The sequence below is a fragment of the Peromyscus maniculatus genome, chromosome 9 (assembly GCF_049852395.1).
Source record: "Peromyscus maniculatus bairdii isolate BWxNUB_F1_BW_parent chromosome 9, HU_Pman_BW_mat_3.1, whole genome shotgun sequence".
Classification (NCBI taxonomy): Eukaryota; Metazoa; Chordata; class Mammalia; order Rodentia; family Cricetidae; genus Peromyscus; species Peromyscus maniculatus.
In genome coordinates, this window is record NC_134860.1 from 102,687,005 (window position 1) to 102,831,183 (window position 144,179).

The window sequence follows — 144,179 nt, forward strand, 5'->3', positions numbered from 1 at the left end:
TACCTGTTAGCTGGTATAAAGAACACTGGGGCTGGACTCCATTCTCATAACCAACAGCATGTTTCTATAAGAAAACAGGGGATCATCCACAATATTGGGGTAGGCAAGAACTTTCCTAATAGAACATCAGTACTACAGGAACTAACTCCAAGTACCAAAAGATGGAACTACATGAAAATAAAAATTCCCATACACCAAAGGAAACAACCAGCAGAGTGAATTGTCCATGATTGGTTGTCATGGGTAGGAAGAGCAGGCCAGAATACTGAGTCATTACTAACACATGGTACCTCTACTCATCACCTTAGCCAGTGCATACTGCTTAGCGGTCATCCTTGGGGATAGCAGAGGGGTGGGGGAACAACTCACTCATCTTCCATGAAAGAGGGAACCAGCTATTATGGGAGCGTAGGATGTCTGCTACAAATGACCGTAGTAACCATTCTTCGGGTCACTGGTCTTGGCAGTTATGACTTCTCAAGAAGAAGCTGTCATTGTCTTAAGCAGATTCCAGAGGAGATGATCAATAACCTAAGAGAAGGCACTGCAGAACATCAATGATGGCTCCTCCCCAATACCCAGATTCAAGGAATGGAATTCCATCCATAGAAGAAAACACAATTTTTGCCCAATTCTCAAATCTAACTCAATATATGAGGCTGACTGATAAAACTTGCTTTAGTCAAGGGAACAACAAACAAGAAACCATCTTTCCCGTAGAAAAAAGGTGTCCTTACTTCACTGGATTCTTCAAACTCTCCTCTTTCCTTGACAAAACAATGCTTTCTAGTTAGCTCTCCCACCTCCTTGTGTTACCTCAGTAGCCTATTTTACCTTCCACTGTCAAAGGGCTAAAACAAAGGTCTATCCCCTGACTCTTATTCCTCAATTTCTAACTCCCCTTCTATGTACGACTCACATTCAATCTACAAATCCACACCTCCCATCACTCACCTCAGCAAGGCATACTATATTCCTTGACTGTCGAAACTCACATACAGAAAAGCATGCTCATAATTCTCTCCCAAACTAGTTGTCTCTTACCTTAGTCAGCATTTTGCTCCAGTTTGAAATAAATGAATATTCAAGTTTTCAGTTATCTTAGTTCTGGTTTGTGTCTGTCCTGTGGGTCTATTAATTCTTTTGATGAAATCTTTCTTTTATGTGTCTTTGCAATTTTTCAATACCAAAGAATCAATAAAAAGAACTACATTAATAAAAAAAAGTAGGTCTTCCTATTTCAAATGATTTAATTAAGATAAATATCCTTCACAGGTGTACCCAGTTGTCTGGGTTTTAGTTAACTCTAGATATAGTCAAGTTGGTTGACAAACAAGAATATCCATAATAATTGTTAAAATTGTAGTGGTGTTTTTGCTGTTGTTTCAGTTAAATTTTTAATGTTTTACTGTGTTTTAAGATTGGTTCTCACTTTGTAGCCCTACCTAGTCTAAAATCACTATGCAGACCAGGCTGGCCTTAAATTCACAGATATCAGCCTTTGCTCCCTAATACTGAAATCCAAAGCACACATCACCAGGCCCATCTTAATGCTTTCATGAACAATCTATATTTCCCTTACCACTTTAGTTTGAACATCCTAGTCTAGGACACATTTTTATAGAGGCATTATCCACAATAATTGCTTATTATGTTTTACAAATGCTTTTCTTAACCTACCTGTAAGTTCAGAAGATCAGAGAAAATTTTCTACAATGAAAACTTTAGACAAGGCAAGGAGAATAGAAAGTATTTAAGTAGCCAAAGAGCTGTAGAAACTATTTCTCTTGCCATATCTCCTGTCTATACAAAGACCGTGAATATATGTTAGAGCCACTCAAGTGCAGAAATTGTGTTTTTCTCTGGGGAAGAGAAATGATCCCATAAACAATTTCTTTTCTCTTTTCCCATCTCTTCTCCAAAGTAAGAAGTCATATTCCATATTAATTGATGAATTACTTCAGTATTTTACCACATGTTTAAGCTAGATACTTTAAAAAATTCTATGTATGTAAAAACAGTAATCTGGAATATCATAAACTCACAAAGAAAGATGGTGTTGCTGAGCACGTAGGATCAATATGCAAAAATTATTCCCAAGAATAAAACATTAAATTGAGTGGAGGATGGACAGGGGAATCTCAGTCACTCACAATGGTTTACAGATGATAGAGGAAGAGTATTTGCAAATAATATATTCCAGTTTGCAAGAATCAGAATGTCATAAAGACTGAAGGAGTAAGTAAGCTATTACTCACAGAATGCTTGATATTAGAGAACACTGTATGTGTCTTCTGTCACAGCAGTCATGTGACTGTGGCTCAGTTGTTTTTATCCAAAAGATGAGGAACTGAGGTTGATCTATTTGAGGGCACACAACTTTGTAAGTATCAGTGTCAGGACTTGACCTTGACCTTTCTGAGTGGAAAACCTCCTTTCCTGGGACCAGGCCATACCTTGTCCTAGAAGAGTAACAGAAAAACAGTACAACTTGGTAGATGACAATTGCTGTAATTCTTTAAATTATAAAAATTTGTAACTTTATTTATATAAAAAAATAAGTAAGCCATAGAAGAATAATTCTAATGGTGCCATAAGGTAAAGTCAGGAGAAGAACCACCCAACTGTGAAATATGCAAGAAAGGAGTTGTTGGGCATGGAACTGCAAGACCACAGCAGTAGTTCAGAGAATTCACACTGGACGCTCATGAAAGGTGATGAAGACACAGGCAGGAAGCACCGGAAAGACAACGCTGAGTGGGCTGAGGTCATCACAGTGAATCCTGGCTCTGTCTTTGGGGACAATCATTTTGCAACATCACTGATATAGGAACGGAGTAAGCACGCGTGGCATGATAGCATAATGGCGGCGGGACTATCTGGGCTAAGAAACAGAACCCTTAGCGTAGAGCAAGAGTGCTCGGGGTGGGCGTGTGTGTGTGTGTGTGTGTGTGTGTGTGTGTGTGTGTGTGTGTGTGCTGAATTAGGACAAAGTATAAAGGCACTGATGGACACAGTGCTATCAGAAAACCCTTTACTTTGTGCTAATTTTATAAACTAATTTTTAAAAGGTAACAGATGGACTGGCAGGATAGTTAAGTGGGTAAAGCAACTTGCTGCCAAGTCTGACAACAGGAATTTAACCCCCAGGATCCACATGGTGGAAGAAAGCGGATTCTCAGAAGTTCTCCTCTGACTTCCACACATGCACTGTAGCAGGTGTGTGCCCCCACAAAGACAGACAAACAAACAATAAATAAATGTAATCAAAATTTTAAAGGAAATGTGCATAAAAATAAAGTCTTTATCATTTGCGTCCTGAATATCACCTCTGAGAAGTTTGAGAGCTACAAAAGGTGGGGCTGAGAGGGGAGGAGCCTAAAAGAACAAAGATACAGAAGGGTTCACGGACTCAGAGAAGGAGTGGGGGATCTAGCGCAGTGGTAGAAAACTCGCAACGTTTGAGGCTCTGGGTTTGGTCTCCAGCATCACACTCCTCTCTCTCTCTCTCTCTCTCTCTCTCTCTCTCTCTCTCTCTCTCTCTCTCTCTCTCTCTCTCTCACACACACACACACACACACACACACACACACACACAACTTGAAAACTAATAATAATATGAATACTTGGGGAACTATTAGGTAAACTATGGAACATCATCTAATATGATAAAATGCTAAATGTGGCTGCTTTAGATTGCTTGAAGCAAAAGTAATGCATTTTGAGGTAACTGTTTGAAGAAACAGGTATGCCTTATGTGATGTGAACACTGAGCCAGTCACTTTCATTGCTGGGACAAAATGCTTAAGCAAAACAACTTAAGGAACAAGGATTTAGTTTAGCTCACAGTTTGAGATTTCAATCCAACATAGCAGGCAGGACATGGCAGAGCATGGCATTTCAGCTCTTGGTAATCAGTAAGCGGAGACAGGGGTATGCCTGTGCTAACAACCTTCTTCCTACTTCTCCTTTCACTCAGTCTAGTGCCATATCCAAACAGATGATGTCATCCTCATTCAAAGAGGGTCTCTCCCCTTTTTAATCTGCTTTGGAAATGTTTTCACAGATATACCTACAGATAAATTTTACTAACCTAATCTTCTCAAAGAAATGATGTTTGATGATCCAATCAAGATTCACCATCATAGTATGAATGTACTGAAACATCACACCGTATACAAATATATACAATTTCATGTATCAATTAAAAATAAAAATTCAGAAAAGTAAAATTTCAAAGTACTAAACTAGCCCCATATTCACTATAACTACTATTTTTTAAGCAAAGTCTAGTCTAAATACCACTTTAGAGAGATGGCTTATTGATTATGAACCAGTGTTGCTCTTCCAGAGGATCTGAGTTTGATTCAGAGCACTGTTTCCAGAGACTCACTGCAGTTGGTCTATTTATTTATTTATTTATTTACTTATTTGCTTATTTATTTATTTGCTTATTTACTTATTTTGCTTATTATTTATTTATTTATTTATTTATTTATTTATTTATTTATTTATTTATTTATTTATTTATATTCTTTGGGGGCCTGCCACCCAGTTCTCAAATAAATACACAGAGACTTAGTCTTACTTATGAATGCCCAGCCTTAGCTTGGCTTGTTTCTAGCCAGCTTTTCTAACTTAAATTATCCTGTTTCTCTTCTTCCACGCTTTGCCTCTGGGCTTTTTACCTTTCTTTATTCTATATGTCTTCCTTTCCTCCTCACTTCATGGCTGGCTGTGTGGCTGTGTGGCTGTGTGGCTGGCTCCTGGCGTTCTCCTCTTATCCTTTTCTCTCTCCTCACTCTTCCCTCTCTAGCCTAGATTTCCACTCCTATTTATTTTATTTCGCTGGCAGCCCCACCTATTTCTCTCTCCTGCCTAGCTATTGGCCATTCAGCTCTTGATTAGAACAATCAGGTGTTTTAGTCAGACAAAGTAACACAACTTTACAGAGCTAACAAATGCAACATAAAAGAAGGCAACACATTTTTGCATCATTAAACAAATATTCCACAGCATAAACAAATATTCCACAACAGCTCACAACTGCCTGTAAATTCAACTCCAGGGGATCCAATGCCTCTGGCACTGTGGACACCACCTTCCTCTCTTCTCTTCTCTTCTCTTCTCTTCTCTTCTCTTCTCTTCTCTTCTCTTCTCTTCTCTTCTCTTCTCTTCTCTTCTCTTCTCTTCTCTTCTCTCTCTCTCTCTCTCTCTCTCTCTCTCTCTCTCTCTCTCTCTCGGGGATCCAATGTCTCTGGCACTGTGGACACCAGCTCTCCCTCTCTCTCCCTCCCTCCCTCCCTCCCCCCCCCACACACTCACACACACACACTCTGAAATGAAATAAATCTTTACAAAAATAAAAGTTCTGGTATTCTATGCAGATGGCGCCATGCCCTCCATTAAGGAAGATCACAGGAATGACGAAGGCCACATAACTATTGTAAATATGACACAAGATTCAAACTATTACCCATAGTGTAGATGCTGCCTCCAAAGTTTTACATAATTCATAATTAAAACAAGGCAAAATCAAATCATGAATGAGGAACACAAAGTCTTATAGCAGAGAAATAGCACAACTTAAGCTAAAATAAAAAATAGAAAAGTCTTAAGTTTAATCCCTTGTCTAAGGCTGTGTAGTTTTTTCATAAGTGACTTCTCTGATAAAGGGTTTTATTCAATCTTCTTCTTCTTTTTTTTTTTTTTTTTTTTTTTTTGGTTTTTCGAGACAGGGTTTCTCTGTGTAGCTTTGCACCTTTCCTGGGACTCACTTGGTAGCCCAGGCTGGCCTCGAACTCACAGAGAGCCTGGCTCTGCCTCCCGAGTGCTGGGATTAAAGGCGTGCACCACCACCACCGCCCGGCTTATTCGATCTTCTTTTGCACAGCAAATTATTTTTGAGAGTTTTTCCCAGATATTTGGGTTAGAGAAACCAAAAGACAATCCAACGAAGTAACATTCACCACTGCTGATCCTTTATAGCCACTTGAATTTGTATGTAGAGACTCAATGAAATTTTCATTCATAATCAGAAGCTATAATGACAAAAAGTGATGGAGCAAAATCATTCCTTTAGCTCTGTCAAAAAAGAATAAAAAATCAAGTCCTAAGTTTGCCGTTCATGTTTTAAGGTAGTAAGAGCCCATACCACACTCAAGCTCCTTTGATATAAGTTGAGATGAAACATTTTCAGATGATTGTGGATATGCAAATGTTCAGCATTCACAGAGTTCTGGCAAAAAGTTCAGCATGTTGCTTTCTTTGGGTTATTGAAGCATTTTTGTACTAGATAACGTGTGTGTGTGTGTGTGTGTGTGTGTATACACACACACACATTATCTAGTATATATATATATATATATATATATATATATATATATATATATAATTATACATACACACACACAATTAATCCACTTCTTATGGCCTACTAAAAAATAAATTCCCAAAGGAATGGTGCAATAACTGATGCCACATTCAAGTTTTGCATGCCAACTGTCACTATAATGTCATATTTCATTTTAACCCAGTCTCAAGCTTATCATCCTCTAATCCTCGAAGGCAACTTAAGGCATATTCAACCCTCAAACATTTCAATGGTAGTTGATGCTGTCTTGGTGTTGAACTTACACATCTAGGACAATAGGAAAGAGCACAGAAACCAAGGAGAGGTGGTGTTTTCAACAGTAGGGGCATTTTCCAGTGTGACTCTGGAAAATAAGTACTGACGATAGACACACCACATGTATTATTTTAATGGGCATCAAGAAATTACCAATCTAACGCTTGTAAAAAGAAAATAGCTTGGGCATCTTTATAACAAATACTGGAACAGACTGTGCATATTACAAGTACAAATTTTCAAAGCACTCACATTACATACCATTTAAACACAGCTCCTGTGATTGAGTGTTGGCAGCAAAGGAATTTTATCCATTGTTTCTAATACTATTTCAAATGGAATCATTTTAAACCTTGATTAAAAATGTATACCATTATGTCAGGTCAGGTATTAAGGAATAGGAATATGCTTTTTAGGACCCATTATACACTTTTTGTTATTTAAGGAGCACAAAATAAGAAACAAAATAGCACATAAGTTTTAAAATCACATAAAGCTTGCGACAACACCCATCTAATTTCTCCTACCAGAAGGTTATATAAAGAAATAACGTTTTGGAATGGAGGCTCATAGAGGCATTCACTAACATTATGGAGATCAATTTAAGAAGTGTGAGTGCAGTTGTCTTTCCTCCTTTTTTAATTATGTGTTTGTTTGCCATGGTGGCCTAATTTAGTCCAGAAGATGAGCCAACATTAAAAGCTAGTAGGAGAGGTAAGTAACCCCAAGGGGGGGTTGCTTGCACTCAAGAGTTTCAAAGCTACACAGGCAGAGGCTGGAGCCAAGGTGCATTTGAGAAGGGGGTCCACATGACAAACAGTGAAAGGCGAGCAAATCAAATTTTTCACAATTAGTTGAACAACAACTGTGACAGGTTTAGCGCTTAGCATTTTCATTTGTGTGCTCAAATTTGGTTATCTGTCCTCTTTTATGCAAATGCGATGTGACAGGAGAAGCTGGGAGCACTGGAGCAGGCCAATCACTCACAACAGGGGCTAGGGCTGCTGGGCTGAGAGTCCGGGATTAAATGGACTGGATGCTGATGGATAAATGGCAGAGGCCCTGCTGAAAGCCTCATGAACTGATTTAAAACTTCTAAGGGAGGATGCTAAGAATATAATTATGCTTTATGCCCCAGCCTAAACTGTCAAAAAGATAAAAGAAATATATAAATTGTACCAAATTTATATTATCAGAATTCATAATTTAGCTAAACCCATTATGTTTATCCTGCACTGGAAGGTACCTAAGATTGTAAGGCTGAGCCCTGAGGACCACCACCAGCCTTAGGAATGGAGGAAAGCTGGGAATTTGGAAGTGAAGTACAATAGAAAGGAATTCAAGGCATCTTAAATCTCTAGCAAGACAAGGGTCCCTCTGTGAAGCTGGAACAGCCAGTTATCTTTAAGTGCATCCTCCTCCATTGTACAGAGACCACAAAGAGTGAAGAGAAGAAATTTCCTTTCTTCATAGGGCCTTGGCACATGGCGACCAGTACCCGGGGAACTTGAAGGACTATTTCCCTGAGTTTTCAGGTGTTCATCTCCAGTATTACCGAGCTCTAATGTTCAATGACTGCCAATGACTGCCACACAGCAGAACCCGGTCTTGTTTGCTTCCCCTATATCATGTGATTGTGCTGTTCCTGAGTTCTTAGTAGAATAGTTTGCAACGCTCAGTTTCTTGCTGAGTCAGCTCTAGTCCAAACCAGTTACCTGAACCACTGTTCTCAGTTCTTTTTAACTCAACTTTACAATCTCCCCGACTCCCTCCCTTTCTCCCTCCCTCTCTATGTCTCTGTCTCTCTCTTCCATGTCTGGTGTATGTGTGTTATGCATACGCCTGTGTGTGTGTGTGTGTGTGCTCACACGCGCGCGTGAATACTCAGGCACACTCGGTTTTTTGTGTGGGGGAGGGGGTGCAAATGCCAGCCCCTTCTGCAAACGTCTGTAATCTATGAGCTTGTGACAATAATTATTAAACTCTCTGGGCAGTGGTGGTGCACCACTAGAGGCAGAGACAAGTGGATCTCTATGAGTTCAAGGCCAGCCTGGTCTACAGACCGAGTCCCCTCTCAAAAAAATAAGAATTATTAAACTCGTTTTTACAGGGCTAGAATAATATATTTGCTACTAAACCCTTGTAAAAAACATTTAAATTTTTTTTTAAAAAATAGGGCAGGGAATGTGGTTGAGTAGTACTTACCCAGCATGTATGAGGCCTCAGATTAAAGAGATAGGAAAAAAGTATGAACATTTACAAACTGCACAGAAGCATAGAAAACAAAGACAGCTGTGTGCCCACCACCCATATCAAGAAGGAAGTGTGACCATGGCCCTGAGCAGGCCTGTCCACCTCAGCCCTCCAACAGAAACATTCTTCAGCGTTCTATGTGCACCCTTTGACGGAGCCTGTTTTCAACTTTATATAAATTCAGTCATATAAAATCTGCACATTGTGGTCTGGGGTCCTTTTTGGGGGTGAGAAATGACATTTTTGCTGAATACCTTATTTGCTTTATTTATTATTCATATTGTTGTGTAAATGGTAGCTTACTCTTTTTCATTATATGACAGTTTATTATATATCTAGAATATTCTACCATTAATGAGCATAAATTTTTCTGGTTTGAGCTACTATTCTACTTACACATTTGCTCTGGTATGTACTCTGCTTGTACACTACTTGGGTAAGTATATATTTTACTTTTGTGGAGTTTTATATACCTAGGACTTAGATTGCTGAGTCTTTGGACTTACACATATTTTATAATGTGAATTTATAGCTTCAGTAGTTTTTAACCTTTGGAGTGAAATAAAGCATTCTTTATATAGTAAAGAAAACTCACTCTATGCTCTGTAGATTTTTCTTTTAGATTATGAAACAAAAAAAGGCAAGAAAAAATAGCCAAAATTAAACACACATCACACATACAAACTCTAAGTGAAAAGGATGTGTCTGAATTAAAAGCTTAATTTAACTGCATCCAACCTTGCCTGATTGTACATGATTCACATGGTTTGGCTATCAGCTCAGACACAATCTACAGACAAGTTCATGAATTGTATCAGAAAATGGTAACTCACTGGGCAGCTTCCAGTGTGCTCAGCTTAAAAGCAGATGATATACCCACAAGCCTCATGTGGCCGACACAGCGCCCACACTATGCCATCTGGAATCCCAGGCATGTGTCACTCCTTTAACACAGCTGGTTTTATCTTTTCAGAAAGAAACAAAAACCAAAAAAACGCTGTATTTTCAGTGCTTTTACAACTGGGCTAAATAAACTGGCTGCTCAGACAAGAGAGGAATCAGACAGCTACAAAAAGCCATCACACGGCCTCATGCAGGCTCATCTGTTGCCAAAATGGGCACAGGTCATGTACAAAGCAAATCCAGCTGCTAAGTGTCGTCCACAGGCATGCTAATACACATTCACAACTCAGAGTCTCGTGAGGGGCAATGTGTGTATGTATGTCTTTCTTTTATTTTTTGTTTTGGTTTTTTGAGACAGGGTTTCTCTGCATAGTTTAGGTGCCTGTCCTGGAACTCACTCTGTGGACCAGGCTGGCCTCGAACTCACAGAGATCCGCCTGGCTCTGCCTCCCGAGTGCTGGGATTAAAGGTATGTGTCATGCATGTATTTCTTAATGAACTACAACTTAATAAAAATTAAGACTCATGCCATGAAAACATCTCCATATTGGTGATTGTCTACCTGATATAGTTAGCCATTCATAACTGGATATTTTTTAGTCATATAAGTCTAATCATATGACAGTCTAGAGCAGACAAATTTGGCACATGGTGATGATCAGAACAGTGGTTTCTTCTGGTTTCTGTAGCTTCCTCTAGCTCACAGGGAGAAGGCAAATATGGAGGGACCTCTAAGAAGGTCCCTGGTCTGAGAATTTTCCCACTTCTCTAGAGATCACAACACAATCTTTATTCCTTTCTCTTTATGTCGTCTTTTCCATGTGTGTTAACTTTTGATGCTTCTAGCTGCTGGTACACAATAGACTGGTCACTCCATGGTGACCACATGACCACTCCTCTGAAGACAGACTCCTGCTGGTGCCACTCATATTTAGCTTTAATGTCATAATATGATGTGTTTCCATCTTCATATCCCTGGAGGAGCTCAGGTTTCTGAGAAGCCTTTTGTTTTGGCTACCATTTCCCTTCTCAGCCAGCCCATGTTCCTCCCTTCCCCCTGAGCCTCCAGTTTTGGTTTAGACCTCTGTCACCTCTCTTGTGAATGCTCTTCCAAAGTCTTCATCCAGGGACATGTAAGTGTTCATCTGAAATCCCTCATCCCTTTATCTCCCAGGTAGTCAAATCACATTTCCAGGCCCACATCATCTGGCCACAGTTTCTTCAACAATTAGCAAAATAATTACTAATGAATAAGGATTCAATTTTCTAGACTCCATCTTTACGAAAATAACCCTCCAAAATACAAATATTTGTTTGGAGAAATTTTATTTTCATTAATGTCAAAACACAGAAGACATGCTCTGAAGGGACACATTTTTACTCGCTTTGAGCTCAGATGACAGTGCCTCTGAGGAATCTGCAGCACATTCCTTGAGACAAGTTAGTCACTTCATTGTCTGAGTTTCACAAGACTATTACAGCATTTAATAGCTGAATGATAATTATCTCCCAGGATGTCTGCCTTCCCCACGGGGCCATGAACTCCACAAGAGCAAGAACTGCATCTTATTCACCTTTCAATCCCCATTTCAATTCAATTCGGCAAATATTCAATACCCAGCACTGTGTCAATTTCAAAGTTAGCACTTAATAAATATTTCATGAAAGAATGAAAGGGTGAAGGAAGATACATTTACATTATCTTAAAATACTTCCCCAAAAGTTTTGACAGAAACTTTTTATTCTTACTTCTAAGAAAAAGTGTTTTTCCAAAATTCATACTCAGATCAAGGAACCCCAAAATTTGTTCTTCCAGTTTGTTTTATGTTTATAAATTTAAATTTAGAAGACAAATAAATTGAATTATATAGCAGACTACAAGCAGCATTGAAGGCAATGCAGTCTAGGGAGACAGCTAATATATGGAACATATGGCCTGTTCTTCACCTCCTGAACCCAAGGCAGATAGCATTAATCGGTCATGGTGCTCTTTCTCACTAAGTCTTAACTCTGCCTTAGAATTTACTGGTTAGCACTCAGCACTTTTAGGAGTTGGTTCTCAAAATGACTCCTATGCGACATTGATCTAGTTCCTTTTCTCTTGCTGCAGAAAGCCAAGTCTGTCTCTGGGAAACTAAATCACTGTTTCAGTCACAGAGCTGGTTAGTATTCAGAGCCTGAACCAGAACTCAACTAGCCTATGTCCCTTTTTTTTTTTTTTTTTTTTTTTTTTTTTTTTTTTTTTTTTTTTTTTTTTTGGTTTTTCGAGACAGGGTTTCTCTGTGTAGCTTTGCGCCTTTCCTGGAGCTCACTTGGTAGCCCAGGCTGGCCTCGAACTCACAGAGATCCACCTGGCTCTGCCTCCCGAGTGCTGGGATTAAAGGCGTGCGCCACCACCGCCCGGCTGCCTATGTCCCTTTTTACACTACACTTATTAGAATATACTTTAATTCAATAGCTGCTCAATAATGTGCATCTATATCTATATATACATATAAAAGTACATATACTACAAAAGTAACATTTTCAACTACTATTTGCCCTTTTTAACCAGATAACAGATTTAAATATGTGTGTATGCTATTATATAGTATATCAGTGTACTGTTTTATATATTCTATTTTTTAATCAAAAGTAAAGTACTTTCTGAAAGCATGGCATTAAAGATAGTAAACTATGGACTGAGGAGGTGGCTCAGTGGTTAAGGGTCCTTGCTGTTCTTACAAAGGACCCATATTCAGTTCCTAGTGCCGACACAGAGGTTCTCAGCAGCCTGTAATTCTGAAGGATCCAAAGCCCCTTTGACCTCCATAGGCACCAGGCATAGATTGATATACATGCATACATTCAGATGAAACATTCATATGCATAAAACAAAAAGAAATCTTTAAAAAAAAGAAGACAAATCAAATAAAATCTGATTAGTATAACCATTTACATCTTTCTCATAGCTTCTTAGCATGTCTAAGATACAGCTGAGAAAAACAGGTATAAAATTGAAATAATAAGTAACTCTCATAAAGTGTTTTTTCCATCGCTATGGAGGCAGCATTTTATTAATTTTTACTTTTCACTGAGCAAACACTGATCCCTAGTACAAAGAGGAACTGGGGGCTCAGAACAGCTTTAGTGGTATTTCAATCTGTTCAATTCCTATAGATTCCTATCTTACCATGCACAAATGTGCACATGTCAAAGAATGCATGCCAAAGAAAACAAGATTACTGAAAAGTAATCATAAGCTACTCTTTTCTGCTTCAGCACAAGCTGCAAATTCTCCAGAGGAACAGACTTGTTTCTTCCGAGTCAGTCAACAGCGGGGTGAGAAAAAACACAGGGGGTTGAAATAAAATATATTATATTCTTTAACCTCCTTTGTTTGGAGAAGAGAAACAGAAAAATATTCTCCAAGAATAACACCCAGAATACTCATTCCTAGAAAAAAGGCAAATGAAACTAAAAATAAAGAAAAGCAATCCCATTGCCTGCAAAAAGACAAAAAAGGACAAGAAAAAGATCTTGGACACAGAAGTACACAGAGGTTTGTCATCTGAGGAAAAGAGATGAAATCAACTATTAGGAAATAGCAATGATAGCTTTGGAAAGAAAGCTGATTTTTGTGAAAGAAATAGCTGTTCCTGATGTCTGGTCAATACTTGGGCTCCATGTGTCCATCTGCATCACTGTGTCTTACATGTGCAGTTGTCTTACGACAGTGGCCTTGAAGATGTGCCTTTCAGGCATGGGGTTAAGGATGGGCTTCCAAATTAAGATATTAGTGGTCCTAGTTGCTGACAAACACAGGGAGAAATGCAGGTAGCAACTGTGGCAGATATTTACCTACTGTCTTTCAGTAGGTAAATCTTCCTAGCTTTTCTTCTGCAGTCAACAGGACTTGGTGTTTGACGAGTCTCAGACTGCTTTGACAACTGATTTCCAGTTGAAAGGACTATGGTAGACTCTAAAGTGGAGGCCAAGCAGGAAAGGAAACAGATTCTCCCACTTCCAGCTCTTAGGCGCCCTCCTTCAGCATGTTTCATCACTTTCACAACCAGCCCTGTGCGATCCCCTTGAAGTCCAAGTATCAAGTGTTTCAGTTGTTCTCTTCCCGGATCAGCATCTACATCAGTCCCCGACAGCAGAAACTGTCATCCTTCATTTCTAAGCTGGCAAATCACTTCATTTTAATTATCTCCTTTGATAAAATATTTCAGGAGTTGATCTTTGGAAGACAGGAAATCAACATAACTACGTTTTGCGCTCTCTCTCTCTCTCTCTCTCTCTCTCTCTCTCTCTCTCTCTCTCTCTGTGTGTGTGAGTGTGTGTGTGTGTGTGTGTGTGTGTGTGTGTGTGTGTGTGTGTGTAAACTGAATAAAATGGGGCTAGTGATCAATAACTGACAAACTTTAAAGCAAGAAATAATGTGATGAGGCCGGGCGGTGGTGGCGCACGCCTTTAATCCCAGCACTGGGGAGGCAGAGCCAGGTGGATCTCTGTGAGTTCAAGGCCAGCCTGGTCTCCAAAGCGAGTTCCAGGAAAGGCGCAAAGCTACACCGAGAAACCCTGTCTCAAAAAACAAACCAACAAAAACGAAAAAGAAATAATGTGATGGAGGAGGGGCTTGTACTATTTAAAGGAACTGTGGTAACTCATGGTTACATGCTCTGAATAGCCTAATTCAAGGACTGCGCACTTGTTCATGTGAAATTCAACTATTTGGGGGCATTATCATAAATGAATTCTTGACCTGGAAATTTTCTTTACACTAGCAATAAGAAATCATTCAATCATGTCTGAACATATCTTAAAAGATGCGACTTTGGCCATCATTTATTTATAGCTGTTTTTATAGCCCTTGTCAGATATCCCTTTATACAGTGCAACATGAATGGTTCACCAATTATATACAAAAGCATTCAGTCATCATCCCTCCTTCCATCCCTTCCCCTTCACTCTGTAAAATATGCTCACAAACGTCTAACTGTATCCATTATCCTAAAAGCTACTCTTCTTTTACCCACAATCATTGAGCCACCACCTTAAATGTTACCTTTGACTTATTGTGCACATCATTGTTTTAGTCTCACCTCCCAGTTACTCTTCATTTTACACCACTGTCTTCTGTGAAGTTTACACATTTCCAGATCTGTAGGCTCTGGCCATCTTGATCAGATTTGACATCTTACTTAAACAAGTTACTGTTGGGGACCATGTAAGAGGAACAGGAAACAGCTTTGGAACTCATGAAAAATGGCTCAGTGGTTAGCATACACAAAATGGGTATGCCTTGGAGTAGAACCTAGATGACTAAGTTTCCTGAGGACCTCATGTTGTCTTTGACCTGCTTATTGCCCTCAAGATCATGTCTCTCATAATCTATGAGATGTATGAAAACTCTAAGGGGGTTTTTCTAGCCCCTCACTAGGCAGTGTCACTGGTACTTAAAATAAAGTGATTGACTCTTTCCAAGTATTGCTGCTGGAGCAGATTAATGATTCAACCATCAGCCATAGAATTTAGAGATGTAGATTGTTAGTAAAAAGTTAGGTTAAGTTTTTTTTTTTTTTTAATTAGTGGTTTTTGTGTAGAAAGTCTTGGGGAACAATTTAAAGTTTAGAAAGGTACAGTTTTGTTAATTGAGTGGGGGAATCATTGAGGTCAAAGAACAAGAACAAAGACAGCTTGGTTATTACTAGCTGAAAGATAAGTTGGCAACCAAAGGTGATGATTAATTCCATGTACCCATTTTTGCCCCCAGCTTCCTGGTATGATTTCATAAAAAATTGTTGATGAGTAGATGTGTACTCTAAGGACTTAAAGTAGAAATGACTGGTTTTTATATATAAAAGCTTTGATTTGTAATTCTTTTAAGATTTTTAATAAGATTATTTTTTGAGATAAATAATAAAATGATTGATCCTTTGTAACTGCAAACAGCTGTCTGCCAGTACAAAAAGAACAGGCTGAAATATACTTGACTTGCTTAAAACCTTGTTAAATTACAAAAGAATATTCCTCTTGCACATAGCTCCCTGAGCCCTGAGGAGAGGGGTTTGGTAAAGTCATCCTATTTAGGACAATGTTCCCAAGTCTCTCACTTTCTGTACATTGTTTAGTTTTGGTTCTGTGTTCTCACCTACTTCAAGATGGTTCTCTGATGATAACCATAATGCATGCCACACATACATGAAATTTTCAAAGAACATAATTTTCTGTTAAAAAATTTCCCCTCCCCAATCCTTCCAGATCCTCCCCAGCCATTCAACTCCAAGTCCTTTCTTTCTTTCACTTCAAAAATCAAACAATAAACCAAGCCCAACAAACAGAAACACACACATAAACAAAATCCCATAGAAGCACAAAATCAGAAACCATAATAGAAGCTGAAGACTAATAAGTAAAAATCTGCCCAAAGTGGTGAGACAAAAAGTCTACAAAAGCAACATTTAATTCATTTTGTGTTGGCCATCTACTACTGGACATGAGTCCTACCCTCAAGAGTGGTTAATAGGAGACTCCAATGGAGAAAACTAAATTTTCCTCTGCAAGCAGGTGTCTTAGTTAGGAATACTACTGCAATGACAAAATACAATGACCAAAGAGCAAGTTTGAGGAGCAAACTGTTTATTTGGTTTACACTTCTATATGGCTGTTCATCATGGAAAGAAGTCAGGACAGGAACTCAAACAGGGCAGGAACCTGGAGACAAGAGCTGATGTAGAGACTATGGAGTGTGAGAGCTGAGGTGGGGGGTGGGGGTGGGGTTGCTGCTTACTGGCTTGCTCAGCCTGTTTCTTAAAGAACCCAGGACCATCAGCTCAGGGATAGCACCAGCCTCAACAGGCTGAGCCCTCATCATCAGTAATTAAGAAAATGCCATACAGGCTTGCATACACCCATCTTATGGAGGCATTTTCTTAATTGAGGCTCCCTCCTCAAATGACTCCAGCTTATTTGTCAAGTTGGCAGATCTAGCATGGCAAGTGTCAACTGCATATAGTTTCTTGGTCAAGGGTAGAATCTCCTATGTTCCCCTCTCATCGCTGGCACCATCTGGTTTGTATCTGTGCTGGCACTGTGTATGCTGCCTGGGATGGTCTGGAAGAAAATAGACCCCAAAGAGAGGGGCACTATTAGGTGTGACTTAGTTGGAGTGAGTGGGTATAGCTTTGTTGGAGGAAGTGTGTCACTGTGGAGATGGACTTTGAGGTCTCATATATGCTCAAGCCACACCTGGTGACTCAGACCACTTCCTGTTGCTTGCAAGATGTAGGACTCTCAGCTATCTCTCCAGCACCATGTCTGCCTGCATGCCATGTTGCACCATGATGACAAAGGACTGAACCTCTGAACTGCAAGTGAGTGACCCCAATTAAATGTCTCCTTTATAAGGGTTGACATGGTCATGGTGTCTCGTCACAGCAATAGAAACCCTAAGACATCACCAGTCTGAGTTCATATGTGCATCAATCCTTGGAGTCTGAAGGACACTATTTCCTTGGAGTAATCCATCCCCTCTGACTCTTTTAACTTCCTCTTGCACATAGTTCCCTGAGCCCTGAGGAGAGGGGTTTGATAAAGTCATCCCATTTAGGACAATATTCCAAAGTCTCTCACTTTCTGTACATTGTTTAGTTTTGGTTCTGTGTTCTCACCTACTACAAGATGGTTCTCTTGATGATGACTGAGCATAGCACTGCTCTATGAGTATAGCATAACACCATTAGGAGTAATTTTATTGCTGTTTCTTTAGCAGAATAATATTTAATTTTCCCCTATGCTGATGACCTATCTAGTCTTAGCTTCTTGGCCACCTGAGTAGTGTCAGACCCATATGGATTTCATCTTACAGAGTGGGCCTTAATTTCAATCACAGAGTAGTTGGTTACTTCCCTCAGTTTTTGTGCTCCTTTGATTAAGTTTCTGGCTTCCCTTTGTTTCTCATGCTTTGCAAATTGCTTTCCTATCTTTCTGCTACACTTAAAAACCCCAAAGAAAGCCATTTTCAACAGCAGACACCTGTAGTTTTAGCTATGTTGAAGGCCCAAGTACAAGAACTATTTGAGTCTCAAGAGTTTAAAGACAGCCGAGGCAACACAGCAAGACATTAAAGAAAAAAACTTTAAATATTTATTTTCTGTCTGCATATTCTTAACATTCTTTGGCTTCCATATCTATAATGGGAGGAGGGGCTGGAGGGATGGCTCAGCAGTTAAAAGCACTTCCTGCTCTGGCAGAAGACACAGGTTCAGTTCCTTGCACCTACATGATGGCTCACAACCACCAATTCCAATGTATCTGATGCCTTCTTTTGGCTCCCATGGGCTTCTTCATGCCTGTAGTTCATATAAACTTACACAAAACCATTTTACAAATAAACCTTTAAAGATGTATCTCATTCCCAAAACATTTTCTTTCACTTTGAACACAATACCTTTCTCCCTCTTTGAATTCATGGCATATCCTATCCTACCTAGATTAAATGGAGCGTTCCTTCTACCCTTAACCTCCAGACTCTCCTTCTTATTGGTTAAATTAACACTCTCATCCAAAATTTGGTTTACATCTTTACACTACAGTCATAGTGGCTTTTTTTCAGTGTTTCAAGTGCACTGTATTTGCTCCCCCTAGCCATTTTTTTTTTTTTACACAAACCAATAATGTATTTTCTTTGAGTAGCTAAAGCTTCTCCCAGAAACCAATGATTAAATCAAAGTCCCCCAATGCCAGGGGTACGCTCTCTACATACGAGTTTTTGGTCAGAGAAGCCCAAGTCCCCCTAAACTGCTGTTGGTTGCCCACCAGAACAAGACTGTTAAAATCTTACTGCTGAAGACACATTTTTGTTGTTATAGGACTTACATAAATTTGAAACTGAACTAGAGGCTTGCTCTCTACTAGCTAGCTTTATTGGTACTGAAAGGTGTTATGAAGACTGCTAGTGGGAGTTACCAGCAAGTTTTACTCGGCTGTGGATGTTGCATGCTTCACTACTGACCGCTAGGCACACAACAGTGCAACAGTGGCATGAGTTAGAGGTAACCAACCAAACCTTCTGGATTTGAGGACTGCTCTACAGGAGGGAATTCAATGTCTGGCATTGTAAATGCGGTCAAAAGCCCACAAGCGGAGTGGTCATGGTATATAGTGCACAAGTGACTGTTATTTGTTAAATGGCATACTGTGTACATAGAATTGCTAATAGGTTACTGCTGCTGTCAGCTTCAGTTAGAGAGGCTTCTTTTATAAGTGGAACTCCATTACTACAGCAATTCCAAACTAGTCAAAACTGCTGAGATTGTTGACTGTTCAGTGTTCAGGCCTAAAAGCGACCTGTATTTCACCCCACATACGCATACACACAAGGCTCAGGGAATACAGCAGAAGAGGTGAGAAAGGAGTAGAATGGCCACCAAAGCTTTGAACTTTCTGCAGTAGTGACTACCTGCAAAGGACTGAGTCAGGCAACATTCCATCCATCATGAATGGGGAAGGGCTCATGAGGCTTCACCTCTTTGAGTAACTACAGGCTGTTTAATGGTTGCTAGAGAGATATTCTTCAGTGGCATAGCTAGCCATAATCCTGTAAGCAACCCTAATTAAACTCTTTGGAGAATGATTACTTACACACACACACACACACACACAGAGAGAGAGAGAGAGAGAGAGACAGAGAGAGAGAGAGAGAGAGAGAGAGAGAGAGAGAGAGAGAGAGAGAGAGAGAGAGAGAGAGATATGAAAATAGAAAGGGAGAGCTGGTGAAGAGGAATAGGATCAGTGGGAGGGAACAAAAGAAAGTAATGGGCATGAATATAATCAAACTATACCACATACATGTATAAATACAAGTGAGACTATGTATTACCCTAGACTAATAAAAAGCTTGTTATAAGACTGCTTTCCTCTACTGAACTATTGTTATTCTCAGATATTAACTGAACTTCCTTCGGAAGCCTATTGACACTGCCCGAGTTTACTCCCTGAGGCTTTACACCTCCCCAGGACCATGTTTCATTCCTTCCAGCTGATAAGTTGCAAAGATACATTTGTTTCTCTCTCTCTCCTACCACCTTTGGGTGGCTTCAACTTTCCATAGCTAAAGTAAGGACTGGTAAGGTAAAGCAAACATTCATTTGTTTAATTATCACCCACTTCCTCAGGTACCACCCATTTCTCAGTCTAACAGCTATAAGCAACAAAAGGAATGGAAAAATAAACAGCATACAATTGGAGTCACTCCATTTAGAACAAACTCCATATGTCACTTTTCTCTACCTCTAATTTCTCTTTTAAAAAATAACTTTTTTGTTTGATTTTTCGAGAAAGGGCTAAAAGTTTGGCTGTCCTGGAACTTTCTCTGTAACCAAACTCAAGTTTGGCCTCAAACTCAAGAGATTCCCCTGCCTCTGCCTCCAGTGTAAAGAACTTTGTGAAGACTAATTTTATTGAGAATTTCAGACAATTTTGAATATATTCACATACCACCCAAGTCCTCTCATAACCATCCTTTCCACCCTTCCATCAGACTTTCCCCCTTTCCTACTGAGTACAGTTTGTGTTGCCCAGTTAATCTTAGTAGAACCTGCCCTGGCTTATGGTGGACCTACGAGGGGCCACACAATTAAAAGAAAAACTGATTCTTCCTCACCTAGCAGCTAACAATTGTCAACAGCTTCTCAGCTAATAGTGGAATTTTGTGCCAATCTTCCCCCACCCTACCCCCTTATACTCTGGGACTTTATATGGCTGCAACTTGTGCACATCTTGTGCAAACTGTCACAATCTCTTGAGTTCATATGTGAAAATGTCCTGTTGGGTCTGGAGAACAGCTTTCCTTGATGCTATCTACTATTTCTGACTCAAGATCTTTCCGCTCCCTCTTCCAGAAGGGTATAGCTCAAGTTCTTGCAAGTATTCATCCTTTACAGGGGGAACATTTCATTCCAAGGTATTTCTCCAGATTCTACAATTTCAAAATGTAGTGAAAATGTTGCTCTTTGAGTACTTTTCTAAATCAAACCTCAATTTAAAATTTATACACAGACATAAAGTAATAGGAATCTGGGGGAAGAGAGGTAGCTCAGGGGTTAAGAGCACTTGATGTTCTTCTAGAGGACCTAGATTCATTTACAAGAAGCCACATAACCTCACAGCCTGTTAACTCCAGCTCCAGGGGACGCAATGTCCTCTTCTGGCCTGCATGGGTACTGTAAGCACCCAGGCACACACACATAGTCATAAATCTAAATAACAACAACACACATATACACACAGGGCAAGCAAGGTGGTGTATACATTTAATCCCAACACTCAGGAGGCAGAGGCAGATGGATTTCTTGGTTTAAATCCAGCTTGGTTTACATAGTACGAGGCACACGAGACATAGCTAGAAAGACCCTATCTTGAAACAAAAAAATACAGATTTCACAATTCTTTTAAACTAAAATTTTCCCAATCTATTAGATCTTAAAACTGTACAAAGCCACAAGCAGGATGCTGACAATGACAGAGTTCCATAATTAAGAGGGGGTTCCTGTAGCCCTTTTAGTCACATCTACTACCCTCCCATTATAACACCTCAAACACTTACAGCCAAGACCAATCCACTCACCACTATCACATTTCAAGAATTACATATAAATGGAATTTCACAATAATTTTTTGAAATTGCCTTTCTTCACTTAGCACTATCTCTAGAAATTCATCTAGGTTGAGTATGTATCAATGGTTGGCATTACGCTTTAATGTAACAATATAAATTATACTCAAGTCCTTGTATCAGAGAAGGTAAAAAGTGCCAAGTGCCCAAGTATATACCTGTAATCCCAGCTACTCAGGAGGCTGAGGCAAGATGATGACTTCAGACCATGAGTTTAAGTCCAGCCTGAGGAACAGTAAAGCTAGGCTCAAAATAAACAAAAGCAACAAAAACCAAATGGTGACTTTGGAACCACTCAGATTGCAAGTGTACACTCTACCTTGATTGTGTCCAGAAGGAAAGTGGTCCTCTACATAAGTGCTTCTCCAATGCATTCCTTCTCAGGAGTCTTAATATTCATTAACCATCAGTAAAGCTTACCAGGTGGGAAAATCAAACAGTACTGTCTATTTCCAGGCAGCTTGCAATCTAAAACAGCTTTCACAATGCACATTACAGAACTCTTATCTCTTCTCCCCCTAGACATCTTCCAAGGCTCTACTCTTCCATAAGTACTGTCAAATTGGGGGCTGCACCTCGACAAAAAAAATTATTCCTGTTACTAAAAAAACAATAAAGCATGTTATGGAATAGTTCATTAACTAGGCAAAGATGTGTTGCATTTCTTTATGCAGCATTTGTTTAATGGTATAAAGATGTGCTACATTTGTTTATGCTGCATTTAATTATTAAAGATGTGTTGCGGTTTCACCTTGCCTGCCTAAGGCACCTGGTTAGTCTAATAAAAAGTGGAATGGCCATTAGCCAGGCAAGAGAGGGATAGGCAGCACTGGCGGGAAGAGAGAATAAGTAGGAGGAAGACAGGGAGAATGAGAAAGAAAGGAGGTAGAGAGGGACATGCCCAAGGCCAGCCAGCCAGCCAGCCAGAGGACATACAGAAGGAAAAAAAAGGTAAAAAGCCCCAAGGCAAACTGTAGATGGAGAGAACAGGTTAAAATGAGTTATAAGAGCTGGTGGGGCAAGCCTAAGATAAGGCCCCACCATTTATAACTAATAATAAGTCTGTGTCATGATTTGGGAGGTGGTTGGTGGCCAAAACAAAGAATGTTCAAAAGTAGATTTCTATAAAATGCTTAATAGCTGTAGTTTTTGCCCCATTTAGTATTACAAGTGACGTGTGAAGTTTGTCACAATTAGTAAGCTCAGCCACCAAATCACTTTTCAACACCCTTCTTTTTATTGAAATACTATAGTCCTTCCCCTCTACCACAGCAATTTTATGTATAATTTCTAAATTTTCCTATTTAATGCTTCTTTAAATGAGATCTTTGGGATAAAAATATTTGAACATTAGATGACTTCAAAAATATCAAGGGCTTTTATAAGCTTACTTTGAAAAAAAAAATGTGACTTGTACTTTCTGCTCACTAAGCAACTTCATTAACCTCATATTCTAACTCCCCCAAGCCAGAATGACTAGGACGCAGCTCAGTTGGTAGTTCCCCTTCCCACGGGTACAGGCACTGAGCTTGATGTCAGCATCTTGTCTTCCATAGATAACGCAGCAAGTTCAAGATCAGCCTGGAGCACATGTGATTATGCTTCCAAAGTACCCAAAATTGCTAAGAATCATGATTTTCAGAGCACTGAATAAAATATGTATTACATTAACTCCAATAATGCACATTTTAAGCCTATAGTGACCAGTAACTGAGAATGTAAAACTCTACAATGCAAACCTTCAATTACTTAAACCACAGTCATACTTTTTTATACCAAGTTTTCCTAGTTAAATAAAAACATTGCCATCAGGTAGATAACCCGGAAAATATTCATGATTTGCAAGGAATTGTCTTCCAAACAAAATAGATTACTTATCTATTTTTAACTGCTTTTTCTAGGGTTGAAGATGGAGCTCAGGAGTAGAACACTTGATGAGCATGCCCTGGATTTCATCTCTAGAAACACCAAAACAAAACAGCCTTTTCTTTTGATGACATTTAAAAAAAAAAGAGAATCAGACAGAAGTACAACTATTTATTAGCTTATTTTCTTCTTTCATTGTCTATTTAATGCTTTGTGTGTATCAGCATGGACTTCAATAAAAATATACTTTTTATTCTAGAGAAAAGCAAGTTAGAAGACTTAAAATATTTAAAATGTATTAACAAATTTCTATTTGGCAGGTCTTTGTGTATTCTTGAATATGGTTTAGAGATGGAAATTCCATCCTGGATTTTATCGGTTGTTTGAATAAAAATGAGCATTTACCATGTCTTATACTAAACTATTTAATAACATCATAAAATTTATTAAAAACGCCACTTCCAAGAACAAGGAACTCTGGCAACAATGTTGTAAAAACATATCACTAACAGCGAGACTGCCCTTCTGACTCCTAGATGTGCCTATACTTTGTTAAAGATCGAAGGTAAACTTCAGTAGTTGAGAATGTCATAAAGAAATAACCAGAAGGGTAAAGATATTCTGTACCAGGGCCTCTGAATACATAACTGTGGTTGTTCAACTTGGGGTTTCTGTGGAACTAACAGTGGGAGTCAGGGTGTCTCCGACCCCTTTGCCTGCTCTCAGAACCCTTTTTCTACTACTGGGTTCCCTCATCCAGTCTTGATATGAGGGTCTGTGCCTAGTCTTATTATATCTTGTTATGCTATGGTTGGTTGGTATCACTGAGAGTCCTGCTCTTTTTTGAAGGGAAATAAAGGAGCAATGGATTGGGGCAGGGCGGGGGGTGGGGGGGTGGAGGGAGGGGGGAAAGGGAGGAGTGGAGGGAGGGGTGGAAAGGGAGGGGTGGAGGGAAGGGAAACTGCAGTTGAGATGTATTGTATGGGAGTAGAATAAATAACAAGAAAAAAGCTGGGTTGCGGAGGCACATGCCTTTAATCCCAGCACTCGGGAGGCAGAGCCAGCCTGGTCTACAGAGTAGTTCCAGGACAGGCACCAAAACTACACATAGAAACCCTATCTCGAAAGAAAAAAAAAAAAGAAAGAAAGAAAGAAAAAAAATTCTAGCTTCCCTACATTATTACATGTAATTTTTTAAAAAAAGACTAAAGCAGAAAAAAAAATCATTCTTTTGAAGAAATACTTTTGGGTAAAGTAGAAACTGACAGCATAATCTGAAAAATACCCACAGGACTGACTATATATTTGTGTACATGTGTATGTGTGTGTGTTTACATGTATGTAGCTACAAATTTTAACAATTTCATCAAGCACCATTTCTATTAAGAAATATTACTGTTTAAAAACTAAACTTTTAAATAGATTATCAAGATTTATACCCTTTAAGATAAAGATGTACTTTTAATCCCCAAACTCTGTCACAATTAGACAGGTTATTATCAAGCTTTTTATACGTGATACATGAACAGCTACAAAGAAACACAAAAGATTATGTAATACTTGTAATGTAATAGAATTAACTACGAAAGGAACACGCTGAATGTGAGAAAAGGGCCCACAGACCAGATGGGGAAAGGGGGTCTCTATCACTATCAGATTACAAGAACTTCTGAAAACATTTTTATGAATTTGTGAATCACAATGTAAGCATTTTATATATAATTTTACCTTCAGACTCCTTAGCAGCCATTCCTAGTCATCACTGCAATATTTTGTACTTATTCAACATAGAAAGAGCTTTTTGGCCACCAAATGGACTCAAGAGAAAACCCAGCAGTAGAGAGGACAAATGGTAATTAAGGTTTGTGCATGAACGAGAAGAGGCACTGGGGCTACCACACTGGAACCATGGCTGAGCTTAAACAACTTCATGTGAGAACAGAGAGTCAAGAGTGAAAGCAGAAACATGTGGCTATTTCTTCACTAACAGTTTCAGAAATCTCAACTGTGTATGCATGGTGGATACAAATCTTATTTATATAAATGTAACTGTTGTAAGATGTAGGATAATTTTAAAACATTAACAACTGTTTTTATTAAGACTATTTTATTTTTAAAATTTCCAAAATATAAAAATAATAAACATGGATATTTAATAAACAAAACAACATAATTCAACTATAAATAATAGAAGTGTTGACAACCCACATAAACACAGTTACTATAAACATTCTGTGCATACAAGAGTAGTTTTCTAGTTCAAGTTTTACCTTTTCAGTTCAAGTTTTATCGTCACTTTTAAAAATAAACAAGAAAGCTGCTACAGCTTAACCAGTTACTTTCGCTCCCCTCAAAGAGCAGGGAATTTCCCCCATGCCAACACGCATTCATGAAATGGGATAATTATGGGCACAGGTACTAACCACTGGAACAACCCAGTCTTCAAACAAGAAAAGACTCCTTTGGTGTTTTCAGATTCAACAACAGTCCATAGAAACTGAGTTAAAATAAACCACTTATTAAAGAAAATCTTGTACCAGACAGTATGTTCTGAAGTATTATCACAGGTTTAGGATTCTGAGAATCAAAAGTAAACATGTATGAATGCTTTGCTGATACTTAACTGTATCTTAAGAACATTCACTAAGGTGCTAGAATAAAATCTTGGGGTCAAAATGAAAATTAAACATCAAGGGAATAACTCATTTCTTTATAACTCATCAAATATTCTGTAAATATCTGTAAGAAATACTCTGCCTTCAGTTGAGTAAAGGACAGATGAGAATTTAAAGCAGAGTAAAATTACATAATTATTTTAGGACTAGAAAAGTTTCCATTTCAAATATGAGGAAAAAACCATGCTTGAATATATTACTTTAAAATTCTAATCAAATTAATAGCCTTCCTCTTATCAAAATAAACTATTTCTTTTGGGAGAAGCTGGGCACAAATAAGGATTCAGTCATTCTGCATCATTTCCTTAAATTATTAGGTATTCTCTAATGGGGCTGGGCTCTTACCCCGATTCAACACATACCACTTTATAATTCTGCGGCTAGCTGGATTACTGTAAGCGAGAATAGATTAAAGCCTAGCAAAGACTAGACAACAGATCCAATGACACTGAAGGGTTTTATAGCACCAATGACTGTTTCCTAAGACACTTGAGGGGACTGTATCACTTTAAAGTATTATCTTGTAAACAAGACCAAAAATATTTAATTGATCTGTATTTTGAGCATAAATATTTATAAATTCTATTTAAAAAAAACAACAAATATAGCATGACTAGAGCGACCAAGTGTAAAATCTAAGTATATTGAAAAATATAAAGATATATAAAAGGCTTCCTTAATGCAGTCATGCAGAGGTAAACTGCTCCATTCAATTACACAAAAATGATTCTGTACAGTTATGTACACATCACTCCACGACGAGTTTATTCAGGAACAAATTTTAAAAGAGAATCTTTAGTAACCAACATATAAGGACTTAAATGTACCTGACCAACTGATTTCCCCAACAATTTTCAAAAAATGCAGTGATCTTAAGGAGACGTCAACTTGACTTCTGATTCCCAAGGGCATATTCCATTTTGTTTTGCTTTGTTTTTGATTCAACAGCAAAAGGAAAAAGTAATAGCAAAATAACTTTAAGGTGACAGCATGTAGCATTCGCCAATTAACCCATCAAAAGAGTTACTTGCAGGTATGGTCTCTTCAGACAATGTTCTTTGGCTCTAACTTAAGCAGCTACAACATTACCACTGTAAAGACTTCTTTGAAAATAAAAAATATAAACTATTCTGGTATGAATTCCTCATGGCTATCTGAAAATTTGTTAAAAAAACAACAAAAAAGTATGTCTGGGGAGGGGGGGTAAACAAACAAAATGCCTTGTAGGCTATTAGGTGGTAATAATTACTTAAAATACATGCTTTTCCTTTAACCATGCATGTATAATCAATGTGGATCAAGACAGATAATTTATAACATGACTAATGAGTTTGTTACATTTTATTATTCATGAAGACAACCACAATGCATATTCAAGAGGGAAAAAGTGTTTGTAGGATAACAGCTTTGTATAAGAAAGTATGACTGAGTAGAAATTAAAAAAAGAAAGGAAAAAAAAGGCAGAATCAATATAATTTGGATTTTTCTAAGAATGGCTATGTTAGATTTCTCAAATACCTATAAGAATCTATGGGTGAATACTCAACTTAGTGAAAAAATAATTCTGGTGTGCTATAAAAAAGATTTTGTTAATATTTAGAATGATAATTTTAATTGTCCACTTTCTAAGTTTAAGCTATATTGCTTATTATTAGCACATACACTTTCAAAGCAGCTGAAAACTAGTGTTTAAAAAAATGTAACACTATTTCCCCTTGCTTGAAAGATTGTCTTTGATGCCTTGATTACAAGTGATGAAAACTGTATAAATTAGACAAATTTAGTAGATGTTCAATTTTAGAACCCATAGGTCATCATTTATTACTTGAAAAGAAATAAAATTATTTTCCTTGTTTTTGAAGAGTTAAGAGCAACAACAAAAAGTTCACTGGAGTAAGTCGCCCTGGCAATCACATGAATGAATGAATACACTCACAAGAACAGACAAATTCATTACAATATGTGAAAAGTACTTTATAGTTTCTCAAAATTATTTTTAGTGGCTATCCTAATTCAATAAATACATCCTAAAAATAAGAAAAATTAAAGCCAAACATATGTTTAACTTTTTAATTCATTTTCTTCATTCTAAACTGTTCAATTAATGCTCTCGTGGCTTTATAGATTTCCCAGACACAATTCTCAGTTTGGCTGCCATGTAATATATCTCATACGGAAACTAAAAGTCCTTGTTCCTTCTTAGGGTGTTTTACAAATTAAATTGCTATAAAATAAGGAAAGAAAACATTTATGAGTAAGGTCAGAAACTTCACACATTTGATAACACCTCTGGGCCGAGATGTACTCGTACAGACTGGAAAGATAAAATGGTCATCACAGTACATGTAAACATCTGCTCAGATTGGAAAAGGGCAAACCAAATGACAGGATGGTGATATTAACAGTCATCTCCGACAACAGGACAGGACAGGGCTTGCTCATGTAGTCACAAAGCTAAATTCAGGCAGTGATGTTCTCTCTCTGCTGGAAAAAGAGAACAATTATTAACAAATACATAAATAACAGAAGAACCCAAAAACTGAATTGCAATATGAACTAACTCTAACTTATTAAAACATTTTAAAAAGTCTACTTGAGAAGAATCGAAATTAAAGTTACAAGTTCTATCAAAGATTACCTTTGGACTAAAGTGACTTTTAACAAAACCTCTGTGCACCATACTTTCTAAAAACATTATGTGCCAAGATCACAGCACTACAAAGTAGATGTCATTGGGGGCGGAGGGGAGTTAGAAAATCTAACTGTTCAGGTGGCATTTTTACATAGAGCTGTGAGTAGGCAAAAAAAAAGTAAATAAATAAAAATCATGTACAAGCCTCAAGTCACTGTAAATAAACCAAAAGCAAAAGCAAATTCCTTAAAGTTTCCCAAAGATTTTCAAAATAATTAGGATATCTTATTTCTTTAAACTCCATATAATGATCATTTCTTCCTTTAATCATCCTACATGACACAAAATCCTAAACCAAGCACTAAGTGCAACAACAAAACTGTTCAAAAGGAACACATAATGAGACAGTGCCTGGCATACGAAGAAAGACTAACTTTAGGTGGGTAAGATGAGTGGATGAAATAAAGAAATAGAGGGGAGATTTAGAAAAGATCAAATATAAAAAGTTGATACAAATAAGTAAAATTTAAAAATGTTTTCACTTAAGTAATGAACACAAAATACTAACAAACTATATCAAGTTTTTCTACTAAGCATATCTGCATTCATTAGAAATTACTGATAATGGTAATCATGGCCAGCAATTTTTTTCCTTTCCTAGGAAAATTGGGTAGCTATTTAGAAGATTATGATTCTGTGGGCTAAGAGACAAAAAAATACCATGCTTTTCTACAGGATCACATGCACACTGTAGAGCAAGCTCTTTTAGTTCAGGGAATTGAAAAAAGTAAGTTCCTTATTTCTAAGAGAAGGGTGTTTTCTTTTTGGCTTATAAATATTTTATACTGGTGGTTTAAAATCTATGTTATTAAGCGTCCATTTTTAGTTCATAGAATTTTAGAAGAACAAGTATCCTGGGAGAAAAACCCAGAGTGAGTAATCCAAAACTTCCATTAAGACAACTGTGTTTTGAAGGGCCCACTAACTTTTTAAGGGGGGTAGGGATATAGGTATTTATATAAACGCCAGAACTAAAACTACTTTTCTGTAATTAACCTATATTCACTGGGGGAGGGATATATTTTGGTAAGATCTGCATATTACTTTGAGACAGCCACTGATGTTTCAACAAACCAAATAAGTAAACCTTTTATTTTGAGCCATTATACCCAATGGTTAGTGTTGCAAGTAAAATTGGAATACAGCCCCTCTTCCCACTCCCCAGAAAGACAGTTCTGATGACAAGATACCTTCTTCAATGAGACTTAGCCATACTTGCTACAAGTAATCAGCTAAAACACTGAAGTCTTATCTTCATAGTAAACTATTGGTTTGTTACATTTGACAATATTACAATAAAACAGAACCTATCAATAGTCTTCCACTTCTTGCAACATGTTTTCAATAAGTGTCTGGGCATCAGTTACTTATTTGTTAAAAAAAAAAGTTACAATTATCCAATAACATTTAAAACATTGTTTATAGATTAAAAATATGCAAAGTGACAACCATCCCTTGAAGTAATCCTAATCAATCTTTTAACCAGAAATATATAATTTTCCCTGTAGGTGCCTGCCTTTCCTTTAATCTTTTCCCCACTCCCAATTCTACTGCACACCCAGATAACCAGATGTGTACAACAAAGCAGCAAACTGATCAGGAGAGCTGTAGAATTAACAAGGTTTCTACTGCTAGGTGCCATACTGTAGAAGAAAAAAATGGAGATGGAAAAGAGGGTATAAATCTGAATTTGTTGAAAATGGTATAATAAACAAATACTTTTATTTTAAACCAAGTTTAGAAGCAAAAAGGAAAGTTACAAATGGGAATGGGAAGAACTTGTAAATACAGAAGTTTACTTGCACTTTATAGGCTAAATTCAACTTGTGCTGGCAAATGTAAGCGTCTGGAAACATACCTACAAAACTTTAGCAAGAAGTATTATATAAATTGTTATAATCAAAGCAAAGTGGTTTCCATTGATGAGAAAAAGAACATCAGGTAGGAATAAATGGCTTACAGACAAAAAATTGTTTTGGAAATCAAACAAGAATGTATTATCAGGGACAGTAGAGAGATAAAAGAGACATTAGAGATCATTCGGTCCAACCCTTTTCATTTTATATATAAGGAACAAACTCTGGGTAAGGCAAGAGACCACAGAGTTAGGTACGACAGAGCTGAGAACAAAAGATGAATCTCTTAATCCTTGTCCAGTTCTCTAAACTAGGTCACCTATGGACCAAATAAAATTTAATAAGATGGTCTAGTTTGGTGGTTCTCAGCATTTCTAACCATGCATGCTAATAAAAAAAAACCCCAAAGATAAATTAGCCCCTAGAAATGACTACAGTATTTAATATTACACAATCTAGATGCCTTAACTGGGGAAATATAAGGATTGATTAGAGGTATCTACCTCCATCATTTGTAACCCTTATGATGAGACATATAATCCTATCATTTAATAAAATGGCCCCAGTGACTGAGGAGACTATCCAGAGATTTTTAAAAAATTGATAAGAATTAACAAGGGAGGTAATTGTCAACCTCACTGCTATAAATTTAAATATGCATCCATTCATTATTTCATCCAACAAACATCTAAGTGCTCACACGAGCCAGGTTTTTCTATAAGCACTAGAGATAAAAAGATGAATAAGACATGGTCCCCTTCCTAGAGGAGCTTGCAATCAGTCTAATGGGGAAGACAAACATATAAACCAGATAAATTATATTACAACATTTAATATTTCAACAGAGATATGAACAAAGTGCTTTTTAAAAGGGTAAACATATGAACTGTCTAATGACCAAGTCTACTAATTCGTGTAGTATTTTGAGGTAAAGACTATCATGGTTACTATAAACACAATCTCATGGTTGATCAGAAAAAAAGGAGACAGCAGCAGAGTTCTGTAATTTTCTTTTGTTGTAAAGTTGGTACTGAAATCACAATGCCTATATGTAGTACTTCCACTCACTCACTCAGGACTTTAGGTAAACCACTCCATTTCTAGCAACTTGTTTTCTTATTAGTAAAATAAGAATTACCATCTACTTAAAAGAGGTGTCTTGGGTTTTAAATGAAAAATATAAACGGAGTAAACTACTAGTATTTATAAACATACTCATGAATTAAAAACCCAATAGCAACACATCACTAAATAACATTAATAATTAAAGCCAGATTAATTCTTAAAAAGTACAACTGTGAATCTAATGAATACTGGGAATATGTAATCCTCATGCGAGGGGACCATATCGAGTCATAGTTGGTCTTCTGATTCATTCAAAGCACCAAGCCTCAGAATATTTTAAATTCTTAAGTTATTAGGCAATTTCAGGCTGGGGAAGTTGATGAGCTATTTATAAGCTTAACTGAATAGAACTGGTATTTTTAGTTACCTTTCTAGGGAAATTTACAATAAAAATTGAAGCTATAATCTAATCATAAAGCCAAAAATAGAATGGAGATTTAACTGGCCTTGGAAAGATTTACTTTCTTTATAATACCTGTTTGGTGTAAAGAGAAGAAACGTGAGCCTCTGCCAATTTGGCATCTTTCACGACTACTAAAAAGAAAAGAAAACAAACTTACCTAATGAATCAGAATAGCACATAGTAAACACACAAGAGACTACATAAAAATATACAACAGTCTAAGTAAACTTTAGAGTCATTATTTTAGCAAATGGAATCTGAGTTTGAAATTTTATATATAAATGTATACTAACTGCAAGTAAAAACATTCCTATAAAATTGTACTGCCATAAAAACATAACAACTATAACCCCAGTATAAGGGGAAAAAACACAAAAATACCATCCAAGTTCTAGTACGGCAGAAGATTGGTACTGCTGGGATTAGGTTTTGATTGTGTTGGCCCCAAAACAGAAGTAGTTTTGTTAAAATGTGTTTAAAAAAAAATTCACTATAATCTTGAGAGGCAGAAATATTTGAAATGAATATATTTTAAAAAGATATAGTAATCTCCTACACTCATTCTATAAAGAATATATTTATTTCCTGAAAAAGGTTTGGTTAACTTTCAATTAATTATATTCATGTGCCAGAGAATTCTACTTTAAAAAAAATCACAATATTGTTGCAAATGTGAAAGATTTTTATATAAGTATAGTAAACGCACACTTAAAATATCAGACTGGAACACTTACCAAACAGTGTTTTCCTAAAGTAGTATCTATAGTACATTTCTTTATTCATACATCTTCAAATGGTCAAGTTTTCTTTCATACATCCAAAATGTAATATGAAGTTGTCTTATTCACCAAATGTTAGCGCTACTTGAAGTCTGGTTCCAAACTAATCAGCCTGCTTTTAAATTTTAAGACATCTGTTGAAAATTTATATGATCAAACCAAACTGAAGTGGTATAAATTTTAAACATTGGATTGTACATCATTATAAAGGTACCAGTAACCATTATTATTTAGTGATTATAGCTCCTTTTGATAGTTAGGGGGAAGGCAGATCACCATCTGGAATGGTCTGTTTCATTTTCTCTCTTTTTTTCTTTTTTTTTTCTTTTTTCTTTTTTCTTTTTCTTTTTCTTTTTTTTTTTAAATCAAGGAACATTGTCATGAATTTTTTTCATTGCGTTTTTTTTCTTTTTTTTCTTTTAAGAGACCATTCCACTTTATTTTTAGCATCCAGATGCATAAGAACTCACGTAAAGCAGTCATACACCATTATCATTAACACCCATGTGATAAAATACATACACAAATCCAACAAATGGCTAATACATAGTAAAGCCTAAGCATACTACTATGTAATATTATGAATACATAACTTGGAGACTTTAGGGTACTATGTCATCTATTCATTTTTGAAAACATTCATTAAGATTTTAAATGCAAATTCATTCCTTATTTGGAGTAAAACAAAATCTTCTATGTTTTAACAAGTATTGGATCATAAGTATTCAAATCTATTCATTAATTTACAAACAACCCAAAGAATTCTGTAATGTTCAATAGAAGTATGTAATAAAAACATTGCATATGTTCTATTGTGATGTCTTTAGCAATTGTTTACTGAAATAAAATGCAAACATCAATCTTTCAAAATACAAGATCAGAAGGTAGTTTTCTTCTCTTTTATCTATTTTTGAAATCCATCTTCATCATATTTTACCAAAAATTGTTTTTACAAATATGTAAAAGTACATTAGATAATACTAATGAAACACAGGTAGAGTTCTAGCATATGCAGATCAATGATCAGTCAAATCATCTTCTCCAAGAACGAGATTCATTGTCCTCTTCTTCTTCATCATCATCTTGAAGTAATGAGTCATCCACCAAAGACTCTTCCTGAAACTTTAGGTTAAGATGTATTTAGGAATTTACCCAAAAAAAAAAGAAAAAAGAAAAGAAAAAGAAAAAAGAAAAAAAAAGAAAAGAAAGAAGAAAAAAATAAAAAGAAAAAAGAAAGAAAAAAAAGTAACACTTTTAAACACTTTCTCTCTCAAGAGTTGAATACAAATGGTTATCTCTGGCTAATACATTTCAGAAAACAAAGTAAAGCAGTCCTTATCCATTCAAGCTCTACAATATGTCTTACTGCTTACATGAAGTAAGCCACAAATATCAAATTAAGATTTTGGACATGCCACTTCTCCTACTCTAACAAATCATGCCATCCACTGTACTTCAAAATACTGCTCAATGCTTCTTTCAAAAAGGAATACATCCATTTTCACTGACTTACCCTAACTCTCAACACTCAAATGACCAATAACTTAGAAAAATTCTATCACAATTTCAATTTTTTTGCTATATATAATTTTTTTGAAGGAAAACACCACCTCTTTCTTTCCCCATTCCCTTCATAAAAGCTTTTCAGACTGCTTCCCAAACTTCAAAATACCTAATACCAGGAGCTCTCCTGCTTTTCTCCCCATTCAATTCAAACTCAGGGAAGGACAAAGGTATAATCTAAAATATAAAATGACAAATCATGTACATGAGTTTCAAATACACATTTATTCTTGCATTTGACTATGGATATGCATAACAGACTTGAAATGCTCTTCAAACAAAATGAAGCACCATTATGGAAATCTAACAAATGTAAAACAGAATCTTTTAGTTTCCTTACCTTGCCTTTATTTTTAACTTCTTCAATTTTTTCCTATAACTTTTTTTTCATGATTAAGCAAAACAGAATTGCTTACTTTAAATCTTTTTGTCTCAAGGACTTTATAAAATCACTGTCCTACCTGCCATACCTTTTAGCCCACTGAATAGCTGGTGGTACCTGGGAAAAATACAATCTCCCATACTTACCCTGAAGCTAGAGTTTTGCTGAAAATGCCTCTCTCAGCTACATTCCCAGCCCCAGCACATAGTTACGGAACACTATTTTATCATTCAGGGCTCGGCTCTATTGGCAATAGACCTTTAAGATTATTCTGGACAGACACAATCATTCTTTCCTGAGGGTTCTGATAGCATGTTGTTCAGATCTTCATTTGGCACATCACTATGCCTGTTATTGTAATTAGTTTCTTCCATTTCTGCCACCACCCTCTTTTCCAGATTATAAGCTCCTTGATGATAGGGACCGTGTCTTATTCATTTTTGTGCCTATCACAAAATCTACCACATAGCAGGTAGTCACTCTAATGTACTAAAGCAATACGAATTTAAAAAGAAGGCTGAAATGTTGATAGAGCAATTGAGTAAAATAAATATCCTAAAATGTAACATTATTACAAGATTTCCTGTGGATACAAATCTAATGAATAATTATCTTCCTGAGGAATTAAAAACTGACATATCACATATTCTTTTTGGGTTAGCAATCAACAATTCTCATTAATCCATAAAATATATAGTTGTCTGCATTTATCTGATCTCCCCTGGCTGGAATATGGCTTAGGAATAAAAGTATTACATTAAAATCACAGCCATAAAAAAAAAAAAATCACCTTTTATAAATGAATTATGAATAATGATGTAAAAACAAGTGAAAAAAATAACATACTTCCTCTTCATCAGGTTCAACTTCTTCCGATTCCACAGCTGAAATATTAGTTATTGGTTTATTCCATGCCAGTTTTAAATCCTGCCCTTTGAAACGAGCTCCATGAATTGCAGCCTAAAACAATGAAGAATATGGAGTGAAGAACATTAACCATTTCTGAAGAAAAATTTTTTTAACATCTCATATCTAGAGAGCTAAACTCAGACAGCTGTTTATTCATTTGCTGCTTAGTCACTTATCCTTCACCTTACTATTATAAAATCCTACTAGTGGAGACAGGCCCAGCGGCAGACACAAGCAGACGCAGGTAGGCCTGCGGCGGGGGCCCGTGGAGGTAGACGGGCCCAGCAGCGGCAGCCGACAGGGATATTCAGACCCGGCGGCAGCTGGCAGAGACATTCAGGCCCAGCGGCGGCCCACAGAGGTAGACAGGCCCGGCGGCAGACACAAGCAGATACAGGTAGGCCTGCGGCAGCGGCCCGTGGAGGTAGACGGGCCCAGCAGCAGCCCGCTGAGGTAGACGGGCCCAGCGGCGGCAGCCGACAGAGATATTCAGGCCCGGCGGCAGCCGGCAGAGACATTCAGGCCCAGCGGCGGTCCACAGAGGTAGACAGGCCCGGTGGCGAAGACAAGCAGACGCAGGTAGGCCTGTGGCGGCGGCCTGTGGAGGAAGACGGGCCCAGCGGCAGCCCGCTGAGGTAGACGTGCAGCGGCCGACAGGGACATTCAGGCCCGGTGGCGGCCCCCAGAGGCAGACAGACCCAGCGGCAGCTGACAGGGACATACAGGCCTGGCGGCGGACCGCAGAGGTAAACAGGCCCAGGGACGGAGACAAGCAGACACAGCTTGGAACAGGGACGCCCCTAACCCCAACATCTGGGGAAGAAGCTATCTCCGTGGGTCAGAACCAGAACGAATCTGAACACTCCGTCTGAGGACAACCCAGGGCCCAGCTGCTGATCCTGTGAAACCCAACAACTTGGAGGTGTTGGTGAGACTACCCTGCTCAGCTGAAACCCATCTGGGAGAGGATTCAGATGCCTACAGTTTAAAGTCTGAAGAAACAAGATCAGCTGAGGAGTTGACAAATGAACAAAAAGTGACCTGAGAACACAGAAGAAGGCGCTACCCAGACACCAAACCAGATCACCAGAATCATAAGTATATAATTCACCGATCGAAATCAGCTGCCCCTGAAGAAATAGCCCAAAAGCACCAATTTAACCAAGAACCCCTACTAAACCAAGACTAAAAATTAGAACAAGAGAGGCACTCTCAGACACCTGCACCTCACAGAGGAAGAGATGAGTAGGCGCCAGTGCAAAAATACAGGCAACAACATAAAGACCTATATGGCAACATCAGAACCTAGTGATTCTACACCTGCAAGACCTAAACATACCATGACAGAAGAAACAGAAGAAATCAACCCTAAAAATGACATTAAGAAGATGATAGAGGCCCTTAAAGAAGAAATAAAACATTCCCTCAATGAGGAAATAAAAACTTTCCTTAAAGAGGAATTGAAAAACTACCTTAAAGAGGAAATAAAAACTTTCCTTAAAGAGGAAATAAAAAACTCCCTTAAAGAGGAAATAAAAACTTCCCTTAAAGAGGAAATGAAAAACTCCATTAAAGAGGAAATAAAAAACTCCCTTAAAGAAATGGAAGAAAAAACGAACAAAAAATGGGAAGAAATTAAAGAAAGCCAAGAAAAAGCAATTAAACAGATGAAAGAAACATTCCAAGATCTGAAAAATGAATTTGAGACAATAAAGAAAACACATGCTGAGGGAATGCTGGAAATAGAAATCCTGACAAAACGAACAGGAACTACAGAAACAAGCATAACCAACCGATTGCAAGAGATGGAACAGAGAATCTCTGACACTGAAGACACGATAGAGAAAATAGATTCGTCAGTCAAAGAAAACAATAAAGACAAAAAAGTCCTAACACAAAACGTCCAGGAAATTTGGGACACCATGAAAAGACCAAACCTAAGAATAATAGGGATAGAAGAAGGAGAAGAATACCAACTCAAAGGCACAGAAAATATATTCAACAAAATCATAGAAGAAAACTTTCCTAACCTAAAGAAAGAAATACCTATGAAGATACAAGAAGCTTACAGAACACCGAATAGGCTGGATCCAAAAAAAAAGTCCCCTCGCCACATAATAATCAAAACACTAAACACACAGAATAAAGAAAAAATATTAAGAGCTGCAAAGGAAAAGGACCAAGTAACATATAAAGGCAAACCCATCAGAATAACACCAGACTACTCAATAGAGACTATGAAAGATAGAAGATCATGGACAAACCTCATGCAGACACTAAGAGACCATGGATGCCAACCCAGACTATTATACCCAGCAAAACTCTTAATCACCATAGGCGGAGTAAACAAAATATTTCAGGATAAAACCAGATTTAATCAATACCTGTCCACAAACCCAGCCCTACAGAAAGCACTAGAAGGGAAAATTCAACCCAAAGAAGCTAAACACATCCATGAAAAATCAAGCAATAGATAATCCTACACCAACATACACCACAGAAGGACAACACAACACAACCAAAAAAATAACAGGAATTAGCAATCACTGGTCATTAATATCCATCAATATCAATGGTCTCAACTCACCTATAAAAAGACACAGGCTAACAGAATGGATTAGAAAACAGGACCCATCCATATGCTGCATACAAGAAACACACCTTAACTCCAAAGACAGACACTACCTCCGAGTAAAGGGCTGGGAAAAGGTTTTCCAAGCAAATGGACCTAAGAAACAAGCTGGTGTAGCTATCCTAATATCTAATAAAATAGACTTCAAACTAAAATCAATCAAAAGAGACCAGGATGGACATTACATATTCATCACAGGAAAAATCCACCAAGATGAAGTCTCGATTCTAAACATTTATTCTCCAAATACAAAAGCACCCACATTCATAAAAGAAACACTACTAAAGTTTAAAACGCACATCAAACCCCACACATTAGTAGTGGGAGATTTTAACACACCACTCTCACCAAAAGATAGATCTACCAGACTGAAACTTAACAAAGAAATAAAGGACCTAACAGATGTTATGACTCAAATGGACCTAATAGATATCTACAGAATATTCCATCCTAACACAAAAGAATATACCTTCTTCTCAGCACCCCATGGAACCTTCTCAAAAATTGACCACATGCTTGGACACAAAACAAATCTCAACAGATACAAAAAAATTGGAATAACCTCCTGTATTTTATCAGACCACCATGCCTTAAAGTTAGAACTCAATAACAACAAAAATTATAGAAAACCCACAAACTCATGGAAACTGAATAATACCCACCTGAAACATCAATGGGTCAAGGAAGAAATAAAGACAGAAATTAAAGAGTTCCTAGAATTCAATGAAAATGAAAGTACAACATACCCAAACTTATGGGACACTATGAAAGCAGTGCTAAGAGGAAAATTCATAGCTCTAAATGCACACATAAAGAAGATGGAGCAATCCCATACCAATGAATTAACAGCACAACTGAAAGCTCTAGAACAAAAAGAAACAAACTCACCCAGGAGAAATAGACGCCAGGAAATAATCAAATTGAGGGCTGAAATCAACGAAATAGAAAACAAGAGAACAATACAAAAAATCAATGAAACAAAGAGTTGGTTCTTTGAAAAAATCAACAAGATAGACAAACCACTAGCCAAATTAACCAAAAGGCAAAGAGAGAACACCCAAATTCACAAAATCAGAAATGAAAAGGGAGACATAACAACAGACAATGAGGAAATCCAGAGAATCATCAGATCATACTTCAAAAACCTGTACTCCACAAAAATGGAAAACCAGGAAGAAATGGACAATTTTCTGGATAAATGCCAAATACCAAAATTAAATCAAGACCAGATAAACCATTTAAATAGACCAATAACCCCTAAAGAAATAGAAACAGTCATCAAAAGTCTCCCAACTAAAAAAAGCCCAGGACCAGATGGTTTCAGTGCAGAATTCTACCTGACTTTCAAAGAAGAACTAATACCAATCCTCTTCAAAGTGTTCCACACAATAGAAACAGAAGGAACACTACCAAACTCTTTTTATGAGGCTACAATTACCCTGATACCCAAGCCACACAAAGATGCAACAAAGAAAGAGAACTACAGACCAATCTCCCTCATGAACATTGATGCAAAAATACTCAACAAAATATTGGCAAACCGAATCCAAGAATACATCAAAACAATCATCCATCACGACCAAGTAGGATTCATCCCAGGGATGCAAGGATGGTTCAACATACGGAAATCAGTCAATGTAATACACCATATAAACAAACTGAAAGAAAAAAACCACATGATCATCTCCCTAGATGCTGAAAAAGCCTTTGACAAAATCCAACACCCCTTCATGATAAAGGTCTTAGAAAGAATAGGAATACAAGGAACATTTCTAAACATAATAAAAGCAATTTATAGCAAGCCAACAGCAAACATCAAATTAAATGGAGAGAAACTCAAAGCGATACCACTAAATTCAGGAACAAGACAAGGCTGTCCACTCTCCCCATATTTATTCAATATAGTACTAGAAGTTCTAGCTAGAGCAATAAGACAACAAAAGGAGATCAAAGGGATACAAATTGGCAAGGAAGAAGTCAAACTTTCACTATTTGCAGATGATATGATAGTATACATAAGTGACCCCAAAAACTCTACCAGGGAACTTCTACAGCTGATAAACTCCTTCAGTAAAGTGGCAGGATACAAGATCAACTCAAAAAAATCAGTAGCCCTCCTATACACAAATGATAAAAGGGCTGAGAAAGAAGTCAGAGAAACATCACCCTTTACAATAGCCACAAATAATATAAAATACCTTGGGATAACACTAACTAAACAAGTGAAAGACCTTTTTGATAAGAACTTTAAATCTCTAAAGAAAGAAATTGAAGAAGATATCAGAAAATGGAAGGATCTCCCATGCTCATGGATAGGTAGGATTAACATAGTAAAAATGGCAATCTTACCAAAAGCAATCTACAGATTCAATGCAATCCCCATCAAAATCCCAACACAATTCTTCACAGACTTGGAAAGAAAAATACTCAACTTTATATGGAAAAACAAAAGACCCAGGATAGCTAAAAGAATCCTATACGATAAAGCAACCCTTGGAGGCATCACCATCCCGGACCTCAAACTCTACTATAGAGCTATAGTAATAAAAACAGCTTGGTACTGGTATAAAAACTGACATACGGACCAATGGAATCAAATTGAAGACCCTGACATTAGTCCATGCACATATGAACACCTGGTTTTTGACAAAGGAGCCAAAACTATACAATGGAACAAAGAAAGTATCTTCAACAAATGGTGCTGGCATAACTGGATGTCAATATGTAAAAGATTACAAATAGATCCATATCTGTCACCATGCACAAAACTCAAGTCCAAGTGGATCAAAGACCTAAACATAAATCCAGTTACACTAAACTTAATAGAAAAGAAGATAGGAAGCACTCTTGAACGCATTGGCACTGGAGACCATTTCCTAAATAAAACACCGACAGCACAGACCCTGAGCACAACCATTAATAAATGGGACCTCTCAAAACTGAGAAGCTTTTGCAGGGCAAAAGACACAGTCAATAAGACAAAAAGACAGCCAACAGATTGGGAAAAGATCTTCACCAACCCCACATCTGACAGAGGATTGATCTCCACAATATATAAAGAACTCAAGAAACTAGACATCAAAGCACTGAACAGTCCAATTAAAAAATGGGCTAAAGAGCTAAACAGAGAATTCACAAAACAAGAACTACAAATGGCTGAAAGACATTTAAAGAAATGCTCAACATCCTTAATCATCAGAGAAATGCAAATCAAAACGACTCTGAGATACCACCTTACACCTGTTAGAATGGCTAAGATCAAAAACACCAATGACAACCAATGTTGGAGAGGATGTGGAGCAAAGGGAACACTCCTCCACTGTTGGTGGGAATGTAAACTTGTACAACCACTATGGAAATCAGTATGGCGGTTTCTCAGAAAATTAGGAATCGAACTACCTCAAGACCCAGCCATCCCACTCTTGGGCATATACCCAAAGAATGCTGATACATACCATAAAGATACATGCTCAGCTATGTTCATAGCAGCACTATTTGTAATAGCCAGAACCTGGAAACAACCTAGATGCCCATCAACGGAAGAATGGATGAAAAAAATGTGGTACATATACACAATGGAGTACTACTCAGCAGAGAAAAACAATGAAAGCATGAAATTTGCAGGCAAATGGATGGAACTAGAAAAAATCATCCTGAGTGAGGTAACCCAAACCCAGAAAGACAGTTATGGTATGTACTCACTCATTGGTGGATTCTAGATATAAAATGAACAATCAGACCACAACCCATAGAACCATAGAGGCTATATATATAGCATGGAGGTCCCTAGGACGACTGTGGCATATAATAAATTTCAGTTTTACTCAATTATTAAACAAAAAAAAAAAAAAAAAAAAAAATCCTACTAGTGATGGAAAATATATTTAAAGCATAGAAAATATTTTTAAAGCAAACAACACTTTCTTATAAGCAAGCACTATTTCACTCCTGGCCAAAATCTGAGTAGAAAACAATGTTTGCCAGTTTACAGTGCGATGATAACTACCATTTAGACAACAATCCCAATATACATCAAGATTTTAGTTCTAGCTTCTGAACCAATGTCTATTTTAAAATCAACAGACTAAATGAATTTTACATCACTGTTAATGTTAATTTGTAACTGATATATATATATATATAGTAACTATTAACTAGAAACCTTTAACAAAACTTATCAAAATAAATGTAAAATGATGCCTAACTAACGCAAACTAGAAACACCTTCAGAACTGAACGTCACAGCTCTCAACTCATCTACAGAAAAGCACAGCATTTCCGAGAAAACATTTGTAACTGCTGGGGATCACAGCTGCACCTCAACGTTCAGGTTTACACCCCTGCTATGTCAGTAGCTGGTATGGAAACACCACATTTAAAGTAACAAGAATAAACATAAATCAGTGTTAGCAACATTTTAAAGTAACACATGGTCACAAAAATTTGTAGCACAGACTCAAAGTATAGAATAATATGAAGTGTAGAAACAATTACATATTCAACGTTATCTGAATGTGTTGTATGTGATATTAGTGCCCCCTGCATACAAACTTTAAATAGATACATATGAATTTTTTAGTTCAGAAAAAAATGAAAATTGAAGCTGAAATCATTACATAAAGTATATCAGGTTACTATTAAGAATGACAAATACCACATGCAAAATACCTATAAAACAGTTTTTTTCTATTTAGCCAAAAACGGAAATAAGTGGAAAATTATGATCGGCCATATTTACAGTAAATTCTGGGTATGGAATTGTTTTTGCTTTTAACCACCAACCCTCCTACCTCTCCAGCCCCTCTTTAACATTTTTAAACAATGCAGCCTGCTTGGATTTTTCTAACACAACACAATTGTATCATAATCACGAGAACATATTTTTCCCAGAGAGTTTGATTTTTTTATTATATTTCTAGAAAGTAGTTATTCTTTGATTTGAACAGAAAGCCTTAAATTTTTATTATCAGAACTTACCAGCCTTTTCCTTTGTAAATATCATGCCATTACTTAAAAAGCCCTCGCTGCATTAAGGTAATACTTCATTTACCCAATGTTTTATTTTGTGCTTTTAAACAGCTCTCTTTTATGACCCTTTAAAATCCATAAATATGCACAATACGCACACATACACATACCTATTTCTGAATTCCACTTTGTTCTATTTTCTACATCTATTCTAATTTATAATGAATTAAATCCATTCTTGACTAATTTATACAATAACTGTCATTAACTGATGTTATTCTTACTTGTGACCTTTAGAAACCTATGGCCAAATGCAGCACCACACGATCTTGAACAGGTGTCAGTTAATAATAAAATGTGAGCTTTAGCACTGTTTTCATACAGTGTACTAAGAGCCGCAAGAGGCCTGCAAGCACTCACAGAAATTTACATTTTAGAAGGAACTTCACGGACATTTTTAAAATGTTAACAAGTATCGTACAAGTATTTTTACATGTACTTTTTTTTATAAGATTCTCAAGGAAAGTAGTGTAGTAATGCTAATATAGGAGTAGGACTAAATATAAAAAAAAAAAAAAACAAGAATAACCCCATCTAAGTGCAAACACAGGTAAAAATCCACTATGTTTTCAAAATCTTCAAATTATCAAGATTCATTCATCCAGAAAAATTGTTTTTGTTTGGTTTGGCTTTTGTTATTGTTGCTTTGAGACAATTCTGTTACATAGCCCTAACTAGTTTCAAATTAACTATGATGGCCCTGAACAGTGAGATTAGAAGTATGTGCTACCAAGCCCAGCCTTCAGGGAGAAAAAATTTTTTAAAATAATTCATAGTTAAAAGAAAAATTACTCAGGGTTGGGGATTTAGCTCAGTGGTAGAGCGCTTGCCTAGCAAGTGCAGCAAGGCCCTGGGTTCAGTCCTCAGCTCTGTTAAAAAAAAAAAAAGAAAGAAAGAAAGAAAAAGTATTCAAATTATTTCAAAGTATTAAAAAACATGGAAATTTCTAATTATGGTTTATAAAAAGAAGTATTATTAATATGTGGGAGAAATCCTTCATTTAAAACCAATTTTAATTTTTAAAATCATGGCTAGCTCAGTTCCTAGACTGCTTACCCTACAAGCCAGGCCTAGGGTTTGGTCCCCAGCAGGACATAAGCCAGACACGGTGGTACACTGTAGGAATCCCAGCACTCGGAAGATGGAGGGAGGACCAAAGACTGCAGATCACCCTTAGTTACACAGGGAGCTCAAGATCAGTTTGATGAACTGTCTTAAAACAAGACAGTTGGTTGTCTTGTTTTAGAGACATCAGACATGATCTCCGGTTTCTACAAGCCCATGAACACACATGCAGGCACACCCGCAAATGTGTGATCACACAATGTAAACATGCACACACAGACATAAGTTGAAGTTACTTCTGGGTTGTCTTTTGAAAGATGAAAGGAGCAGGGCAGGGGCATGGCAGAGTGCACGCCTTTAATCCCAGCACTTGGGAGGCAGAGGCAGGTTAATCTCTGTGAGTTCAAGGCCAGCCAGGACAACATAGTGCATTCTGGGATGGTCAATGCTACACAGCCATAAAGATTCCGTTTCAAAAAAAAAAAAAGAAACAACAACAACAAAAAAGACAATTCAAAGCACATAGATTAAGAAAACCATATTACAAGGACTCTAAAAGCCAGAGTCACATATCATCTCTTGAACAAACAGCAGCAGTCTATTCAGGCACATGCTGAACTAGATAGAGATGCTTCTCTAGAACTCATCCTGCTAGGACCCGGAACTAGTAGACAAAGGCTAAATAAAAAGGGTGGGCAACAGAATTATACTTTCTCTGCATCTACCTTAGATAACTCTTACCATTCATTCTACCAATATCAACTTTATTCTGGACCAGACAAAACAGTAAACTGTGGGAAGAGTAGTGGCCCTAACTGTAAAAAGACTTATGACATCTTCAAGTAAATGCAATTTTAAATTCAACTTGGTGTCTAATTTATACACACTATATTGTATTATATTATATTATATTTATTATACTATATTACATTATATTACATACAGATTTCCTAAGAAAATAAAGAATTTTTGTGAACACAAACTTGCACTTCAAATATTCTACCTTCTGTCAAAGTAGTAACTCAGTAAACCTGAAAAATAATTTATATAAAATCTTAAGGAAATAATAATCATTTAAATCTGAAGTTTTAATTATTTTAACACTTACAGCTTCTGCTTCTGCTCTTGTCTTGAATGTAATTATCGCATGAAGTGAAGAGTCGTCAATCTGACAATCCTCAATTTCCCCATATTGCTGTAAATTAACAAATTATTTCCTCAAAATAAGTGTTTTGAAACATCTAAACCCCCCAACAGCATTAGAAGTAATAAGCATAACCCAGAATACATAATCATCCATACAGATTAAAGAGACAAATAATTTACTTCATTTAGTCCTATCTTCCGATTTAAGCTCTAATCCTATACTTCCCAGAATCAGTGACATTATGCTCTACATGAGAAATAATGAATAAACACTGGTCAAAGCATGAGCTTGCTTACCAACCTTCTTTATTACTCCCCTCAGGACAAGGTAAATTTGTTCTTAAATAGCATACTGAATCACCAGAACTATGAAATTCTAGTATCAATTCCAATAAAAGGAAGAAAAGATTCAGAGAATTTAAGTAATTTTTCCAAGCAGTCAAGCAAATTATCAAGATGAAGGTCCAGGCCTTTTGACTGCAAGTTTAACGTTAATTGAGCATTCCATTATGGCTACGCCATTTAGAATACTTAAATATTAAGCATATTATACTATCACTGACTGGAGTTTGTTGCATTTTTCCCACATAAAGGAAGATTTTTTCTAAACAGCAATTTCAGCAATTCAAAACTATTGCTGTATATTAATATATTCCTCCTACCCCAAAATAAAACTACAGACATAAACTCCTTAAATACAACTTTTTGTGAACTTTATTTAAACTTGAACAAGTTACTTAATCTCTCCAGGTTTCATTCTCTTCCACCCCCCAAAAATGGACATTATCTTGGTGTCAACTTGACTACATCTGGAATTAACTAAAACTGAAGGATGAGGCACACCTGTAAGGTTTTTTTTGTTGATTTTTGTTTTTAATTAAATCATTTGAAGTGGGACGACCCACTTCTATACACATCTTTGAGGTAGGAAAACACACCTTTAACCCAGGTATTTTGACGTAGGAAAATAAACCTTAAATCTGGACCACACTTTCTGCTGGCAGCCTACATAAAGGACAAGGAAGACGGAAGCTGCTCTCTGCCTACTTGCTATCACTCTCACTAGCAAGTCCATTCCTTCTCTGGCATTAATGATTTACTTTTGGTGATCAGCTCAGACATCCAGCCTTGTGAACTCATCAACTACTGGATTCCTAGACCTTCCGTTCGAACAGACAACCAGTCTCAGACTAGCTGGACCACAACCTGTAAGCCATTCTAATAATATAAGATTCATTCTATAAGTTCTGTTCCTCTAGAGAACCCTAACTAAATCAGTAGTGATTCAAAGAATTCCTAACATTCCCTTTAAGTTTCAGCTATTTTTATTACTATAATTACTGGTTTAACTAGATAAATTTAAAAAGCATTTGCTAACCACAACTGTTCTAATTGTCAATGATCTTTTATCTCTCTCCCTCTTATGCTCAGAGATAAAAAAAGCTAAACTTTTGTGGGGCGTTTACCCACCAACCCCACAGTTCCCCAGAGTTTTCTTGAGTGTGAGCAGCAGGAAATATTAGATAGAAGGATTTATTGCAGAGACTCTTGCGGAGATAAACAGATAGAAAATAAAGGATAGCCTCGAGAGGGCCTGGATCCTTTTCCAACGGGCACTGACTGTCTCTGCCTCAAGGTATTTATAGAGACATCAAGGGGTGGAGCAAAAGACCTCTCCCCCAGCACAGTCAAGTGCAGACCATTTCAGACACCTGCACTTAGGCCGGTGGTCCTAATCATCCTCTATGCGGACATGCTGGGTAAAGCCACGAGGAACCCGAGAACAGGCTCCCACAAACTTTGAAATGTGTACTCTTGCTTAACAATAGTATTTTTCATGTGTAAATTACCACTACTAACTTGCTCCATATCTCCAAGTTTATGAAACAATTTCCACACTAAGTATCTGAATATTTATTTCTCAACATCTTAGTCCCAGCAAAATACAATTATTACAAACTGGATTATTTCAGCATACTGATTGCTAGTCCCTGAAATACACAAGACACTTAAATGATCTGGATCTCCTTTCCTCTGTGGAAGTGGGACACAAAGCAGGGAAGAGCTGAGCTGTATCTCCAAGCACCTTTCTAGTTCTCTTTCTCCCCGCCCGCCCCCAGCTGAGGACCGAACCCAGGGCCTTGTGCTTGCTACGCAAGAGCTCTACCACTGAGCTAAATTCCCAACCCCCTAGTTCTCTTTCTTTAAGCCTCTGAATCCATTAGCACAGGGCGCTCCAGACTCCTCAGCCTTGAATACACATCACTTTAGTTATTTCACAGACACCAAGTGTTTCTTTTCAAACTCCCTTTACATTCAGAACTGTAAGCTCGGAATATGAGTGCCAAACACAGAGATATAAATTCCTAACAGAAATTCTAGTTCTCAGCTTCAGTCAAATTTTCCTCCACTGATCTTTTCATCACACTCAAGGGTCAAACATGTCCCTCCAAATCACTGAGGTGTGTAAGTGTTCAATAAGCTGTAGTTTATTTCAACTGATCTCTGTCAAAACAATGTATCCAAAAGCTCTGTGAGTAAAGAGCTGACAATTCTTCCTCTCTCTGATATCATTACCAGACTATTCAGGGTAATACTGATGTTTAGTAACATCAGTTCTGGATAACACTAAAAACTGAAATAGTTAAGATGAAAGAGTAAGGTGGGTATAATCTCCATTCTGCATATTAGCCTAATGAATCCCAGGAAGTCCAAATAAACAATGGATGAACAAAGGCTAGAATGTCCTCTTTTAAGCCATTCTATCATTAGATAAACTCTCTTAACTTACACCCTTGATCTGAATAAGGCAACCTTTAAATCATACATCAAAAATGTATCTTGCTTCAGTTCTAGTCAGCACTATCAAGAGCTTAATATTTACTTTCATATTTAAAAATCTAAATGGTCTATATAACATGCCAATTTTTCTTTAAATTATCAACATAAACCTACTCATAAGGCTTAAATCACTAACCTTATAATATTTAAAGGCATATCTAGTTTAAGAATTATAAGATTTTAGCTGGTTGGTGGTAACCCCACACCTTTAATTCCAGCACTTGAGAGGCAGAGGCAGGATGATCTGAGACTAGGCTGGTCTACAGAGAGAGTTCCAGGATAGCCAGAGCTACACAGTGAAAGCCTGTCTGGAGGAAAACAATAAAAAGAATAATAAAATTTCTCCCAAACAAACAAAAAGACCCTGTTTCTATTTTATAACTAATAATAAAAGACTACTACATATTAAGGAAGCCCTACATATCAATTTCATAATTTTATCTATTAACCTGAGTTACAATTATTAATATTATTTTGCTAGGTGATAAGAAAGTACCGCAAAATGAGGAAGAAGATCTTCTCTATCACTCTCTGTAAATGCAGAAATCTCCAATGCTCTGGGTCGATGATCCACCACAGCATGTCCAGGCACACCTCGTCCTCGACCTCTACCCCTGCCCCGGCCATGAGCTGCACCTCGACCTCTTGTATGAATCCCTCTACCTCGGCCAGATGAAAGAATTCCTCTTTTAGCAGCCTAGAAAGAAAAAAAAAAAAAAAAGACGCAGAGGTTACACATGTGGTAATTAGGCATTTAGGCCTCTAATTTGAAATGCTTAACTCTGTGTTTCTGAGTGTAGAGTTTCAGATTTTGAAATATTTCCATTGGTTTTCTTTATTTGTTGAGCAAATTAGGGATACACCTGTATTAAGTCAAGTGTTACAATTTCAAAAAGGATTCAAATTTTTATGTTGAGAAATTATTTAATTACATAACATTAGAAATTCTAAAATTATTAAATGTGCTCTTTCTAAAAGTATTTAAAATGTATCAATTTTAAAAAGCTATAATTTTATTACATTATTTTCTGTCTCTGTCCACCCAGTAGGTCCCAGGGAACTAATTCAAGTCATCGAATCTGTAAGCAGGCCAACTGCATACACTAAGCCATCTTGCCACCTCACCCTTCTGCCCAACTAAGTACATGCTGTAAGCCAACAAGAACAAGACAAGAAGACTGGTAATGGGATCTCTCAGTTCCTTGAAAAGTCAGGTTAATACAGACTGCAGCATGACCTACATCAATAAACACATTTTTACCCTGAACTATATACCCTAACCTTTCAAGCTTTATATAATTTTCAAATAAATGCTCCTATTTCATTGTCTGCTGACTCCACTGGTTTAGTATGGTTCCTCAAATGCATTATTTCGATCACACCATAGAATACAGACTATTAACATTATACCATACCATTTCTTTCATGTGGATCACTATTACTTCATTGCATAAATATTTCATGAATTCCTACGTTGGCAGTCCTTAACCTCAAGTGCAATTACAGGTTGTACAGTTGTCACAGTCATTTAAGTACTTATCATGTAAGCATGAGAATCTAAGTCCAACCACCAGCACCCTATGTAACAAGGGCATCTGTAGTGGTTTGAAAGAAAATGACTCTCATAGGCTCACAGGGAGTGGCACTATGAGGAGCTGTGGCCTTGTTGAAGTAGGTGTGGGATTGTTGGAGGAAATGTGTCATTGGGGATGAGCTTTGAGGTCCAAGATGCTCAAGCCAGGCCCAGTGTGTCCCTGTGTCTTCCTACTGTCTGCTGATCCTGATGTAGAACTCTCAGCTACCTCTGCAGCACCATGTCTGCCTGCATGCCACTATGCTTCCCTCCACGATGACAATGAACTAACCCTCGGAACTGTGAGCCAGTCCCAATGAAATGATTTCCTTTGTAAGAGCTGCTGTGGTCATGGTGTCTCTTCACAGCACCCTAACATCACAGTGTACATATGTAATCTCAGCACCAGGGAAACACAGACAGGCAGATCCCTGGGCTTCCTGGCAGGCCTACTCAGTGAGCTCCAGGCTCAGTGAATTCTTGTCTCAAAAAACAAAACAAAACAAACAACAACAACAACAAAAAGGACAGTGAATCTTAGGGAAGACATCCAACATTAACTTTTTGGCTTCTAGCCTCTGTACATGCATTAGCACCTGTGCACACATACAACATAAACAAATACATATAAACCACATACACAACCTCAATTTCTAGACAGGTAAATTACTGAGATAGGTTCTTAAACAGGATTTAGGTTCAGTTTCAAGCACCTACATGGTGCTTGACAGTTCCAGGAGATACAACATCCTCTTCTGGCCTCCATGGGCACTATCCATGCATGTGATACACATACACACATATATGCAGGCAAACACTCATTCAAAAGTAAAATAAAATAAAAATTGGGAACAACTCATCTAAAATAAGGTAGTTAAGTGAATATAGAGGTTGAACAAAGGGTGAAATCAATCAAGACCCCTTCCATATTTCTAACTATTTGAGTAACTATAAATACATACTTTAGAAGCAGGACAAGCACAATGATGAACATGCTGATAAGGATATCTGACATCCAACTAAAAACATCAAATTCTGAGTACCAAAAAGTAAACATATAAAATCAAATAAAAATGCTAAATGAAATAAACCAGGCACAGAAAGACAACTACTGTAAGATTTCATTTACACACAGAATCTACAACAGCAATCTCATTGAAACAGAAGAATGGCTATTACCAAGGACTGTGCTGGTATGGAGAATGGGGAAATGTTAGTCAAAATGTACAATGGGATAAATTCTACCATCTGTTGTAAAGCATGGTAAGTACAATTGATGATAGCAGATGATATACTTGAAAAGAGCTAGGGAAGAAAATTTTTAGATATATTTTCGTAAGAATTTGAATATGTGAGGTGATGAATAGATTACTTTGATAACTCATTCCTTGCATACATATATTGAAACATCATGTTATATACCATATACATTTACAATTCTTAACTGGTCAATTAAAAAATATTAAAATAAACAATAAACTTTAAAGGGGAAAGGTTATTAAGATTAAACATATCAAAAGTATGCCTTGCAGAGTATTTAATGACACACATATACTCCCTGAAAATTAAGCTTCAGCAAGCTTATAATTTGGAGATTCAAACTAAAAGACTCCAAGAAATCCTATAGTGAAACAGTATATCCAATATGACCTTTTCAAAATGTATTTGATCTCCAATCTTTGCTCACGAGTCTCTATTAACAATAACAGAATTACTGTGATGAGCATATTCTGGCATCTACTATAGTACTGCATATATGAATATTACTGAAAAAATAAAGCTGAGTCATCATAAAAGACCAGAAAACATCATTTAACCTTTGGCTAAATTACAACAAGCAAAACAGGGAACAGCAAATTTTTGTCCTATTTATTTATTAAAATCATGTCAGAAATTCACAATGATATTTTGCTTTATACATCACTAATGGCATGAAATATTCACATGAAAAAAAATTTTTAAATTAATATAAGGAACCTATTGTTTAGGGTACAACATATAGGCAAACCAGATCATGTTTCAAGAGAATGCAAGTATATACATGTTTAGGATATTTCGTAGCTTTTCTAACTCTTGGGTAAGACATAGCCTAGGACATATCTAGTAGATGCCAAAACTTAAGTCTTTAATACTTGCATAGCACTAAACAGATTTCTACTGCATTATAAGGTGAGAAAAAAAAATCAGTGTCAACAAACTTTTAAGAAAGTATAGTCAAATCAATCAAAATAATCTAAAATGTTAAAAAACAAAAACACCTTAGATTGTGTCAAGCAATGGTGAATATAGGCATTAATATAGTTGCATACTTTGTGATATAATGATTTTTGTTAACATTTTTAGTAACTATTAAGCATCCATGTTTTATAATAGAGATCAATTTCACTAGGAGCATCTCATACAATAAGGTAGTTTATTTTCTCTTTTGAAACACCCACAGCACCATCTATAGGCAAAACTTTAAAAAGCATGCACTGAAACATTTACAGCTCTAAGTCTGTTCTTTAGCAATTCAACACAATATGCCTGTATGACTTCACACATATAAAGACTATTTCCATAAAAATACCTAAAAAGCCTTTAACTGTATTTAATCTCAAGAAGAAAAAGAGAACAAAAACAAAAAAGAACTAAAATTTACTAGAAATGGAGACACCAGGTGTAGAGGGAGAAGCAGTAGGTTTTTCAGGCCAGCAAGATGTCTCAGAGGGTCAAAGCACTGAGTTCAATGCTGTTACACAACCTACAAATGTCCTATGACATCCATATGCAAATGAGTAACCAACAAGCAAATGTAATTTTTTTTTTAGTTTTCTCTAATAGTTTTGTAAAATCAATGAGTCTCTTTCTTCGCACCTATCCCAACACACTCACACACACAAAACCACACGTGGCAGTAATTGTTAACAAGACCCGAAAAACCATTTTCATGTTAACGACTGTATCTGCTCCTTCCAAGTGAACTGTGTAGCTGTAATAAAACCTACCTCCAGCTGTAATTCTGTATACTTTCTCCTAAGTTCAGTGACTTCTTCTCCAGCCTGCATCTTCTTATATAAATCCAATTCTGTGTCAAGCAATTCTTTCTGCATCTGAAAAAGTCATTAATGTTTCAAATAACAATTAATATTCTGAACTTCTGTAAAATTTTTATAAGATATTTTTTCTCATATTCACTTACGTCATTTTTTTTTTTTTCTGTTGTTTTTGGCAGGGGTTAGTTACACAGTCAAGATTCTCCTGTGTTGGCCTCACAAATGTCAGGGCAAAAGGTATGTGTCACCATTAGAACCAACATTTCTTATCTAGTATGTGATATGCTACTGTAGTAAAAGTATCCTAATTCTTATTCTCATTGATTTCCCTAAAATTCATTGTCTATACCACAGCTAAGGTATGATTTCTATGAACTAATAATGTAGTAAGTTCTGGGGAAAAAAGGGGCTAACAAGCAATATGTAGTATTAGTAGGTCTTTATGAAGGTAAACGCATATATCTTAGATTTAAGGATAAAATACAAACTAATAATGAAGGTTACAAACAAGGAGTGGTGTATAGTGTATCAGGGGTGAGGTGGGAGAGAAGTCTCTTATGCGTATCTTTTTATGTACTTCTGACCATGTTGATAATAGTTACTGTAAAAAAAAAAAAAAAAAAAAAAAAAAAAAAAAAAAAAAAACTTAAACCAGAAAAAACTGAAAAGTAACAGAAATAGACCTAACTTTATCTAATTAGCAACATTTACAAAAAGAACTAGAAGAAAACCAACATCATAGTCTGACCTAATCTTTAATGGCAGTCAGTTTGTAAAGAATACAAATAAAATTTGAATCCAACTTAATTGTTGAAATCAGTACTGAAGCAATTTTGGAACTATTCTGAATGGATTGTAGGTCTATTTGAATGAATAAACTGATGTTATGAGACCATGTTGTCATTATGGAAATTGGCAGTAGAATATGAATTTTAAAAAAGAATAAACATGTGATTTAGATAAAAATTAGAACTATCGATGTGGTTACACACGCACACATACATGAAGTATAAATACTGTACCACCTGTATTTTATCGTTTGTTACCATTGGAAAACATCTTGCTCATTTGTTTGGATCATTCAGAATAGTATACCTCAATTTTTCCCTTTGCAAATTCTTCAGACAGTGATACTAGGTTACTTCCTGTCATTAACCTTTATATCACTAACTAGTTACAATACATAGCTCAAACTTCTTGACCATACAATCAAGTACCCATAGCACTTTGTCCCAAACTATCCTTCTAAAATTATCCATAATTATTTTCTAATAGCAGATTTCACAAGTGTTAGATGTAGGAGAGTTATGAATAGTCAGATTCTGAACAAAGTATATAGCCAAAAAAACCAAAAAACAAAACCTAAAAATAGTGTTTGATCTTTTTATTTTAAAGCTCTCTTTTTCTAAAGACTTATTTATATTTATTAGGTAGGGATGTTTTGGCTGCACAAGTATCTGTGCACTATGTGCATTTAGTGCACTTGTGGCCCAAAAGAAGGCGTGAGATCCTCTGGAACTGGAGTTACAGACAACTGTTAGCTGCCAAGTAAGTGAGTTGAACCTGGGTCCTCTTAGAGAACAACAAGTACACTTAACCACTACGCCATCTCTCCAGACCAATGCTTGATAGTCTTAATAAGTAGTCATGTGGCTAACAAAATAGAATACCTGAGTCTTCGTTTTTATACTTTTTGGAAGGCAGCGTCCAGGAGATGTAGCTTTGACCTCATCTTTCAACTTGGTAATATTTTTTGTCAAAACCTCTAATGTTTTCATTATTTCTGCTTTATCTTCAGACTTCATTGTTTTGTTTTTCTCCAGTTTTGAAATAAGCATCTGGCAAATTTTAAAACAGAATTGTAAGAGACTTATTCCTACTACTTGTAACCAAACAAATACAGCAAAACAGTTAAAAGAGTACTATTTTTAGTTGACTGTTCATGACAAAGCTGACAATCTACGTGTATAAAGATAGAAGAGCAGACTTGGTTGCTAACAGTAGCGTAATTACAACCAGTTGACTTTGCAAAGAACTTTACTATTAGTTGGCTCTCTTAGAACACAAGATTTGAACAAGATAAGGAAGGTGGGAAATCACATGGAATTATGTTCTCTGAGTTAAGATGGCTTCAGTTTTCTAAAGCATTGTGATTCACTTCAATGAAGTATATCCAAAATAAGAAAAGGCCGTATTTCTAATCTTAATGTAAATTTTTCAGACAGTCTTAATTTGTAGCCTAAGCTGTCCTCAAACTAAGGAATTTGATAGCCTCAGCCACTCCAGGAGCCAAGATTACAGTAATGGACCACTGTGCCCCAACAAAACATTGTCTCTGTAATTTTATATTTTTCTACTACATTACAGAACACATCAAGAACTAATTTCTAATTAAATATCATAAATTAGAGCAATCTGCCCCCAAAAATGTCATCCAAGAAATACCAGCCACATTAAGTAAGTTTTAAAGATTTACTTTATAATTGATATGTGCGTGCAGATACCCATGGAGGCCAGAAAAGTGGGTCTGGTATCTTGCAGCTAGAGTTACATGCAATTATGAGCCACCTGATACTGGTGTAGGAACCCAAACTTGGTCCTCTGGAATAGTAGTAGTAAATACTCTTTAACGACTGAGCCATCTCTCCATGTCCACATATAATTTGATTGTTTTATCAATCACATTAAAAAGATAAAAAGGGAAAAAGTCAAATTAATTCATTAATTTAGCCTAGTGTATCAAAATTCACATTTTAACAAAAAAAATTTCTGAGATTTTTTTTTCCCCTCCATACTATGCTGTGGGATAATGCTTTGTACACTGGTTTAATAAAACGCTGACTGGCCATTGTATAAGCGGGATAAGCAGACAAGGAGAATTCTGGAAAAAGGAAGGTTGAGTGAGGAGATGGCAGCCAGGGAGCATCATGTAATGGTACACAGGTAACGTGGCAATATATAGATTAACAAAAATAAGTGTAAGAGCTAGTCAGTAGTTAGCCTGAGCTAATGTCCAAACAGTTATAAATAATATTAAACCTCTGTGTGACTATTTTATAAGCAGACCACAGGACTGCAGGGCCCAGTCAGGACCGGAAAAACGTCTAGCTACAATACTACATCTTTGAAATTTGGCATGTAATTATCATTTTCATCTCAATTTAAACTAGACACATTCTATCAATAAGATGTGACTTTTGACTATTGTGTAACACAGGAGTAGAGGATCCCAAATTAGTGAAGAACTTATCAACAATGAGAAAAAGATTTCATTTCATTATTCGCTGACCAAACTATTATATAGTAATAGAGCCAAATGAACTTATTTTTCAATTCATGTTGATAACCAGTTCCATATAAACTACACCCACACTTTGTAAGTTTCTTTAACCTCAATGCTAATAAATTAATATAACAATGACACACTAAGTTTTTCACTTTTACCACTACCAATTACAGTAAATCTGCTTTTCACTATGAATTAAATAGGTTAAATTTAGTAAGAATAAGAACATTGGTAATTTTGCCAAATACTTGACTGTTTTACCTTCTGTGTTTCAATGTGCTTTTCTAAAATTTCCTGCTTCCTTTTTCTTACATCCTGCTGAAGTTTCAGTGCCTCCTAAAAGAATCAAAATATCATTTGAGTAATATCTAAAGATAGATAAAGATATATAAAGCAATACAAGAAAAGAAAGGAAGTTTTAATTGAAGAAGTATGGCAACAAAAGTAATACACTAAGTTTCTATCTGTAAAGCATAGAATATGTATGCTGTCAACAACCAAACACAAGAAACTTCCCTTCACAGAAAAAGGGGGTGGGGGAGAGTATTTATCACTACACACAGATCAATCCAACTAGTCTTGGGGTAAGTGCCTTAACACGCACACACGGGCACACAACATCACACATAAAACACACACACACACACACACACCCCAACTATAAGGGTCTTCCTGTGTGCCGATTTTATATGTTATACCACCTCTGCTTACCTGTTTCTTTTTCTGTGCTTCATTATTATCAACTGCAGGGGTAGAAACTAGTAAAGTTTTTTGTGCAGCCTTCAAAGCAGCTGGATTATACACCGTTTTTGTTAGGCCAGTAGATGTAGACAACACCTACCAACACAAATTCAATTTCTTAAGAAAAAGTGTTATCATTCATAATTTCTTAAGTCTTGCTTTCTCAGAAATTCAAACTTTAAAGTGTTTCTGCCTAAAACTAGCATGTTGAACTAAATGTATTATATAGTCACAATAACTAAATCACATTTCATGACTTGAATGATATGACTGATAATAAGCCCTAAAACAAACAAAAAATTCCTGGTAACTTAATATCTATAACAAAAAAGCAAAGTCGAACATGTAAACCATGAAATCAAAGGGGAAAAAAAAGACTGCTATTACTGTATTTCTCAGAAAATATTTGTGAATATAATGAAGCAAAAAAACAAAAACAAAAACAAAAAAACAAAGAAAAGCACAAGAGAAAAAGTGAATGTCATCCTACAAACACTTTAGTATAATCACTATAATTTATTGTTCCAAAATAAATGCAACAATCATTCTCCATTCCCTGCAGGCCACATTCTTCCTGCTTGGAGTGATCTTAACCTCTTAAGCCAAGTTCAGATGCAGCACAAGCCAAAGCACTAATCATTTTTCTTTTCTGTCCAATACTTACAGATTTTTATTCCTTAAGCCATGATATAAAAATAACATTCAATATTGTTAGGTAATATCAACTATTTAATAAAAACAAACAAACAAAACCTGATAGTAATGTCTTCCTATCTACACTGCAAGGCCCTTGAAACAAAAACCTAGTTTTTCTCTTCTTTGCGATCTTGAATATAAGTTTATTAACACAGAATTATGTGACTTTGGTTCAAGTAAACTTGAGAGGTGGGGTAATCTCAGTGTGCTCATCTATAAAACTGGGAGGTTCATCTTGATAGTATCTAAAATACAAACTCAATGAGCAGACATTATTTCTTCACTTGGTTTATCATTATACTGTTAGTATCTAAAACAGTACAATCACACATAATAAATAATAATAAATATTTTCATACCAAATTAAACAAATGATTATAGATTGAATACCCGTTAAAACACAAGGTTTAATTTTTTTTAAAAAAAGAGGGGGGTACAGTTCTGACAGGCAACGTCCTTCCTTCACTAAGTTCCATGAGGTGATGGGTTCTTAGAAAAGATAGTATCAACAGATTCTATAAAATCTAAACTAGTAACCATACACCATGGTTTTCCAGAGAAAATGTTATTGTTTCTATTGCCTTAAGCATTCCTGGGCTAGAACCTGACACATAAGATGTAAAAGTATAAACGAGAAATATTACCCTATTTTTTAGCTATGTTAACATCTGGTATAGCATAAATATAGCAATCTGGAGACCACTTTCTAATCTTCCATCATGAAATTAGAGGAAAAAAACATGGGCAACTCATTACTCTTCCAAGCACCTATGAATGTCTCAAAATCTAAATGAAATAAAAACTGTCACTATTCTACCTACAGAGAGCACACCTGATGTTTAAAAGGAAAAAAAAATACATATATCAAAATTTCATGTGTAACTTTCTTCAAGGTTAAAGACGGTCACATATCACTAATAAACATGAAACAGTAACTATGAAGTACCTGCATTCATTAGAATACAAAATACAGATTTAGTTTATAGTCTAACTTTAGTGACTATTGTGAGTAATTCTGGAGAATTTCTTTGATGCTAGTTTACTATGTAACAAATTCTAAAGTATATATTTTAAGTACTTTAAATATAATGTTTCTTCATATGAATTCCTTAACAAGTTAAACAGCTATGAGTAGAAAAAAATTTTCCACACTCAAATAACTTGGAAATGTACCACAACTATATTTTCTAGTATCATATATATATATATATATATATATATATATATATATATATATATATATATATATACACACACACACACACACACACACATACATATACACACACACATACATATACACACACACATATATAATAAAATAATCTTTTTAACCATTAGCATCTTTCTTACTACAGTGGTAAGGAGCAGAGCTTTTAAACCATCTTAGCATTTCCTATCGGACTCAGGTGTGCTGGCTCAATGTTTGTATCTGATGAGAATAGAACACTTCTTTGTTTCTACAAGCTTATAACCCCATCCATATTCTTATCCAGTGATTTCCTTCTGCAAAAATAGAATATATGATAAACTGTTCCACAAAACCTCAATCTCAAGGACTCCTATTTAAAATTAAACAATTAAAAAAAAACAGCAGCCGGGCGGTGGTGGCGCACGCCTTTAATTCCAGCACTCGGGAGGCAGAGCCAGGCGGATCTCTGTGAGTTCGAGGCCAGCCTAGGCTACCAAGTGAGTTCCAGGAAAGGCGCAAAGCTACACAGAGAAACCCTGTCTCGAAAAACCAAAAAAAAAAAAAAAAAAAAAAAAAAAAAAACCAGCAAAGAGCTTACATTTATAACTTTATTTTCAACAATGGTGAAACATGGTCCAAAGGTGCCAAGACTTAAGATTAAAATGTGTCTTGGATATAATGAACTGTAGGACTACAAATATTGCTTTTCATTTGAATCTATTGAGTTCTAGAGTTTAGGTACTAGAATAGTAAAGAATATCCACGTTTTTCAAGATAAATGTATCCAGACCTGGTGGCAAATGCTTGTAAATCCAGCACTTGGGAGCTGGAAGCACAGTAAAAGCCAGCCTTAGAACTACATATGAAATTGAAGGTTTCCAGTACAGTACTACCATGCTCAAAGCCCTGGGTTCAACCTCTAGCACTGTCAATAAAGAAATTAATAAATACATCTAAAATGCAAAGTGAAGAACGCCGACAAATCCAACAGACAAGACTAAGTTACAATTCCTAAGAATACAAACCACGGCCTTTAAAAGTAAACACAATGTTTTTCATGTATTGTAATTTTATATGGTGACATACTAGCTTAACTAATGACAATCTAATTGTAATCACCCATTGTCTCAACTGCTTGAAAGTTTATTTTGGATTTTCTACACAAATAATAATTATGTCACCTATATATATCAACAGTTTTATTTCTTCTTTTCGAATCCTTACAATGGTTTATTTCATTTTATAACTTTACTGTATTTGTTAAACCCTACAGTAAAAACTGAAAGTGATTAGAGTGGACATCTTTGTCTCATTCTTGAACTTGACAGATGGGGGACAGTCAATATGTTTCACCATTAAGTTTAATGTTAGTTCTGGTGGGTGGGGTGCAAACATTCTTCATCAAGGTAGGAAGTCTCTGTCCATTCCTACTTTGCAAGAGTGTTAAATATTTCACCAAATGTTCTTCTCCCAAGTCATGCAAGGTTTTCATTTTTCTCTTACAATGCTAATGTGGTCAATTAAACACATTTCCTGATGCATCTTGAGTTTCTTGACTAAATCTTTCCTGACCATGATATAGTATGTACTTTACATACCTTGGAAATTACTAATATTTTATTTGAACTATTTATGCCTATGTTAGCCTGTAATTTTCCTTTCTTATAATATCCTTCGCCAGGTTTTGGTAGCAAATATAAACCCAGAAGATGAGTTAAAAGGTCTATAATTTGCTATGCCTTTATTAATATCTCCTATGACCAAGACAAAAATCAACTCTCTAAACTGTTAAGAGGTTATACTCCAGTAATACATTTTTCTTTCTTTTTCATTTAGATTTATTTTATATGTATTAGTGCTTTGCCTGTATGTTACATATATGCACCATGTGAATGTCTGGTGTCCAAGAAGGTCAGAAGAGGGCACTGGATCCCCTGGACCTTCTGAAGTTAGGATGGCTGTAAACTACCATGTGTGTTCTGAGAAACGAACCTGGGTCCTCAACAAGAGCAACAAGTACTCTCAACGGCTGAGACATTTCTCTAGTTCTCATATCTCTATTTCTTATGTATAACATTCCCATCCATACCTAGTGTTAGTAAGTATAAAAACCAAACATTTTCTGCTAAGGATGGGAGGAAAAGACTATTCTGTAAAAAATAAAATTACTTAGGACTATTTAAGTCATCTAAACTTCATTTTTAAAATAACTGATGCTCAAACTGAAATTTAACAGAAAAGGATGTAGCTATGTTAAAGTAAGTAGCTCTAGCAGGTATTATATTTAAAAGCAGAAAAGAGAAACAGCTTAATTTTAAAAGTATCTGGGGCACTGAGGAAGATTAATATGCTCAATGTTTTTGATTAGGTATGTATCTAGTCAGTAAAACGGAATGTTTATTTACAATACTATTTAACAGCACATAGATAATGCATTCTATAACACTGGCCAAGTGAAGAATTCTGGTGAGAAGAACAATATTTAAAGTTTCATTTATAAAGTATTTTGAAAATTCTTCTAACAATATTAGGAACTTCTTGAGAACTTGCCTTAATCAATAGTAACAAATTTTGTCTGCCATGCATAATACATTGTGTGAATGTGTGTATCTCTTGTAAAATGGTTAAACTGAACTAATACCTGCACTGTCTCATATTTTGGTTGAAAGAACACTTAAAGTCATGGTTATTAACTGAGGTCACCTTGTTGTAGTATGTTCTGAAATCATTTTACAACCATTAGCCATTATCTTCATAACTTCCTTGCCCTGGAGCCCTAGTATCCATCATTAAAAATCCACGAGTTCAACTTTTAATCTTCCATATATGATAAAAGAATTAATGATCTTACAGAGAAACATTTTAAACAAACATCAAAGAAAAACTATTTACAATCCAGAATCAATTTTGGTAAAATCTCTAGATCCCAGAAAGTGTAGCCAATCTTTTAAATAAGTCAAATTTTCCTGTAATAAATAATCCAACAAAGTCTTCTCAGAAGACAATGTATTAAAAAATTAAGATAATAATGAGAAAAGCTTACTGTATTCTACCAATCTTTGGATTTATATTAGCAAAACTGTATATCAAATCAAAATTTAAAATCAAAAGGCTATGAGCATCTCTATTTTATAGTCAAGAGAACTTGTTTAACGTCATGGCTAAAGGAAAAACTGAAATGTTTACAAGAAATGTAGCTCAATTATATCACACAACTTCTCATTTAAAAAAATTCCAAATACAAATGTTAACTTTCATTATGAAAACAGAATAATATATATCTCGGATTTAAAAAATACATTAAGCCAGGTGGCAGTGGTACACGCCTTTAATCCACGCACTCAGGAGATAAAAGCAGGCGGTCTCTGAGTTTGAGGCCAGCATGGTCTACAGAGTGAGTTCCAGGACATCCAGGACTACACAGAGAAACCCTGTCTCGAAAATACCCAAAATAAAAAAATTTAAAATAAAATTTGAAAATGAACATCCTATGATGAATTTAGTAACTACAGCTGGTATATAGATACCATGACATTTGAATGGTGGGGTAAATACACTCCAGGAGAAGTACCACAAAGAAGCTAGAGCTAGACTGAGACAGCAACATCAACAAAGAGAAAAACGGTGAGCTAGAAAAGAAACTGGATGAGAACAAGACAGAAACCTTGGGTTGGAGGACACAAGACAACACACAAAAGTTCCCTCACGGCAGATAACATATACTGCACAGCAAAAGTAAGTAAGAACACTACTAGGGGGACGGGGGGCTATGAACTGTGAACTAAACAAAGTAATTATAGCCAATACATTCAAATTTTCTATAATAAATAAACATTGGAATAGTACTGACAGAATGGCAACAAGGTAAAATTTAAAGAGGAGAAAGACAAGACACCAGCTAAGAAAAGGCACCCAAAGCCAGAAAACTGAAGGCAGTAGAGAAAAAGTAGTAGACTATAAATACATGTACCGTGCCCTTAAGGCTTTAAGACTATACTACTCAGACAACCATTTCTAGAGGTAAGGACTAGAAATTAAAATGAACTTCTATATGGAAAATAATTCATTTTAGGCACTGACATGCCCAAGAGGAAGGTCTGATGCACACTGAGTTTCAAATTCTAGAAATGCCAAAGTTTACCAAAATAAATAATAAACAAAACAGTACTCTAAGAACAAATGGATGGCAGGTCAGCTAGATGCTTGATGCATTTTACCGTGAACTTCCTCTGTAACCTCCAGACTAGAAAGAACATGGACTATAAATCGGAAAAACACACATTTTGTGGGGCTTTGCTATACGTAGTCTTGTATCATTCAATTCTAATATCCTATAGTTTCATATATTTCAAACAAAACAATGTTATCAGGGCAGTCCCTAATACCTCAACATGAAAACAATATACATAAAAACAACATTCAGAAGAAAGATCCATAAACAGACTTAACAATCTGCATTTACCCTCTAAAAAAAAAAAAGCGAAGAAAAAGTGTACTGTAAAGCCTTGTATAAATAACTGTCAGCAATAACTTTAAACTGCCAAAAATAAAATAATTGTCACCCTTCCCACTTACAGATTACTTAATAAATAGTAAATAAGGCAAGACACATATTACCATCACCAGCCTACCAATAAGTAAAGATTCAGAAACGTTAAATGCACTGCCAATTACCATGCAGTTAGTAAACAAAGAGCTGGGGATCAAATTCTGACAACATTCCTAGCTCATGACCCTTTCTATTACACTACCAGAGTTTTCAAACTAAAATGCACAATGTCTCTTTAGAAAATAAACATAAAAGAAAACAAAGAATGGAGCACACAGAAGTAAGAGAAGCGAGTATTAAAATGTGATGTAAAAAAGGAGGTAGCTAGGGTAATTTTTTTTCCAGCAAATAAGAGTAAGAGCTACCAATACGATTAAGAAGCAGGAGTTTGGAGCTATGAAAAAAAATTACAAATGAAGATGCCACCTGGCAAACATTTATGAAGCCAAGACAAACACATCATGCTATTCTTACCTTTTCAGTTGCTGAAACAGATGGCTTTGATACAAAACCCAACCTGTCCTTCACAGATAACTTAGTTACATTCTAAAAAGATTAAAACGGACATATTCAGTGTTTCCCCAAACATATATTAAGTCTGTTGGGATTTCGAACATCCTGATTCTACTAATATATACTGAGTTTGTGCATAACAATACTGGCCACAGAGATTTGGGCCTTAAAAAAAAATGGGAGAGAGAAACAAGGAGAAATTAGAGGAAGGGGAAAGGAAAAGAAAGGACGAGGAAGTATGTGTTGATAACAAAAAACAGTCTTTAATATTAACCATAACAAATTACAATGTATAGTCTGTCCTCAAGTAGTTAGTTCCTAAAGTCCCTTCCTGGAAGTGTACATTAATATGCAGAAAGTCTGCACATTTTAAAATAGATTTGAACATTTAAAGTATAAGCCTGCTTCATAAGCTTAAAAATAAGTATCATTCATTCCTAAAATGTTTATGATTAAACACACTATATTTAGTGATTACTTAGATATAATTTAAAAGTAACAGTTCATCAATCTGCATTGTAAACCTTCATATAGAATCTCATTATCTTACTCTATGGCATCTATTAGTTAATAGGACACTACATCTGAACCCAAATTGGTATGGCACATCTTGAAACAGCTGGAGAAAAAGGAAAGTAAATTTCCAAGACTGAGAGTGGAGACACAAGAAACTGCCACTCAAATATGGAATTGGGAAAGAAACGACATGGAGAAGAGAATCCCAGTCAGCAGTAAGTGATGCAAAGTTCTAAGCAGGGCAAATGAGTTCTTAAAACAATATATCATCAAATACATGTAACCTGATGGCTTAAGTCTTCCCTTCTCAAATGTTTTCTGTTCACTCTACTGCATAATTATCGGGAGATAGAACTCTAAGTAAAAAGATAATAGAAAAAGTAAGATTTAGTATACTGAAATTCACTCTCAGGAAAATTTGTTTAAATACATCTCCACAAAGTGAAAAAGAGGCCTTTCTCTTAAGTATTAACTAGGAAAAAGAAGATTAAACTCTCTAGCAGAAGATAGTGAAAATGTTATGGTAAAACTGGTGGAGTTCAAAAATATAAATACCATATTTCTGTGTAGAACATACATCATTTACTCCAATTCTAGTCACCAAGGATAATTGATTGACTGAGCACCTACTTGACAGACCTGTTGATAAACCTCCTATTTACCTGGGGAAGCTGGGAAGTAGCACTCTGGGCTTCGGCCGGTTCAACAGTACTGGAAGGCACAGGACCCAACCGCTCTTTGACGGACTGTTTCACAGCAGGTAAAATAGGCTGCTGAACTAACGGCTGTATTACCTCAGAACAAGAGGAAAAATTAAAACAAGCTAGTTAGTAAAGGAAGATAAAATCCAAGCAGGGTGATTTTGTACTCAGGCACCCATATAAAGCAAGTTTAAAATGTAGCTTATAATCAAATTCAACTATCTTTCAATTCTTCTCAATGTGTATAAATTTTCTTTGTAAGAAATGAATATAAAAGTACAGAAAAATAATTAAATCATCCAGACTATTCTATAATATCTCAGGAGGTGGGGAGTGGAGGAGGAGTGGAAGGAAGAGAAAGAAAAAGAATTCCGAAGATGATTGTGTAGTTTAGACTTATAAAATATATAGCCATCACTTAATGAGTGATTACTTCCCAGGAACTCTTCTAGATGTTTTACACACACCATCTACTTCTCTAATGAAAGAATAGTTTGGAGAAGTTAACTTTCTCAAGTCTCTGGAGTAGTAAAGCCAAGTGTCACATGAGTCAAAAGCCTCTGCTTAGGCACTGTTAAAAGACCCAAGAAACAGTAGCCTTCATACAAATTTCTCTGTTACCTTTGGTGAAGTGGTCGGTAACTGCTGAGTAGTTCCTTCTCTGTGCCAGTAAACCTTAATAAAGCGGTTATTCAATACCGCTTCTGTACTTGAGATTGCTTTCTTTGCTTCTTCATAAGTTGCAAATTGGATAAGTGCACCTTCAGGATCACCATTATAGGCAACCTAAGATTTAACATAATGAGGACAATTTACTTCTAAAGGAATATATGGCTTTAGACAGTCAATTTCTCAAGATGTGAAATGCTGGACGGTCCAAGTAAGAGCTTATCGTCACAGCTCCTCACACCTATGCTATCTATAAGCACGCCAACTTTGTCACTCTCACAGTTATTCCAAAGAGCATGAAAAAGCTCTTTCTTTGTATGTGTTTATTTACTTCTTTGTTTAAGGGAGCAAGAGAAAAGCTTTTTTGGGGGCCAGATCTGAGTAACCATGACCTGGAAAGACAGATTTAGATGTCAATGTAGAAACAGTTTCATACATTTTTTAGTTTTAAAGAACAAAGACAGGTCAAAGTAAGTTATTAGTGCCAACAGTTCTGGTAAGTGGTGTGAATCTTTGAAGAAGTGAGGGCAGTGCTATGTCATCAGATCATACAGAGGAGCTGCCCTTACAAGCTGTGCTGCATAGTTTGATGTCAACTTGACACATGCTAAAATCATCTCAGAGGAAGGAATTAAGAAATTAAGAAAATGCCTCCATAGGCTGTGCACAAGCCTGTAGGGCACTTTCTTAAACCAGTGACTGATAGGGGAGGGCCCAGGTCACTGTGTGTGGGGCCCTCCCTGGGCTGGTAGTCCTGAGTTCTATATGAAAGCAGGCTGAGCCAGCCAGTAAGAGACACTCCTCTATGGCCTCTGCAACAGTTCCTGCCTTCAGGTTCCTGCCCTGCTTGAGTTCTTGTCCTGACTTCCTTTGATGATGAAGGGTGATGTGGAAGCATAAGCTGAATAAACTGTTTCCTCCCCAAGATGCTCTGGTCATGGTGTTTCCTCACGGCAACAGTAATCTTAACTAAGACATCAGCTCTCAGGGACCCTTGAGCTCTCACAAGGGAAAGCTGTAGGAGTGAGTCTGAGCACTGAATCCCTCCGACCCACCTCTATCTATGCCTCATCATAGACCAAACCAACAGCATCACTTCACCTTACAATAATAGCTCCTTTCTTTGTTAAAAGTTAGCCCTCTTCAGGTACTTTATTATAGTGACAGATAAGATTATTTGAATCAATTTTCTAAATTTCTCTATAAAAACTTTCTCAAGTTCTTTAAATAATTACTGGCAATAATACCACTCAACACCTCTTACCTGTAAGTTAACCAGCGTTCCAAATCGACTAAAATGTTCATTAAGTTTGCTGATATTATTTAATTCTGGAGGAACTTTCCTAAGTTCAAGTTTAGTATTTTCGTTTCCAAACTGAACCTTCTTCTGGAAACCGGGGCTGTTTGTCCTATTAAAATTTGGTCTGTAAGCAAAAATCAAGTGGATCAATGTTTATAAATGCTGACTCCAACTACTAGAAAGGAATAATTTTTTACAAGTAAAATAGATGTTCTCAATCAATTTTTCTCCAAAACAGGAAGTACTAGTTGATAAGGAAATTTTAAGTTTTCTTTCAAACAACAGTTTTCAAATTAGTGGTGTTGGTATCTTTTATGGAAGTCATCTGAGAAGGTTCACCATACCCCTTTTAATTTTGTTAAATTATTTTTACCAAAAAAGATACTACTACCTACATTAGTCAAAATATACTTACAAATCTTTTTCTACTCTGCAAATTAGCTTACTGAAAGGTATGTCATTTTAAGATTTCTTTAATTTTAATTTTTGATATAAAGATGACACCTCAACCTATTTCCAGTTTAAGAAGAAATAAAATTATTGGAAATATACATGACACTTTTGGCATATGAAAAAATAGTGTCTGTGATCCAATGAAATTACCCTTTCCCTTTTACCTTAAATCACAGATTTAATCATCACAAAACCAGATCTAAAAACTACTCCTTCTGAACTATTAAGTATGGCCCTAATCTCCCTTCATGAATGAAAATGTATAAATGTAATGTCACACCCTCCAATATTCTGGCTTTCTTACTTTCTTCAAAGTTCTTTCCTGATCTACTCAGTGCCTCTTCAGACTCCCCACCCGCCTAAAGCCCTTTGCAGATCTTAACAGGAAATGCCTGAAGTCTCCACCCAGATCTTCTACATCCTTTCTCCTATAATGCTGGGCTCATAACTATCCTGTGCACAGCTTCTACTCAATAATACGTCTAACATGTATAAGGGGTTATTTCTTTTTCTAGGTGGAAGAGAAACCAGTAAAAAAAAAAAAGTGTCCTACATTATCACACCACTTTTCTAAGAATATAGCTTTGTAGTGCCAAACCAAACTCATAAACTTAGAGAAAACAACCAAAACTGTAGCCGAGGACAGCCTACAGATCAGTATAACTTAATTTTTTTAAGAGAAAATATTACATAGTCATAATAATACAGCAATAATCAATGTACAACCAAATTTTTCAATATTCTGTCAGCTTACTTGTCAAACCACGTCTTCTTTGTAGAAACTCCAGGTTCCCCAGACCCAATGGTTCTTTTCCTTGATTCTGAATCCACTACTATCCTCATACTGCTTTTATTAGGAGGCTTTTCTGTGTCAAAACAAAAGAAAGTAGACCTTAATAGTTTTTTATTTATCTCAGCTACTTCTATGAAAGTGTTTAGGCTTTCTATCCAAAAGAATATATTTTATAAGCAAAAGGGTAAATACACATTCAAATACAGTAGTCCAAGGCAACTGTAGTCTACTTCAGATGTTTTTATTTCACACTAGCTCTAAGACTCAATAAAGCTCACATGCCAAATGTGATTCTGTAGGCTACTTCTTTAAAGGCAAAATTCATGCCACTCCTCCAACTTGCCATCACTCTCATCACAAACCAAAACATAAGTATATAAATAAGTCACCTTGAGACTTTAAGTTCATAGTCTTAAAGTCAAAGGCACATTATAAACAAACATAACAATCAAACTACCTTTGCAAATTAGCAAATTGTAATTATACTGCTTAAATTGCAACATATTAACATAATTGAAAATATATTTTAAAAGAAATATTCAAGACTGAATGTAGTGCTAGAGAATTATAAACCTCTATTAACCAGTATTTTACAAACATTCTGCTAAAGCAATCTTAGTATAAGCTTGTCTTACTTTTTATGTAGCCTGTTGTCTTAACTGGCCTCTACTTCCAGATTTCTCTGGTCAACTATTTAAATATAAAGACAAAGGCTCCAATCAATGTCCCAGAGCCCCGCTGCTTTCTTTCATTTTCTAGTTCTCCTATGATACTGGAACATCCCATCAACACTGGCTATTACAGCTCACATTCTCCTACATTCACATTACACCCGGGAAAGTTTCTCCTTTCACTACTCTACTCTACTTTCTCTGTCCATATCCTACAGCTAGTCCCTAAGAGATTTCTGCATTGAACTATCTCTTCTTCCTTACCACACTCAGTCATTCACAGGTCCTCTGAAAACTAGCAGCTGCTCACATTTCTACACTTAAACTTGTTCATGGAAGAAAAATAAATAACTGAAGTCACTATTTGATACTTAGAGAGTATGAATAGTCAGGGGTTCTTTCAGTATTTATTTATGTATGTGTACTTTGCCTGCATGTATGTACACCATGTATATCCCTGGTGCCTGCAGAGAAGGAGGCACCAGATGTGAGCTACCATGTGGATGCTAGGGCTGGAATCAAACCTTGATCTTCTGCAAGAGCAGCAAGTGCTTTGAACATCTTAATCAGCTGTCCAGTCCTACTTCTCAGTTTTTACCTAGCCTCCAAGAGACATTTGCTGTTGTTGATTACTTCCCCTTTTAGGCATCACCAGTTCTGGATTTTCAGGAATCCCTTTTGTTTGGTCTTTGGCTTCATTGTTTTCAGTTCCCCATAGAAGCTTGGCTCCCTCATCTCACTCCATTATCTATCTCCCTAATGTCCTTCTTTATCTGCTCTCATTCATCTTTCCTTCCCATTGTTTCTCAGGAGTTCGGGGGAATATGGGGGAGGACTTGAAAATAAACAAAAAAAAGCCTGTTTGTTCCTATGTGAGTCAACCATGCAGGACTCAATGCAGACCATTCTATCATTCCTTACCTCCATATTTATGATTCCAAAATAAATAATTTCTCATCAGCAGTGTTCATGGAACTCAGACTTTAAATTTGGGTATTTCTAATCAGATGACTTACAGGCATAACAACTAAACACTAACAAAATTAAATTTATTTTTCTACCAATATGCTTTTTGTAATAAATGGCACTATCACTTTGCTAATTACCAACACAGAAACTGGTATTTGATTTCAACCTTTACATTACTCTTCTAAGTGCCACATTTAGTAAATCATGTTGTCCGTTTTCTCTATTAAATATCAGTCTTCTCAGTTCCCACTGTTGCTGCCCTAAAGCAGCTGTCACCTGTTTTCAAATTCTTCCAATGTCTTCACTGTCCTGTGAACTTCCACCCCTCCTCCTTCCTTTTTGAGAAGTGTAAGTCAGGTATACTTTAACTGTCACCTTTCTCTGGCTGACTGACTATTCAGTGTATTGTATGAATTGTTTGTACGAATGCCATGCCATATTGATCTCAGTGGGAAAAGATGGTGTCGGCATTAGTGGTGCTCCAAGTGCCAGCTGTAGTTTCTGTGTGTATTAGTGCACTCATGTGACCAGCTCTCTCTCCAACAGGACTTAGTCCTGTATACCACACTTAGCTCACTGGCTCTTTTAGAGAATCTCTAAGCTATCCAATATCCTTTTCCACTTTAACATACTTCTGTTATCTGAAAGCTAAGAAACACAATAAAGTGTTTTTCACCCAGTAACTGATGTGTTTGCTACACCTATTTTCTCTTTCAGATTCACTTTCATTAAGATTTACTTCAAAATAAGTATTAAAAACAAAGAAGTGCCTCATAATACACAATTAGCAATATATCTAATAATCTACACATACCATTTCCCACCAATATTATCGGTTCCATATTGTTTTTCTGGTTAAAACTGACAGCACTGGATAGTTGCCTTAATCTATTAAACTCTTCTTCCTGCCTATATCCACCTGTGGGAACATCTATCCAGTTCTCGTCCTTAGAAATATAAGCAGAATTTTGAGGGCAAATAAGTCATTCTTGTATTAGAATTCCATAGCATCAAAAGGGCCCAAAATGTTTTATTTAATGATTACCCCATACCAAGATTGAAAGTATGAAACCTAAGTCTAATTATCAAACAATATCCCATGACAAACTAATGCCATAGTTCAGGTTACCAGAAATGCATAATAATTAAATAGTATTACTACAAGCTTTTGACAGATTCCAATAAATAACAAAACCTCAAATTATAAGTAATCCTAAATTTTCTGATCCACATAGGTACTGTTATTTAAGTTGAACTTTTATATGCAACTGGGAAGTTTTGATATTTTTATTCTACTTAAGAAAGCAAGAAAAAATTGGAATGTAAATTTCAAATGCAATCATCAAGAAAAAAGACCTATTCTTGCCTCCATAATAGTTTGTCTAACAATCTTTCATCTCCTTTATCATGTTATCTGTAACTGCTACTCTTTCAAACTGAACCATTGCCACAGTTTGAAGCTAGTAAAGAACTTTTGCTGGCCTGGCTCAGTCTAAACTCTAGTTTTTAATAATTTAGCTTAAAGATCTGTCTCAGAATTTAAAAGATGAGTTAACTGCTACTCCATATTTCCTTTTGCTAAAAAATGTGTCAAATTTTAACATGTCAAGTGTACAAAAAAAATTGCATATGGAGCACAAGTTTTAGATAATTTCATCATCTAAACTAGGACAGTGTGGTGATATTGTGTTCCCCAATATATTGTGCACCCTAATAAACTTATCTGGGGTCAGAGAACAGAACAGCCACTAGATAAACATACAGGCCAGAAAATGGTGGCACACACATCTTTAATCTTAGCATTCTGGAGGCAGAGATCCATCCGGATCTTTGTGAGTTCAAAGCCACACTGGAAACAACCAGGCATGGTGACATATGCCTTTAATCCCAGTTACTGATGGCAGGATGCAGAAAAGTATATAAGGCGTGAGGATCAGGAACTAGAGCCTTGTTAAAGCTTTTAGGCTTTTAGCAGCAGTCCAGGTGAGATCCATTCAGATGAGAACTCAAGAGGCTTCCAGTTTGAGGAAATAAGATCAGCTGAGAAGTTGGCCAGATGAGGTTAGCTGTGGCTTATTCTGTTTCTCTGATCTTTCAGCACTCACCCCAATACCTGACTCCGAGTTTTTTATTAAAAAGACCCTTTAAGATTCATGCTATAGGACAGACTTAAGTATTCTATCTTACTCTATAATCAGTGGTTCTCAACCTTCCTAATGCTGACTCTTTAATACAGTTCTTCATGTTGTGGTGACCCCTAACCATAAAATTATTTTCGTTGCTACTTCATAGCTTTGATTTTGCTACTGTTATGAATTATACTTTTGGAGTATATACAAAAGCAAATACTTTTGGAGACAGAGGTTTGTCAAAGGGGTCGCAACCCACAGGTTGAGGCTCTCTGTTTTAAGTGAACCAGAAAAACCACAAATGAAACAAAGAGTAAGAAACAAACAAGTTACCTGAGAAATACATGCTTTGGGGGAATTTCATAAATATATATGGAACTCATGACAGACCAGAGACCCAAGTGAGAAAACCATCATCATCCCTTCTTATGTTTTCCACCTTTCTCTGTCATTTGCTTGTTTGGCTAGAGATCAAGCAAGGGCCCTGTGCATGATAATCAAGCATCCTGCTACTAAGCTGCACCCCATCCCGCTTTCCCACTATTAACACTGTGAAATAAGAAAGACTGATCATGATACCTCTAGGTGGTAAATCCATATCCCCTGATGTTAGTCCTATCAAGTTAGGCCTTTGCGCATGCACTCTGTGTCTATACATCGGTCTGGAAGTGTTTGTTATGCTTGGTGCTTCAGGATTGTAGCCATCGGTGTCATATGTATCTGGTAACACAAAAACTGTAATTAAACAACAATTATAAAAGAAAAATTTGGTAACTTTAAACATAATTTATCATTAATAAACAACATAAAACTAATGTTTTAAATATATGATAGTTCTATAAAAACAAAAAAATGTTACCAATAGAAGTCTTCTAAAAGATCTTAATTGAGTAATTTAAGATTAATTCAAGTCCACTTTGCACTGTGTAATTTTAGTGAGAATTTCTGTCCCGTATTTTAAACTCACTAGGTATTTTTAAAGCTCCGCTTTAAAACTGTATTACATTATGAATTTAGAAGGGACCAAAACTGCACCTGCAGTAAAAAGAGAGGGTGGAGCAGGAGGAGGCTGGTGATGAATGCCAGTTGTTACTACAGTAGGAACAGAGCTGGTTGCAGAGTTGGGTGGCGCATCCATGCCAGATGGCTGTAAAGGAGGAAGTGGAGGAGGTGGTCCTGTCAAAACCAAAGAATAAGAAATATCATCTGAAAGCAAACAAATGAAATAAATTATTATACATTCAAACCTAATATTCTCTTTTGTCAACTGAAATGTTTTCTATAAAGAATAAGCTCTTACAAGTAAGTTAGCTTTTTAATGGCAAATATTCTTTTTAATCTATTCCAAAATAGGTTTGCTGTAAACTATTAAGGATTATAAATCAGAGGGAGTATTATCGTAATGTATGTAAGTCATAGGCTTTTACAAATCACAGTAGTGACTAGTTTATTAAAGGCTGAATTGTGCATGATATTCCAAATGGGGGTATGCTTGGTTTTTACCAGGTATGTTTGGGCTTACTCTAGAAATTGTTAACAAAACAAACATGAAATTATTAATTTCATAAAAGACGATGAAGTGAGCAAATATAAATACTAGTAAATAAGTTAGTCTACTGACCTGTGACAGGTGGCAGACTGGGTGGTAATGGACCTGGAGGTGGCACTGGGGGTCTAAGATTTACAGGTGGGGGTGTAAGAATTGGAGGAGGTGGAGGAAGTCCAGGAGGTGGTGGTCCTTCCACAACAGGTGGCTGTGCTGGGAAAGGCAACATCCCAGGCAGGTTCACATCTTCTACCACGACTGGATCACTTCCATGATCAAAAGGACACATGTCTCCTCTCATACAAAACCCCTTTTCTGTAATTAAAGGATTACTAGAAATAAATGCGAAAAGCTCTGGAAATACAAATTAACTCTAGCTAACAAACAGCATATAAGAGTATTTTTAGTAGTGAACAAAATGATAATTTACACTTTCAAAAGAGCTCTCTTCATTCCTAATAATATAAGCAACTATCAACTAATAATATGCCTAACATACAAAATAAAAAATAAAATTTAAATAAGCATACTAAGTAAAACAATATAAACTTACATGTAACTTCTGGCAAATATTTATCATTAGTTAATACATCTATTACTTACATCTCTCATTTTACACTAAAACCATATTGCAACTATGCTTTCAATACTAAACATAATCTTAAATTCTTATAAGTCTTTGAATTGCCTTGAAAAAAACTTTCATGGGATGTGTTTACTTTATGTCCTACATATTCCAATAATCATTGATTTCTAAAGAATGATTTGACCAAATGTTCAAGTGAGCAGATTTCTTGAAAAGTAACTCAAATGGTATTTATTCTTTTTTGGTAAATTCTAAAAATTTTATAAACAATCGAAATTGTTAAATAACAGTGAACTAATGGAAGATGATACGGAATTCATAAACTGATAAAAACTAATCTGTCCTGCTGTGGGATGGTCTGTATGTCAAATTACTCTGATTGGTTAATAAATAAAACACTGATTGGCCAGTGGCTAGGCAGGAAGTATAGGTGGGACTAACAGAGAGGAGAAAAGAAAGAACAGGAAGACGGAAGGAGTCACTGCCAGCCGCCACCAGGACAAGCAGCATGTGAAGATGCTGGTAAGCCACGAGTCACATGGCAGGGTATAGATTTGTGGAAATGGATTAATTTAAGCTATAAGAACAGTTAGCAAGAAGCCTGCCACGGCCATATAGTTTGTAACCAATAGAAGTCTCTGTGTTTAGTTGGTCGGGTCTGAGCTGATGTGGGACTGGCGGGTGACAAAGATTTGTCCTGACTGTGGGCAAGGCAGGAAAACTCTAGTTACACTGTCCTTTTTATATCATAGATAACTCCCTTTGAATTATTATACAATCTAAACAAATAATTTAGACAGAAATATAAATTTCTGCCTACAAAATACACAAAAGAAATTAGGCAAAAATACAAACAACTCCATCATAAAACAGCTGAGTGACTCACCATCATAATCTCTACACCGCTTCTTTGGCATTGGTGGCCTTACGTAAGAGTTGTGATCTACCTGGTCTTCATGAAATTCAGACCAACTTTCGGTAGTGTTATTACCATGATGAGTAGGAGCGATTACAGTAATGGTGCTGCTCAAAGTCGGTACAGGATAGTGGCCAGATGAAATATTAGATACTGAAGAGACTGGTGTATAATTATTTTCTAGTGGATCTGTTCTGTCCAGGTCATATTTAGGTTTCACCAGATCCCTTTCTGAAATAAGATATAAATAACTTGTAAAATCACATTTAAAAAAAAATCCCAGATCTTAAAACCACAGTGATAGTTTTTGCTAAATATATAAAACAGTTCAAACTTTGCACAAATGTTCTCCTTTTAAAAGTTACTTAATAACTCACTGGTCAAAGTGCAGAAAATAGGTGACTGAAGTGCTCAATCCTACATGGGACGGCTATGTCACAGCCTTTCCCAAGTATCTAAAAAGGAGCCAGAAAGACTGTAGAGCCACAATTCAAGGAGGTTGTTAAGAGCCGGAAAACTGGTGTAAAATAATGTCTTCCGGACATGATAAGGCAAACCCTTGAAGTCTACAGAGAGAGATCAAGGACAGGCACCAAAACTACACATAGAAACCCTGTCTCGAAAAAAAACAAAAAAACAAGAAGAAAGAAAGAGAGAGAGAGAGAGAGAGAGAGAGAGAGAGAGAGAGAGAGAGAGAGAGAGAGAGAGAGGGGAAGGGAGGGAGGGAGGGAGGGAAAGAGGGAGGGAGGGGGGAGGGGGGAGAGAGAAAGAGAGAGAGAGAGAAAGGAAGGAAGGAAGGAAGGAAGGAAGGAAGGAAGGAAGGAAGGAAGGAAGGAAGGAAGGAAGGAAGGAAGGAAGGAAGGAAGGAAGGAAGAAAGGAAGAGGCATTCTAAAAACCATAGTAGGAAGCTAGGCAGTGGTGCACGCCTTTAATCCCAGCATTGGGAGGCAGAGCAGGCAGACAGGAAAGGTAAAAGTCAATACACTGAGCAGCACGAAGGATTCTTGCAGTAAAGAAGTACAACCAAATCACAAACACATGGATTACTAACCCCGGCTTCGTGTCCTGCTTCTGCTCCTCGTCCTGCTTCTATCTCTATCCCTGTCGCGAAGCCTCTCTTTACTCCAACTTCGACTCCGACTCCTGCTGTAACTGCGACTTCTCCCTCGCCTTCTGTTATACCGGTCTCTGTATGAATCTCTTCGAGGAGGGTTTCGATCATAATCTCTTTTTCGAGAACGATCGTCTTTTTTCCTCTCATCACGGCTTCTAAAAAATGTATCGTTACTTTTATGTGAATAATGCTGAAGTAAATGTACGGGGGAAAAAACCTCCAAATATGTAACTTGTGTCATTATCATGATACAAACCAAGACAACTTCAAAAACTGAAAACTCAGATTACTTATTCTAAAAGCTTTTTAAAAGAAAATCAACTCATCCCTTAATTCTTAGTCTTTTGTACAATATCTATTCAATTATGTATCTACAGACATCCACATGCATCTTATATACATACAATCACATTTGCAAGTATCACCTGTATCAGTCTTGATGCTTTTGAAGCCACAATAGGCAAAATAATTTAATCACACTAAAAGGAATCTTTAACCCCCACCCCAACCCACAAAAGAAATCTTAAAAAAAAAAAAAAAAAAAGCCCCAAATAACCCTCATTAAGAGTCACTGGATCTGAAGTTAGGAAGAGCAATATCCCTAAAAACTAAATCTCACTCCCCGCACATAGAGTGGACCTAGACATTCTTGGTAGGAGGGACCTAGTTTTACTTTGCTGAACCACTAACAGAGCAGCAGTACTGGGTGATGGCGGCACATGCCTGCAGTGTAATCCCAGCACTCAGGAGGCAGAGGCAAGACTGCCTGAGTCGTATGCCACCTAATTGGCAAGGTCCTATCTCAAAACAAGAAAATTCCAAAAGAACACAGAAAACGTAAATGCTACTTGTACCTTTGTAAAATATAACCAGTCTAAATAATAAAAAATAAAATCTAAACATTAAGAATGTCTCGACAAATCACCTATTGTCTCTGTATCGGGAGCTTGACTGGGGAGGACTATGATTTAGCCTTCTGGAAAACTTCTTCTCTCGCTCTTCCTCCTTTGTGAGCTAATAAAAAAAATTGGACAACTTTATCAACAGTAATTCTTTGCCATGTTACTATTTCAATGACTTAATATTAATTTATTGCGAAACTAAATTTTTACAAATATTCAAGGAAAATTACTTTCTCTATCAAATACAACCCTTAACCTGTAACTTGTAACTGTCTGCCAAAAGATAAATTGAATAATAAAGTCACAAACCCTTACTTTAGATAACAGCGGCAAAAAATATTTTAAGCAAATGTCTTCATTTTAACATATGAAAGCCAATTTCTTCCTTATATCAAAAGTCTAACATTCATGCTTCTGTTTGGTAGACTTGGTTTCACATTATAGAACAGAGAAAACAATAGTACTAAACAAGTCATTAAAAAAAAGTATACAAGAAAATAATATACAAAATGAAAGTTTTTAGTAAGATATACAAATAATAATACAAAATGAAACAATCATTTTAGAGCATCATGTCAGCTATGTATTACTGTTTCCTATAGGAGGCCTCAATTTTATAGCTACTAGAAAGGAATATGCCTTTAGTCATTACTACACTATCCAAATTATACTTCTCACAACACTGATTCCATAGGACACTAGTATGTGATTAGAAAAAATTTAGAAGTTAGACAAATTCAGAATATTAATAATAGATTCTGTAAATATTCCAGGGCTTTGAAGATTGTGTATTTTAAGTAAGGACATAAAGAAATTCTGATGCAGACAATCTATGAGTACATATATCCAAGTTTATGTCAGCCTTCCCAGCATTCCTCTAGGTTATACTTAAAAAAAAAAAAAGCCCACTAGTATGGAATGTTTGCCACATGAATTAATTAAATAAAAACCTATCAAAAATCTAACTTGGGAGGCTGGAGAGATGGCTCAGCAGTTAAGAGCACTGGCTGTTCTTCCAGAGGTCCTGAGTTCAATTCCCAGCAACATGGTGGCTCACAACCATCCGTAATGAGATCTGGTGCCCTCTTCTGGCCTGCAAGCATGCATGTAAGCAGAACTCTGTATACATAATAAATAAATAAATCTTAAAAAAAAAAACCTAACTTGGAGAAATGCACTTTCAACAATTTGCACCCCCATCAATTCTCTTGCCAATTCATACAAAAACCGAATATTACCAAAATATATCTGATGCAGTTTTATTTAAGACTTGTATGCACTGTGTACCCAAGGCTGGCCTGAAACTTAAAAACCTTCCGTCTCAGCCTCAAGTGTGGGTATTATAAGCCCAAGGATATCCAGATCACCTTGTGCACTTCTGCCTTTTATTTGTTTTCAAGCAAAACAAGTTAACACTCCATCCTACAAACATACAGCAACATATTTTGCACGCGCACATGCACACACAGAGCAATATCCTATAATACATGCCCAAACAGAAATTTTGGTGTTTCCACACCATGTGGCATTTTAGTAATTCTGAAAGCTCATCTACAAAAACCTTCCACAACTGGTCAAGAAAAATATTAAAAATAACAACTTTAGCAACAGATAGGATACTAATCTTTGTTATCATCATGCACTGGGACAAGGACCCAGAGTTAACTCAAGAGTTCTTGAGAATTCAAACAGAATTTAAAGCTAGATATAGTAACATGCACCTGTATTTCCAGATATTTCAGAAGCTGACACAGAATGTCACCGGTGTCAGGTGCTGCTTGATTTTACCCTCACACACTCTCTCCCTTCCCATATGTTATGTGTGTTTGTAATTGTAGACACTTGAGTACACACACACACACACACACACACACACACACACACACACACACACAACTTAACTGCAAGCAACCCAAACTTCTGCCAGCGGGCAAGTTTCATAATGTTATGTCTCCATATATGGAAGAAGTGATGATGAGTGCAATGGTGTCCTGCTTACATTGTATCCACTCCGCTGTCAGGTATTACAAGACAGTCATAGAAGTACGTTATGATCCTCTCCTGCAGCTAAAACTAACTGGACCATGTGTGTGCATGTGTATAAAAATATATATACTCAGGTACAGAGATGAAAAATAATTCTGAGAATTATTACACATTAATATGTATCTATCATTATATCATAAACTGTATTACTTATATAATCTGAGAACAGATTAGGAGGAAGGAAAAAGACCAAAAGACTCTCCCAACAGTAATGGCACTATCATTTACTAAGAACTTGCCATGTGCCAAGCAGTACACCAACTGCTGTATAGACATTATTTTACTTGTCCCTCGCTATAACCCTGTAACATCACTATTTCACAGCTAAATAAAACCAAGCTCAAGAAATTAACGTTTTCAACATCATGGAGTGCATAAACAGAGAACCAAAATTGTAGTAAGATTGGTATGTAGGGGCTATACTGTACTTGTAGAGGACCTTAGGCTGGTTCCCAACACCCATGCCAGACAACTCAGAGCCACCTACAACTTCAGGAGATCCGATTGTGGGCACTGGCACTCACGTGCCAATACCCACACACAGACACAAAAGCATGAATATCATTAAAAATAAAATGTTAAAGGCTGGGTCAAGTGTGGTGACAGAAGGCAGAGCCAAGGGAATTGTCAATGAACTGGAGATCATCTTAGTATACACTTCAATTTTCAGTCAAGCTAGGAATACATAGGCCCTGTCCCAAGAAAACCAAAACCAACACTTATTTCAACTAAAACCAGTTGAATACAAAAAACATCATAGTATGAAGAAGGCCAGCTATGTTTCCTCTGGCACAACCACCCTAGGTCATGTTAATTTTTATCAAACTGAAAAAAAAAAAATCTAAATTATTCAGGTTATTAAGCAAATGTAAATACAAATTATAAAATGCAATTTAAAACTTCCAAAAATTGAAATATGAAGTCATCTCTATTGCTTTGTAAAAGTTCCTGTTTGACTACCTTGAAAATATTCTCTGACTAAACATGTGAAAGGCAGACACAAACAAATTTCCAGTCATCCTAATGAGATTCAAAGAACACAAGGTCTAAGACTCCATGACCACAGATGATACAGAAGAGTGCAAAGCAGACCCAAAATGCTAAGCTATAAAAAGGCCTACTTATAAGACTGGTCTTCAGCTACCCTCTGAAAACTTTGGGATCTACAGTGTCTCCACCATTTCCTTTTAAGAATGGCTCACTGTACTTGTTTGTGAAAATACAATAGTTTACACCAACACTTGCTTTTCTCTTGGCAGTCTGGAATTCTGTTATATGTTAGGCAGAAGATGAATAATCCAAATAAAAATAATCCAAATAATCCAACTGAGCATTGCTGTTCTTCCAGAGGACTTGGGTTCAACTCCCAGCACCTACATGGTGGCTCACAACAATCTACACCTCCAGTTCCAGGCACTGTGAGACCCTCTTTTGGCTTATACGCACTAGGTACACACAAACACCCAGGCAAAACACCGATAAACAGAATAATTTTTTTTTTAAGTCAAAAGAGTGAGCAGTAAGTCTCTGACTTCTTCCTTACAATACATGCTGCTGCTACAACTCGTGTCTAGGGAATTAAGCACATTCCATATGACTCCAGAGTGCAGATGCTCACACTTGTTTTCCACCAACTTCCTCTCAAACTGTTTTTCTTTGCTTAACTTTTAATTCTTTTGCATTAACTAAACCACAAGCATGATTACAATTAAATTCTAAGTTCACTAAGTACTCCTGGAGAAGTCCCTGAACTTAGGAACAGGTATTTAGGACACTGAATACAAAAATGCAGAAAAAACTCAACTGATTATTCCTTCTGTGAACTTAAGGAACCAACACGATACAATGAATTCTCACCTCTTCTTTTTTTATATCTTTTTCTTGGTGCTGAAGAAAGTCTACCTTCAGGCTTCCTGACGATGGCTGCTCTGGAGGAGGTAGATAACTCTTTGTGTTCACAGCATCAAAAAGTTTTTCCACAAATATTTGTGTCTCTAGAAATAAAACCAAAAAATTCACAGAACAAAAGATATTTATTAAGACTTTAATTCCCCAGTTCTACACATCAAGTTTCTTAACATCCTGACCAATAGCTTTCCAAGTAGTGTATATCGGTACAAGTTCCCTGACAATGATTCATTCAAGTTTCAAGACTAGAATGACAAAAGCCTCTTGGCCAGCTGCTCCCATCCATGACTATTCTTTGACATGTAGCACATCCAATACACAGACCCCAAAACTAGCCATTATCTAGATGTGGGAAAAGTACAACAAAGTAGGAAAATATGCTCTAAATATTTCAAGAAGTTTCTTTAGTATTGTCTAAAATAGGCAGTTGTTTTCTTAATATGTTAATCTATGTAACAAAGTAGTATAAAAGATATTGAGGAAAGAAACCATAAATATAAAAACAGTCTTATGTGTATTCAACGCTGTTACAGCTAACACAACCAGGGGCTAAATTCCTTTACTATTTGTACACAATATTATTTTAAGTAACTTATTCAAATAGTATTTTAAAACCAAAGGTATTACCTTTCTGAAGAAATACATCGAGCTGATCAATGCATAATGCCTTTAATTCCTTCTCACTTTTGTCTTTCTTTACCAGAGCTAAAACATATTTTGCTAGGGCTGATGGATCGGCATCACAGCTAAAGAAAAAAATAATAATAATAATGCTGAAAGAAACTTAGCCATAAATGACTTCACATCTATAACTAAGTTATAACTCACAAAATATGACATATAATTGAGTTAATATATGTAAAAACACTAGGCTCATGAAAGGCCCTGAATGAATATTTTCCTTATGTTAATATATTTTATATGCTGCATCACTTCTCGAAAACATAATTTTTTTTTTTTTTTTTTTTTGGTTTTTCGAAACAGGTTTCTCCATGTAGTTTTGGTGCCTGTCCTGGATCTCACTCTGTAGACCAGGCTGACCTCAAACTCACAGAGATCCACCTGGCTCTGGCTCTGCCTCCTGAGTGCTAGGATTAAAGGCATGCGCCACCACCGCCCAGCCTTAAAAACATAATTTCTTGAAAGCATGTCATCGGAGCTGGAGAGATGGATTAGTGGTTAAGAGCACTTGCTCTTGCAATCCCCAGTTCAGTTCCCAGAATTCACATGGAGGCTCAAAACCATCTGTAACTCCACTCAAGAGGATTGAATGAAGAGTCAAGAAAAATAGGACTAAAAGTTCAGTAATGACAACAGTGGTTCTCAATCTTCCTAATGTTGTAACCCTTTAATACAGTTCCTCATGTTGTTCCCCAACCATAAACTTATTTTGTTGCTACTTCACAACTGTAACTTTGCCACTGTTATAAATCATAATGTAAATATTTGTGTTTTCCAACCTTCAACCTCCAGAGGGATCATGACCCACAAGTTGAGAACTGATGAGTTAAAGCAAAAAGATAAATTCCTCTAGCACTAAGTTTCTATAATCAAGACCACCTATGTAACAGAGGCAGGAGGTTGGGAAGGAATGGCCGTTTAAAGAGAACAGGAAATATTAATTACGCTCAATTCACATATGAAAATGACAAGCAACAAAATACCAAAAAGAATAGACTTAGAAAAAGCAACGTTTTAAATATTAAAAGTAAGGTATATAAAAGTGTAAACAGTTGGGCGGTGGTGGCGCACCTTTAATCCCAGCACTTGGGAGGCAGAGGCAGGCGGATCTCTGTGAGTTGGGGGCCAGCCTGGTCTACAGAGCAAGTTCCAGGACAGGCACCAAAAACTACACAGAGAAACTCTGTCTCAAAAAAACCAAAAAAAAAAAAAAAAAAAAAAGGAGGAGGAGAAGAAAGGAGGGAGGGAGGGAGGGAGGGAGGGAGGGAGGGAGGGAGGGAGGGAGGGAGGGAGGGAGGGAGGAAGGAGGAAGGAAGGAAGGAAGGAAGGAAGGAAGGAAGGAAGGAAGGAAGGAAGGAAGGAAGGAAGGAAGGAAGGAAGGAAGGAAGGAAGGAAGGAAGGAAGGAAGGAAGGAAGAAAGAAAGAAAGAAAGAAAGAAAGAAAGAAAGAAAGAAAGAAAGAAAGAAAGAAAGAAAGAAAGAAAGAAAGAAAGAAAGAAAGAAAGAAAGAAAGAAAGAGTAAACAATATGCTACCATTCACAAAAAAAGAGGTTATATACATGGATTGTTACAGACAAATAATACATATGCATAAGTATAATTATGGTTACTTGTGTGAGGAAGCCTTAGCAGGTTCCAAGTAAAGGAGAGACCAGGTCAGAAAGGAATTCTCTGATGCCTGAATCATGTTTGTCCAATTCAAAAAAGCAAGGAATTCTTAAACTAAATAAAATGTGTTATTTAACTAAGAATCACGTTACAAATTAAACAACAAAATAATAGCAATAGCTAGCTTTACTGAATTCATTCTGTTCCATAAACCAGGCTAGCTCTACTATTACATACATGGAAGGCTCTCACTTTACTGAAAAACCTGAAGGGGGTGGAGCTAAGCAGGTTTCCTAAGACTGCTAAGCAAGTAAGTAAATGAGCCATTATTTAAAACTAAAATATTCTACTCTAAAGTTCACACTTTTAACCACTGTAGAAGACTCCCCCTTTACAATGAAATGCCCAGAAACCAGATAATCAACTCGTCATTTCTCTAAATACCTAGTGTTACAACCACAAACTTCTATCCACTTTCCATATTATTTTCTGTAAAACTCCACCATAGCTTTTTTTTAACCTCTCAACAGCCTTAGTTGCAACCCAGTTCAGTTCACATTCTGCACTCTACCCTTCCCAACGTATTTTTCAAAAACCACTATTTCACAAAGCCTCTAAATCCCCCAAATTCCCACACCCATGCCTTTGCTTCCAGGATCCTTCTAATATCCATTCAATGAAACCCTAACTCAGAAACAGATACCTAGCTTTAAATTTAAAGTGAAGGCTTAGCACAAAAACAACTACTTAATTCATACCAACAATGTAAATAAAAAAGGTTTTCCTTAAAGATACTGATGATACAGAAATTTAACAGTAATTTTTAAATATATATGATAGTAAGGGATCGAAGTAACAAAAGATTAGCTAGGCATGGCATTGCGCACCTTTGATCAGAGTGCTCAGGAGGCAAAGGCAGGTGGATCTCTGCATTCAAGGTCAGCCTAGACTACAGAGCAAGTTCCAGGACAGACAAGACTGCATAGAGAGACCCCCTATCTCAAAACAGAACAAAATAAAAACACAAACGCTAGGGAGATGGCTCAGACCACAAAGTGCCTGCTGCACAAGCATGAAGACCCGAGTTCAGTTATCTAGCACTCACATAAAAATGAATACATAAATAAAAACAAAACAAAATGTTGCCGTGGCATATTTAGAACTCCAGCACTGTAGGCACAGGCACAGGCAGACTCCTGTAGCTGTGGCCAGCTAGCCAACCTAACTAAATCAATGAGCTCCAGGTTTAGGGAAAGATCCTGTCTCAAAACATAAAAATAAAATAAAATAAAAAGTAAGGTGGAGTGAGACCATCAACATAGACCTACAGCTTCCACATGCCATGTGTACACACTCATATAAACACATACACATCACACACCAAAAGAACAAAAACATTTATTACCTGTACTGTAAGGAATTCGCAGTCTATATCATTGTGGTAATTTTAAAATAACATCCACCAGTTCTTCATTCCTCCCTTCAAAGAGTTACCACCTAATTCTCTCCCCACTTGAGTAATACATCAGTTTGAAGGCCTGCTGATGAACTAAGCATGGCAGGCATTATGGCAGGTCTTTCTTCTGGGCTGGGGTGAAAATGGCATTGTGGCATCTCCCTTGCTTTGTCTCTGTCACCTTTTTAATCATATTCAACGTCCAAGAGCACTCAAGCAGCATCATGGAGACTATGCTAGGACAATGAAATGAGGATGCAAGGCAATGGCTAGCAAAGAACTGCCGAGTCTTGCAAACAGTACATGTAAATAAGCCTTGAAGCAGATTCTGAAGTCCAAAGAGAACCCAAATTTTATTTCCAACAATCTGACCACAATCCAACGAGAGATAGAAATATCAACTAACTTGACACATAAAAGCTTCAAGATCATAAATACCTACTTTGTTGCTAAGTGCCCAGGTAACTTGTTACTCAATAACTATAAATCAAATTTTCTCATAATTCTACTTCCATTTTTAACCAACACTTGAAGTTAGTTATAATCAAAACGGGGGGGGGGGGGTATTTTAGTAGTACATAAGAAATTTCATGAAAATTTCTTTTCAAAATGTACTTTGGACTGGAGAAATGACTCAGTGGTTAAGAGCACTGGACATTCTTCCAGAGGTAAACAAGATGGCTTCCTATCACCTACACGGTGGCTGAATTCTTACAAGGATCAGCAGTGACTGCAAGCGCATGCACTTCATGACTGGGAAAAGGGCAGCCCAGGCAAGCAGAACTCAACACAAAGAACCCAAGGTAGGAGAAGAGTTGACACCAAAGAAAGATTCCAGCAAAAAGGAGCAAAATGAACATAAAACATCTGAATTTCCCACCAGAATAACAGCTTCAGTGACTTTTGACAAATTATCCAGATTAATAGTCATTCACAAAATTACTTAAAAGCCTAAGACTAAAACTTCATCAATATCTTAATAAACCTTAATACAACTAGTAAGAATACATTTTTAGTTTTAAACCTTGTGGAGTTGTAAAGGTCCAGCTTCCTACCCCTGGAAGCACAGGAATGGGGCAGTGAGAGGGTTCAGTGCATAAAGGTAATCCAACAAGCGGTTTTCTGACTGCCACATGCACACAAAGGCAAACATGCCCATATACATACACACAAAAGAGAAACATTTTGAATAATGTAAAAAGAAATCATAGGAGTAGCTATTAAGAGCATTAGTCTCTTCTAGATAAGGAGGAAATTGTACATATTCAATGATGAAATTAAAAGAAATGGAGAAAGTCAATAAAATTCTTGAAAATAATTAAACTGACTTAATAATTTAAACTAGAATCAGACTGAGCCTAAAAAAAAAAAAAAGCTGCAAGCAATTATCTAGCATGCTTATCTATTTGTATTTTAACTTAACAATGTCAAAATTGTAATGACAGTACAGAAAACACAGGCATTCCACTATAGTTTCTCCCTGGCGTCCTGGAACTCGCGCTGTAGACCAGGCTGGCCTCAAACTCAGAGAGCTATTGGATGAAAGGCATGCACCACCATCACCCAGCTTCCACTACAGTATTTTTAAAAAAGATATTTGCTGTGGGATGTCCTGTATGCTGTGAATATATGTTGCTATGATTGATTGATAAATAAAACGCTGATTGGCCAGTAGCCAGGCAGGAAGGATAGTGTGGGCGAGACAAAGAAAGGAGAATTCTGGGAGGTGGAAGGCTGAGGCAGAGAGACGCTGCCAGCCGCTGTGATGAGAAGCAAGATGTAAAGATAGCAGTAAGCCACGAGCCACGTGGCACGTGGCAACTTACAGATTAATAGAAATGGGTTAATTTAAGATATAAGAACAGCTAGCAAGAAGCCTGAGCCATTAGGTCATACAGTTTGTAAATAATATAAGTCTCTGTGTGTTTGGCTGGGCCTGAGCAGCTACAGGAGCTAGGTGGACACAGGAATACTCCAGTTACAGATATTTGTCCTGTTCAATTATTCTGAACTTTTTAAAATTTCCAGTGGAAGATAACTGATGGAATTCAACCCAATCTTCCATTTTCAATAATCTTCAAAGAGAGGAGCTGGAGGTTACCTGGGGTAGGAATTAAAATTTAAATATATTATCTCAATAGCTTTAGAACACAGATATAAACCCACATCTGTTCTGACCATTTTTCTTTTTTTTTTTTTTTTGGTTTATCAAGACAGGGTTTCTCTGTGTAGCTTTGCGCCTTTCCTGGAACTCACTCTGTAGCCCAGGCTGGCCTTGAACTCACAGAGATCCACCTGCCTCTGCCTCCCAAGTGCTGGGATTAAAGGCGTGCGCCATCACCAGCCAGCAATTTTTTATTTTTATGTTCATGAAAATACCTAATTTGTATCAAAGTTATAATTCTATATTCTATACTTAGGATTACTCTTTCAAAAACCAAAATTTTAAACTGGGTGGTTGACCCACGCCTTAATCCCAGCACTCTCTGTGAGTCTGAGGCCAGCCTGGTCTACTTCTTAATAAAGTTTTCAAAAGCAGTATTAGTCAATTCCTAATAAAATATGTACCCACATGGTAACTACATAGGAGAAAATGTCCATTGCAGAATTATTTACATAAACAAAATATAGAAAACAACCCTAAAGATAAGAACAAAATGGTGACATAAACCATGGGATAGTAAATTAAAAAGTAGAAAAACTATGTAGGTACTAAATGTGCAAGGACAAAATGTGAAAAGCACTTTGCTTTTCATTCTAAAGAATTCAAGAAAGTTCTCATTCTTATTGTACAGTGATTAACTTAAAAAAATTTAAGAAACTGTCTAATTTTTCTTAAATATTATTCACCTGCTATGGCTTAGGTGTCTCTACTGAAAGTGGAAAATAATCCTCACTGTGAGGTATTATGAGGTATGGGCCTTTGAGAAATAATTAGGATTAGGTGAGTACCTTAAGATGGGACCCACACAATTGCAAAAGCAGCTTTTTGTCCTATGGCAGGCTAGCACATCAAGGTGAGACTACATGGCAAACAGAAAGTGCTCACTTACAGCTGAGAAGTGAACAAGAAAGAAGAAAAGGAGTTGAGTTCCCACTATGCCCTTTGAGTTCACATCTGTAGTGGCCTGAAGACCTCCCACTAAAAAGCAATCTTAGCAAATCTGAAGCAAGCCAAATGTTTCAGAAAAATGGGTTAATAATATATATCAATTATAGTTCTAAATACTAATAACAGATGCAAAATGAAATTAATTATAAGACATAGAAAAAAATCTTTTTTTTGTAAAACCTCACCAGTGAAAACTATAAAATATTGCTTATATGTGAGTAATATATTTCAGAAAGGTGCACTAGGAAATCTCAAACTTACTACACTGTTTACAAACAGAAATCAAATAAAAAATAAGCTTTTTCTTGGTACAAATGATTATTTGAACATCGTTCTGACTAGTCTTATGTTAACTTGACACAGCTAGTCATTGAAGAAAGGAACCTCAACTGCAAAACTGGGTGAAAGCAGGCCAGCCTTAGCTTATTTTCTTAATTAGTGATTAATGAGGGAGGGCCCAGCCCCTTGTAGGTGGGGACTTCCCTGGGCTGGAGGCCCAAGAAAGCAGGTGGAGCAAGCCAGTAAGCAGCACTCCTCCATGGCCTCTGCATCAGCTCCTGCCTCCAGGTCCCCCCTGGTTGGAGTACCTGCCTCGGCTTCCCTCAACTGTGACTATACTACAGGATCCGCAAGCCAAAGAAACTCTTTCCTCCTCAAGTTGTATTGCATCATAAAGTGTCATCACAGCAACTGTAACCCTAAGGCATACACTAAAAATAATTTTTTCTCACAAAAATATGGTAGTAAGAGGGTAATAAATTTGGTAAGAAAGGTTTATCTTCACCCACTTCATCTCATTCATTCTCTTTGGAAAGAAAGTTGGAAGGAAAGGTGGGAAATTTGTTCAAGCCTGACTTAGCCATTTTCCACATGTATACACCAAACAAGGTAATATATCCATTTTGCTCCCAATACTTTCCCTATCTTGTGGTTTATGGATGTTAAGTAATTTTATTTGAGAAGTACCATAAGGCAGTCAAAGTGCTAAAACACACACACACACACACACACACACACACACACACACACACACACACACCACTAAATTTAGTAAACTCAAAATTCAAATGGAAAATTCAAATAGGATTCAGCAATAAAATATGGTCTTGAGAGGCATTTATCAAGATAAGGAAATAAAATAAGCAATGGACATAAGTATCATGGCCAATAATGAATTACACAGTATTAACTCTTCCACTAAATTAATATATAATTAGAATTATTACTTTTGTCTAGCTCCATGAACAGAGCTGCCTTGCACAGAAACACTCAACATTTTCTTCAGTAAAAATGAACTCGTCAGTGCTCTATGTCCAAAAAAAAAAAAATTACTAAACTATTTTAACTAACTTTAAGCTTTAAACTTCTAATCTTAGCCTGGCACAGTGGCAAATACATGTAAATTCCAGATTTGGGTAAGAATAAGACCAGCCTGCTAGGAAAAAACAAAATGGAAAAAAAAAATCCTAATTCTGAAGGTACTATAATAAAGAGGGTTCTGGTAAGATTGCTAGGCAGCTAAAGGTGCTTGCCACCCAGCTTGATGACCTGAGTCCAATCCCCAGAATCCAGAAGGAAGTAAAGAATCCACTCCTACAGGCTGTCTTCTAACGGCCACCATGTGCCAGTGCCTGAGCACACACAGAAGTAAGCAAATAGATGTTCAAAATATTGAAATAAAAAGAGAAATCGACCCAAAGAATGTATTTTTAATGCTGCTCATGTCAGCTACTCTAAAATGTAACACAGTGTTTAATTTTATACAAACGAGCTTGTATTCAACAAAGAAGAAATGTAAATTAATACATTTAATACTGAAGTCTGTCACACACATTGTTCTAGGTGCTACCTAGAACAAGACAAACTATAAGAGGCAAAGTTGGTTTTCACCTGCCAGATTCCAACAATGATGCAAAAACAAGTAACAGTTAACTACTAAACATGTATGTAGCATGTGATGCATGTCATAAGTTATGCAAGAGTGATTAAAGAGTTATGTTGGAAAGTCAATCCCCAACTAGATAGATCCCAGATAAGTTTTTTTTTTTTTTTTTTTTTTTGGTTTTTCGAGACAGGGTTTCTCTGTGTAGCTTTGCGCCTTTCCTGGAACTCACTTGGTAGACCAGGCTGGCCTCGAACTCACAGAGATCCGCCTGGCTCTGCCTCCCGAGTGCTGGGATTAAAGGCGTGCGCCACCACCGCCCGGCAAATCCCAGATAAGTTTATGGGAAAAACAGATCCCATCAGATCTCTATTTTAGTACTGACATACAACACATATACATATAAAAGATCTAAAGTCAAGAAGCACCACCATACAAAGCTTCAGAATCAAAATGGCACCATCATTTAATGGCTATAATCACATAGGACCGCTGTGGTGATATATTGTATACCCTAATAAAATTTGCCTGAAGACCAGAGGACTAGATAAACACGGAGGCCAGGCAGTAGCTGCACATGCCTTTAATCCCAGCACTAGGAAGAAAGTAATCTAGCTGGGCGGGGAAAGGTATATAAGGTGTGAGGAGACAGGAACTAAAGCCCTTTTGGCTAAAGGCCTTTTCAACTGAAAAGCTTTTTGGCTGAGAGCCTCTTTTTGGCTGGAGAGACTTTTCGGCTGGACCCCTTTCAGGTCAGAGGATTCATGGAGTTGGCAAGGTGGGACGTGGCAGTGCCTTGTTCCTTTGTTCCTCTCATCTCTCAGCATTTACCCCAATATCTGGCTCTGGGATTTTTATTGAAAGACCACATAGACTTCAAGCAACAGACTGCGGCAATAGAATATGACCTTGAGAGCCATATATCAAAAGGAGATAGGAAAAGATATTCATAGCTAGTAAGGTGTGCTACTAAATAGTCCTAAGAGTTCACTTTGTCATCTTTAACAAAACCCAGTTCACATTCAATAAAGGCAAAATGATCAGCATAGAATAAGCTGTCAATGAATTTTTACTATTTAAAAATTGGAGAAAAAGGGCGAATATAAGCAATGTGATAGAGAATCACAAAGAAAGTTTAGCTTTGCAGAAATTAGATGCTCATAAAAATAGGAAGTAAGTAAGAATGCAACTGTAAGAAAAGTATACTTTTCTTTTTTTTTTTTTTTTTTTTTTTGCTATTTTTGCTTAGTCTTTCTTCCTTAATGTGCAAACTAACTTACTATGCCAAAGAAGCTACTCAGCAGTAGAGGAAAAATTAAGAAGAAAATCTAATCAAGGTTTAGGCTAAAAAGATCATTATGCAAACACACAAAAAAAACAATTTTTCCATAATTCAAGATAAAAAAAAATAAATTTTAATGAGTTTTTTTAAAGTACTTATTAATAGCAAACATATGCAAAGAAAAAAGTACTACAAAAACTCCAAGGGAATATCTCTCAAACTGTATGTAATGCTTTTAGAACCTTGTTCCTTTTCAAAGGGGTTACTGTGAATGACAGTCTAATAGTTTAAAAAGAAAATTAATGCCAGGTGTGGTGGCACATGCCTTTAATCCCAGCACTCGAGAGGCATAGGCAGGTGGATCTCTGTGAATTCGAGGCCAACCTAGTCTACAAATCAAGTTCCAGGACAGCCAGGGCTGTTACACAGATAAACCCTGTCTCAGGAAAAAAGGGGGGGGGGGAGGAGGAGGTGGTGGAGGAGGAGAGGAAGAGGAAGAGGAAGAGGAAGAGGAAGAGGAAGAGGAAGAGGAAGAGGAAGAAGAAGAAGAAGAAGAAGAAGAAGAAGAAGAAGAAGAAGAAGAAGAAGAAGAAGAAGAAGAAGAAGAAAGTATACCATAATGGAAAGAAAATATCATCCCCACTACCATGCAGCAGTAGCATACTATATGCACGGCTTTGGAGCTGTGCATGTTCTGCTCAATCAAGCAGTTCTCAATCTTCCTAAGGCTGTGACCCTTTAATACAGTTCCTCAATTTGTGATGACCCCAACCATAAAATTATTTTCACTGCTACTTCATAGCTGCAATTTTGCTACTGTTATGAATTATAATGTAAATATCTGTTTTCCAATAGTTTTAAGCGACACCTGTCAAAGAGTCATTCGACCCCCAAAAGGGTCAAGATCCACAGGTTGAAAACTGCTGCTCTAGAGTATAAATAAGGCTTGAATTTAATTGACTGTGAGCTAGTATCTTAACTTCAGTGCCTCATTGTCTCATCACCTGCAAAACAGAGAGAACACTCTCAAACAAAGGGATTAAGAACACCAGCAATGCATGCAAATGTTAGTGGGAGCAGTAGGAGTCCTGTGTGTGTTCATCAAGCAGTATTGATGGAAGGAGGGCAGGCAGTAGACTCTTAGATGTGTCTCATTCTCTTCTAACTGTACAAGGAAACAATTCTCCCCAATTCTATCAGTAAAGAAAAGGGAGGCTCACTTGCCTAGATCCCTAAGCTAACTGAATGGCAGACATGAGAACACTGATCTATGAGGTCAACAAGTTTGCTTTCTTTCTTTTACACAACCTGCTTTCACAGCAATATATAGCTGCAGAAGCAAAAACTAAGGCATTCCCATCTTTACAACAAAACTAAAGTCTGAGCATTAGTCTGTCTCACAATTTTATTTTCTGAAAACTTAAAGGATTTGACTGTATCTAGAGGAGTCCCTTCATATAAAAAAACCTGATTTTTTTAAATTACCACATACGGTAACAAGCCCACAAAAAAAAATAGTGAAAGAAAAATTTTCTATTTAAAACAAACAAATTAAAAAAAAAACCTGAAGCCTTGCTAGAAGAAAATCAGATAGAACACTCTAAGATTTATTTACACACTAGGACTTCTGAAAAGTACTCTAATAGCACCAGAAATAAGCCCACGAGTTGAGAAATGAGATTACCTGAAATGAAGAGGTACTGCAAAGGAAACAATTACCAGAGTGAAGAGACAACCTAGAGAACAGGACAGGGTTAATAACTAGATTGTATAAACAACTGAAAAACCCACAAAGTATTCAACCAATAAATGAGATGGTTCTCAAAGGAAGAAATACAAACGGCCAATAAACAGTCTTAACTACCACAGAAACAAATTAAAATGCTTTCAGGAGACTAGAGAGGTGAATAAAATGTCTGCCTTAAAAGTATGAAGACATGAATTAGAGATTGGGCCTGGTAGTGGTGGCGCACGCCTTTAATCCCAGCACTCGGAAGGCAGAGGCAGGCAGATCTCTGTGAGTTCAAGGCCAGCCTGGTCTACAGAGACAGGCAACAAAACTACAGATAAACTGTCTCAAAAAACAAAAAACAAACAAACAAAAATTAGAGTTTGGGTTTGGGGTGGTAAACAGGCAGACCCTAGAGCTCATTGGTCAACTAACCCTAGCCAAATTAAGGTGCTACAAGTTAATGAGAGACTTTGTCTCAAAATATAAAGTGTACAGTAGTAGGAAAAATACTTGATAAGGACTACTGGCTTCAAGATTCTGGCTCACCCCAAGCAGAATGGCTAGGATCAAGAAAACAAAGGACAGCCAGGCAGTGGGGGTGAATGCCTTTAATCCCAATGCTCAGAAGGCAGCAGTTCGAGGTCACCATAGTCTACAATGTGAATCCTAGGACGCCAGACCTGTTACTCAGAGGAACCCTGTCTTGGGGACAAGGGGGGGGGGGGGGGACAAAGGAAAGGAAAAAAGAAAGGAAAGGATAGGAAAAAGGGAAAGGAGGGGAGGGGAAGGGAGGGGCAGCTATACCACACTTAGGCATACACCAGAAGGACTTTAACTCAACATAACACAGAGATATTTGTACATCCAGATTTATTGTTTCACTATTAGGAATACCTAAGAAACAGAACCAGCAAAATATCCAACAGATTAAAGAAATGTGGTACATTTACAGAGAGGAATTTTTTTCGTCCATAAAGTATAAAATGACCACTATATTTAGTGAACCAGGCCAGACTCAGAATGAAAAAGACTACTTATTTTCTCTCATCATCAGACTCTAAGTGTTAAGTATGTATGTGCGTATAAGAGACAGAGACCAAGTGAGCATGTGAGAGAGATCTTAGGCAGGGAGAGGGTGAGAACAGAGGGTAAAGGAACACATGGTATGTACACTGATGGGAAGACTGAGAGGAGAAAAGGAGAATGCAACATGGGGAGAGTGGTGTCAAGGCCAGTTAGAGAGGAGTAATAAACACAAAGACAAAGAGACACAGACAGACAGACAGACAGACACACACACACACACACACACACACAAATGCCATAATAAAGCCCATTACTTTATATGCTAACTTTAAGGTCCAATCACCATGACAAAGATCATATTTTGGGGGGAAGGGGGTTAGGATTTCACATTACCAAAAAGACATTAATAGGGGAGGGAGGACTGACTAAGCAGATGGCTGAAATCAAAAGACATCAATTCTAAATACTTCAAGAGGAAATTTTAATATCTAAATTCTCAATGACTTGTGAAAAAAGAACAGAACTCTGCTACTATAGAACTTATAATGGAATAAACAGATGCACACATCTGTCACTCAGGTTGGAAATGCAGCCAAGCTTCCCAGCATACCTCACTCTCCATCACTCTCCAAACTCACCTACCCTAACCCAGGCTTCCTAAAAAAGCTTTAATAACCACAAAATTATTAACGTGACTCAATAAAGTCCTGTGTGATCTGGCTCCTCTCTTGTCCCTAACCATTTCTATTCTCCCTCTGCTCTTTCAATTTCATTCATTTCCTCCAAACAATTTTCCCCCAACTCATTTTTAGGACATTCAATACAGTCTGTTCTCCAAAACCTAGAAAGCTGCTCTTCATCCAAGCTGAGATCTAATGTTACCATTTCAAAGAAGCCTTTCTTGACATCTACCTAATGTATTTCCAAAGCACTTTGGACTTCTTTACCACACACAGTATTATAATTACTTGTTCAGCATCTGTAATGAAAACAGCTATTTCATACCTTGCCACATACTATTTCCCACTCTGATTAGTACAGAGTAAATACTCAAAAATTTGCTAATACATTCAAAATTCAGGTTTGTTAAAAAAAAAAAAAAAAAGTGTCGCCGGGCGGTGGTGGCACAAGCCCTTAATCCCAACACTCAGGAGGCAGAGGCAGGTGGATCTCTGTGAGTTCGAGGCCAGCTTGGGCTACAGAGAGAGTTCCAGGACAGGCTCCAAAGCTACACAGAGAAACCCTGTCTCGAAAAACCAAAAAAAAAAAAAAAAAAAAAGAAAAGTGTCATGAATAGTTAAAAACTATATAATGTTCCTTCATATTAATACTTTCTCAAACAGTATGTATTTTATAATTACACGTCAACACTAAGCAAAAAAAACTCTTTACATAAAAAAACAAAATACACAACAAACAGACATTTGCCCAGCAGTGGTGGTGCATGGCTTTGATCCCAGCACTCAGGAGAAAGAGGCAGGCGGATCTCTCTGAGTTCATGGCCAGCCTGATCTACAAAGCAAGTTACAGGTCAGCCAGAGCTATTCTATTACACAGATAAACCTTGTCTAAAAAAAAAAAAAGAAAAGAAAAGAAAGAAACCAACATTAGAAACCACGATGGTAAATAATTAAGCTTTCATAGATCATCACCTAGAATAGAGAAAACATGAAAATTAAAAGAACAAGAATACGAGCTAAATTACTGTACAATAATGTACATTAGAAAGGGCCACTGTGTAGACTCTACTAGCAGAAACTGTTTATTGTAATCCTGGAAAATAAGAGACATCTGAGTAGTTGCTACAATAAGCATGCTGTTGTTTTAATTTAAAAAAATCAGACGCATACACACTAAGTATATAAGTTGTAGGTTAGTGAAAAACCACGAGATGCAATAAAGTTGATCTGAAATGTGCTAATTACAAACTGGGCAGTATTCTAAGATTTTCTTTATATATATTCACTATTTTTCCCTCTTCAAAGATGGAAACACGCAATGAGTTAAGCAACTTATCTAACACTACACAACTTGTAGGCGAGTGGCAGTGGCACAGTTCAAGGCTAGTCCTCAGGCTCACCTGCTATACATCTTCCTCTCCCATCCACTGAAAGCAAAGGTCTTTTTTGTTTATTTGGAGGTGGAGGGTACTGAAGATTTCATCTATGGCTCTGCACACCGCATATGTCACCACTAGGCTATCCCCTCCAGCTCTCTGAAATAGAACTTCTCTCTATCCCGTTCCAGTCAACTAAACTGCTAAGACCAACAGCTGGTCACCTTATAACCCCTACTCCAGCCTCCTCCATCATCCATCCAGCTGTTAAAACTAACTTTGGGCCATCATACTTGATTTTTCTTTCCCTATCTTCCACACCTGCTCTATCAGCAAGTTTTATCAGATCTATTTGTGAAGTACATTTGGTTCTGTCTCCACTATCATCCAATACAGTCTCTTTCTACAATACCTTCGAAATAGCCTCCCTTCATTTCACTCTTCCTCCCCTTCCGTCTCCACAAAACAGGCATATTTATAGTCCAGTCAGTCCTGGTCTGCTTTAAATTACCTTTCTAGTATATGTTAAATAAAATCTCTTTTTTTTGTTTTGTTTTGGTTTTGGTTTTTCGAGACAGGGTTTCTCTGTGTAGCTTTGCGCCTTTCCTGGAACTCGCTTTGGAGACCAGGCTGGCCTCGAACTCACAGAGATCCGCCTGCCTCTGCCTCCCGAGTGCTGGGATTAAAGGCATACGCCACAACCACCCGGCGTCAAATAAAATCTTAATTCCTCACCGTGACCTAAAAGCTCCCATACGATTTGGGCCCTGCCTACTTGTGACTTCATTGTCTTTCCTCTCTTCTCTACACAAATCAAGGATCATGTCTTCTACCAGGCCTTTCCATCTACTCTTCATTCTGCAAACACTTCTTTCCTCAGACTATCACCCCGAACGGTCCTTCTCCTCTTTAATTTTGTTAAATATTACCTGCTCAGACAGCTTCCAACAAGTGCTCCAGCAGCCCCCATCCTAACCACGTTTACACGATCTTCTACTCTATTTCAATGGCCATAACTGGTCATGGCTGAAATAGATTCTTATTGCATCTTGTTAACCTGGGAATTTTAAAGTTCTAGTCCCAAAGCCTCCCTCAGCACACTGTAAAATCTTAATACATGTATTAAATAGGTGAATTATCTGCCGCTGCATCTTGTTATTGTAAATCAACCATACCGAAAAGAAATTTACCTATGATGTTTTGCATTGAATAAATTCATAAAAAAATTCCTAAAAATTTTCAGCCTAAGACATTTCAACGGTTGCACGAACTACTGAATTCCTCCTTAAACTGCTAAATATCCCATATATAGAGAAACTTGATTTTTTTTTCCCCCTTCTCCAAGTGAGTAGGGTGTGAGTGCAGAAAGGGGGTTTTACTGGGCACATTGGCACCTGTTACATCTTCAATCAGTTAAGAGAGGTGCGTATGAACCAGACACCACATGGAAGACGTGGCCTTTCTTTAAGGGACTGTAAGTGAAACCTGAAGTTTAAACCCGAACTGCCCTAATCCCTAATAAAAGTCATTCATCTCGTTTAAAGAAACAGTGTAAAATAACCTATGGCCAGGATGATGATATTGCGAGCATTCATGGAAAGCAAAGAAACCCATTTGAAGGCCCTCAGCAAACACAGGTGTATGGGGAAGTTCGGTATCACCCTACGTGTAACGGGAAAACAAAAGCAGTAGACACCGGTTCAAAGATCAGCTCAACGATAAAAAAAAAAAAAAAAAAAAAAATGAAGCACAGCTCCAGCTTCTGCTATCTCGATTCTGGACGCGAAGGTGGAGGGAAGGGGATGGAAACAGAGCCCCGGGACCCCTGCTCTTCGCTCTGGCCTCCGCCGCGGGCACTTCGAGGAAAACCCGCACCGACCTGTGCGCCCGCCGCCGGTCCGTGCTCGTCCCCGTCCCCCCACCATCACCGCCACCGCCGCCGCCGCCGCCGCCGCCGCCAGCGGCATCCCCTGCAAGGACAGCTCCCCGGGGGTACTCACATGGGCTCGAGGGTCTTGCTGAGCCAGGACTTGAGTGCCTCGAAGTTTTCAATGATCATCTTAGAGACCATGCACCGCGGCCCCGAGGAGGCCGGTCACACGCCTGCTGCGCTCGCCCAGGTCGCGGTCGCAGCCGCCGCCGCGCCGCCGCCGCCGCCCCCTCCTCCGCGCGCCGCCGTCCGCGTGGGCCGCGGTGGGAGGTGCCGGTGGCAGGTTCCCGCGAGCCGCGCTCGGCGAGCAGCTCGGCGGGGCCGCCGCCGCCGCCGCCGGCCACGCGCCCGCCCGCCCGCCCGCCCGCCGCCGCCGGGGAGCTGGGCCCTCGGCGGACCCCGGCCCCGGGCTGAGGCGGCAACGGTTGACGCGGGCCCTCCCCCTTGCCCGGCTCTCCCCCCGAACCCCAGTGAAGCTTCCCGAAAGGACCGCCGAACGCGCCCGGGGCCCAGGCCTTTCTCGCTCCCGGCCCTGGGACTAGGGGCGTGCCGGCAAACGCGGCGGCGAAGAGCGCGGCCGGCGGAGGGCGGCTCAATGGGGAACGGTTCGGGGGGTCTTCCCGGCTTCCAGCACCCCCAAGAAGATGGCTGCCGGCAAACCTCGCGAGAGCGCACGGAGGTCTCGCGGGCGAGTCCCGGAGCATGCCGGGAAGAGACGCAAGCTCGGCGGACCGTACGGCCGGCCGGCCGGGCGGATGCCGCGCTGGGTTCTGTGTCGGCGTGGGCCGGGGCCCTCGTTCCTTTTTACCCTCTCGGTCCTCGGAATGGATAACCACAAGCGCCGGCCTATTTCACAAGGATGGAAACGGCCACGGGCTCCCAAGCATTTTCCTCGGAGAGGGCTGTGCTGCTCGTGTCGGCGTGAAGGAACGGGCAGGATGAAAGGGCTCCTTGGGAAGGCGGCCCCCCCAGTTTGCAGGTGTCCTGCAGTTGTGCGGCCTGCCTCAGTGATCTCAGCACCTCCCCAGGACAATGTTCCGCGTGTGCACTGTCCTGTGCACACGATGGATAAAGACAGCCTGCTCTGATACCCACTGAGACCTCCAGAGCCTTAGTGTCCTTAGCCAAAAGTACATGACTTGTTGGCAAAGGTCTAGTGGCCTATGGATGCCCCCCCCCAAACAAACCGTGATTTCCAACCTAGCTAAAGACAGTTTTGTTACGTTTTAAATTCTGTCCATTTAGAAGAGACTGAACACTTTTCTCCAAGAAATTATAATGTACTAAAGCAGAGCTTGCAAATCAGCATCCTATCTACCACGGGTGGTCCAACAAGTTTGATTCTATTATATAATATTATTAAGAGACTAGCAAAGACTCTAAAGTCCATAGACTACAAGTGGAATGAAAACAGTTCACGATCTAAAGACACAGCGAACCATAAAAAAAACAATTCTTGATGAGACAGAATTTATAATTTGCTGGAGTGGAGTGTCTTTTAAGAATTAACTGAGATTATACAATGCAAAGCTAGACGTTTGCTCTAAAATCATCTTAATTATAATCAAACTAATGGATAACCAAGGTATTGACTAACGTGATTTAACTAAGTAAAATAAGCCAGATATGAAAAGATAAATATGTCTTTATAGAGGTTGTTAGAGGAGCAAGGGAGAGAGAATGTAGAATGGTCGTCAGGAGTGAAAGGTGGAATGGCAGGCAAAGGAAAGGGAACTTGGGAAATAACGTCTCAGTGATGCAGAGTTTCGGTTTGGAGAGATAATAGATTTCTGGGATGGATGGTGTCCATGGCTGAACAGTTTGACTAGATCTAATGCCATAAAGTTGTACACATACAATTATTAAAATGGTAAACTTTGGGTTACATGTAAAATTTATAAATATTATATTGCTGAGAATCGTGTTTCTGTTTAAAGTCACTGTATGTATTGTTGATTAATCAATATTGAGCTGTTCACTGGCACTGTAACACGTTTAAACAAAGCTCATATAATTCATGTACTTTTCTGTGTAAAATACATCCTTTTTTTTTTTTTTTTTGGTTTTGGTTTTGGTTTTCTTCAGACAGAGATTCTATGAGTAACAGCCCTAGCTGTCCTAGAACTCACTCTATGGACCAGGCTGGCCTCGAATTCATCGAGAACTGCCTGCCTCTGCCTCCCAAGTGCTGAGATTAAAGATTAAAGGCTTGTGCCACCATCGCAGGGCTGCAACACCACCGAGCAGCTTCTTTTTAGGGACCATGGAGAGTAGCTCATTATTGCATATGGAGTACAGGGGCATTTTAAACAATGAAATCATCAGCAAAAAGCTCATAAATGAAGAAAATAAAACATGGCACCAAATAGATCACAAAAGGTCCTTGTTTCCATTGTGTGAACTATAAAAAGGAGGCAGGATGTCAGTTATGAATTATTACGTGGGGGGAGGAAATCCCCGAAGGTATCCCCTGTGTGCAGGGAAACATGCTGGGCAGATGCACATGTGGGCATGGTGGAGGTGACAGCAGCCAGTAATTCACAACCCAGACGCACATGGAGAGTGTATTATAACAGAGAGATTAAAAGAAAGATAGGAAAGAGAGAGACAGGATGGGAGAGGAGGAGGAAGAGAAGAAGAGAGGGAGGGAGAGAGAAAGAGGAAGAGGAGGAGTTTTTCCTTAGAATGAGGCTTTTATGTGAGGACACAGGGCGCCAAGGGGTAGGATTTCAAGAGGCAGATCAGAATATTAACAATGTCTCTTTGTCCAACCTCACTGAGAACATACACATCATTGAACCTGAATTTCTAACCACTCAGCCTTTGGCCACAAATGTCCACTGCAAAACCACCACCAGTGATGGTCTGGGGGTTACAGATGAATTCTAAAGAGGAGGAAAACTCATGAAAATAGAATCTGTGAATAACAAGCATCAGCAGCTGTATTTCTGAATAACAAAATGAAGCCCTATACTTCCAAGAAACTTTCCTTCCCCACGGAGAGTGACAGCAGTTCCTTCCCTTCCATGGTACACTGGAGTACCACCCTGCAGCTAGCCGCTGCTCCCATGCTCTCCTTCCTGAGGCCTTATCATTCAGTCTGTATCACTTCATTGCTTTATTTCCTTTAGACCTCTTTTCAAAGATAGAGTTTGGCTAGTGCAGTAACCACCAGCGTGGACATTTTAGAACCCAGCATTTGTGACTTCACATTTTCCAACATGTATTGGTCTTTCAAGACCCAGTCACTGTTACTGTTGTTCCTTTTGCACGGAATAATATTCCTCATTGCTCACATTCCATTTCCTTGCTGACAGCCTAGATAATGGTTCTTAATAGCCTTTTGGTTCCTAGATGTAGAAAAAAAGTTTAATTTTGTTATTTAGTTTTCTAATCGTTCTCGTCTTCAAATATGTTGAGCATCAAATTAATTCCCTTTTATGCTTCTTGACTTAGCATCATATCTGAAACAACAAAAAAATTGTTAAAGGACATTTGCTCCACTTTAAGTAGGAAAGTAACAGAAGTAAGAAACTTTCAGCTAGTCATAATAATGATACATTTTTCTACAGGTTTGTATCCTATGCTCTTTTGTCATGAGTTGTCTTTCTGCTGTGGGATGGTCTGTATGTCAAATTGCTCTGATTGGTCAATAAATAAAATACTGATTGGCCAGTGGCCAGGCAGGAAGTATAGGCGGGACTAACAGGAGAATTGATGGAATAGGGAGGCAGAGGGAGTCACTGCCAGCCACTGCCATGTCAAACAGCATGTGAAGACGCCGGTAAGCCACGAGCCACGTGGCAAGGTATAGATTTATAGAAATGGATTAATTTAAGATATAACAACTAGACAACTAGAAGCCTGAGCCATTAGGCCAAACAGTTTAAATAATATAAGTGTCTGTGTGTTTATTTTATAAGTGGGCTGTTGAACTTCTGGGGTTTGGTGGGAGTTGGAGAAAACTCTCCAGCTACATCTTTCCATTTCCCCAACCCCCTCCCCAGGAGTTAGCAGACTTAACTTCTTAATTCTTTCAGTTTTCTCACAAAGTTGGTGAATATAGTCTTATCACTTCTTATTACTCTCAATGGTGCTTTTAGAGCCTTATTTAAAAACTCAGTTTTCAATGGGGAGTGGTGGCACACACCTTTAATCCCAGCACTCAGGAGGCAGAAACAGGCAGACCTCTGAGTTTGAGGCCAGCCTGGTCTACAGAGTGAGTTCTAGGACAAGCAGAACTGTTACATAAAGAAACCCTGTCTTGGAAAAAACTGAAAACAAACAAACAAACAAACAAAAAGCCACACACACAAAAAGAAAAAAACCCAGCCTGCATTTCAAGATCCAAAAGATATTCTGTATGTTCTTCAATTTTGTCTTGCAGCTCTTCATTCTCTCTAGAGAATGCTGTCGGCATCTTTTTTTGCTCTAGAGCTGAACTAGTTTTTCTCTATAGTGCCCCTCAGTAGCCTATTATTTCCACATCGATGGGAAATGTTACTTATCATACATTATATTCCCATTAACACATGACTGAGGTTATGGCTTCCAATCCTTTTGGTCTATTTGTTATGACTATACCAGTACTGTGTTGTTTGATTTCTGCTGTGCTAATACCTCTTCTCTGTGCTTCTTTTTCAGATTAAACCTGGCTAAATGGTCTTTAATCTTTAATCTTCCAAATATTTAGACATCAGGCATAGAAAGAAAATGTATATCATTACAGCAATACAGATGAGGAAGGATCATGCCTAGCTTCTTTAAGGATAGGGAAATTTTAATGATTAAGAAAGATAACTAGTAAAAGAAACTAGCCATGTGAAACAAAGTTCATACCAGAACATTTCAGGTTTATATAGTAGCGTGTAGAATGCTCCTGATACAAATAAAAGCCAAGATCTTTTTGTTTGTTTGGAGTTTTTTGTTGTTGTTTTGTTTTCTTCTGTTTTGTTTTTCGAGACAAGGTTTCTCTGTGTAACAGCCCTGGCTGTCCTGGAACTTGCTCTTTAGACCAGGCTGGTCTTGAACTCACAGAGAGCCACCTGCCTCTGCCTCCCAAGTGCTGGGATTAAAGATGTGCATCATCACTGCCTGGCTCTAGAACCAAAATCTTTGAAAAGGTGTAAGAAGTAGAAAAATATGAAGTTGGGTGGAGAAGGAGAATGGCTATGGGTCATTTTGTGGTTGAAAAGGGAAATAAGATTTCTGTAGACTAGGCTATGGTGAGAAGCTATTGAAGAGTGTTCAACATCGTAGGGCAAATTAAAGTCAAGAGAACACCTGCACCTACTTCTCAGCACTACAATCTGAGAACAGGCAAGCTGTTCTTTAGTATAATAATACCAGAGTTTTTGTTTACCCAGAAATAATATCAATATCATATTTATTTATTTATTTTTTCCAGAGCTGAGGACCGAACCCAGGGCCTTGCGCTTGCTAGGCAAGCATTCCACCACTGAGCTAAATCCCCAACCCCAATATCATATTTATGAGTAGATTGTATTTTTCCTTTTCTTCTCACTTTATTTTTTAGATTACAATTTAATTGAAATATTTCTCCCTTCCCTTTCTTCCCTACACGACCTTCCATATATTCCTCCCTGTTCTCCTTCAAGTTCATGGCCTCTTTTTCACTGTCATTGCACACATATATGTATATGTGCATGTATATGTATATTGCATGTATGTGTATATGCATATGGGAATATATTTTCTTTTTTTGGCGTCTTGTTTTGTTTTATTTTGTTTTTTGTTTGTTTGTTTGTTTGTTTTGTTTTCGTTTTCATTTTTCCGGAGGTGAGGACCGAACCCAGGGCCTTGTGCTTCCTAGGCAAGTGCTCTACTGCTGAGCTAAATCCCCAACCCTGGGAATATATTTTCTTAACCAGACTGACTGCTGCTAGCCAGCAAAGAAAAATAATGTTTTCTGTGGAAAGCATAAATGATGCAAAAGAGAGGGCTTCACAGCCTGCTGCTGATGTAAACTGGAATCAAAAGGAGACTGTCATTTCCCCTCACGGGACTATGGCGCTTCCAGTATAAGAGGATTGAGAGGCATCCATCAGCCCTTCAGTGGACATTCTCTTCCTGCCATAGAACATTTTAATAACTACTTCTCTAATTCAGAAGTGTCATGGAGCCACTATCCTTTAGGGTGGGTAGCAATAACGTGAAAAGGGCATGGATACATATATACACGTATATTTCACAATCATCTAGTGTACAAACTTTTACAATGATACCAGAGAAGTATAAATCTTAGTAACCAAGGGAGAAAATACAATGGTATTTAAAAGCATCTGTCAGTGAAGTGAGGCAATGTCTGTGTTGTCAACATCATTTGAAAGAAAAAGTGAAAAGAGTAGAATATCAGTGAGACAAGATTGGTCATGAATCCATTATTGTTGAAACTGGATGATGAGGAAAGATTATGTTTCTTTCAGATTTTTAATATATTTGAAGGTTCCATGATAAGAAAGGCTTTTACAAGTTTTGTTAAGGAAGAGAGACCCAAGAAACAAGCAGACTTCTAAGAAGGCTGGGGTAAGAGGTCCTTGAGAGCAGAGACTTGGCCTACTGGAGGACTACTGTGTCTTCAGTGCTGGGAAATGTGCATAACACATAGTAGGCTCTCACTGTGTGCTAAGTGAATGAATGCTAGAGAGTAAAACTTGGACTTTGTGAGATAATCTGGTCGTTCAGAGTAGGAAGCATATCCCGGGGTCCACCCCTCTACCCTATCACATCTGACAGTCCATTACCTCTATGTTTAAACTGTTATTGTGTGTGACATTGTAGGCACATATGCCATGGCATACATGTAAAGGTCAAAGGATAACTTTCAGGAATTGGTTCTCTCCTTCCACTGTGGGATTTTGAAATCAAACTCAGATTATCAGGGTTGCTAGCCATCTCAGCAGCCCTCATTATAGGTTTTTTCAAGTTATCTTTACTTTTTAAATTGTGTATGTGTTGTGGATATGTGCGTGTGGGTGCAAGGGTCTACAGAGACCAGCGATATCGGATCTCCCTGGAGCTAGAGTTAACAGGCAGCCGTGAGCTGCCTGGGTGGGGTACCGGGAGCCTAACTGGGGGTCTCTGGGAAGCCGGGGCACTCTTAACTACTGAGCCATCTCTGCAGTACCCTACTGGATGTCTTAAATACTTCAGCCCTGCATGGCGGTTTGAGCCTGTAACCCCAGCCCTTGGGAAGCATAGCCAGGATCTCGAATGAGGCCACCACTGATTGCAAAAGGAGTTCCAAGCTACACGGTGAGCCTGCTTTGGGGGGGAGGGGCGGGGAGGAAGAATTCCTCAAAAGAGAAAAGAAGTTCTGTTCACCAAGGGAAACCGAACACAAACTTCTGTGTTGGGATCCCACGACAAATAGACATTCTCAGGCTGGCACACACATGATCCCCACAAAGTTGCTTTTAGGGACTCTGTCGCATCCTTTCTTTCCTCGTTTCAACGACTAGTTATGGTGCGGTACCTCCGTGCTTTAAGCCAAAAACAGTTGAAAAACTAAAGTGTCCTTTACCCAGTGTTCTCGTTCCACTTCCTTCCTTTCTAATTTGAGTGGGAGAAGTGATTAAATATTCTTTTGAAGTCCGTCCACCTCTGCATGTTATGCTTGGTTTCCGTAATGCCTTGGGACAGAACTGTCTGCTACAAAGGTAATGATGTAGAACCTAAATCAAGGCTTTTGGTATTCAAGGCCATTATTTTGAAGACCGGAACACGAAGAGAAGAAAGCAGTAACAGTGAGAGAACATACACTGGCCGAATTAAATGCTCTCATGAGACGTTGTCCATAAGGATTGAAAGCTGCCCTGTCTACTGTCATAGCCACCAACAATGTATGGCCACTTAGCACTTACAATGTGGTTAAAGTAGTGTGAACCGTGCTGAGCACTAACTTTAAAACACATTGTGACCTCCAAAATCCTTTGGTTAACATAGTATGAATTAGCAGGAAAACAAGATTTGTGTGCGTACGCATAGGCATCCCACAGACTTACAGATGACTAAAGCTTCCACAGCATCCTGAATCACAGGAGGAAATCCTGGTGGTGGCAGCAGCACACGTTACATAAGGATGAAAAAGGAAAATCATGGAGAATAAAAGGTGTCTTGTTAGATAGTAAAAGGTCACTCAGGTAATAAAAGCTCTTGCTCAACAACCTTTAGAAGAATAAGTGACTATGCATGCAGGGCAGCAACCTCTAGTCCAGCAGTTCTGTGGGTTGTGACCCCTTTGGAGGTCAAACGACCCTTTCACAGGGGTCGCATATCCAATATCCAGATATTTGCATTATGATTCATAACAATAGCAAAATTACAGTTATGCAGTAGCAGCGAAAATACTTTTAGAGTTGAGAGTCACCACAACATGAGGAACTCTAGTCTCTTCTGTGACCCAAGTCCATTTTCACTGGCAGGTTCCTCTGGTGAAAGGATCCACTACAGTTGTGTTCCTTTTAAAGGATCCACTTTTAAGCACATAAGGGAAGCCCACAGATAACTTCTGCCGGCATCTACTGTTCCCAGAGTACTCTCAATTCCAAGTGCCAGCTTTAAATTTATTCTTTGACACTTTTATGCATGTATACAATGAAATATGATCATGTTTGTCTTCATCACTGTTCTATTGCTGTGAAAAGACACCATGACCAAGACAATTCTTATTAGAGAAAGCATTTAGTCGAGGGCTTGCTTACAGTTGCAGAGGGTTAGTTCATGAACATCACGGCAGGGAGTTAAGATGTCAGGCAACCCAGCATGGCACTGATAGCTCACATTTGATCAACAAGTTGCAGGCAGAAATCGAGAGACTGGGTCTGGTGTGGACTTTGATAGCTCACATCTGATCAGCAAGTTGCAGGCAGAAATCGAGAGACTGGGTCTGGTGTGGACTTTGAAACCTCAAAGCCCACCCCCAGTCACTCAACTCCTCCAATGAGGCCACACATACTAATCCTTTACAAACAGTTCCACTATCTGGGACCAAGCATTCAAACATATGAGCCTATGGGGACCATTCTCATTCAGACCACCACAATGTCCTCCCTTAATTGTCTCTCTCTAACCCCCTCTGAATGCCACCCAATGCACCCCCTCCAAACTTCATGACTTGTTCTTATTTTTTTTTTTAATAACACAAGTCCAATTAGTGATGGCCATATGCATGTTCATGATGTGGGGCTATCCAGTGGCCACACACTACCCCCCAATACAATGATTCTTTTTCCTCTAGTAGTTATCAACTGTTAACAGCTCCTCAGTTTGAGATAAGGCTTCATGAGCTTCTCCCCCATCCATGCTAGAATTTTAGTTGGCTTGGTCTTGTGCAGATCTTATGCAGGTCACCACAGCTACTAGGAGGTTATGAGTGCAGTAGTCAAGTCATTTCCAGAAGACAGCATTTCAAAGCACCCCTGTCCACCCACAGCTCTTCTTACATTCATTCTGCCTCCTCTTCCATAAAGTTCCTTGAGCCTTGGTTTGGCCAGAGTGGAGCATGTGATAGGAGTTAATAAAGATATTCCATTAAAGGTTGAGGACTCACAGTCGCGTATTCTCAACACTTGGGTCACTTGACTTCTGCCCCCCTGCAAAAGAGAAGCATCTCAGAGCAGCCCACGTCTAAGGGTATAAACATAAGTATTCATAAGATAATTTGAAAATATGACTGTTTATCAAAATAACAATAGTTGATCCCACCTTAGGACTTATGTATTTCTCAGCATGGGGCTTTTGACCAGGTTTACATTACCACTCCTGAATTCCTTCCTGTGGGGCAGACCGCAAATCCAGTTAGAAAGCAATTTGCTACCCCATAACAGCCATGCCACTATCCTACAAGTGGGCACATCTTGCCAGACCAGTTGGTATTACTAACATACAGGACTCAACACTTGGCAAGAGCACTAGATAACTTTATGACTAGTAGTAGTAGTACTTTATGACTAGTAGTAGTAGTACTTTATGACTAGTACTTCAAACACTATGAAAACTAGCCAGCAAGGAGGTTCAAAATGGTTTTAAATGGGGTTTTCCACATTCTGCACCTAAAGTGTGTGGTGTCTTTAGCAGTAGGACCTAACCATGTGCTTATGGTTGGCAATCAAGAGCAATGGCAATAGCCTGCATTTTTTTTTTTTTTTGAGACCTCACAGGTCTTTGTTTCAGTTAGGGTTTTCTATTGCTGTGAAGAGACACCATGACCACAGCAGCTCTTACAAAGGAAACATTTTAATGAGGCTGGCTTACAGTTTCAGGGGTTTAGTCCATTATCATAATGGCAGGAAGCATGGTGGCATGCAGGCAGACATGGTGCTGGAGAAGGAGATGAGAGTTCTACATCTGGATCTATAGGCAGCAGGAACAGAATGCCACACTGGGCATGGCTTGAGCATCTAAGACCTCAAAGTCTGCCTCCAGTGACATACTTAATAAGTCCATACCTATTCCAACAAGGCCACACTCCCAATAGGGCCAGTCCTTATGAGCTTATTGGGCCATTTTCATTTGAACTGCAACAGTCCTCCTATAGGTATCACATTTGGGAGTATTTCCTGAACTCCGTCAACTGCTTGTTTTCTTTGATGGTTAATCCTTATTATCTGTCAACTTGGCTGTAAGAGAATGACCAGTGACCATGGAATCCCAGTCTCTCGTGAGATGAGTTATAGCAAAGCAGGGGACTCCGCTGTAGGCCTCAGATGGTATCTGATAATATTCTTAGGTTTTGGTTTGGTTGAATCTCATAGTCTAAGTTAGTACAATCTAAAAGATTTCATCTGATCACCATGATGATATTAGGACAAACAAAGAGGTAGAGAAGGAATGCCTATTAAGGGGCTAAGGTAGCCCAAGATAAATTGCAACTGGGCTCTAAACCTGCATATTTCCAACCTCTCCATGATCCTTGAAGTTCTAATCAGTTAATCATCATTATGAAAGATTCAATAAGGTGTAACATTTCTCCATGAACTTTCATTCATCATACTCAGAGTTATAGGAGCCATTGTTTAACTATACAAATATTTTATATTCCTCTTTGCTTCCATAGATGTATTGATGTCAATGAACTGCCAACATATGGATACAACATATAGGCTTTCTGTTTCCTGAAATTTGAAAGCCACAATAAATTAAAAAACTAAAATCCTCTTGTACATATTGAATACATGGAGAGAAACTTCTTATGAAAAATACACTTATGTGATACTACTTTGAAGGAAGTATCACATCCTTCAATCATAATTCAAATAAAACTTCAACATTTATATCGAAATGTTAGTTTCCGATATCATATATAATAATTTAACATTTATAAGATGATGAAAAAAATTAAAATTGTTCTTTTATATTAGCAAAGTGAAACATGTGCCTGTTTGTATATACATGCGTACACACACACACACACACACACACACACACACACACACTAATGTACATTTGGTTATGCTATTACAGATCCAGTAGAGGGAGCTCACACATTTTTGCTAAGTTAGTAAAGAAAATTTCCTCCTTTAAAATCTACTGAATTTAGAATGTCATCATTACTGATACACTAAAAGTATAGTAGTAAACAAAAAACATCATACTGTTGGTTAAAATAAAAATTATTGCAATGTAAAAAGATATTAATGTTGTTTATTTTTATTTAGAAGTGGTTTTAAAATTACTTTCTTTCAATATATTTTCATATATATATATTTTATACATACATATGCTTCAATTACTAATTTTACAGAGTGCACAAAAAGATACTTCCAGCTACAAGCAAAAAACATACTGGACAACATATAATAAATAAGTTATTTTAAATTTAAATCTTACATGTAAAATTAATCACATTCATTTAAACATTTTTGCTGACTCCATAACTTTGCCTTTTCCAAGATGCCATATAGTGCTAATTATAGAATATTAGTCCCTTCATATTAGTTTCTCTCCATGAGCAATATGCATTTAAGGGCCAATGGTATTGATAAAGTTCTTGTCTATCATACAAAGGCCCTGTGTCTCATGCCCATCAACACCCTGGACTCTACATCTCATTTCTTTACAACCTTACTTCTCATCTGTTACTATTATTTTCCTTTAAGAGTTGCCTGCTGTATTAATTACTTTTCCCTGACTAAGACAGCTCCTAGAAGAATGGGTTGATTTTGCTTTACTCTTCCAGAGGGTTAGTGTCCATAATGTCAGATCAAAGGTAGCAGGCAAGCATGGAAGCTGGAGCAGGATGCTGAAAAACACGTCTTCAATGACAAATACCAAGAATAGAGAGAGACAGTGAGACAGGGAGGGAGAAACAGACAGAGACAGACAGACAGGCATCGAGGAGAGGTGGGGGGATGGAAGAGGAAAGGAGGGGAGAAAGAGAGAGGACTGGGAATGACACCAGGCTTTGGAACCTCAAAATCCACCCCTAGTGGAGAATTTCCCCAGGCAAAGTCACATCTCCTAACTTTCCCCAAACAGGACCACCAGCTGGGGGCCAAGTGTTCTAACACAAGAGCCTACCGGGGATGTTCTCATTCAAACCACCGCAATGTCTTTGCAGATTTTGGTTACTCTTTAGTTAATTTAGGTAGCTATCATCGTTGCTGTTTCAATCCTGAGTATATAACCAATTATTTTTATGATACTAGTGTGGAAACCTGGATTCAATGACCCAAAATAGAATACGTGAAGCTCCAAGGAGTAGATTGACAATGGCCTAAAATGGAGCATGACAGTAAGAATAAAGAGAAGGCAAAAAGCTGAGACTACTACCTACACACACACACACACACACACACACACACACACACACACACACACACACACACACACACACTGGCAAAGCCTTGTAACTCTGAACTGCTGCAACTGTTGACCCATCCAGGCGTTCTTCAGTGTGGGAAGAAGGTGAGAAAAGGAGCATGTGGTGGTGATCTACTGGAGCATGTGGTGGTGACTCCCTTCTTCTGCAGCCACCAACTAACAATAGCTCCTCTATTAAGTATGGGGCTACTGTGGGATGGTCTGTATGTCAAATTAACGAGCCACGTGGCAAGGTATAGATTTATAGAAATGGATTAATTTAAGCTATAAGAACAGTTAGCAAGAAGCCTGCCATGGCCATACATTGTAAGCAATATAAGTCTCTGTGTTTACTTGACTGGGTCTGAGCGGCTGTGGGACTGGCGGGTGACAGAGATTTGTCCTGACTGTGGGCAAGGCAGGAAAACTCTAGCTACATGGGGCCTCATGCATTTGGGCTGGCTTGATGCTGTGCAGGTAACTACAGCTGCTGTGAGTTGCTGTGTGCAACAGCCATGTCAGCTTCAGAAGTCACTTAAGCACTTACGGTCACTTACACTGGCATTTTCACAAATCAGGATATCCTGCACTAACCACTACTCACTGGAAGAAGGAGCTACTCTGACCAAAGGTGACAGCAACACAAAAGGACAGATATAAATGTAAATTTTTTTTGTTTTATTTTTTGAGACAGGGTTTCTCTGTGTAGTTTTGTGCCTTTCCTGGAACTCGCTTTGTAGCCCAGGCTGGCCTCAAACTCAGAGAGATCCACCTGGCTCTGCCTCCCAAGTGCTGGGATTAAAGGCATGCACCACCACCGCCTGGCTTAAATGCAAATATTTAGTCAACAGACTTTAGTAGTAAGTCTTTACCATCTAGTTATGGTGGGCAACCAAACACAATGGCAATAGCCTTTAGTGCTGGCTAATTTTAGGTCAACTTTATACAAGCTATCATGATTTAAAAAGAGGGAATTTTGTCGTGATATTTTATTTGTGCTCTAACAAATAAAGCTTCCTGAGGATCAAAGGGAAAAGCCAGCCACTATATTAAACATAGAGGTCAGGCAGTGGTAGCACACTCCTTTAATCCTAGCATTTGGGAGGCATAGATTCATCCAGATCTCTGTGAGTTCAAGGCCACACTGAAAACAGAGCCAGGCCTGGTGGCACACACCTTTAATCCCAGCACTAGTTAACCATAGAGGTCTGGAGGTCTGTACAGACAGAAAGGAAGTAATAGAACTGGGCAGAAAGAGAAAAGTGATGTATGGGTGGAGAGAGGAAATAAGATGGCAGGACACAGAAAGGTATATAGTCATGAGTGTACAGGAAGTAGCTCTCTCTTGGGCTGAGGAAGACATGGCTGGCTTGCACTCTGATCTTTCAGCTTTCACTCTAATACCTGGTTCTGGGTTTTATTAATAAGACTATTTAGCAATTCATGTTACAGAACTTTACCTGAAAAAAAAAATGTCTGGGCCAGATTGGCCTGTGTGCAAACTTGTGGTGCAATTTCTTAATTAGTGATTGATTTGGGGCAATGTGGGGGGGCACTATGAGTGGAGCCACCCCTGGGCTGGTGGTCCTAGATTCTATAAGAAAGCAGGCTGAGCAAGCCATGAGGAGAAAGTCAGCAAGCAGCACTCCTCCATGGCCCCTGGATTAGACCCTGCCTTGAGTTCTGCACTGACTTTTCTCAGCAATGGCATGTGACCTGAGAGTTGCAAGCTGAAACAGCCCTTTCATCACCAAGTTGCTTTATTATTATTATTATTATTATTATTATTATTATTATTTATTTTGTTGTTGCAGCAGTAGAAGCCTAACTAAGACATTCATGTTTCTTTGGGTGCTCTGGGGTCTCCCTGACAAATAGCTTGTAAGGGAGTATCCAGTACTTGACAATGAGATTTTCATTTATTAACTGTGGCCAGAGAATTTCTCTCCAGCTCCTGCCAAGTCCCGGCAGTCCAACAGCCCACTTATAAAACAAACATGCAGACTCTTATATTATTTAAACTGTTTGGCCTAGTGGCTCAGGCTTCTAGCTATCTAGTTCTTACATCTTAAATTAATCCATTTCTATAAATCTATACTTTGCCATGTGGCTCGTGGCTTACCAGCATCTTCACATGCTTCTTGTCATGGTGGTGGCTGCAGTGTCTCCCTCACTCAGCCTTCCACTTCCCAGAATTCTCCTCTCCTTGTCCCACCTACTTCCTGTCTGGCCACTGGCCAATCAGTGTTTTATTTATACAGAACAATATCCATAGCAATTAACCTGTGCTTTTTGGAAGCAGCATTGTCTGCCCCTGCAGGTAGTTGTGGTCAAACACCTTAAAAATGGTGTGTGTGTGTATGTATATGTGTGTATTTTGGGTGCGTATTGAGACAGGGTCTCATTATGTAGCTGTCCTGGAACTCACTGTGGAGATAGGCTGCTTTTGAAGTCATAGAGATCTGCCTGCCTCTGCCTCCAGAGTGCTAGGATTAAAAGTGAGTACCCCCATGCCCAGCCAATAGCACATTCTTTTTTGTCATAATTTCAAATTTTTATATTATGATTACATAATTTCCCCATTCCCTTTCTTCTCTCCAACCCTTCCAATGTACTTCTTTACTTTCATTCAAATTTGTGATTTCTTTTTTTAATTGTTGTTACATATGTCTCTCTCTCTGTGTGTGTGTGTGTGTGTGTGTGTGTGTGTGTGTGTGTGTGTTGTTTATGTGTATGTTTTCAGGGCTGAAAATTTGGTATTAATACATGGGTTTCAGCTTCAAGGTTACAAGATGACCATTTTGATTATGGCCATCATGTGTCTATTCCAAGCAAAAACAAACAGGAAGGCAGGGAACAGATGAACTCGTACAAGCTCTCCATTAATAGAAATATCCAGCTGGGTGTGGTAGCATACACCTTTAATTCCAGCACTTGGAAGGCAGAAGCAAATGGATCTCTGTGAGTTTGAGACCAGCTTGGTCTATACAGTGAGTTCCAGAACAGCAAAAGGGTACATAGAGAGACTCTACTTAAAAAAAAAAAAAAGATGAAAATAAAAACCAAAAACATCCAAGGAAATGCATCCTATATCCTTTGCCTATACTTCCTTGGTCCATTGTGCAGACATTTCTATGTACACAAAAGACAAGAAGTGCATATTTTAAGGTGGGAGCATTGGACCTTTAATAAATTGAATAAATAAAAAAATACGTTAAATAGAATGAAGATAAAAATGGACATAAAATAAGCATCCTGCTGTCTGCCACATACTCCAAATGACTTACAGCCTTCCCAACCAACTTAAGGAAAGAAGTGGTAAGGGGAAAAGATGAAAGGGGGAAGGAAAGGAAATACAGTGACCCACATTGTTGTAGATGTTTTAACACGTGTTACATGTGTTTATGCTGTGGAACATTTGTTTAATGATGCAAAGATGTGTTGCATTTGTTTAACTCTGTAAAACTGTGTTACTTTGCCTGTCTAAAACACTTGATTGGTCTAATAAAAGAGCTGAATGGCCAATAGCAAGGTAGGAGAAAGAATAGGCGGGCTGGTGGGCAGAGGGAATGAACAGGAGGAGAGAGATCAAGGAGTCAGAGAAGGAAGAGGACTCCAGGGACCAGCCATCCAGCTACACAGCAAGTCACAGAGTAAGAAGTAAAGAAAACATGTACAGAAGCAGAAAAAGGTAAAAGTCCAGATGAGATAATTTAAGAAAAGTTGGCTATAAACAAGCCAAGCTAAGGCCGGGCATTCATAAGAAAAAACAAGCTTCCATATGTGTTTATTTGGGAGCAGGGCGGTGGGCCCCCCAAAAGAGCAAAGAACAAAGAGTTAAAGAGTAAAAAAAAAAAAAAAAAAAAAAAAAAAAAAAAAAAAAAGAAAAATGAAAAACAAAAACTACATTTTGTTGCCCAATGTGGGGCTTAAATATCCCTAGAGCCTGAGAAAGCTGGATTTAAAAAAAAAAAAAAAATAGAAGGGGCTGGAAAGATGGCCCAGCAGTTAAGAGCATTGACTGCTCTTCTAGAAGTCCTAAGTTCAATTCCTAGCACCCACTAAGGAAAATTATAAGAAGAAGAAAAATAATAATAATAAGAAGAAGAAGAAGAAGAAGAAGAAGAAGAAAAGACACAGCTCTGTTAAGGGGCACTGCTATTCAGCTGGCAGCACTAAATAGAAACAGCAAGCTACTTAAAAAAAATGCTTCTGGCAGTGCAGGTATAGGCTTCCTACAGTTAGGAAGATCGAATGCAATTCCAGGTCATGCACCTCCAACCGGGCTGCTACCTTTAGTCTTGGCTCCCGTGAAACAAGAAGCAGGCAGAGCCAGTTGAGCAGTTCGGAGGATCCAGGTGTAGGTTAACAGTATAAAGTTTGCTCGTGCAGTCAAAAAAGTCTAAGATATGCATTAAAAGAGGTCCAAATGCAAAAACCTCTAAACAGGTTCCAGTGTGTTCTACAATGTGAGTAGGCTTAAGAAAAAAAGAATATGGGTATAGACAGTCATAGAAGGAAACAGTTTAAGAAATAATAGTGAAGTATTTAAAGAAAGAGTAAAAATAATATAAAAGAAAAATCTATATACTATGGGACACACACAGGGAGGCTGTATCCAATATAGTACTGTGTTGATTTTGAATTTTTTTTTTTTTTTTTTTTTTTGGTTTTTTTCGAGACAGGGTTTCTCTGTGTAGCTTTGCGCCTTTCCTGGAACTCACTTGGTAGCCCAGGCTGGCCTCGAACTCACAGAGATCCACCTGGCTCTGCCTCCCGAGTGCTGGGATTAAAGGCGTGTGCCACCACTGCCCGGCGATTTTGAATTTTTTGAATACTGATAAGCAAACAACATCTGCTAAGAGACATGGGAGGAGAAGCGGTTCTGCTTTTGTTTCCACAGGAAACAAGAGGCTGTGGATTCATTCCAGGTTAATATGGATCAGGTTTGATCAATCATGACAGGTGACATATATCAACAAAGGTTAAACCTGGTCTTCCCAGGAGTTGGCCATTACCTCATTTTTTCTCAGGGACCCCTAAAGATGTCTTCACCCACAGACAACAGGAAGCAATATAGAGAACAAGACACTTACATCCTAAGAAGTGGGGTGGGTGGTCTTTGGTTATTTGATGGGTTACTGATGTTTGTTATCATTTAGGGGAATACAGGAATATAGGATAAAAAGACAACTATTAATCTCAGGTATTTTGCTTTGGCATGGATTTTGGTATATTGATACAAATGTAAAGTTATTTTTGTTATACTGTATGTATATTTGTATGCCTGTTTGGGGTATTGTGCTTATGCAGCTCATTTTAAAATGCAATGTATAAATAAAAATGAAGTTAGTAGTTAATCTATAATAATCAAACTTGTAGTCACATTAGGAATTTTTTCAAGGTTAAACAGGTATATTTTGACAGATGATTTTCAAACACTTCAAAGATTCAAACACATTTAAGGTATTTAATAACTCAAGATTTCTCATGACAATAAGACACATCTGCTCCTGGCAGCTCCAATTTACTTCATAGAAGGGCAATGGGAATTGAAAAAACTCCATATGGAGTTTGCTTCCACTGTGGTAAGGTCAGCCACTGGGCAAAGGAACTGCTCTTGCCTTTGACTGCTGACAATATGTTGTACAAACTAGATATTCAAGACTCACAGGAAAGTGATTCTGAACTTTGCCAAGATAAGGCAAAACAGTCCTTAAAATTTCCTGCTTCACTGGAAAGTCTACCAGATATTCTAGGCCTGTAGGCTGAAGATGATGGATGCACCAACTTGGCAGAGGAACTTTGGATGACTGTCCAGGCAACCAAATGTCTCTGTTGTTAGGTAATATTACATTCTTCTGGGGTCTTTGACAGAGTTAAAGACTAAATTATTAGTTACAGTTTTCCTTAGTTATGATAGAAAGTAAATTAGGTATACAACTTTAAAATCACTAAGATAGATAATGGAGTATTTTCTCTGAGTTTGTTAAATACAAATGCACTGAATATTGTAAATGTAATTCTTACTGATAACTGTTTTTGTTGTATGTAGTTTTACTATGTTAACATTAGAACCTTTTATTTTTACTTAAACTACATTCATAATTTTAGTGATTAAATGGTTATTTGAAAACTGCCTCCCTTTTCTCTCTGTTCTGCCATTTATTTGGGATGGAAATACACCTTAAAATGCTCTCTCCTCTCATGAGTAAGAAAGCTGTAGGAAAATCAAGCTTGCTTTCTCCCGAGTTAGCAAGCCCAGTCGGAAGAAGTCACCTTTTTTTTAGTAATTTTACTAGGAGTTGTGAAAGGCACCGTGGTCATTGGTATTACATGCCCATTCCTGAATCAAATCACTATAGACTTGACAAGTGCTGCTCAGACTGCTTGTATTTACGTCATGAACCCCATCCTGTGAGGTCAGCTCCAAGTAAGATCTATAAACAGAGTTTCGGTCCTGCCAGCAACCCCCAAATATCCAGTAGCTACTTTCCAGATAATTGACTCAGAGGCTTAATATTACTTATAAATGCTCGGCTAGTAGCTCAGGCTTATTACTAACTAACTAGCTCTTACACTTAAATTAACCCATAATTCTTATCTATGTTTAGCCACGTGGCTTGGTACCTTTACTCAGTTTGACATTCTCATCTTGCTTCCTCCGCATCTGGCAGGTGATTCCTGACTCCACTCTTCCTCTTCCCAGAATTCTCCTAGTCTTGTCGCTCCTCCTATACTTCCTGAATGGCTATTGGTCAATCAGCATTTTATTAAAGCAATTTGAGTGACAGATCTTCACAGTGTAAAAGAGCAAAGTCTGATGGATTAAGCTGAGGGAAGCAGTTTCCTGAAGGAAACTTGCTTGATGGTGCCAGAAAATAACAAATACCAAGCAGACAGAAACAGTGTGTTTGGTAGAGAAGGTAAAAACTTGAAAGGAAAAAAAAATGTGTATGTGTGTGTGTGTATTTCCAGCCTAGAAATGTAAAGGGAAAAGACTGAAGATTCAACAAGCCCCTTTTGTAATACCGAACTTTCTTTAATAACATTTATTGGCACTGTCCACAGAGAGAATGCACACAGATGGCCGATGCTCATCCTGTTTGAGCTTTGTGAAAAGCATGTGCAGTTCTAAAACGGTAAGCAACATACCAGGAGGGGGATTTGCAGAAGAGCACTATTTATAAGGATGCTTATTTGGGGTTACTTCCTTAATACTTAAATCACGGAGATTCAAAGAGACGAACACCCACAAATGGATCCTTTCAGCACTGTAACAGGAGTTTGGTGGAACAGATTCTGAGGAGAACAGGACACAAAACAAGTCATGTGTTCCCCCACACCACCCAAGGTCATGAATTCAATCAGTGACCAACCAAAGCTGCTGACTCCTACACTACATGACTCATACTGTTTTCCATTTCCATATCTTATTTTAGCATACTGCAAAGGACTGGTCTAATTTGTTGTATTTTTGTAAGTGATTGGCAGAAAGTGAGAATCACCATATGTTTAAAAGTGAGCACCCTCTGCCCTGGGGAATAACAGATTAGGGAGAAGAGAAGCACAGATTCTGAAGTGAGGAAGTGGGACTCAGGGTAAAAAAAAATCTATATAGGATATTTACTGGGAGCTAAAAACTAACTGTGGTGTATGAATTTGAGTGTGAGAGTCATTGGTGTTTAGTGTGACAGTGAGGAGATTTAAGACCAAGCACCATATTTCCCCTTTAATACAATTTTGTGTTTCCAAAATGTTAAAACTAGGACAAAGAATTCAGAATAGCTTCCACCCAGATTCCCAGTGCTGACTCTTGTTATGTTTGTGGTCTCCTTTCCTTATCTCCTGTTCATTCATTTTCCTGTTTCTTTCTTTGTGTACCTGTACACACACACACACACACACACACACACACACACATGCACACAATTTAAGAGTCAGTTGTAGCTATGATGCTGTTTCCCCTGCTACCTAGCTCAGTGTATATTTGTTAAAACCAAGGATAGCTTTGTATGTAACTACGTCATAATTATAAAAATGATGTGATCAGCACTGATACAGTACTGCCACATAATGGACAGCTTTTCTTCAGATTTTGCTGATGGTTCTGATAGTGGCAAATACAGAAAAAGAAATTCAAGATCATGTGCATTCATTTTTAAAATCTATTTGTTCTCTTATATTAAGGAGAGCCTGAGACTTTATATTTCATAAAGCTGACATTGAAGAGTACAGGACAATTATTTTATGGCTGTGTCCTTCAAATTATGGTTTTTCTTCTTACTTCTGATCAGATTTCAGTTATACACTTTGGGCATAGCTTCGGTACACCTCAGGAGTGATCCTGTATTCCCTACAAACTGGATTTGAAGGCACATACTATTGATTTGCCCCATTATTAGGGACATTAATGTTGATCTCTTGCTAATATGGAGCCTGTCCTGTATTTATCTTTAACTGTTTATTATTATAGTTAATACCTGTTGGAAAGATAATTTAAGACTACTTCATTAGCCCACCAACATTACAAACTAGCTTTAATACCCATGATGACGCTTGTCTGAATCTATTAGAATGAGAATCTTTTCATGAAGCATATTTCTCAAATGTCACGCAATGCTGTATAGACATAGATACAAGTCCTGTGCTATATAATACTCCCCATACCCTCAGGAAAAATTTAAACAGTTGGATATACAGGTGGAATGCTGCTTTTATATCCCTAACAGTTGTATGTATGAGGGATCTTAAAGGGGAGTGGAAATTGATGATAGTTGGTAGCATTTAATGGCAATTTTAAAAATTATTGAATTTTATATGAGAAATGGTAAATTTTAGACATATGAAGTAGAATATACCTTGTTAAAGGTAACAAAAGTAGGAAAATTAGTTTATGGAAATAATAGAATGATTTGAGTGAGAACACAAAAATGACCAGAAATCAAGATTACATAAATAACAAGCATTTACACCTAAACCAGGGTTTCTTGACTTTTTTTATAGAATGAGCACATTTAGCAGTATGATAAAGTCTGTTATCCCCTTTAAGAATAATTCTTGGGCCTGGTCTGGTGGTGCACACTTTTAATCCCAGCACTTGGGAGTCAGAAGCAGGAAGATCTCTGTGAGTTCGAGGCCAGCCTAGTCTACATCGTGAATTCCCAGACAGTCAGAACTACATAGTGAGATCCTGTCTCAAAACAAACAAACAAAAAAAAAAGAAAACTATATTCATTTAATACAATAATGCATGAGACTTTAAAATATGCTAAATGACAGCAGATTTAAATTTATGTCAAGTCATTATAAAAGCTTATTTTTTTGCAGTTTATCTGTATGGAAGTTACTGTCATTTAGTATGAACAAGAGCAATACAGTTGACAGGTCAATGTGCACATCATGTAAGACATTTAGTGGAGGCCCAGTTTTTATTTGTTTGCTTGCTTGTTTGTAAGGATCGATAATCTAGATTCTTAAACATATATTACCATAGATGTAATTAAAGTTTCCATAGCTTACTGAACAAGAAATGGATAAATTCTCTCAAATAATATAGCTGAGTTTGGGAAGCCATAAGAAATTAACCTACGCTGAGTGATGTTTAAAACTAACAGTATTCCTCACTTATTTTTAGAGGTTGGAACTCCAAGATCAGGATGTCAGAAGATCAAATTGCTACAGTAAGAATCTTTTGCCAGGATATATATTTCTGATACATTGATATATGTTCATATTGTGGGGAGAGAGAAAGAAAACTCATTTGTGTCTTTAAAAATTGTGTGTGTTTAGCTTTAAGTGGTTGGCCATTTTAAAGAGACAGAATTTTTAAATGTTTAAATTTGTAAAGACTGTGGATTTTTAGAGTTATTTGGTTTTTTTTAATGTGAGATCGTATGGATGAAAGAGAAAGGAAGGGGGTGTGGCTTAGCTGTGATGTATTTGTGAGTCAAGCTGACACAGGATCAATTGTGCTGGATAGTTTATGTCGACTTGACACAAGCTAAAGTCATCTGGAAGGACAGAGCCTCAATTAAGAAAATGTCTCCATAAGGTTGGGCTGTAGGCAAGCCTGTAAAGGATATTTTCTTAATTATTAATGATGGAGGAGGGCCCAGCACATGGTGAATGGTGCTATCCCTTGCTAGTGGTCCTAGGTTCTATTAAAAAGCAGGCTGAGCAAAGCCATGAGAACAAGCCAGTAAGCAGCACCCCTCCATGGCCTCTGCATCAGCTCCTGCCTCCAGGATCCTGCCCTGTTTTGAGTTCCTGTCTTGACTTCCTCTGATGATATACAGTGATATGAAGTATAAACTAAATAGATCCTTTCCTTCCTAAATTGCTTTTGGTCATGGTGTTTCATGGCAGGAATAGAAACCCCAACCTAGACACACCTACCAAAAATTATTTTCTGAGTACTTACTAGCACATATTTGTGGTGGTATTCTAATTGTACTGAAATGTGATTTTGATTGTATGTTAATAAATAAAGTTGCTAGGGGGTCAGAGCTATTAGAGCCATAGACAGAGTGTGGTGGTGGTGGCGCATGCCTTTAATCCCATAGATCTCTGTGTGTTCAGGGATACAGCCAGCATTGGAGACATAGGTCTTTAAGACCTGGGGGGCTGTACATACAGACTGTGATGAGGCAGTCATGTGTTTGGGTTTACAACCAATGAGAAGGCAGAATGACTATGAAACGACTTACACACAGGGAAATAGCTCTCTTTCGGGAAGCTGGGACCACCGCAGGAGGAAGGGTGAGGTTTTAGCTCTGAGCTCTGTCCTCTTGGCTTTCTCTTTTTTAAAAAAAAAAAATTGTGTGTGTGTGTGTGTGTGTGTGTATATGTGCGTGTGTAGGTGAAAGTGTGCAGAGCTCAGAGGACAACTTGTGGGAGTCAGTTCTCTCCTCCTACTGTGGATTCTGGGATTAAACTCAGGTCACTGTTCTATTGCTGTGAAGAGACACCAAGGCCAAGGTAATTTTTTTTTCATTTTTTTTATTTAAAAGTTTTTTTTTTCATTTTACATACCAATCTCATTTCTCCTTCCCTCCCCTCCTCCCGCCCCTCCCCCAACCCCAACCCCATCCACTCCTCAGAGAGGGTAAGGCCTCCCATGGGGAGTCAACAAAGTCTGACAGATCAAGTTGAGGCAGGACCAAGCCCCTCCTGCTTGCATCAAGGCTGAGCAAGGTATCCCTCCACAGGGAATGGACTCCAACAACCCAGTTCATGCACTAGGGATAAATCCTAGTCCCACTGCCAGGGGCCCCACAAACTGCCCAAGCCACAGAACTGTCACCTGTGGATGGGCCCAAAACAGCTTGACCACATAGCTGCCATGACAGGCTTAGAAGCCCAAACACAGCTTCTGGCAAGCAACACCTGGGCCCAGGAAAATGAAATACCTGATATTCCAAACATTCCCTATACCCCTAGACAAATGTCAGCTATCCAGGGCCTGAACCTGGAAACCCCTCACCCCAACCTCTGCTATGATAAAACCCCACCTTGCCTGGGCTCCAGGCTCTCTGCCCTCATCACTGCATCAGACAGAGAGCCCGTGTTCTGAGCTTGAAAATAAAGGCTCTTTGCTTTTACATATGGGATTCGGTCTCCGTGGTGGTCTTTTGGGGGGTCCCCGAAATCTGAGCATAACACACCCACATTCAGAGGGCCTAGTCTGGTCCTATGCTGGTTCCCCAGCTGTCAGCCCGGAGTCCGTGAGCTCCCACTAGCTCAGGTCAGCTCTCTTTGTGGGTTTTCCCACCATGATCTTGACCCCCTTGCTCATATAATCCCTTCTCCTTCTCTTGACTGGACTCCAGGAGCGTGGCCCAGTGCTTGGCTGTGGATCTCTGCATCTGCTTCCATCAGTCACTGGATGAAGGTTCTATGATGACAGTTAGGGTAGTCAGTCACCAATCTGGTTACAGCGGAAGGCCAGTGCAGGCACCCTCTCCAATACTGCCTGGAGTCTTAGCTGGGGTCTTGTGGATTCCTGGGAATATCCCTAGCACCAGGTTTCTCCCTAACCTGTAATGGCCCTATCAAGATACTCCTTTTGTTACTCACCCTCTCCCCCAGGAGTTCTTACCTATCCCCCTAGGAAGATAAGATCCCCTTCTCTTTCTAGGGGACCCATGCATGTCCCTCTTAGGGTCTGTTGTCATTTAAAAGTGGCAAGGAGTCACACCATACAACAGGGCTCACATGGGAGGTTTGTAGTGGGAAGAGCAGAGAAGCGGGCAGAGACTGGTCCCTGGGGACGAGAGCAAAGGAAGAGAAAAAGAAAAAAGATGGGAGATGGGCAAGGCCCGCCTTTTATAAGAGAAAGTAGCCCAGGGGGTGCTCTTAGTGGCTGCAGCTGAGGATGTATCCTGTCAGGACCCCAAGGGCAGGCTGATACAGATTCCTAAATGCTAACAGGGTCCTCCTCCTTGTTACCTACCTTTTCTGGGGTTGTGGATTGTAGCATGGTTATCCTTTACATCTAATATCCACTGAGTGAGTACATACCTTTTTTGTCTTTCTGGGTCTGGGTTACCTCACTCAGGATGGTTTTTTTTCTAGTTCCATTTGCCTGCAAACCTCATGATGTCATTGTTTTTTTGTTTTGTTTTGTTTTGTTTTGTTTTATTGCTGAGTAATACTCCATCGTGTATATGTACCACATTTTATTTATCTATTCTTTGGTTGAGGGGCATCTAGGTTGTTTCCAGGTTCTGGATATGAACATAGTTGAGCAATTCTTACAAAAAAAATTTTTTTAATTGAAGCCTTTCTTACAGATTCAGAGGCTTAGTCCATTTCATGGCAGGGAACATGGCACTGGAGCAGTAGCTGAGAGAGAGAGGAGACAGGGGAGGGAGGAGAGAGGAGAGAGAAGAGAGAGGAGGGGAGGCGGTGGGGGTGGAGGACTGGTGTGGGTTTTTGGAAACCTGAAAGCCCGCCCGCATTGACTCACTTCCTCCATTAAGGCCACACCTCTGATCGGTCTAATCCTTTCAAACAGTCCGACTCCCTGGTATCTGAGCGTTCAAAGGTATGAGCCTATGGGGGTCCATCTTATCCAAACCACCATCCACGCCAAGCACTTAACCAGCTCAAGCCATCTCACTGGTCCTTTTGTGTCGTTTTTCCAAGGCAGGAATCACATTTCTGTGAGCTTTACCCTGCTGACTTACTCTTCTCCTAACAGCCTCACTTCAGGGAGCAGGATTTCACGTAAGGGTTTGGTGGTAGGAGACACAGACATTTAGTCCTTTGAAAATACCCGAATCCCCAGATGGGTTCGAGGTAAAATTTTATTATGAAGTTCTGCAGCATCACCATGTGGTGGCGCTGTGTTCCTCGTTAGTCACCTGGGGACAGTGAGTGTGTCTGTAGACAGGAGGGTAAGATTAAGGCCAGAGTGTTTGTGACTGAATGACAGGAATAAATAATACTTGGAGATATCTACAGCACCTTCACTGTGATATGAAAATATCTGTGATTTCTTGGTCAAAGACCAAGATACTTGCTAATATTCATACCTAAAGGAGTATCTAAATTTCAGTTAAATGTCACTGAAAACAACGATGCAATATTTTCATCCAATCAAGTTCAAAGGTCTTCTGAATTTGTTTAGGAACTCCAGGGTAAGAGCTTCTTAAACAGAATTTATGCCCCTCATATTCTGGTACCTGATATTAATACAGAGTCCTAGGACAGATTAAATACAGCTTAAATACACATGGAAAGCCACTGAAGAGTGAGTTTCTGGTTTGGTATGTCAGCTCTAGTGATTTGAAAATAGAATCACAATTCTGGATCCTTCAAGACTCTTTCCTATAAAATGTGTATATTTAGTGCTGCTTTAAAAAATGGTGATAAAACAGCTCCCCCCGTTCTCTAGCGCTCTTGTTTCTGGGCATTTTTCCAAGCTGGGGTTTTCCTGCCTCATCGTTTATAGTAGGAAGAAATTGATTTCTCATTTCTCATTTGTTATTTCTAGTGTATAGCCTTTTTTCCTTTCTTTTTGCATTCTCTTCTAAATTTTGGTATTGATTTCTTCTGAAATTCACTGAAAGATGAATTCATTCCATTGCCTATTTTTGAGTAGTTGATTATTTTCTATTATAATGCTTAGAACCCAAACATGTTTTCAGATTGTTACTTCTGTTTTAATATGGGGGACGGCGTGGAGACTAGAGAGAAGGTTTCTGCTACTTATACACTAGCCGAAAGCTAAGTGTCTGCAAGGAAATAGGAATTAGGGCATAATAAAGTTGTACTTGTTGGATGCCACATCTGTGACTTAGTTCAAGTTAGGACAAATTAGGTTCTGCTACTGTTGTATTTCTGACCCCTACATGGAAAGTGAATGGTGAGGTCTTCTGTGATCAGGAAGCTGCTTCATACTCCTAAAAGCCCAGGCAGTCTTGACTGCCTCACACAGGCATCCAGGGAAGCTGTGGACATCGCCGGTGCCCCGCCTCACTGGCGTGGCTGGTTTGACCATCTCATAGCTGTTTGGGAACTTTGTTGTAGTAAAGGCACTCGCCACAAAGGTCAATCTCTGGGACCCCCATGGTGGAAGAGAGAGCTGACTCCTGTGAATTGTCCTCTTGGCTTCCATATGTGCCCTGGGGCACATGCAACTCCCCTCCACTTTTTTTAAAAAACATGTTCTCATTCCAGAAACATTGCTCTCTTGCTCTCAATACAACAGAAAAATCAAAACAGCCACACCCTTGAGAGTTAGAGCTGCCATTCAATAACTGGCTTCACCCTTCCTCCTAAGGAAACCAGCTTTCCGTTAAGCTGTACTGAACATAGAACTGCATGAGACAGGAGCTGCTAAGAGCTCCCCTTTCTTCCTCCTTCCTCCTTCTTCTGAGAGTACATGCTCAGCTCATCATTTCAACAAGAAGTCCACCTCAACCCTTCGCCCAGACTTCGTCATGTTAGTTGGTAAGCACTATCTTTCTTCCTTTAAAAACAAAATTTAATTATTAATTTATTTTATGCATATTGGTGTTTTGTCTGCATGTATGTATGTGCACCGTGTCTATTCTTGGTGCCCATGGAAGTCAGAAGAGGGCACCAGATCTACTGGAACTAGGTTTGTGAATGGTTGTGAGCCACCATGTGAATGCTAGGAATTAAGCTCCAGTCCTCTCTAAGAGCAACAAGTGATCTTAACCACTGAGCCATCTCTCCAGCCCCAGTAAGTGCTGTCTTATAGTATGTATTCAGTAAATCTTATGAATCTTATGAAGTGACTGGATAAATGAAGAAATATAGTCTATGTAATTGTAAATGTATAATGTATAAACAGCCTGAGAAGGCTTCATGGCATTTTCAATAATAACTATATGTTGGAGATATTTCTTAGTATATTCTACAAATATGTCTGTAAATCTGCTCTTGTTCCTCTCTGATTAAATTAATTCATTTCTGGAAGAAGCTTTATCAAAATGCTTATGGAATGTTCATCAGAGGATAAGCTAATCCCAACCACTGGCCAAAGTGATCAGAGATATGAACGCAAAGAGTGATGGGCTCATATTACCAGCGTTCAGCACCTCAGGTTCATTATTTATTTCTAACTTTAGGGTGGTACATTATCAACTTAATAGTGACACCATATTAAGAATGTATGAGAAGACAATGTAGGAAGTGCTCAAATGTGAGACTGACTTTCAATTATTCAGTAACAGAGATGAGTAATGCAGATGAGTGGGTTGGAACACACTATACAGTTTGTACCAGATCCACAAAGATCAGGCAAAACTTGGAATTTTTAACATTTCTCCTTTTAAATTACTTGGATACTTTTAAAGTGGAAAGAAATTGTGCAACTTTCAAAACTTTTTAATGGTAAGAAGTTTTCTGATATGACTCCCCAAAACAATTATAAGTGCAAGAGAAATCTTGTTTTGTAAAGCAATGACAGTCTGTGTGTAACAGAGAGGGTGTTGGGTCCTTCGGCATTGTGACTCTGTTCTCCATTCAGCTGTAGACACCAGTTTCCTGGCTTCAGGTTCTAAGTTTTCAATGGATAATGATCACCTGTTTGGAGATTATTGGAGCATTCCAATTAAATGTCGCATCAGTTTCAAAACTTTTACTTCTGCATTTCTCATGATTCCTGTGCAGTTGAGCTAGAAAAATTAGTTTCCATTAATACCTTCCCTGAAAGTAAACATTTACCTCTTGAATGTAGTTCAAGCAGACATTATGATTCATTTTAGACATATGAAATGAAAACTCAGTTTTCTTTTGTTTAATAAAGAATTCATAAAAATATAAGTCTATATTCATTTTCTGTTTATTATAAACCCAGTCTTCACCTTCTGCCTCCTGAGTGCTAGGATTAAAGGAGTGTGCAACTACACCTTAACATGAACTTTATTTTTTGAATTTTTTTTTACAAAGTCTCTGCAGTCTGGCAGGCCTTCAATCACTTTTGTTAAGGATGACCTTGACGCCTGATTCTCCTACCTCCATCTCCCATGTTCTGGGATTACAAGTGTATCATCACATCTGGCCTAATTTTGAGTATTTTTAAAAAATGAAACAAATATTTAAATGTCTGTCTTCTCCATAGTTTCTAGCATACTTTAAGCATTTTTTAATCTTCCCTGAAGATAAAGTGGAAAACTCCTTGCATTCTATAGTGACAGCTGTCATAAACAAAACATGGATCATTTTCTCATTGTGACTACACCTTGACTTTCTTCTATGTACCCACATGTCTGTTTTTAAATTTCCTTTTTATAAGAACCCCATCATATTTAATTAGGTTTCACCCATATAACCTTATTGTGGTAATTTGAATGTAATTGGCTCTAGTAAAATCATAGGGAGTGGCACTATTGGGAGGTGTGGCTTTGTTGGAGTGGGTGTGGCCTTGTTGGAGGAAGTGCGTCACTGTGGAGGTGGACTTTGAGGTCTCAAATATGCTCAAGCTATGCCCAGTTCACTTCTGGTCGCCTGTAGATCAAGATGTAGAACTCTCACCAACCTCTCCGGTACATGTCAGCCTGCATGCTGTCATGTCCCACCATGATGATCATGGACTAAACCTCTGAAAATGTAAGCCACCCAACTAAACGTTTTCCCTTGTGAGAGTTACCCATGGTCATGGTGTCTCTTCACAGCAATAGAAACCTACTTTTTAAGGCTCTATCTCAGGAGTATGAAAGATAGCACACATATGATATATACATATAATATCAGCAGGTGGATTCTGAGTAGGCTGGGCTACATACTGAAATTGTGTCCAAAACAAAACAAGACACACCCCATCTCTACAATCACACTTTAAGATAAGGATTAGTGCTTCAACACTGAAATCATCAGAGGGGACAAAACTGAATCAATAACTCCTTCATATTGTTCTTAGAATTTTGGCTCTTATTAAGTTTATATTCAGAAAGAAAATATAAAAGTACTTAAGTCTTTTAAAATAAGAGATACGAAAATAAAAGCATTTTTTTCCTCGTCATTGGTTAGGGAATTTTTGTGTTCTAATGGCAATGTAGTAATTGCTGTAAACTGCATTAACAGAGGCTGATGAGAGGAACTGAACTTCCATCCCCCAACCTTTCCACAGAAGCAAATATAGAATTCTTTGATTGAAGTAAGTGCAGCCTTTTCATTGACACCCATCTAATGAAGAAGACACATGTCTAAAATACATGTTTTATTTCATAAACAAGTGACAACTATATTATCTGTTCAGTATACTCATTAAGTTACAAAATTACTTTGAATGTGACATAAGTGAGGAAAATTCTGGAGCAATTTTCTATAATATTACTTTTATTTGTGGGAACTACATTTAGAGCAATGCCATTTAAATGAGAAACTTTTATTTTGTAATTAGAGAAAAAATTTTTTTGTTTTGTTTTTTGTTTTTCCAAGACAGGGTTTGTCTGTGTAGTTTTGGTGCCTGTCCTGGATCTTGCTCTGTAGACCAGGCTGGCCTCGAACTCACAGAGATCCTCCTGGCTCTGCCTCCTGGGTGTGGGGGGATTAAAGGTGTGCACCATTCCCACCTGGCAAGAAAAGATTTTTAAAAGTAGAACAGACTATAGTTTGGAACTTGACATCCTTTTTTAACCAAAAAAATATGATTGTTAGAAGATAATATCATAGCATCTATTTCCTGAAGAAAGGAAGAAGAAAGCATTGTCAGTTTATGCAAATGTCTGATCCACACCATCTACTTAGCACAAGAAGCTTTATTTCAGTTTTATAAAATATGAGCATCTTATCACTTTTATCATCTTTGTGTAATGTGACTATCTTTGTGCAATGTGTGTGCTGTAAGGTATGTACATACATATACACAGTTGATAGGCTTTGTGTAGAAACTCTTTACAAGTGGAAGAAGGTCTCATTTATACATGTATTGAGTTTTTATCATGAATAGATGTTGGATGTTGTCAGAGGTTTTTTTTTCTAAATCAACTGATAATAAACGTATGTCGTTTCTTCCTTAGGCTTGTTAATGCACTAAATTACTATGACTGAAAATTTAAATTCACTCCCAACATGTCTCACTTGGTCTCAGTGTATTTGTTACTTATTTTGTTGGATCTTATTTTCTAATATTTTGCTGAGGATATTACAGGTTTGTAGGTGCAAGCTTAAGAAGGAGATAGGGAGAGAAGGAGGGTGGGAGGGAGAGAGGAAGCAGGGGGGTAAGAGAGCTACCAGGCCAGAGCACTGAGCAGAGTGGGACCGCAAAACTGGGTGCTATCTGAGGTGAGGTATTGGGAGGGGAATGAGCCGGTCAGTCCAGTTGGCACATTAGGTGTCCCAGTGTGTTGAGGATTTCTGTGTTTCCAAGAGATTGCATAAATTAAGTCACTTCTTTAAACACTGGAAATGAATTATCTTGTGAAATACTCTGTGCCTAGATTTTTTTTTTCCCGGAAGATTTTTAAGCTGTGAATCCAATTTCTTAAGTGGTTGTTGGGGTATTCAGGTTGCCTATTTCACTTAAATGGTTTTCAGTAGCATGTGGTTTTTAAGGAATTCATGTTTACAAAGGGTTATTAAATGTAAGTACAAAGTTATGATCTTTGTATTGTCTGTACGGTCTGTAGTGCTATATTCTCTTTCATTGCTTTTGGTTTGTTTTGCTTTCATTTCTTGTTTTTGCTGGCTTTGAACTCCTGATCCTCCTGCTTATGCCTCCCAAGTGTTAGGCTTGCCTTCCCTACATTTCCGGTTTCCCTGCTTCTGTTTCTGATGCTGTTACTTTATGTCCTGCTCTATTCTTTAGCCAGCCTCGCTGGGGATCATCAATTTTACTTTAGTTCCTCCAACGAATTGCCTTTTTGTTTCATTAACTCTCAGTATTATTTGTTTTCAAAACTCCATTTCTGCTCTAATCTTCACAATTTTCCTTTATTCTTCTTGCTCAGGGTTATTTTCTTCTACCTTAGTTTGTTCCTGAATTGGAAGCTAACATTATTGATTTGAGACATTTCTTCCTTACTAACATAAATATTTGATGTTGTAAATATCCCAGTAAGCACTGTTTTAACTTTAAAGTTTGCTGTATATTAGACTTTCAGACTCTGTATCATGCATCATCAGTACATGTATTCCTAGTTTGGAAGTATACTTTGACTTTGCTGGTGGTATGGGGTTTGTTGATCATGAAAAAATTTAGCTTTTATATAGTCAAATTCATTATTTTATTAGTACCCCTAGATTTTTGAGGCATAATTAGAACTCCTTCAAAATATCAAGGTTAAAGAAGAATTCGCTGACATTTTCTTCTAAGATTCAGAGTCAACTTAGAAGTTATTTTTGTGTATGATGTAAGATGGAAATCTAAGTTTATCTTTTTCCAAATAGCAACTTAGTTGTCTCAGCCAATTTGTTAAAAATCATTTGTATTTCAGTACACTTTTTATTTATTTGTGTATGTGTGTGTGGTGTGTGCACTCATGTGAGCATGTGCACATATGCACTCATGCATATGTCATAACATGTGTGACGGTCAGAGGACATCTTTTGGGAGTGGGTTTTCTTTCCATCATGTGAGTCCCAGGGATTAAGCTCAGGCCATCAGGCTTGGAAGCAAGTGCTTTTACCTACTAAGCCACAATATTGCTGGTCCTAAAAACTCATTTTTTTACAGATAAATTATATACCGTAGTGTGAGTACCTGCACAAACTTAGGAACACCACATGAGTGTCTAGTACCCACAGAGGTCAGGGTGGGTGGTAGATCCTATGAAACCAGAGTTACAGGCAGTTGTGAGCCATCATGTGGGTGCTGCAATAATCTGGGTATGTTTCTCCAGGCAACACTGACCTCTGAACGTGCTGGGAATGGATGCTTAACCATTCTCTCATCCAAGCCAGCATCCAATTTATAGTTCCCTACGTGTTTCACAAGTGTGTCATGATCCTCTTGTTTCACGTGGATACTGGAAGCTAAACCATTTTCATTATCTGCCTAAAAAGTAAACATCAAAATCCTCTCTATTAAAAAAAATGTATGAAATCAAAGGCATGGTAGTTGCTGACCTAGTTAAATAGTACATAGCATACTGCATAATTATGGTGCCTGTGTGTGTGTGTGTGTGTGTGTGTGTGTGTGTGTGTGTGTGTGTGTGTGTATGGTGAAGATATGAGGTTCTGTCTTACAGAGCACAGTATATGCTCTATGGGCTTGGAGGTATCTTTTCCCCCCAATAACATTTGGTAGCAGAAATCAAGGAATAGATTTGGGGAAGGGTTTTCTTAACATTGTGCCTAATAATTAATTCACTTATAGAGATTTTTGCCTCCTGTCTCAGAAATTCTAGGTTTTGCTTAGGCCAGCTCTGACTCTGAGGGAATGCTTCCAGCAGAAAATCAAACAATGCTTTTCTACTGAAGTGAAATCTAAGTTTGCCACATTTCTATATCTTGAAATCAACTAAAAAGAAAGAACAACAACAACAACAACAAATCGTTCAACGGGCTGGTACGTAATTGTGATTAGTTAGTTGGCATATGAGCTACTCAGGGGGAATGTGGTAGCTGCTACATGCAGAAGAAAGAAACACTTTGTTCTCTGCACTGCCTGTTCGTGATCCCATGCACTATAGTTTATGAAAAACACAGCAACACCCTCCTCAAAAACAAGTAGAGTAAGTTTCTTTAAACACAGAAAGAAAGATTATTAGGGGCACAGACACTCCATCAATAGCGTCGTTTCATTCTTCCATTAGAGAGCTCAGTCAGCTCATTTCTTCCCAAAGAATGGAAAGTCATTTGTAGCTTCATGCCCAGTTACAGAAACAAAGGTGGTAGTATTCTTGCAAATTTTGTATTTGCTTGCTATGTGTACACATTTATTTGCATGTTAATGATTTTTTTCTCCCCATTTATTATCTTATATACGAGTTTTAAAAAGTTAAGTCAGATTAGATTTTAGATAAAGATTTAGTTGGACTCCAGTTAAATTTTTATGCAGTATGTATAACAACCCATGGAACTGTATGTCTTCTCATTTGGGGAACTGAACGAGAACTTAATTGGAATGATAGCTGCATCTCTTGGGAGGGAACTTGTACTGGCTGGTTTTGTGTCAACTTGACACAAGCTAGATCATCAGAGAGGAAGGAGCCTCAGTTGAGGAAATGCCTTCATGAGCTCCAGCTGTATGGCATTTTCTCAGTCAGTGATCAATGGAGGAGGGTCCAGACCACTGTTGGTGGTGCCATCCTTAGGCTGGTGGTCCTTGGTCCTATAAGAAAGCAGGCTGAGCTGGGCGGCGGCGGCGCATGCCTTTATTCCCAGCACTTCAGAGACAGAGGCAGGCGGATCTCAGTGAATTGAGGCCAGCCTGGTCTACAAATCTTCTTCCAGGGCAGCCAGGACTGTTACACAGAGAAACCCTGTCTAGAAAAACAAACAAACAAAAAAAGAAAGAAATGAAGGAAGGAAGGAAGGAAGGAAAGAGGAAAGGGAGGGAGGAAGGAAGAAGGGAGGCGGCTTGAGCAAGCCATGGGGCAGCAAACCCCTAAGCAGCACCCCTCCATGGCCTCTGCATCAGTTCTTCCCTCCAGGGTCCTGCCCTGTTTGAGTTCCTGTCCTGACTTCCTTCAGTGATGAACAGTGGTGCTGAAGTGTAAGCCTAATAAACCGTTTTCTCCCCAACCTGCTTTTTGGTCATGGCCATAGAAACCCTAACTAAGACAGAACTCGGCTTTGCTGTTGAGTGGAAGTCTAAGTGTGTGTAGAGACGGGGAGGCTGAGAAGCCAGGGGTCGGCTGTGCTGTAGTCATTGTGTTGTGTCCTACACCTACCTTTTGCCAGGCTTTTTGATACACCCCTAGATTCTCAGGAGTTCCCAGGTATCCATTGGAAAATCTGCCAGTATGGTCAACTTACGTGACCCTGAAATGCCAAGGCAGCCAGGAGATGCATTGCTTTCAGATTCCATCCCTTAGGTGCTATCACTGAGGGGAAGTCAGCAGCCAGCTATATGCAGTGTGCTCTAGCTATGCCCAAGGTCATGGTCTCTCTACCACAAGGGACTGAATACTCCTGGGCTGTCCAGGCCTTCTGCACTGGTGGGCCACCTTCACATACTAATGCCAACTTAGACTTGGGTAAACACACTCTCCGCTATGCTAGTTTATGCTAGTCCTCTGCTGGCTGCTTCAGGCTAGGCAACAGCCCTCTTCAGATAGCCAGTTCCTTTCATCTTAGCCAGTCTGTGTTTTCAGGGACTGGAGGAGGAGGAGGTGGCTGGTGTTTTACATCCGATGCATTGTTGTTGTTGTTTCTTTGTTAAATAGGGTTTTTCTATTGTGTAGTCCTGGCTGTCTTGGAACTCACTATGTAGACCACGGTAGCCTTGAACTCACAGAGACTTTCCCCCTGCCTTTTTGTCCTGAGTGCTGGGATTAGAGGTGTATGCTACCATGCCTGACTTATAAGTGACGCTTTGGATTCTTCTAAAACTCCGACTCCTCCAATGTTGACTGCAGGTCACTTCCCACTGTCAAACCATTTCTCATATTTCCTGTTAAAATAATCGGCAAGGTTCTGCTATCCTGATGCCTAAGTTCTGTCTTGGTCCCTCTGTGTTGTGGTCACAAGACTGAGACAGAGTAATTTATCAACAATAGAAGTCTGCGTATCAGAGATCAGGAAGTTAGGAAACCCAAGAGGCAGCAGCAGCGTTAAGTGTCTAGTGAGGGCGCTTTCCTCATAGGTGGACTGCCTAGCTGTCCACACACGGGGGCTGCTCAAGGTGATACAGAGACAAACAGCTCCCTCATAGCTCTTCTGTGGGGGTAGACTACCATTAATCACCCCCAGAGGGTCTCTCTGTAGTATATTGGTCACTAAATTTTAAAGTATGTATTTTTAGAGAACACATTCTGATCAGAGTGCCCTGCAAAAAGGAAGTCATGTTCTTATCAAGCAGATTGCCTTCTGCTCACTGAAGGTGTTAGGAGAGCATCGGGTTGTGTTTTTGTTCGTAATGTACTTCCTGTTCCCTTAGCTCCTGTGCTCTAGGAGAAGAGGGCATGCTGGGGACCCCAATCCTTTCTATCATGAAATACCCACCAGGAGCGTTCATCCCTGAATTAGTGTGGTGGTTTTGAGAAGCACTGCTGAACATCACTGTCTTCAGATGTCATGTCATACTGGAGTGGCAACTGATGATGGCGGTACAAATGGATGGGGGAACCAGCGGCAGCTTCACCGAGTCTCTCTTCTGTTTTGTCTTTTATTTTCAGAGCCGTAAAAAAAGGTTTATGGTGATTCTTGGTGGTTAAGAAAACGGCATTCTTTTCTATAGCAGGTATTTTTTTGTTTTTAACAAAAATATTTGGGCTTGATCTCTAAAATCTAAATACAACATAAAGATTTTAGGTGGCTCTCTCTCTCTAAGTAGAAGAATCTTTTGACCTAGAATAATCAAGACAGAAACAACACCTCAGAGTTAGTTTGAAGCTGTAACTGGTATTTGAGGAAGGCACTCTCTCACTGTAGCATGTATGAGAATCAGAAACTCCCAAGTGGACTCGTGAAAGCAAATTGCTGGCTATCAAGCCCTGAGTTTGCCACTCAGTAAGCAAGGCAAGAGATTTTGCATTGCTAGCATGTTCTTAGGCGATGTTCGTCTGGGGAACCATACTTCAAGAATCAGTGTTTTAGGGAACACATCCCAATACTGTCTCTGTTCCTGTATTTGCTCCTAAACTGTTTTCATGTAGTATTACTACTACTTTTGTGGTATCAGTTATTTATTGTTGTGACCAAATACCTTAGAAGAAATGTAAGGAAGGATTTATTTTGATCTTTGCTTTGAGGGTTTACAGAAAGGGTGGGAAAGGTGTGGCAGAATTCATGGCACCAGGAGCTGGAGGCTGAGACTCTTTACACCTGAGGGACTAGGAGACAAAGTTAGACCTGGCTGTAAACCTCAAGCCTGGCCCCAGGGGAGTGGATCCCCATCAAAGAAGGTGCCACGCTTCTCAACTTGAGCGTCACAGTTTGGTACCATTTTCTGCCTTCGGTTTAAGTCATTCATTTTCTATTCTTTTTGAAACTTGGGCACACTCTTTTCTTTTTGCTTTTACATGCTCTCTGCTTCAATTCCTAGACTCATAACATGCTTTTGTTCCAGCCCTTCGCCAGCCGCGACTGTCTTTCCCCTCCTCCACCCTCTGTTTGTAGGCGCTCAGACACACCCTCTGCTGCCAGTAACTACAGTAAAACTATGAGATTTGGAGTTGTGAGTTTAGGTGATTTCAATTCTAAAAGCTGTATTATATTTAATTATAACAGTTCCAAATTATAACAATTAAGTGAAAACAGAAACAAATCTACTAGAATTGAGATGATCTATTTTTCAAGTACTTAACCACTGCAGAGTCAGGCTTGTTGGATGCGTCAATGTTGCACACATTGGCAGTCCCTCTCATTCCAGAGAGTGTTGTATGTAGAGCAATGAATACACAGATCCTACACACGGCTCCTACGACTGCAGCTCTTCACATGACTCCAGACAATTTCTGATAACATTACTGGGGAAATATTATATCGACTATCTCATAGGATACAAGATCCTCTTGCACTGTTTTTTGTTTGTTTGTTTTTCCCCCGAAACAGAAAGAAAAATTCTAGTTGGGAAGCAGAAGAGAGAAGTAGCTTTATATAAAAAATGGATTGATTTTAAAACCTAATTATAGCATGTGTGCAAATAAATAAAAAAAGCCTGCAAGTTACAAAATAAATAAAGTAGACACAATGACTGTCCCTTTAAAAGGCCACTGAAGAGGAGAGAGGATGAATTAAAAGCCGCCTCCACAGAGCTGAGAATTGGGGTGATTCTCCAGAACTCAGTGTGTAGGTGAAATGGGAGTGGAGAGGTGTCACCACTAACAAAACAACTAACCAGCAACAACAGAGTTGGGCTAGCTCTGACTCTTGTGCCAGAGGAGGCAACTGCCATTATAAAAGACAGACTGTGGGCTAGGTCTATGCCGTCAGCTCTACATGGTCTCTGTCTTCCCAAGAATGGTCTCTCTGGCTGCCCCTCCCTTATCCTATACTCTAGTTGCCTCAAGATTGTCACTTGAAGACAATCCTACCTGTATGAAAACGTTTGACCCTCTCTAGGGAAGGCAAGGGTGTGATGTTGATCCCAACCCAAACTGCCCTAGAACTTCATAAGGGGAAATTAATACAGTTAGATCATCTGGGTAATAGAGAGAAATAAATACTGAGGCTAACTTGACAGCTGAATAATACAGTTCAAAGATTCCTGGTAACTAGGCTGGTCATTAAGGACAGATGTAAAAACAAAAATTCCCTTCAAAAACTACATAAGAACAAGCACTAATCAAGAAGGAATCAGGGAAGCCAGTGTGCCCGATTTCTCTGCCTTCTCAAAATGTAAAACTAAGCAAATGTCTATTATGTAAATGTAGCACTCTAATTCCTGCAGCCTGGGGATGCTGTAGTCAGAAAATTAGATGGCGAATTAGATCTGTCTGAATCTTTTGTTATAGGGAGGAAAGTCATTTTTTGTTAGAAATAGTTCTCTAGCCAATTAGAGTATCTGATGATTACTTAAACCTATCCATATACTAAATTATTTGACTCTTTAAAATGTTGTTCTGTAGACTAGTGAAGCCCTAAAGACACATTGAGAAATAAGAAGTACAGTCCACCTTTTTCTTGGTGATCTTATAAAGTGTGTTAGCTTTTTAACTTTTGTTTGGTGTTTAGAGACAAGGTCTCATGTAGCCAGGCCGGCTTGCAAATTGGTATGTAGCTGAAGCTAAACTTGTACTTCTGACCTCCCTGCCTGCCTTGAAAGTGCTAGGATTTCGGTCATGTGCCCCCACAGCCAGCCTAGCATATTGGTTCTAATATTTCTCCAAAGGAGGTGGTTCATTGTGTCACTTTGACCTGATCCATAAATATTGCTACCACGTGCATACCTAAACTTCCCCAAGATTTGCATTAATAATGAAAAATGATGAAATGAAAAATGACAAAGAAGAACTTGTAGAAATAAACAATATGGTAAGCAACATCGAACTTTGGAAGTTATGAAAGATAAAGTTAAGAAAATCTCCCAGAAAAATAGGAGAAAAAGACTAGGGAAAAAAGACAGTAGTAAAGAAACTGTAATAGGTGCCAAGGGTGGATCCTGGATAGCATCTGGAGAAAGAGAAGTACCACAAAGAGAACAAGATCCCTGAAGCCGTGCATCTTCAGATTTGAAAGAGCCCAGTGAGTATCAGTCAGAACAAATGAGAAAAGATCCGCATGAAGGAATATTGCCGTGATACTTCCTAATGTCAGTGTGGAGGAGTCTGAAGATGACTTCAGAATCAGTTCTCAGGCAGTGGATTCAGAGTCTGCATGGCATCAGGCTTGTCAGCTGTGATTTAGTTCCCGTTCAGGACACTAAGCCGTACTCCACAAGTGTGTGAGATAAGAGTTTTCTCCTAAACAAAGTTAAGCATTAGGGTAAATAAAGCCATTTAAGACATGAGGATTGAGCTATGTAACTTTTGTAAGAAATTCATGGGTAATATGCTCTATAAGATGAGGGAGCACCCACGACAAGACTCCAGGGGCCACAGGAAAGATGGTAGCCAAAACAGACAGGAGGCACAGGAAGGTCTCAGAATAGTAGCCTTAAGAACTTCTAAGTTGGGGACTGGAGAGATGGCTCAGCAGTTAAGAGCACTGGCTGCTCTTCCAGAGGACCTGAGTTCAATATCCAGCAGCCACATGGTGGCTCACCACCATTGTTAGTGGGATCTGATGCCTTCTTCTGGCATGATACGTGTGTGTGTGTGTGTGTGTGTGTGTGTGTGTGTGTGTGTGTGTAGTCTTTAAAAAATTGAGAACAAAAAGAACTTCTAAGTTACAGTTGTGTAACAAACCCAACAATCAATCAGGACTAGACCTTGAAGATTGGGACAGATACAGTTGCCTGATACAGTTGAGTACTTGAAACACCTTGGTAAGTACCTCATAGATGATCTACAGCATGCACAAAATTTCTCTTAAGAAACTGAGGAGTGAGGCAATTATTTATGTAACTTAGTTAGGATTTCTACTGCTGTGATGAAACACCATGACTGTAGCTAGAGTTTTCCTGCCTTGCCCACAGTCAGGACAAATCTTTGTCACCCGCCAGTCCCACAGTTGCTCAGACCCAACCAAGTAAACACAGAGACTTATATTGCTTACAAACTGTATGGCCATGGCAGGCTTCTTGCTAACTGTTCTAATATCTTAAATTAATCAATTTCCACAAATCTATACCCTGCCACGTGGCTCGTGGCTTACTGGCATCTTTTCATGCTGCTTGTCAGGGTGGCGGCTGGCAGTGACTTCTTCTGCCTTCCTCTTCTTTTCTCCTCTCTGTTAGTCCCGCCTATACTTCCTGCCTAGCCACAGACCAATCAGTGTTTTATTTATTGACCAATCAGAGCAACACATTTGCCATACAGGCCATGCCACAGCACAGCCAAGTGCAGACCATCTCAGACACCCGCACTCAGGCCCGTGGTCCTAATCATCCTCTATGCGGACCTGCTGGGTAAAGCCACAAGGAACCCAAGAACGGGTTCCCACAGGACATACAGAACATCCCACAGCACATGACCATGGCAACTCTTATAAAGAAAACATTTAACTGGGGCTGGCTCACTTACAGCCTTAGAGGTTTAGTCCTTTATGATCACGAAGGCGAGCATGGCAGACATGATGCTGGAGCTGAGAGTGCTACATCTTTCAGGCAACAGGAAGTTGACTCTCACACTGAGGTAAGCTTGAGAAAAAGAGACCTCAAAACACCTCTCCACAGTAACACATTTCTGCTGTGGAATAATTCTTCGGTACACTGTGAATATGTATTACTTTCATTGGTTAATAAAACGCTGACAGGCTGGTAGCTGGGCAGGAAGTTAGGCAGGAAAGCCAAACTGAGAGTGTTGGGAAGAAGGAGGGCAGAGTCAGGAGAGACACCAACCATTCTTCTCTGCATTCCATTGGTGCCCAACGTGGGGCAAGAACCCACAACCCTGAGATTAAGAGTCTCATGCTTTACCAGAATGGAATGCCAAGATGAAACTACCCACAAGCTGAGAAGAATGGGATGTGGAGAAGAATGGGATGCTGAGATGAAGCCATCCACAAGCTGAGAAGAATAGGCAGTTGAATTCCAAAAACACCTGCAATTTCCAGAATTTAAAATCCTGACTCATGACAGGACACTGGGGGAATTCATGTTTATCTGGTTCATGGACTCTACTTGCACTGAATGTGAGGTCGAGCTGTAGGCCTTGTGTACATCCTACTTCACAAATCAGTCTGTCAGATACTCTAAGCCTATAGGCTAAAGATGATGCCCCAGCATTACAGAGAAACCTTGGTGACTGTCCAGGCTGCTGGCTGTTTCTGTCAACTCACATTTTTTTTTTTTTTTTGGAAGTCGCTTGTTTGTACTTCCTGTTTTACTAGGTAACATTATTTCCTTCTTGGGTCTCTGAGGGAGTTGAAGATTAGATAGTTGTAGTTACAGTTTTCCTTGTTAAGCAATTTCAAAAAGAAACTCACTAAGGAGGTATAAAATGTAAAAGTTTGAAAGACATCATAGGATAGTTTTCTGTTGGTAATACAAGTTACGGTAGAAAGTGAATTAGGTACATTTTAGACTTACCAAAATAGGATAGATAATGGAATATTTCCTCTGAATTTGTCAAATGCAAATGGACTAGACATTGTTGATATATTTATTGCTTGTATATATTGTATATAGTTGTTGTACTTATTGTATATAGTTTTTCTTATATTAGTTATAATTTTTTTATTTTATTTAGACAAAAATGGGGAAATGTGGTGATATTTTATTTGGGCTGAAATGTGGTGATATTTGTATGTTAATAAATCAAGTTTTCCTGGAGGTCAGAGGTAACAGCAAGCCATTAACAGAAAACTTTCTCTCCAAATACCAGAATTCAATGACAAAGATCAGTTGTGAACAGAGCCCCTAGGATCCTGCCATGCTGAGCCTTGCACAGCTGTGTACTTCTGCCCTGCAGCAGGGCGGAAGAGACTCCAAGGGATCTGAAGGAAGCCGTCCTGTCTCATGCTTTCCCAAGTGTTACTGAAGTGCGTGCCTAGGGGTGTGCAGTAGATTAATAAATACTTTAGAACCAGGTGTGGGTGGTGGTGCAGTCTCTGATTTCCCAGCACTTTGGAGGCAGAGGCAAAGGATAAAGGGTTCAAGGTCCTTCTTGGCTTCATAGTGAGTTCGTGGCTAATATGGGCTGTGTGAGAAAGACCCTGTCTCAAAAAATCAAGTGAAACAAAACAAAATGACAACAAAAGGCATAAACAGGGAAGAAAACTTTTCCAATCATTCTTCTTCCTGAAGCCTAGGAGCTACAAAAGATGGGGAAACATGTCTAATTCATTTTTACATCCATTTACCTCCTGTGAACACACAGCTCATAAGAAATGCTCAATGGCATTTTCACAAATGAACAGCCACTTTGTTAAACATTTAACCCCCCCCCCCCCGCCCCTTTGCTTTCTCAGCTAGGAATGCTATTTCTATCACTTCTGAGGCCTTGAGAGGGCTTGTTTGGGTTTAAGTCCCAATACTGCCTCTTCCTCTTTATGTAACCTTGAGCAGTTACTTAACATTTCTAAGCCTAGTTTTCTTATGATAGAAAAACTAATTATAATACCTACTTCATAGGTGTAATGTTCAAATAAGATAATATTTAAGATATTTCAAAGATTAGTATATAATAAGTACTCAAAAATTTGCTGTTGTTACTAATCCAGGAAATATTAGTGATTACTAATATTCCCAATTAACAGCTGTATTGGCTAGGATTGACATTTAGTAGCTGGTAATAAAAATAATAATCTTTAATGCTTTTTCTCTCAAATAAAAAGAGCTTGAGGGCCAGTGGCCTAGATCTCAGAGTCACCATAGCCTTTAGAGGCCCAGCTTCTTGGATCTCTACTGTGCCATTGCTACTGTTACTTTCAAGGTTTCTCATGGTCCCAGAGTACTGCTGGTGTCCAGACACCATGCTAGACCTCCAGACAAGAAGCAACATTAAGTACAAGAAAGACTCATGCAAGTTGGTTATTCTCTTGACAAGCCTTTCTACTTCACATCTGCTTGAAAGGAGGCCACAGGAAATGCCTTCTAGCTGTCGTCTACACCTTCAATAAAAGCCAAAGCTTTGTCTCTGAAGAATCAGTATTCATTTGGTAGTGTGTCTCTTTGATAATGGTAAACCAGGACGCAAACATCACCATTATAACAAAGGTCTGAGTGACCAAAGCTTGACTCCAAAATCATGTGGCTTTCATTTTGGCCCTGTGGTAATGGTGAAACTGAACCAGTGGAAAGTAGGTTTCCTTGAAGTTTGGTTATATGTTTGTAATTCACTTGAAGCTACATAACTAAGATTTTTGAGTTCAGAAAATAAGATAGGTTGCTAGCCATTTGAGTTTGGTGATTAGTATACAAATGTATAGATACATACATATACTTTGTCATTTTATATATTCATGGATCATATAATATATTTAAATTGGTAGTTCAGGAAGTCAGCATATATGTGTGTGTGTGTGTGTGTGTGTGTGTGTGTGTGTGTGTATCAACTCTTTCCTTGGATGAATCATTTTTAAACTGCAGCATTAATAATTAGCCTAGAAAAATATAATTTACATTTTTTTTTGGTTTTTCGAGACAGGGTTTCTCTGTGTAATTTTGTGCCTCTCCTGGAACTCACTTGGTAGCCCAAGCTGGCCTCGAACTCACAGGGATCCGCCTGGCTCTGCCTCCCGAGTGCTGGGATTAAAGGCGTGCGCCACCACCGCCCGGCATAATTTACATTTTTATAATTTGATCTGCTTTTCTTAGTCTCATAAGAATAATGTTCTAAGAGTTAAGCTGTGCTGTAACATGACCAATGTACCTTGGTAAAGTCTACTCATTTATGTAAGATAGAAACTTTAAATGTTGAGGGCAGGATTGTTTTTTTTTTTTTTAATGGAAATATAATCTCCTGTGAGAATTCCTTGCTTTGGTCTGACAAGTGCTATTCCCACGAGGAATAAAGTTGCTCTCACTTTCTTTAGCTGCTCTTTGTATCGCCACCCTCCTGCAGTACTACCTGAAGCTCAGACAGACTGTCGGAAGTTCATATTTTAGGGGTATTCAACGAGTCTCCTTGCTTTCAGGACAAAATCCAAAACATTAGATTGCCAAACAGAGCTCTTAATTATGTGGCCATTCCTAACCATGCAGCCAATTCATTCATCACTCTTCCCCCTAAAATGCTTACACCTGTAATTTCTTCAGGCACTGTTCATTCTTGCCTGCTGGGTTTTATTTGTGAAGCCTTGCTCTTTGGAACACCTGTTGTCCACTGTTTACCTCACTCTCTACTCCTTAATAGGAAGCAATTACAAGGATAACTTTCTATCCTAGCCATTGATGCTGAGTTCCTTAAAGGTAGAGGGGGTCCTCACAGTACACCAAAGGGCCATATAGATTGTTACAGGTGCTCACTCTCTTTTTAATTGAAAATAATTTATTTCATACAATATATTCTGATTATGGTTTCCCTTACCCCAAATCCTCCCAAATCTGCCCCACCCACCCAATTCTACACCTTCTTTCTCTCTCTCTTTAGAGAAAACAAACAAACAACAAACATACCAGAATTAAAAAAAAACACACAAGAAACACATACACACACTAACAGGTGTACACCCCCCCCATAAAAACACAAAATTAGAAACCATAATATACAATCAAAAAATGCCCAAACACATCAGTATGAGACAAAAAGTCTGCAGATAACTTCGAGTTCACTTTGTGTCAGTATAAATCACTGAATGACTGAATTAAGAATATTTATAAGTCAACAAGGTATATCCTGGAAGGAAGCATTACAATGTAAATTAATATTTCAAAGAGTAACTTTTAAGTCTAATAGTCTGTTTCAAAAAAGTTTTTCCTACTGAGACAGGGTTTCTCTGTGTAGTTCTGGCTGTCCTGGTACTTGCTCTGTAGACCAGGCTGGCCTCGAACTCAACATCCGCCTGCCTCTGCCTCCTGAGGGCTGGGATTAAAGGCATGTGCCACCATGCTTGGCTCAACTGTATTTTGAAAGGTGAACAAAATTTCAGAGTTCAGACAGTCCATTTTACAAATGCCTGGTGATTAGAAAAATGAGAATATAAAATGTGACTCAAATTCATGTATACACTCCCTCAAAACCAACTGATTCTATGTTCAGCTGCTTCTTGCATGTTTTCTTTTGTTTGTTTGTACCTTGGCTTTCTGGACTTTCCTTTCTCTTCCCTGCAGTGGTGACTGAGTTTCCTGATGCATCCTATAAATCCAACCAACAGTCTTAACTTCAATACTAGTATGTCCTGTCTATTCATTCTTGGTTTTGAACCTCTGTGCGAAGTAGGTCAAAAGTTTCAACACTCTATTGTTCACCCCTTGCTTTATCCTGAATAGACTGTTTGAGTGAATAAGCTTATTCCTTCCCGCCTCTGCTGACATTTATCATTCATGTTTTCATAATCATTTGAACAATTAGTCAGCTTCCCTACATGAACTAGAAATGATGGTCTCCCTGCAGCAGTGAGAACCTTTTTCTTTCAGGTGTGCTGGGATCAGTGGTATATTCACGTTGGATTTGCAAAGCAATGCACTAAATACTTATTAACCTATTTTGTCTCACTCTGATAGCATAATGGTTTTTTTGTAAATAGGATAAAGCTAAATTTTTCCACTATTGTAGCAAAATATATATAACAAAATTTAGCATGTTAGCCATTT

The 144,179-nt window shown here is 38.2% G+C and overlaps 1 protein-coding gene across 33 annotated transcripts; it reads right to left on the reverse strand.

Annotated features, from left to right (window-relative positions):
* Window positions 1-25,399: 25,399 nt before the first annotated feature.
* Window positions 25,400-98,221, reverse strand: Rbm26 (RNA binding motif protein 26). 33 transcript variants are annotated; one of them, XM_015996686.3, is made up of 24 exons: window positions 98,046-98,211; window positions 81,838-81,956; window positions 81,160-81,296; window positions 77,280-77,368; window positions 76,292-76,509; window positions 75,210-75,470; window positions 73,813-74,052; window positions 73,227-73,367; window positions 72,771-72,926; window positions 68,384-68,495; window positions 67,141-67,300; window positions 65,829-65,993; window positions 65,169-65,300; window positions 63,952-64,023; window positions 57,011-57,136; window positions 56,561-56,635; window positions 54,684-54,851; window positions 52,966-53,070; window positions 48,902-49,102; window positions 45,527-45,613; window positions 35,631-35,744; window positions 32,795-33,961; window positions 32,133-32,191; window positions 25,400-28,468 (listed from the first exon to the last, which is right to left on the reverse strand). In XM_015996686.3, exons 1-22 carry the CDS (start codon window positions 98,114-98,116, stop codon window positions 33,872-33,874), a joined length of 3,039 nt encoding a protein of 1,012 aa, XP_015852172.1. In that variant the 5' UTR covers window positions 98,117-98,211; the 3' UTR covers window positions 25,400-28,468; window positions 32,133-32,191; window positions 32,795-33,871. The 33 variants fall into 33 exon arrangements, with proteins under 33 accessions (XP_015852172.1, XP_076401643.1, XP_006978031.1 ...); XM_076545528.1 differs by having other exon boundaries at window positions 65,169-65,291; window positions 72,771-72,911; window positions 98,046-98,209; XM_006977969.4 differs by having other exon boundaries at window positions 72,771-72,911; window positions 98,046-98,207.
* Window positions 98,222-144,179: the final 45,958 nt, after the last annotated feature.

Bases quoted from the DNA above. Each gene is read 5' to 3' on its own strand.
- Rbm26 (XM_015996680.3), bottom strand. From the start codon at position 98,116: ATGGTCTCTAAGATGATCATTGAAAACTTCGAGGCACTCAAGTCCTGG. The intron at 81,957-98,045 runs GTGAGTACCCCC...TTTTTTCTTTAG, and splicing joins AGCAAGACCCTCGAGCCCAT to CTGTGATGCCGATCCATCAG. The intron at 73,398-73,812 runs GTCAGTAGACTA...GTTTGCTTTCAG, and splicing joins CAGTCTGCCACCTGTCACAG to ATGATATTTCTTATTCTTTG.